The 144179-nt window shown below is 42.4% G+C and overlaps 1 protein-coding gene across 1 annotated transcript; it reads right to left on the bottom strand.

The window, feature by feature from the left end:
• Window positions 1–23768: 23768 nt before the first annotated feature.
• LOC124796102 (formin-like protein 16) lies at window positions 23769–131386 on the bottom strand. Its single transcript, XM_047260189.1, has 7 exons — window positions 131317–131386; window positions 80211–80504; window positions 67931–68227; window positions 37771–37825; window positions 37523–37647; window positions 30876–31081; window positions 23769–24101 (listed from the first exon to the last, which is right to left on the bottom strand). Exons 1-7 carry the CDS (start codon window positions 131384–131386, stop codon window positions 23769–23771), a joined length of 1380 nt encoding a protein of 459 aa, XP_047116145.1.
• Between the last annotated feature and the right edge of the window lie 12793 nt (window positions 131387–144179).

The raw sequence follows: 144179 nt of genomic DNA, 5'->3' as shown, positions 1-144179 counted from the left end.
TATTTTTGTAGTATTTCTTCCATAAGATCTCAGTAATTCTGAGGGTGTATCGTCTACTCAACGTGCTCCGCTTCGACTAAAGACGCGCAGTGCTCAGTCACTTTCTTCTCGCAGCTCTAATTCTACTATGTAATTTTATTTACTTGCTCTCTATCTGTTGTTCATGTCACTCCTTGTGGTTTTCAGTTCTAAGGTTATTGTCCGATTCTGAGTTCATTTACAATTGTTGCTGTTCATACAGCTGGTTGTCTACTCCCTAAATGTTTCTATCATTATCTTAAAGATAACGTAACATCAGTGTTCCCAAAGCGTCACCTTGGTATGGCGATAATTTCTTCCAGTAGCAATCAAAGCGTCAGGAATACTGGGTACGGCCATAGCTGCTGCTTATAATTTTAATGAAAGATCATGAGCAACAATATGACAGCTTTGTTGAAGAGAGCGGAGGACTTTTAGGCTATTTGTCCCTAAAAGGAGGAAGAATCAACAATGATCAACAACATGAGGATCCAGAAAACAATGCACGTAATGTGTATATAGTGGACATGCGGCATGTATGTGAGAAAAAGTCATGATCATCTCTTTTTTGGAAAAAGATTCCGCATTACTCCCGTTTCGGATCTGGTAAATGAAAGTGGTACACGTGGAAGTGACGTAACACATGCATCTCTCACGTGCGCGATGGGACTTAAGTCGGAGGAAGAGATTGGCCAGTCCATAATTTCGCCGAATACATATCGTTTCAAGAGCTCTTCCACCTGCACAGTTCCATGCGATCCCGAGTCGCCAACCATGGAAACCAAGTCAGGAACAAATGCGTCTCCGAAAAGACGAGCATAGGGAAGAAGTACAGTGTCACAATAAAGTTAACCAGTGAGTATACAAGCTTCGAAGGTCGGGAGGCCGGCACTCCCATGTCATATAATTCCTTCCCAAACCTTATCAACTGCACCACTTCACGTTCTTGAATTTTCCAGAGTACATTACGAGTTTCAACTTGTCGTCATATGACGGTACGACTAGCATCTCTAGAAAGGGCAGTTACAGTCACAGAAGATGGACTAGCAGAAACCAGTACAGTGAAAGCAATTGCGAAGAAACCTTTCGTAAGAGAAGAAGGCAACAGATCGACTAAAGATGGATGTACAAAATTGTACGGGGAGACGCAACAATACAGCAGCATAACTCAGTTTCAATGAAATAAGTACGAACGCAGCGGTGGCCAAGGCGATATGGCTGCAGGTTCAATATGAAGAAACCTAAAAGCAAATGATTGTCGGTAAAACAGATTCAGTATATGGAAAAGTCAGAAGAACCATGTGTGAAATTAGAAGCAAGGGCATTATAATGAAGAGTGTGGGCGGAATTCCACTATTTCGTGCAGGGGGGGGGGGGGGGGGGGGGGGGGGGGGGAGAGTGGATACAAGTAAAGACTACACTGAAGGTATCTGGGAGGAGAGGACTTATATGATGACATAAAAAGGAATGGAAGTCGATATGGAAGGCAGGTATTCTTTTCAATAAAAACGAGAATAGACAGCTAAGGGACTGCCGTATAATCTAAAACAGAAACATCTCTGTTTAACGGAATTCAGGGACAGTTGAACACACAACAGTAGCTGTAGAGTGTGCCAATGTCTCGGTTCCTCTTAAAAGTAAGGTGTCCTTGCGGACTAGTAGCTTTTTACAAGATAATATGGGGAGAGAAATAAAAGAGTAGACAATACTCGAGGAGAGAATGGCAATCATTGAACTCGATGACAAACATGCAATAATGCCACAATTGTTTGGACGGATAAAGAGAAAACTTCGGTTGTGCTTTCTCAGCAGGACTTTACGGACAAGGAGGAGCAATTCACTGCCGGTAATGAGTTATTTAAGTGTACAGACTTCACTATGAAGAATTCTAGTGAAATTCGTAAAGCACAAAAAGAAATTAACATGTTCAAATACAGAAAAAAGTAGAAGCAGCTTCTCGTTATGAATCCGAAAACGTCTAGACTTCGTAGGACGAGTAAGTTCCGTAAAATTGATCACTTAGATATTCTTAAAAACATTACTATTATAGGTAGTCCAGACTGATAAAAAATTGCCTTTATCACATATTGCAAGAACATCAAAGCTTTCACATGACGACCTTCGATGATTGTAATGTGTACACTAATCTACCTACAGATCAAATTTGTGACATTGTTCTTGAAAATCTTAGTAGGTTCAGTGGTAGGCAACCTGATGAAAATAAAGAGGTTACTAAAATTGTAGCATTGGGTTTTGGGTTTTAATTATTTTAGATTTCACGATCAAGTGCTAGGAAGCGTGAAGTTCGGCTATGCTTCCCGTTAGAAAGCATTTTAGGGAACGCTTTTATGTCGCATTTTGCGTACAAATTTCATAAGAAGCATCTGGATGAGGCTATAGCATTCTATACTGAAAACGTTATCCATATGACGTTATTGATCTCCACTAGGACGTTAAGTGTGAACGCGACAGTTTGCACGAAAAACTGCAGCCATGGAAAGAATAGCTGTTGAATTCAACAGATTAATGGGACTTGAACTTAGATTGGGTGAGCACATTAAATAGCTACGCGCTGACGTAGAAGAAGTCATGGGACACCTCCAAATGTTGTGTTAGACATCCTCCTGCCGGAGTAGTGCAGCAACTCGACGAGGCGTAGACTCAACAAGTCGTTGGTAGTCCCCTTCATAAATAGTGACACATACTGCTACTGTAGCCATCCGTAATTGCGAAGAGTTCCCGGTGCATGTTTTCGTGCACTAACTGACTTCTCGATTGCGAACCATAAATGATGGATGGTATTCATGTCACGCGGCCCGGGTGGCCAAATTATTCGTTCGAATTGTCCGGAATGATCTTCAGACTAATCGCGAACACCTGTTGCCCAGTGACAAGGTGCACCGTCATCCATAAAAGTTCCATTGCTGTTTGGGAACGTGAAGTCCATGATTGGCTACAATGTTCTCCAAAAATCCGAACATAAAAATTTCTAGTCAATGATCGATTCAGTTGGATCTGAGGACTCAGTCTATTCCATGTAAACACAGCCCACACTACTACGGAGCACCACCCGCTTGGCCGGCCAGGATGGCAGAGCGGTTCTGGCGCTACAGTTTGGAACCGCTCGACCGCTACGGTCGCAGGTTCGAATCCTGCCTCCGGCATGGATGTGTGTGATGTCCTTAGGTTAGTTAGGTTTAAGTTGTCCTAACTTCTAGGAGACTGATGACCTCAGAAGTTAAGTCCCATACTGCTCAGGGCCATCTGAACCATTTGAACCATCTGCTTGCACACTGCCTTGTTCTCAACTTGAGTCCATTGGCTTCGTGGGATCCAGCGCGTACCAAGTAAATTCGGGGCTCATCTGAACAGGCCACGGATTTCCATTCCTCTAGTGTCCAATCGATGCGATCGCAAGCCGCAGAGGGGCGCTGCAGGCGATGTAGTGCTGTTAGCAAAGGCACTCGCGTTGGTCGTCTGCTGCCGTAGCCCATTAACACCAAATTTCGCCGCACTGTCCACACGGATATGTTCGTCCCAATTTCATTTCTGTAGTTATTTCACGCAGTGTTACTTGTCTGCTAGCATGGATAAATGTACGAAAACGCCGCTGCTCTCGGTCGGTAGGTGATGGTGAGAGGTAGGGCCTGAAATTTTATATCCTCGGTACACTCTTGACACTGTCTATCCTGGAATATTGAATTCCATAACGATTTCCGAAATAGAATGCCCCATGCGTCTAGCTTCAACTACCATTCCACTTTCGCAGTCTCTTGATTATCATTGTGTTGCAACAATCAAGTCGGAAACCATTTCACATGAATCATTTGAGTTGAAATGGTAGCTCCGCCAATGACTGCCCTTTTTATACCTGGTGTTCGCACTAATACAGCCGTCTCTACGTATTCACATCGCTATCCCATGACTTTCCTGACCTCAGTGTTTGTTAGAATAAGACATGCATAAAGAAAAGTCCACTACTCACGTAGATCTACTTGCTTCTTCCAACAACCCATATTAGTATAAAATTTCTGCCTTCAGGTCCCTTCTTGGCAGATTAAATAGTGTTCCCCTGAGTCCGATGCCTATGGCAGCGAGTTGCGTAAATTAGGATATACTGCTCTACATAATTCTTATTGTCCGCAGCTCGTGGTCGTACGGTAGCGATCTCGCTTCCCGCACCCGGGTTCCCGGTTTCGATTCCCGGCGGGGTCAGGGATTTTCTCTGCCTCGTGATGATTGGTTGTTGTGTGATGTCTTTAGGTTAGTTAGGTTTAAGTAGTTCTAAATTATAGGGGACTGATGACCATAGATGTTAAGTCCCATAGTGCTCAGAGCCATTTGAACCATTTGAACCAAAACTTACTCTGCAGATGTTATTGATAAGTTGAATAAGAGAATAAGAACGAGACTGGCCGTAACACGGAACGATTAACTCTTTCTCCAGGTGAGCAAGAAACAATATTATGCTTTCTAGAGACCCAAAGCACTGTTGTGTATCTGATGAGATTGGAAGAAAACTGTTGACAGCTAATACTGTTTAGCATATTTTGCACTGAGAGGTTCACCCTCTAGGTTAATAAATCATGAAGCATACTAGAAGGACCATTTTACAATTCTGGTTTCTATCACAGTGATTTTAATTGGTATGTAATTTGAGATAGATTGGTCATATGGGAAGGAACTTTATACTCGATTTTAGAAACAGAAAGTTGTTGCTCATTCCAAGTCATCTTTGACCATGAATTTGATTGATAATCAATATGAATTACATGTTAATGTTAATGAGTTAGTTCTGCAAATTTTAGGTATAGGTGCATACTTAATGTGCTTGAAGAGGTAGAAATTATAAAAGGTGTCCTCCTTCACACCCGTTAACGTATCTATTTTATAAACAGAGACAAGGAGCTTTTGTTCCACAGACGACATAAGATGAAAGACAAGCTTAGTTCATTTTAGCTTTATGTGTGTAATGCCTGGCTATCAGTTTGCTGACGCATTTTTAAAATTTTGAATGACAGCTTGTCCATAATTGTAACATTGCCTCCATTGCCGCGCGAGGTAGACGCACGGTCAAGGGCGTCTTGTCACGGTCCGCGCGGCTCCCCCTGTCGGAGGTTCGAGTCCTCACTCGGGCATGGGTGTGTGTGTCGTCGTTAGCGTAAGTTAGTGTAAGTTAGATTAAATAGTGTGTAAGATTAGGGACCGATGACCTCTGCAGGTTGGTCCCATAAGACCTTACCAGAAATTTCTAAATTTTCCATTGCATCCATCGTTACAGTTTAAGCCTGAAGCCGGAATTATAGTACTCAAAACCGGCCGTTAAGTGTAAAATATTGTTGGTGCAATGAGTGCTGTGGTTTACTTCAATTTGTGAAACCAAAAAGTACTGTTTACGGAAGGCATGGGGATCCAGCATTAGAGTCAGAGATTAACGCAGCATTGGAATAATTGTGGTCAAATAGAGCAGAAAGTGTAGAGGGTGTTTAACAGCTCACGTTACACATTTCTAGAGGTCGTTGGGCTGGCGTAGTAGATCAAATTTTACATGGAAACTCATGTAAAACTTGTCCGACGTCTGTAACATCACCATGGAATCCCTCTGTAAATACATACATTTACAGGCGCCGGCGAGTACAGCTTTGACGCACTGTAGCGTCGTTGGATGATGTTTCCGGATATGAGTTCATAAGTAGAACTTCCCCTCTACAACATCTAGAAGTGTGTAATATGAATTTTGAAACAAGCTGTAGGTAAGGAACTATGTAAGTGTGTTGATACAGCAGTAATGAATATCACAATAGGCACTTCTGTTGAAAATGGCAAAAAGAGACGTTTTGCAGACAAATACAAGGACATGGATGGTAACTATAAAGAAGCGTTGCGTAACAGAATCAATCCTTTAATTGATAGACGAAAGAAGAAAGCACAAAAATACTTACAAAAAAGGGAGTGCAGCAATATAAATGACTTAGGAATGAAACATTAAGGCAGTGCATCAGAGTCAACGTAAAATAGTAGCTGGAAAAATATGAAGAGCTATAAAAAGCCTTTCCGACTGAAACGAACCAGGAGGACCTCAGAGGATATTTACCGCAGCTGTGGACGAAACGTCAGGAACAAAAAAGTTTAATGCATCACTACCATACAACCCGGAAGATGAACCTCTAATTTATTGAGACAACCGTTCGTGGCAGCCTGCATACTATGTTGGCGACGTATCAGATAATTATCTATCAAGTCGCAAGTTAACATACCCCACTTAAACAAAATTTACTAAGAAGAGGTGGAGATAACTGTAATTCAAAAGCTTTTTAAAATCAACAAACACCGGATGAGCCTGGCTTCCACTACCAAAGGCGCTAAGCTCGAGAGTTCGCTATGTCTCTCTGTTTTTCTTTTTCTTTTTTTTTCAATTTACGGAAGGGGGAGGGTTATTTTGTTCGACGTTAGTAATAATGTCTAAGCTCTGCGTATGATCGTGTATTCTGCTACAGATACAAGTGAGCCGAACAGGACGACATTCATGTTGATCAATTGCACTTCCGTTTCTCACACGATTCTGTTTCCAAGTTGACAGACGTTGTCTATTTGTGTGTTTAGAGCAGTACTTGTTTTGTTTGGTAAATGTTTCGTATGTATCTAACGCGTGCCACCTTCAGTCATAATTACTTACACTCTAAGATCAGAAATCATTAGATCTCTGTTCTTTACCGGATGCACTCCTAAGAGAAGTAAAGACTAATTAGCCATAGCGTTAAGACCACTGCCCACTGCACTTTCGATGTCGCTTGGTGGCGTTGCGGGCACGTGATGCGGTAACAATAGTAGGGAAGTTGAATAGACACGGACAGGGGATCACCCTAGCGAAGATATGGGCTGCAAATGAGGAAATCCTTTGAGATAAGAGGTTTTGACAAGGGGTGGATTGTTATTACGCAGAGCCTGTTAACGAGTTCTCTAAAACGGCGAAGTTTGTCGAATGTTCATGTGCCATTGTTGTGAGCATCTACCTAAAGAGGTAGAAGGACAGTGAAACCATCACTGGGCGCCAGTGGACGCCAACAACTCTTCACAGGACGTGGGATTCGAAGGCTTCCCTGCTCTGTAAAGCAGAACAAATTGGGATCTGTGGCATCTCTGGTGAATCATCGCAATGCCGGTGCACGCACAAGTGTTTTGGAGCGCTCCGTTCATTGAACTTTGTTGAACAAGAAGCTTCGCGTGTTTACATTTTGACACAACAACATCGTCAGTTAGGATTGCAGTAGGCACGGGACCAACGGGATTCGAAAGCCAATCAAAGGAAAAGTGTGGGCTCTCCGAATAACATTGTTGCTACACTAGATCTGGGGTCGTCTTCACCAACGCCGCCATCGACGCGATCAGCGGCTCGTAGCATGCGGCACGCCACGCGCTCAAGCTGGTGGGAGCAGTATTACGCTAGCGGAGACAACTCCCTGCGCTTGCGTGGGAGCTGTGGTAGTAATCTAAGACACGCAGACAGCTACGAACCACCTGCATCGCTTTCTGTTTGATGTTTCCCCCGACGGTGATGTCATCTTTCAACAGGATAAATGTCTGTGTGTCGGAGCCAGAAACATCCTACAGTGGTCTGAGGAGCATAATGGTGAACTCACGTTGATGTCTCGGCGACCAAACTCTCCTGATGTAAATGCTATGGAACCCATATGGGTCGCTATCGGACGCCATCACCGCCTATGCAAATCAGCGGTTCGTTATTTACGCGAATTACATGACATGTGCGTAGACATTTAATGCGACATACCTGCACAAACCTACCAAAAAAATTTCGGATCCTCGACATGCAGAATGAGTTATGCATTTCATTACAAAGACAGACAAACAAGCTATTAAGCAGGTAGTCATAACGTTTTGGCTCATCAGTGTGCATGGGGACTATGCATACTGTGTACGGACTCAATGAAGATTGACCAAAGATCTAAGAGCCGTTCAAGCTACAGCGAACTCTGTAGCGGCGAATGGATTCTTTTCTTTTTTTCCCGGCCACTTCGCCCCTCCACCTCCTCCCTGTTATGATCGTACTTCTTACATCAGATTTGAGAATTCGCTTCCGGTTTTGCAACAATTTTTTCTACAGTTATTCCCGCTTTCTTTTATTTTCGTGTTTTTAATGACCTTTAACCGTATTTCTGAAGTAGTACCTTACGTACACCGACTGGCCGACATTTCCGAATCTTAGTAAATAGATCAGCTGTTTAGAGGATCAAACAAATAAACAATCAATTGAATAAATAATTCTCTTCGTGTTGGAAGAGCAGGTAGATAAATATCTTACGTCTCTGTGAGAAAATTATTATCTGAAACAAATTCAGAACAGTTGGTGAGACACTTGCTCCTAAACCTTTACAGTTTTCGCCATTGATTATGCAATGAGCGGCCTCTTTCCCCTGGGTGTTTCTCGTACTTCGTAGGAAATTAGATTAGTTGTCAACAGCATACTAAACGAAGTACATAAGAATCCAGAACCTATGAAGGAGGCCTGTCATGGCCTCCTTTTATATTTCGTTCAGTTTTCATGTCTTCCTATCGTATTAAAATGACTCAGAAATTCTGTTTTTTTTCTGGTTAAGAGAGTGGGAAAACAACACATTGGATCGACTTTTCTATTTCTAGTTCGCTGTCGATCCAAAAGCTTCCCACGTCTTCAGTTAGTGTGGTCGGCTGGGTCGAGCTACGGAAACGATCCATACCACGATAAAAAAAACTGGCCCCGGTCTCCGTTGGCACTTTCTGCGACACTTGTATGCACCAGTAACAACTGAGTGTTACTGTTCTTCGCAGCAGTTCTCTTGTGAGTTCATGTTGCTTCGTGAAGTAAAATGTTGCCCTCTTTTAGCAAATCATTCGTTTGTCAGAGTTACGTCCTCAGAAATGTTTCCTGCGCTATTATGTGGTTAAATCTCAGGGATGTGTGTTGATTTGTAATTTTCCTTTGTTTCTGTTCCATACCTGATCATGTGCCTTCAGCCGTTCTGCTTGTTAATTGTACTAATTCACCCAAAGCCTAATAATTAATATATACCGGTATTAAACTCGTTTGAGACAGTGATTTCAATGGAATTCTTGCAATATAATCACATTCATGTGACTTGAGTAAACATCCCCGGTTCTTTGTTAAAATTATGTGAAGTCTTAATCAGTTATGTATTCGCTCTCTGCGATTTACTAGTAGTAATTGTGTGTGCCATTCATTCATTTTGCAGCGGTTTCATAGCCATTTTCCCCCGATATTTCAACCGGCCATTTGTGACGACCGACTACCCTGTTTATTGAAAGCATTTATTTTCTGTTGGAGGATAATTCAATTCGATAGAGCAAATTGCTCTACGTGAACCAACCTTTTTAGGTGTGGAGGTCTTTTCAATAATCAAACTCTATCATACTAAATGTGTTTTCGTTAGGATGTTTTCTGTTTCACTTCCATTCACTATAACTTCCCCCTACCTCCTATATGATCTGCTAGTGTTCTTACGTTGCACATGATATGCCTACCTTCATAACTCACAAATAGATTATAAAACAAAGTATTGAAAATCTTTTGGAGGTAATTTTTGTCACTCAGTTTTCCAGAAAACAAAAGACTATTCTGATGTGTAATATAATAATTCCAATGTGTAAATTGTGCATGTTTTAGTTGTAGCGAGGCAATGGCGACACCCTTGCGCAATTCAAAAATATAAGTTTTATGATATTCTGGGCTTCATAAGAAAGAGGCTAACACTGACCTGCGCTGCATCGCATACATTGAGGAGGAATCATAAAAAAATATATCAATAATTTTGTCCATTTATTTGGGGAGCAGTGTATTTATGCTCAAGACTGTCTATAAATTCGCAGTGTATGTTACAGGACCGTTCATAATGAATATCGTACCCATATCGCTTCGGGTGTTTCTGCAAAGTAATGAAAATTAGATTGTAATAAACGTCCACTTTGCTCGTAAATAATCTTCTATTGTTCTCTCTTTCCGCGAGATCTGCCTACCTTTACAACTCTCCCCTTGCTTTAAGTTCACCCTGAACGGAGAAAAGAGGTTACTTAAAACTTTTTAACAGGCATCATAACGAGACAGATTATACTCCCTCTGAATAAGGAAGCTTGTAATAAAAAGCCAAAACGACTCCGCACTTTTATTTATATAGAACATACAATAAAGTGTCTCGCATCTAAGGCAAGCTTTATGGTGCTTCAAGACGGAATATGTGGAACAGCTGCTTTCACCCACACTCAATTTAACATCCACAGCACTCTTTCATCCAACTGCAGTCTCCCAGCTAAAATACCGCATATTTATCTTGCCGGCCATTAAGCAGTTTCTGTCAAGCACGGTACTTCTATTATGAATGACGTGCTTCACAGCACTTTAAGTCGGTCTTATGTATTTCAAGTATGTAACTTCATTTCTATCTACGATCTGAGTTACTTGCAAGTGCCCCCAAAGTACTTTATACGCTAACTGAAAGGATCACCACTGACATTCAATTAAATGGCAGTGTTCTTGATCGTGAATCACACTCTCATGTGCCACATTGATGTCAGCGAAATGTACTGTTACTTTCTTCTATTGTTTTACCATTTCATGTTTTCTCAATGAATGCAGATAATGAAATTAGGCTTTTAGCTTTCGGCGTCAAGTATTTAGATGAGATTACATACTAGTTATCAGACGATCTAAGCAATGAAAACTCGTGTGCGGATTCCAGCAGATGGGTGATTTCTCTAGCGCATTAATATAGTTTCGTGGTAGATTGCTTCGTCTTTTCTGTGTTCGTTGTTATTATTTGCATTTAGATGAAGTGGGTTGTCGTCTGACATGCGACAGAAGCTGCAAATAGCGATAATTGTGGAAGTTCGCCTGCAGTGGTAGACATGTGTAAATCGTAGAATTGTTTACTATTAAGTGCATGAAAGTTACTTTTAGAGTTCATCCTAGTATGAATTCCACTATTTCAAGTGCAACATGCGTTGCTGCAAGTGCTACAACTTAATTTCTGTGATGTAATCATAAATTTCGAGACAATTTTTTAAGACCTGTGTAGGCCAGTATTTACATGAAACTAAAGTCCAGTGACGGATATGATGTCACGCACACTTATCGAGGAAAGTATTTTAAATTTTAGACTTTAATTAGAATAATTAAGCCAGTACATTTTTATGTGTTTTACTTTCACACGTTTGCGGAACAGAAAAGAACCACAAATTGTTTATATCAATTCTGTCACTAAAGTTTAGCACAGGGTCGGCTGGCTTCCTTTAGTGAGCTAAGCTATCTGTAGCTTCTGACATACGTTACAACACATTTCTGTATAGGTATAGCACGACACAAATGACCACGTGTAGGTAACATTAGTATCCATTGTGGGTTATATCTGACTGAAGGATTTCGTTTGGCTGTTTGTTAACTACAGTTTGTAAATAGAATATTTACCAAAGACGGTCCGTTATACTATCATTAATGAGGAAAATATCTGAAAAGAAATCAGGAAAGAAATTCATTCAGTTACCACCTGGGGTCTGAACATTCCGTTAATTAAGCAAATAAGATTTTCGAAAAATGTGAAAATTGTATTCACAAAATTTTAGATTAAACTTTGTTATCCAGTATTTAATTATCCATGTCTTGCTTCTAATTACATAATTTCTTTTGTTGGAATCATGTAATTAAAGTGTAATTGCAGACAAAAGATATTATTTAAAACTTCTACGAACATGAAAATTTCATGAATTAAGTTTGTCAGACCTTGTTGTGATCTTTTAAACAAATGTCTTATTTTTCATTGAAAAAGTATGGTTCTAAGGTTATTGGTAAGCAGTATATTTATGTTGTAGAAATTTCTAGTTTGAAAACGTTATCTCTTTGACAATTTATGATCATACTTCTGCCATTGCTCAGTTTCCTTTTTAAGAAAATATATAAGTATGTTAAATTCCAAGTTTCAATTATAAATATAAAGTTGTTGTAAGTAAAATAATTATGTTTCAAGAACATTCATATGATAAAATTTGGTTTATAAATACAGGTGATATATACCAACTGGATGTTCAGTACCGCACTTCTTCTAATTAGTCTCAGATATTCACTTGTCAAGATGTAAAATGAGTTCATTCTGTCAAATGTTATAAATTCTCTTAAGTAATTACTAATTAAAATCTTTATTCTTAAACTGTGATTGTCAATACGTCAAAATGGAAGATGATAAATAACAAGGGAATGTACAAACTAGTGTTTCAATTTTAAGTGTGAGAACCTGCCCCACAAAGACGCTGATGCCAATGGTCTTCTGCTACTGTTTTACCCTACGATGATGAAACGGTAAGTAACTCTATTAGAGTCCGGAAATTATGCTTCTCAGTGCCAACAATATATTGCAATAATGGTTGCTTAGGAATGAAATATAAAGAGTTAATTAAGCTTATTTGGGAAGTAAACTTGTTTCGCAAAAAGTTATGAATTTATGACATTGAACTATGTAATATGATCGTAGCATTTTGGAGAGTAATTTGTCATTTTAATCTGAGATCTTCTACACCACTTGACTGTTAGTGACCGTGTTGATTAGCGAAACCTTTTTTGTGAAAAAGGGGTACTCTCTCTCATATCATGTAACAAGTACTAGTTATCCCTGGTATCCCAAGACGATTTTATTAAATGTGTGCAAGTGAAACCTGTCTGTCAGTCATGAGCACAGGAAGCATTTAAGTGTTACAAGGCTCATGTAATCCATTCATTGCCATTATTTTGTTATGTTTTTATTATATATATATCCACAAATGGAAATAGATTTTTGCTTCAACCTTGAGAATTTCTTTGTTCATCAATGCCTCTTTCCTGATGTGCTACGTATACTATATGTGATAATTTAAACGTATTTGTGTTTATCTGAACATAATTTCAGTCTAAATCCTAAAGGTGAGAAAAATTTGTTTTTATTTCCCGGTTCTTTAGTTAGCTAATATGTGTTGAAATCAAAATATCTTACAATTTTTCATCTCATTTCGCCTTTGTGCGCAATTCGATCCTGAGTGTTAAAACGAACATTCTCCTTCAAAATTAATTCATGTTTTGCCCAGAGAATTTGCGGTTTTATTGAGACTTATTTTCGAATGGTTTATTTGGAGAATATTCAGACTGATAACAAAAAAACCAAGAAACTATGTGATATGGTCTAAGCTAGTACATCGCAGCATGATACATCACATCAATTCAGGGAGAAGGAAAGGAAGTAAAGGCTTCAGGCTTTACCGTTGAGATGAGAAGTCTGTCAATGACGGCTGAGGGCTTAGAAGATCAGTTGAGCGGGATGTATAGTGTCTTCTCGAGAAGAGATTAAAAGTATCAACGAAAGTGAACCACGTGTAGAGTAGTGTTCCTAAAATAAATCATACGATGCTGAAGGAATTGATTATTATAGTGAGACATTACAAGTAACAGGTGAGCTCTGCTGCTCGGGCACAAAAATAACTGAAGATGGTTAGAGCCGGTCTCAAAAACAGAGACTCAATAGAAATAAAGTAGTTTCTAGGAAATTGATAATTATTAACACTGAGTATAACGTATGAGCTAGAAAATTTATTTTGAACTTATTCGTCTTGAGTGTAGCCTCGTGCACAAGAAGAAAGTGCATGCTAAACAGTTCGGACAAGAAGAGAAGCTTTTAAACTGTGGTGCTCGGCAGAACGCTGAGTATCAGATATGCCGAAGAACTCTAAACGTAGCCTGGACATCAGTAGCAGATGTTTTAGTATTTTCCACAATGAAAATCAGTCTTAAAATCTGGAAGAAAATCCGTAGAGATACCTATACCACAGTGAGACACTATCAATATCTCCATCCTGCTATACCAATCATAATGTTACCATTGAGCCGGCCGTTGGGCAGAGCGGTTCTAGGCGCTTCAGTCCGGAACAGCACTGCTGCTACGGTCGCAGGTTCGAATCCTGCTTCGGGCATGGATGTGTGTGATGTCCTTAGGTTAGTTAAGTTTAAGTAGTTCTAAGTGATGGGGACTTATGATCTCAGATGTTAAATCCCATGGTGCTTAGAGCCATTTGAACCTTTTTTTTGTTACCATTGACAGCGCCGCTGAAGCGGATTCCCACACATGGTTTTTCGCAAGACATGCAGCAAAGAAGATGCAGAATATATATAAGAATTAGAAACAAGAACAGCTGGAAACGTGACTAAGGTAGAAGCAGATGCGCTTCGTTTAGCGAAGCAGCTAAAAGTCTGTAAATGTAATCGTTGCGGCTTGCATTGTTCGATAATTAGGCTCCTTGCGGAGCATGCTGTCAAATTAGCTCCATTTTCCGCAAAAACGTACTACCGCCGGCGCTAGAAAACATTAGTCTCTAGAGGCTGGAGAGTTGCAGAGGTGACACCCATACTCTAGAAAGTAATTACAAGTAATCCGCTGAATTATATACCCATATCGTTGAAGTCGATTTGCAGTAACATTTCGGAACATATTTAGTGTTCGAACGTTATCACATACCTCGGAGGAAACGATCTACTGTTATATAACCAGCACGGATTCAGAACTTACCGTTTTTGTGAAACAAAAATGTCCCCATATTAAACCGAAAAAATGAGTGCTAGTGAAAGGGGATCTGACGTTTATTGCATGTTTCTAGGTTTTCAGAAGATCCCTCACAACAAGCATCGAGTCCAATTGTGAATTGTCAGATTTCGCTGTTTCCTGTCAGAAAGGCCACAATCGTACTGTTGGACGGAAATTCATTAACTGAAAATGGAGTAACATCTGTAATAATTAAGCTCACCCGACATAAATTTCGTAACCCATTGAGATACCATTTAAAGCATCATTTAATACCGTGTTGTTCATCCATTGGACCACATAACCGCCAGGACTCGGTTTGGTGGCCAGTCCATGTGGTTGTGCAGGTACTTCGCACAGAGCTTCTGATCGCACAGTTCCACCAAATTGAGGGATTCTGACGTCGACGTATTAATCACTCTTCCAACATTTTTTATGCGTTTCAAGTGAATTTATCTTGAAGGCCAATCGAAATGTAAAAGGATAGGAGAATGTTCAGCAAGCCTGTCACATATTCTTCCTGCCCGATGAACTTTGATGTTTTCGTCGTGAAAAAAAAAAAAAAGGTGTGTCAGCTACCTCTTGCGAGGTGACAAACTCCATATGCCATTGCATGCAGCTCCCGTCGCTATATTCTCTCACTCACGATTCACAAGCCGCGAAATGTGTCTCTGACTCCTCTGTCAGGACTGTCTCCGTCCAAAATTCTGCCATCGTGTTTCGCTACCACATGTGTTATACCACTGCTTGTAGGCACGAGCAACAGTCCAACGCAACTCATCAACGAATCCGGCAACTTCACAAACCGTTTGACCATGGGCACAGCCAAAAATGTTTGCTCCTGTTCTCATTCTGTCACGTCGTTACGTTTACCCATGCTTACGTACGATGTCCGTTGAAAACATGAATGTGTCACTGATAGCTTCTGCCTTACGCTCACATAGAGGCAGTGCGAGTGCGAATGAATACGTGACTTCTCTACTGCACCATCTGTAAAGGCTTAACGATTCATGTACGTGTGCGCACTGGGGTGACTAATTTAAGTTCGACGAGCTCAATTACTATACAGTTTGAACAGCACTGTTAGAGTCTTGAATGTGGTGGTATAGTTTACAGTCTGGTAACGTCTGGTAACATCTGAGGTCATCAGTCCCCTAGAACTTAGAACTACTTTAACCTAACTAAGTGAAGGAAATCACACATATCCATGCCCGAAGCAGGATTCGAACCAGCGACCATAGCGGTCTCGCTGTTCCAGACTGACGTGGCTAGAGCCGCTCGGCCACAGCGGGCGGCCTCTCACTCTTCTCCTAGCACTATTCTGTTACTATTTTCTACTGCCACTGTGACCCTCTCTTTCTCTCACATTGCCGTTGACTTCTTCACTTCTTCTATACCACAATCACTATCCACTGTCTTCCAGTACTTCTTTCCCGTCTCCTTCCAATTGCCACTGTCTCCTTCTCCCTTAGCATAAAAAAGGACCCATAGCTTTAGCATGCCAACGCTTTTGGGAAAGGTTTTAAAGGTGTTGAGGAAGGTAGAATGCAACATCTGGTACCCTAATTTTCAGTCAGAGTCTTTCAGTGAACAGACTCGTATGCCTTTTCTGTGCTCTGATAGAAGCATTCTCCCACTGATTCCTTTTACTCATATGACTCATAGGAAAACAACTTCATGGGACAACAATGTTTAGATAGTTTATTTAAGAGAAATTGAAATAACAAAAAACTCGTACAGAATCCTATATGCAAAAGGATTTTGCATTTGCTTCGGTACTACTACTACATGCGGTTCTCTGAACTATTCTGATGATAACCAAGAAACTTTACAGCACATTTGTCCGTGCTACGTCACTTTCTGAGTTCCTCAGACAGAATTTACATGCATATTTTAGGTGTACAAGTGGGGTAACTTTGAATCTTAGTATCTCGGTAACGGATGAAGATGTCAAAAACATTTGTGGGTTGTTCAGCATCACGATGTTAGGAATACATCGTTAAAATTACAGACGTTTGTTGTGAATAGTCGTCTTTTTGGTACTCGTAAAAAGTATTTCTGGTTTTCTCAGGAACCGCCCTTGAACTAAACGGTGCCTCCATAAGCTCCTTAAGCCAAACCGTAGATCTCATCTAATGCAAAAAGAACCAATCGATTTTCTCCATTTGTCTAAGCAGGTGAAGTGTGTAACATCCGTATTTTTGCCGCCGTACTATAGGATAATTACAGTAAGCCGGTCCTTCTGCTGGCTATACAAATAGTTCGAAGCCCAAGCGCTATGCACAACACTTGATCCCACCTTTCTATCACAAATAGAACCAGAGTTATGAGTCCTGAAGAAATCGCGTTTATATGAGGGGCGTTTCGGAACACATTAGATGGCGCATGCTATCGCATGCGTACCAATGTGTTATCGCGAAACAGGGGAGCAGATGTAATAGATATGGGTATTATACTCGGCGTGGCAGTAATTACATCAAAGGCGTTCTTAGTTGAGGAGAGATCCTTTAGCGAAATTTCACTCAGCAAATTTCTTCTCCAAATGGGAAAATATTTTGCTGCTTTCTACCTACAAACTGAGAACTGACCGTCGTAATAAAATAAGTAAAATCAGAGATCCCACTGAAAAATTAGTTATTCGAGGGAGGAATGGTCAGGAAATAGACTGAAAGCGATTGTGTAAATCCTCTAACATACACTTAAAAGTGAGCTGCAGAGTAGTCATTCATATGTGGGTGTAGATGAAGGAAGATGGAGGAGTCCTGAAACTAAATGAGGGTAAAATACTTATGAAGCAACTTGATTTATAAACACAAATCACTTGATATGGCTCTGAGCACTATGGGACTTAACATCTGTGGTCATCAGTCCCCTAGAACTTAGAACTACTTAAACCTAACTAACCTAAGGACATCACACACATCCATGCCCGAGGTAGGATTCGAACCTGCGACCGTAGCAGTCGCGCGGTTCCGGACTGAGCGCCTTAAAATCACTTGATAACAAACATCCTGAGGCTTTAAGTAATCTTGGCAGTGGAAGGAGACTGACGCAATGGCTTGATAACAATAAGCGTGATCGTAAGGATTAGGTTCATCCTTGTTACGAATGGAAGTAATGTCTGTGCCTCTTGTCCTGTTTTCGTTTGGAATGTTAATTATCTGGATACAATAGGAGCATATTGTGTTTTCTAACAAGACATAGAAAAATTCGCTCGTTAACAACGCCTTACTGGAGTGAGGACGACGGTTTTCCACTTCCAAAAGTGCTTTCTATGAGTGATAAATAAGTTACATGAGAGTTGGGACTCCGTAATTCTCCGTGTAACTGGCTGAGCAAATCCGTTAAACAGGCGTATGAGGTCAATGTACACCGCCATGAACTGTGCCATACACATGACATCACTGTTGTGTTTCTAAACAACAATGCAGTGAGGACAGTTTTGCTTTCTGTCTCTCGAGAAGAAATGAGTGTCACCAGTATAAACGACTGCCGCAGGGGCACTACCTTCATAAAGAACTTCACCACTATGGAAACATTGTCCAGAATAATACCAAATTGGCAGCAGGCCTTAGTCAAATCGTTACTACAGAATTGTTATTAGTGTAATACACTGATGTCGTACGCCCGTAAGGATCTGGCTTACTTTTTTTTTTTTTTTTTACTATTAATCCTTCCACTGGAACATAGCGTGTAGTTTTAAATCGAGTACTAAATAGTAAATATGGCTTAAAGTTGTTTTTTTTTTTTTTTTTGCGCAACAATGCAAAGAACTTTATCTGTCAAACTACATATATCGTATGTGAGTAAGTGATTAGAAAAAATATATTGAAAATAGTCTTTGTTATGGGATGTTACGCATAATACTGAAACGGGATGCAGCTGCAGTTCCTCTCAACATTTCCATACCGTCTTGGCCGACAGACACCATACGATCACTTTACAGGAGTAGAGATGCTTTGCAGAAGCCTCAATAATAATCAACGTAATGAACTACGTCGTACCTCGACATAAATATTCAGTGTATACCACTGTACATCCGTCTGAATAGGCCTTGGAATGCCCAACGGTACCGACCGGCCGCCGTGTCATCTTCAGCCCACAGGCGTCATTGGATACAGATTTGGAGGTGCATATGGTCAACACACCGCTCTCTGGCCGTATGTGGTTGACAAGACCGGAACAGCTACTTCTCAATCATGTAGATCCTCAGTTGACCTCACAAGGGCTGAGTGCACCCCGCTTGCCAACAATGCTCGGCAGACCGCATGGTCACTCATCCAAGCCCAATAGCGCTTAAATTCGGTGATCTGACAGGAACTTGTGTTAACACTGCAGCAAGGTCACTGTATATAGTAAGACAAATATTACATCAAGCCTGTGAGAAAAATAAAAGAATATTCTACTTCAAAGTATATTTGCATTTTTAGTCATTTTATATGAATGCAATAATGTCTTGCCAGTGGACGTAAGAGAAACTTGGGTAGAGATGACTGCTGTGTGAGAGAGCGGTACTGGCGCCATTGTGAAAGGCCTAACTTTGCAGATCATGATACGCGGATTTTGTGAGACCTTACACTGTCCATTAACGTAACAGTCCACTGTACGACGTACGAGACTTGTGATACGATGCGTTCCTTAAATAGGAAAAACGGCAACGGCCATAGTCACTTGGAGAATACAACACCGATGAATGTGTCATTGCGTAACCAATCGTCTGATAATTCAACATCAGTCAGGAGCCATAAAATTGAGATTTACCAACTCGCCATGGCGTATATAAACTGCTTTCCTATACGTGCGCCTCTCCTTACCGAAAGTCACAGGATATTGAAATTAGCATGCCAGTAGGAATACTATCTTGTGCCCTACAAGCGGTGTGGTACACGATGAAACACGATGGATATCGGGCACGAGGTTGTCGAAAAATCGTAATACGAATGCATCCCGCCAGGACACTGGTCGGAACGGTGGTGAAGGTAATCTTGTGTGGCGTTATCTGAGACGAACTAGTCCCTCAATATATCTACTATTGTCTACCGCTATCCAATCATATGCAACCGTTTGTTGCCAAAGCGTCCCCCTGCTGAGATGTGCTGCTAGCAAGACAATGGATCATCTGGTTAGGACGGTTTGAAGAACACTTCAAATCCAGTAAAGTGATTGGTCTTCTGATGATACGATAGCTACAATGTATTAAAGATCACCATATTTTTGGTAAACGGTGTTGAATACTTAATATGTTTTTAAAGAATGATATCTTGGAACCACTAAAGGCTTTTTAATGTACATTCACAGCCCACCAGTTTCAGTAAAACGACCGTTTTCAAGTCATGGATTAACATTACGTAAGGATAAATGATGATTCCTTGGTTCTAAATACATAATAATTTTTCGTGTGCTCATATGTGTGATAAATACTGCAGCTAAAAACAATTATTTATTAGATATCAAGGAACGTGGCTTTAACTTGCTGTTGTGTTATTTTGTGAATTGAAAGAAACGCATTGCCTATTTGGCATTCCTGAGATTTGTTCATTAAATGTCGTTCATGTGATCGTCCAAGTCTCAAGTCTAATGCAAGTGGGCTCACTGTTGCAAGCAGTCTCTTGCTACAATACGCTGACAGGGGATTGCAGATGGTACCCTCACAAGCGACACCGCCAAATCGTTCAGTAGCCATTGTGTTACTGAAATGAGGGACGCTACAGCACACAGCACACATGTCGCTGGCAGCAGCCACACCACAGCAAACCTTGTGTAAGTACTAACCTGCAGGGAGGCACTTCATCGAATGAGAGTGTCATCGACAAGCATCTACTCTACTTTTGGCTTTCCCTTGAGGCTACCATTGTTCCACCTCCATCCTCATAGGATTAACTGCCACGAGTGTAAATCCACAGAACTGTTGGGCCGGGGGTCAAACTGGGACCACCAAGCCACTGGGCCACAGGGCATCCATCGGACTGGGGCTTGCACAGTAGACATCCATCCTCCCGTGAACTGCCACAGCTGAGACATTTTGAGGAAGTCCATCATTCTCGCAATCATGAGACAGACAACAGGTGCTGACAACGCGTTGCAGAACATACCCAAGTGACGTAGGGAATCCATGACAACTACTATTATATGGGCTCCACTATACATGAACCTGATGATGGCGAAAGGTTCGCGTCGAAACTAGTCGTTTGAAATACATTTCTTTGATGTTATAGTAGTGGTGGTTCGTTTTCCTATTTACAGCTGAGAAATGTTGGCTGTATTTCCTGTACTTGGCCGGTAACGAGAGTGTGTCTCATCAGCTGCTGAGGCAGCTCAGCAGCTCATACAGGAATGCTCGTGTCATGAGAGCTATCCACTGCTGTCCTGAGCCGGGCGTAACAGCTACTGACATAATCCCGGCAGTACTTCTCCACTATGGTACAAGAGTGTAACGTCCACCGCCCACTGTTCGCCAGATGTGAGCCAGCGTTATTAATACGATTGGAGAATAAGCAAAAGGCTTTTATTGACAACGACCTGCTTGTGTCTCACTCAGTTGAACCATCTTCCGTCTATCACACTTACACACCCACCTACGGGTACAATCACATTTTGGCAGCTATCGAGCATTGATTGAGTCTCCTACACATATCTCGCCTGTTACGAACAGCGATTTGTTATAGCTGACGTTAGCTTCCGAATGAAGTGTTCGTGGAATCCGCGCTACAATGAGATGAAAGTATGTGAAGTACGCTAATGTGTACATCTAATAACGTTTCATGATTTTACATCACATACTGTGCTGCGATTAATAGCCATGCAACCACCACTCCTTTCCAGTATTCAGAGTTAGAAATAAAGAGATAGTCAGCAGATCTGTGCTTCTACATTCTACCATGTGAGCTTAAAAGCACTTCACAACTACAATAGTAAATGCATAGATTTTCAGGTCACTAATTCTCCACGATGCATGTGAAAGAGGTTGAGGTAATACTTCACTCAGTTGTTTTTTCTTTTCAAATATTATTTTCTCGAATAGATTCTGAACTATGACGAATTCCCTGCAGAATAACATATCAAAATATATTTATTTCACATAATTACATATATGGAAGATTTACAGAATTTTATGGCTCTTACAGCTTCGAGCAGCTTCTTTTCACACCAAGTATACAATCCATTTTGTTAACGTTAGAATATTATTAGTAAGTTCGGAAAAGTAAAAGAGAAGTGTAAACATGTTTGTCGGTATAGTGTTGTAGACACACAAATTAAATCTCTTTACATAAAATTACAACATTATTGCATTGTTAGGAAATCATGACACATACATCAGAGATAACTGCAATTTCATTCAGCTGAGCTAATTTGGGATTACACTTCTGACTAATTAGAGATCTATCTCGACAAATACAAAAATACCAAAATCATATGACGCGTGAAGTTTGTGAAAGAAGTACAAAACTTAATAAACTTTTATCTCACATCTCACAGTCACATCAGTTCCGACAATTTGTATGTAATTTCACATTGGTCTTTAGAAATAGGCATATATAAGCTAAAATGTGGCCTCACAACAGTTCTTCATAGAACGCTGAACAGTATTGAGTAGAATTTGTTATAAACTCTCTTCGCTCGTACATTCGAAGAATAAACATGTCATCGATATGCATTCTCTTCAGCAAACAGTCTTCATAAATGTTTAACACCCAACGGTTTTTATATAGACATTTATATCCTCTGCGATCAATGTTCCTTCATAAAAATTTTCCAAGCACATGGTAACACATGTATAAATATCAGTATTCATCAACAATTACATCACATATAAATACTGCATTTTCAAAACGATCATAGTTTGTACATAAACATGCACTTATTGAATTATTACATTCTGGCTGTACAACTGATCTCCAGGGTGACTTCAATCCCGTATATTTACTATACACATGTATTGGTGATACTGAGGAAGTCACTTAATAATGTACAGTTTGAAACACCATAAAATATTCTCAGGTTATTCTCTGTGTTATTAGTATAGTGCAGAAGAGATCGTTAGAAGGGAACTTGAGTATTATATCGAAAACAACGCCGTCAACTTACAAACTCAGTGACACACTCCTCCTTTCTCTAAGGTGGTGTTATTATATCAAGCAAATGAACTCGACTCAGAAAATTTGAATGTAATTTCATGGACAAAGAGGATAATTGCAAAATTTAATAGGTTACAGTTTTACTACTCATCACATATGTAAACGAGTATAGTATCCATTTCAGTAGATGATAACACTCAATGAAACTTTTGATAAACAAGAGAGACTAAAGTAAAGGAAAGAACTGTCCCAGTTCCTGATCACTTATCTTTCCTTTGAACAGGAAAATATGACAAGCTGAGAAATATTTTCTAACGAGCAAAGTGTTCAAATTTTTCTGTGAATTTTAATGCAACACCAATGAATCTCAGTCACATAATGAACCATATCTGAAGGGCAGGAAGTGAACCATTTTTAAGTGGAGGGTAGACGAGACGCACCACAAAGTCAGTAGCATAATGAGTCAATTGTAAAGAGGAGAGAGAACACAAGATGCTGCTCTGGTCATTGGAATATATTTACTCATTAAGTGCCAATGGAAAACCACCCAGCAGTTATGATTAAATATCGAATCAACCTAATACGACTGTGATCAATGCCCTATGTAAGTGATCAATACAGTTGATAATCCTGTTTCAGTGTACTATAATTATGCACCATGTCACGCTGGATCTGGGTACACGAGTAGCAGGTATACATTTGAGCGCTGTAGTATCATCCACTGGAAGCTTCTGAGCAAATACGTTACGTCTTTAACCTTCAGAAGCACAGCAGAACTTAAGCAAATCTGCAGGCGAGTGATGCGAGAGTACGTTTCCTGACCGTGAGAGGTATGCGTTCGAGGGCCATCAAATTTCACGTCAGTAAACTAAGTTCCTGGTGCGGAGGTGATACTGAGAAGTAGGAAATGTGTTCCCACAGTTCACAACCCTTCCCCAACAGGACCTTCCATTTCTATTTTGCACTATTGTCGCCGGATACCGTATGACGAGTTGTGACAGCTACAGTTGCGCTGTTCTCGTGAGAAGTCGATACTGGAACACGAGGTGTATCAGTCTGCAGTCAGTCCCACGCGCTAGACGCAGCTCTCCTGGTGGGCGGCGGCCATGAGCGGCGTACGCACGGTGACGATCTCCCGGAGTGGGTGACCGCAGCCGGTGGGCGTGACTGGCGACGCCAGCACCGACGCAACGGAGGGCGGTGCCGGCACCTGGCGAGGTGGCAGCGCAGGGGCGGGGGCCGGCGGTGACAGCGGGGGCGTCGGCGCGGGGGCGGCGGCGGGGGTGCGCCGCGGCAGCGTGGCGGAGCCCACCAGGGGCGGCAGTCTGCTGGGCAGCGCTGAAGGACGCTCGGGCGCAAAGGCCGCAACCGGCAGCGCAGGCTCTGTGGGGCTGTCTACACCGGGTCCCTGCAACAGCGTCGCCGTTCTCTCAGAATATGATTTATAATCGTAATTGTACAGTTGAATGACAACAATAGCGTAGTCATGAGAGTCACAAAAGAAACATTTGCAATATACGTAAAGAAATGACAGAGACAGCAATAATGTATAACGAGTTAATGAATCAACAATGAGTCCTTAGAACAAAACCGCGAAATGAGGAGCTGAGAGTGCACGTGGTACATTTCACAAGAAAGGAATCCAAGGGCACATTTTTCCAGCCAGAACGAGTATCTCTTCAGTGTAAAAGAAGGACAAGCCACTTCCTGCTTAGTTCTGCACTCTGATGATAAAGTTGAAGCTCTAACTGAGTGCCTGGATTGTATTTAGAATATAACTAGTAGATGTGAAATAAAAGGAGATGTGAAATAAAAGTAGAATTGTTGTTACCTTTGACGAGGTTTCAGTTATGCATTTTTCTGAAAAGATAAAGATGATGATGATGATGATGATGATGATGATGTTAGGTTTTGTGGGGCGCTCAACTGCGCGATTATCATCGCCCATACAAATTCCCAGCCTTTGCTGAGCCCAATTTCGTCACTTTTCATGAATGATGATGAAATGATGAGGACAACACAAACACCCAGTCATCTCGAGGGAGGTAAAAATCCCTGACCCCTCCGGGAATCGATCCCAGGACACCGTTCTGAAAAGAGTGCTGTATCGAAATGTGTATTCCTTTAACACTCCTTATAGCAGTGCATGTTTAAATAGGCATATCTACATAGTGAATATATATATTGAGGCAAAATCAACATATTCACACAACAGGACACAAGTTCCTTGAATCTCGCCGTACATACATGCAAAGATAACGCAAAGAGTCATTTGAAATATGTATATGTTCCCTAAGATTGGATGGAAGAAGTGATGGAGGTCAGTCTAAAAGTTTCTGCACTGCAAATAAAGAGAGAAAACTTTCTTTTAATGGAAGCCATGGATGACATAGCAAAGGGCAATGTTGCTATAGACACTCAAGGAAACAAAAGATACTAGAAGACTTTTAGTAAGATCACAACAGCAAAGAAATTTCTCTAACATTTCAGTTAACGTATTCACTACAACTTGGTCTTAAGTTCACTGGAACTTAGTTTAGGATGCACAGTATTGGTCGCCCATCAGCAATCATTGAGCAGATTTTGGATCATGATGAGTATGAAATAAAAAAAAAAACGAATGAGTTCCTCAGGCTATACGATGATTTTAAGGCCACCGTCAATGCCCAGGATGTCATTGACTCTTGCCTTATTCCAGAGGTCTAAGATACTCTATCCAAGTTGGCGGATGGAAAGATCTTCGCCAAGATTGATCTTTGGGTAGCATACCTTCAGCTGCCAGTCGACGTTCCCTCTAAAGAGGTCCTTGTCTTCAGTACTTCCTTTGGGCCCTTCCAGTACAACTGCCTGCACTTCGTGATCGCCGGCGCTCCAGGGGATTATAGTGCTACAGGGCCAAATGCAAATTATTTGTGTGACAGTTGACCTATCTTGGTCATGTCTTGAGCTCCACTCGCAATTGCCCTACGCTGTAATACTTCGAGGCCATTCACTGGTTCCTGACACTGACAAATGTCTCCCAGCTCGAATCCATCTAGGGTCAACTAAACTGTTATCGGTGTTTCGTCCCACATGCTGCGGCTCTGTCGGAGCCTCTGCATAGCCTCCTTTACAATAATGTTCCCTAGACCTGGTCGCCAGGATGTGGTTGGGCTTTTGAGCATCTTACATCTGCTCTTCTCGCTCCACTGTGCCTTGTCCCAAACGACCACGCCAAGACACTTATTTTGGCCCTGATGCTTCAGATAATGGGCTGGGGGCTGTGTTGTCTCAAATTGTTTATGGTGATTGGCATCCAGTTGCTTTCCCCTCGAAAGCCCTTTCACAAACACAGCGCAACTATAACCACATCGAGAAGGAGCCGATAGCCATTGTACTTGGATTCACGAAGTTCCACATCTTCAACTGTGGCTGCTGGTTTACGATCTACATGGACCACAAGCCCTTGGTTTCCATGTTTGAAGCCTCATCCACCATTCCTACCGGAACAGTTCACCACCTGCAGCACTGGGCGTTCTTCCTAGCAGGATACATCTACGACATCCATTACCAGGCCATGGCTCTCCACGACAACGCTGATCTTTCTCGACTTCCTATGGGAGCAGTTTCTGACTTCTATGCTTATACAGTTGCTTGTTTTCATCTGGATGCCATAACCTCCTCAGTTGTCACCGCATTGTCCCTGGACACCTAGCTCATCACACAGCCTCTTGACGACTGCACCACGTTGAACTCAGGTGTTCCTCTGATTGCCATCAGGTGTCGGACCCTGAGGTTCTCGCTAACAGGCCTTGCTGCAATGACCTTTCCATTCACAACAGGGTTCTTCTGCTCTTAGTGGACGCTGATCGTCCTTCCACCATCAGCGAGTCCTCGCGCTCCTATATGTAAGGGACAGTAGATCATTCTGACAAAGCGCCTCGCCTACCAACATATCTACTGGCGGGGAATCGACGTTGACATCACCCACATGGTGGGTTCCTGCAGCTGCTGTCAGTGTCAGCAGTTGACACTGCCACGACGCCTGCTTCCGTTGCCTCCGACTGCCTCCCTGTGCTCCCGGATCCATCTCGTTTTTCGGGTGCGTTCCTAGGGTCCTACTGTTCGTTTTGGTTGATTCCGACAGTGGTTTTCCATATATTGCCACATGGCCTGTGACGACGGCTGCTCACACCATTCGAGCACTCTTTCATATATTTGCCATGAGGGTCTACCACAGGCGATTGTGATGGACACCAGCCTGCAGTTCACATTGGCATCGTTTACATCCTTCTGAGCTATGTCGGGCATCCAGCAGCTCTATACCGTGATGTTGCATCCTGCGTCTGATGGCTTGGCTGAACGTTTTTTCTTCACATTAGAACTGCAGTTGGTCAAACTGTGTCAGCATCACTTCCAGGCAACTGGCCTCGACGTCTTCCTCTCTACTTATCGTTCTTCTGGTCCCACAGGGTACTCTAAGGTGGAGAAGCTGCATGGCCGCCCTCATTGGACGCCCTGGTCACTCCCGTTTTCTGCTTCCCCTCATCCAGCTGCTCCCGCCTCGGTGCAGCTGTGGTTCTCTCTGCAAGATCCAGTCTGGGCGTTGGAGTTTCCCAAGGACCATCCCTGCTGCGTTACCGCCGAGGTCTCCACGCTTCTCAGCAGCACCATGGCAACTATTGTCCTTGATGATGGTTCCCTCTGTCGGAACCATTTCGACCAGCTATGGCACCATCGTGGGCCAGGATCGGCACTGCCATTGTCTCTGGCGCCACGCCTTTGGTCTGGGATCTTCCAGGAGGCTGGGGGCTCATTGGACGTCCTTTCGCCGCCGCCGTCGAAGCCGCCACAGTCACAGCCACTTCCATCGCAGATACCGACATTTCAGCCATGGACGCCGCCGCGCCGCCACCGCCGACCCCAGTTTTCGCAGAGAACCAAGCGGTTCTAGGCGCTACAGTCTGGAACCGCGCAACCTCTACGGTCGTAGGTCCGAATCCTGCCTCGGGCATGGATGTGTGTGATGTCCTTAGGTTAGTTAGGTTTAAGTAGTTCTAAGTTCTAGGGGAATGATGACCTCAGAAGTTAATCCCATAGTGCTCAGAGCCATTTCTGAACCATCGGCGACTCCAACACCCCCATGATGCCGTTCCACCAGCGGAACCTGGGACCAACTTCAGATGTACCTTCCCCGAGCCCCTGGGCGGGGTGGGGGGTTGGGGGGTGGGGGGGAGGGCTACTACAGCCACCACAGACGCCTATTGCAGCGTCAGCACAGCAAGCAGACCAGCGATGAGGGTTGCCAAATCTGATGCGGAATCTGGCCGACGTAATAGTGTTTACAACCAAATACCACAGCTGACAACAAATACATACGTGCGGCCAACGTCCATCAGCGGCCATCAACCAGCAATAGAGGAGAAGGGCGCGTGTGTGCAAACAGTCCCTGAAATATCCTTCCGCTTGGACCGTCCTTCACCATCCTCTCTGCCGCAACGATTGTGCTACGTCACTTTCGTCGCGGTACGCTATCTACTAGCTGCAAAACAGCAGACGTCGACGTGGAATAGCTGTACGGGTACAGAGGCGAAGGGCACTCTGATTGCAGGAATTAGTAGTTATAAGGGGTCCTAATTTTTTTAGAGTATGTTACTGTCGGTGGTTTATTGTAGTTTCCATAACAAATAAGTTGGAAAAACAAGTTGATTCTTGCTCTGTAGATTTAGCACAAGGAATGGTGCACACAAAAATTAAAATCGGAATTACTTTTTACTTCATCTGTAATTATATAGTAATCGCTCATGTGACATATATTGTGACACCTTCGACCTTCAATCCAGAACAGTGAGTGCGTTTGCTGTGCCATAATTCTTACGAGGATTAGTCATTAAGTTGTAATCGTCGCCTCGAAAAACTGAAGTTGCATTATAAAATTTTAGTTTGTTTGCGAGTGTACAGGTATGTCAGCAGTCTTGGAAAACGTTCGACTGCACGCGCCAAAGTACCGCAGCATGCGGTTAGAGCAGGCAAAACTAAATGTTCCAGCTCATATCCACATTATAAGGGGCCTTTACTTCTCCAGTGGCGGCGTGCTACGGTACCTTGCAGCAGGGATTCGAATTGCTGTCAAATTCTAGTTAACTCAGGAATCGATTACAAAAAAAAAAAAAAAAAAAAAAAAAAAAATGGTTCAAATGGCTCTGAGCACTATGGGACTTAACATCTTAGGTCATCAGTCCCCTAGACCTTAGAACTACTTAAACCTAAGGACATCACACACATCCATGCCCGGGTCAGGATTCGAACCTCCGACCGTAGCGGTCGCTCGGTTCCAGACTGAAACGCCTAGAACCGCTCGGCCACCACGGCCGGCAGTTGTAATTAATTACCGAACATAATCACACGTCGCGAATTATTGAATTTATTTTATGCTGCTTCGTTCACCAGACACGAGAACAGGTATTCACCGCTCTGATGCCAGTCCAGTACGAACTGATATGTTTTATTGCTGGACTTCAGTTTCCCCTGCTATACAGAAAAATACTTTTTATATAAACCCGAATCTGTATCAGTCACTTCATTCGATCGTTGGTGAGTACTCTTTGCTAACTTCTTAACTGGGAGGATAATAAATTAAGAACTGATTAACGTGTACGCACTGACGACGGCTCAATAATTCTGAAACATATTGTTTGCGTAACTGGCTTGACTGAAACCCACAATTTTTTCTGAAAACACGGATACTGCAAGAGATTCAATACGAAACGATGAATAAACAAAAGCATTTTGTTTGTAATAGGTTTCCACTGGAGAAATATATGTGAGGATGCTCGCATTTTACGCGGGCAACAGGTTGAAATCAATAATGTAACACACGGGCTTCGACTAAGTCCCGTACATTATTTGCGTTGTTTTAACTGTTGGAGGAAGGAAGCCCAAAAATGTTCAGAGAAATTCAGGAAAATATACGTCATTTAGGAATGAAATACAGGGAACCGAATCCAAAATGGATACATGAAAAACATGAAGAACTCCAAAAAGGGACGACTGTCGGAGGGATCGACTCAAAATACGGAAGAGATTCGTTAAAACATCCTCCAATGAAGTTAAACGCATGGGCGTTAACGTAAAGAGTGCAATGCGAATTCCACTTTTAAACGCAGAGGAGACATCGTATAGGTGGAAGGACTACACTGAAGGCCTCTATGAGGGGGTGGACTTGTCTGATGACGTGACAGAAAAATAAACAGGAGTCGACAGGAAGAGATACGGGAAACAGTATTAGAATCACAATTTAAAAGATCCCCAGGCGACCTAAGATCAGAGGTACTAGGGATAGAGAACACTCCATCAGAATTTTTAAAATCATTGTTGGAAGTGGCAAACGACAGCTATTCACGTCGGCGTGTGGAATGTAAGGGTCTCGTGACATACCATCCGACTTTCGGAAAAACATCATCCGCGTAATTCGGAGGACAGCAAGGGCGACCAGTGCGGGAATTATAGTACAGGCAGATTAAGAGCTCATGCACTACAGCAAAACAACCCATGACGGACGGAGCAAAGACTAAACAAAAAGCGGACTAGCGCTAGTAAAGAGGGCGTTCCTGGCCAAGAGAAGTATGCTGATATCAAACATAGGTCTTAATTCGAGGAATAAATCTTTGGCAACGTACTTTTGGAGCACAACATTGTATGGTAATGAGACATGGCCTACGGGAAAACCTGAAAATAAGAGATTCGAAGCTGTTGAGATGTGTCGGTAGAGAAGCATGTTGAAAATTAAGTGGACTGATAAGGTAGGAAATGAGAAAGTTCTCCGTAGATTCTAGGAGGAATGAATGTATGAAAACACTAAAAATAACCAGGAAATGGATGATAGCACATATGTTAAGACATCAAGGAATGACTTCCTTGGTACTAGAGCAAGCTGTAGATGGTAAAAACTGTACAGGAAGATAGAGATTTGTATACATCGAGAAAATTAATGAAGATGTAGTTTGAAAGTGCTGCTGTGAGAGGAAAAGTTTGGCAGGGGAAAGGATTCGTGGAGGGCCAAATGCAACCGATCAGAAGACTGATGACAAAAAAGAAAAAAAAAATTTTCAGAGTTGATAGTAATTTGTGGACTAGGCAGCAGTCTGTATATTGGTATAGGACCTACCATAAAGAATACGAGTTATCTCATGAGTGGACTTACCTGACAGTCCCAAACGTCCCTTCTCGTGGGAGGCGGCTGTCCGTTGGAAGTAAGTTGCATCCGCTGCTCTGCAACGAGGGCGGCGTCAGCGACGGGGCCACCAGGGGGCGGCGGTTGACCCGGCGTTGCGGGCAACAGCCCCGCCTCCTCCGTCTCGGCGTCCGCTGCAGGCGTCTGAGCGCACGAGTCCTGCGCCGTCTCTGCCACTGTAACAACCACTCACTTTATCTACCGGCCTGTAGTTTAACCTCAAAGCGCCTTACATACATAAATCACTTCAGGATCAATCTAAATATGGCAGTCACGAAGTAACATAAAATTTGCAATTAGTAAATAATAATACAGAACCAGTTTCATACCCGTCTCCACCGGTGAGTCGGTAACACACATCTGTATGGACATATACAGTCAGATTTCTAATGGTGGACGAGATGCTCACTGGCAGTATTCAAAGAAAGAAGCAAAAATGTAGGTCTCAGATGAGAGAAAGGTAGATGGAAGAGTGTAGTAGAATGATACACAATGATAGTGAAGGTTCATATCAGGTCCTACTAATATTGTTGGAAGTGAGAGACGATATGGCACGACGGACTATTTTCGCAAGGTGAATGAAAGTGACAATACGTAGGTAATGAACAGGAATTCAATATTATGTGTTAGCAGTATTTTAATAACCTCTAAACCCAAATGGAGACCTGAATGTGAAGGAAGAAACCAAGTGGGAAGAAGAACTACAAACAGAAAAGGAGAAAAGTGGGAGTAGCATTGAGAAATACGAAAAGAAAGATGGCATCTGAGAGCAGCCGGACAGGCAGAAGAGCAATGGTCCAATCAAGTGATAAAATATGTATGGGACAAAAGCGTCCCAGAAGAATGGAAGATGGGAAAATTTTTCCTGATCATGAAGAAAAGTAATAGAAAGGGGTGCAAACATTATCAGGGAAAAATATTTGTGAGCCACTGGGGAAATGTCTTTCAGAAAGTTCTAGAAACACGAATTCGGGCAAAAATAGAAGCAAGGAAGGGAAATCAACTACATGGGTTCAGAATAGGAAGGTCCGAAGTAGATCTTATTTTCGCTCTAAAGCAGCTACAGTAACATCACTATAAATGTGGAATGGATCTAATGATGGCCTTTATGGACACTGGAAAAACATGCGAAGGTGTGTGTGAAAACAAGGTATGGAAATCCCTGACGAACAGAGGAGTAGAAAAGCAAACTACATGAAGGTTTAATGATGTATACAATGGGAATGTGAGCTGTGCTGAACTGTGAGGAGCATGGACTTAGGCATTGAAGTACACTTTCACTAAATCTCTTCATTGTAATGATGGATGATATAATGACCAGCATGGCCAGTAGTTGGTGAAGGAAAGGTGATAACAATGGTGCCTGGCAACGATCTGATCATTCGAGGAAACAAGGTGGAGAAATTGTTGCAACATTGAACGTATGGTACAAGGATATGGAGTGAAATGTTGATCAAAAGCATGAAGACAAGAGAGGCACAAGTAGAATAACAATTGGTGGAAATCGACTGGGCAAAGGGAGCTTCATACACGAGGACTGCAGAAACGACAAAGAAACAAATGAGCATGAGAGACAATCAGACGCATTCAGGCAGAATTCTTAGAAGCTGATTGTAGAGCAAAGATGTCACTCAAAACAGTAAAAGGGCTATATATCGGGTATAGTACGTCCCAACATTGACGTATGTCTATGAGAACTAGGTAATGAAAGGAAGAGACCGAAGCAAAATACATGCTACTGAGATGAAATTCTTTAGAAACAGAATTCGCGTGATAAAGATGAAGAGGTTAAGGAATGAGAGGGTCAGAAAGTTAGTGAAGAAGGAACAATTACGGAATCTGATAGAGGAATCAATGTTTAGGTGGTATAGACAAGTTAAGCGAAGTTGGAGAGGGGGATACCCAGAAAGTGTTGTGTCCTGCGGTCAGCAGGAAAGAATTAACGATCAAGTTTGAAAACACTCTATTTAACTAAAATGCCTTCTTGGTGAGCACTAATTTACAACCTCAAGAACAGGAAGAAACACAGTAAGTCTTGTAGTGGCAAAATTCACTGAAAAGTGACGAGACAATAAAAAGAAATAACAACAACCAAAATACTACCTTACACAATTCTAAAGTGGTGTTACCCAACAAGGTACAGATTTCAGATTTCTACAGAAGGCGAGTGTGTAATGTGCGTGAGCCAGCGTAGGTATTGGCTGGAACTGTCCTAGCTGTAGGTACACACTGCCGTCTGACGCCGCTGGCATGCATATAACATCAAGTCTGTGGAGTTCTAGACTTAGTCCAGTTGTTCCAATGGTGAGTCTCTGTCACATGGCATTTCATGAAGTAGTGCCGTTTTTATGCGGAAGGTCTGTTGATGTTTACATTGACTGGCTCTGTTTTTATATGAGCTCTTAAAGGGAGGTCGGCAGCCCACCTTTGTTGTCTCTTGTGCGGGCCCTCTAACTGATAAGGAGCCGCTACGACAGAAAGAAACAAGAGATGAAAGAGAATAGAGAAAGACTAAGTGGGAAACCAAGGGACAGGAGGATAAAAGCACTGAAGGTCTGCATGCAAAAGAACTATAGTTCTTTGTCGAGATGGAGACTGAGAAGACCCAACCTGCATTTGGAAACTGTGCAAACCGATGATGATAGTGGTGGTGTTGGTGGTGATAATAAGTCCACTGGATGCCAATATTAAGACCAATGGCGTCACTGGTGTTATTCAAGAGAAGCAAGATATATACCGGCCCTTCTGTCATTATAATACAAGGAAAACTTGACACTACACTATACAGCCCCTACAACTATCACAGTCACCTATACTCAGTAGGTAGACGTCAACATGCAAGTCTCACACTTCAAGACGGAAGTGTACTATTGCAAGCATAGGAAGAAGGTCCTCTTCGGCAGACATCTGAAACTATCCCTTGGCGTCCCCCAAAAGAAATCATGCCACACCAACTTTTTTGTGACCCAGTAAAAAAACGGCTTTCGACTGCTATTTTAATAGATATACAGAGAATAAGTGGCGAACCAACCAAACAGTTAATGCTTCAGTTTACAACAATACTGCAGAAACAGTTGATCTGTTCTCAACATAACTTTGTAAGCAATATACATGACTCCACAGGACTAAGTTTCAATTAAGTAAGTAATTCTATATGGTGAATAATTGTATTTCAAGTTCTTTAGTCATGAGCAATTATTTAGTTTTCAGATGAAAATACTTACCACTGGTGGAAGAAGTGCCCCTATCCTGGCCGATTTCATTGTTTATTTCTTTATTAATTACAGGTACTAAATAAATAGTTGTAGGAAGGTCACTCGATGTATTGCAAAAAATCGAAACTTTTAGGATAAATAAAAGTTCTCTGGAAACAGTTCACAAGGAGCAAGATGATATCTATGATAACTATTACCTAAAATACACTTTCGGATAAGAGGTACCAGGACATATTTTGTGGACATTAATATGGGGTGCGTCCATACTTCACCTTTATGACAACTTGGACTCTGCACGTGACACTCTCGATGAGGTATCTTTCTGTGGGAGAATGGCAGCCCCCGAATTTAGCATTTACTTAAGCAATAAGCATACCACTCCCCTATCATAAAAAAGGGCCCCATACCGCAACACCACCTCCTCCGTACTTCATTGTTGGCACCATAAATGTTGACAGGTAACGTTCCCCAGGCGTTCTCCTAGCCCAAACACCAGGTTTCCACAGGCAATAACTTGATTCATCGCTCCAAATCAGTATTTTCCAGTTATCCACTGCACAGTGGAGTCGCTCGTCGCTCTTCACACCTCCTCAAGTGTCGCATGGAACTGACTCCACGCTGATAACATCGCCTTTGACCGCCCATGAGATCCGATCCATTCAGCTCTGACTACAGAAACCGTGACTTTTGAGTAGCAGCACGACCACTGTAGTTCATCCATTTCTCCTAACTATGCACAGACATTGTGCAAGGTTGAATGGTGTGAGCACTTTAGTATCCACAAGTGAATTATTCTGCAGATTTAATGCGATTTTATACAATTACTCGGTAACTGTACATAAGCACAAGAGATCTTCCTGGTCTTGATTTAGCTGTGGTTGTTCCTTCACATTTGCACTTTACATTCACGTCATCAACAATCGATTTGGGAACCTTTAGAAGGATTGAAATGTTCCTAACCGATTCGGTACTCTGATGACATTCAATGGCCACTCCATATTCGAAGTCAATGCGGTCTGCTAGGTTGAAACCTCCCTAGTGCCCTTTTTTTCACAAAATTATGAACTCTCGGTTCGGTCATTGACTTGCTTGTACTTCTGTAGTCGTGACAGTTGTCATACTTCAGTTGTCATGGCGTTCACTGGCCCATCTTACCACCTTATCTGAGCGGGCTGCCATGTGGAGTTTCCCTTGTAAGTATGGCCGCATGTCGTGATTCACAACCATTTTAAAATTAGATTTAGGTTCTGCCCTCATACGTTTCCATGTACCTATCAGATTTCTTGGTGTTATCTTATATCGTGGTTTCCACTTTTAACAGTTTGTGCAAAATGCTAATCGACCTACAGATAATTCGTACCTTATAAGAAAGTGCATCAAACTTACTTCACCCATCCTGGTTGTAGATAAAGTAAGATGGGTTCCCTGTTGTAACGTACACGAAATATTTCAGTTTATTTTGCTCACTCTGTACGTGGTGTCTCGTACATTCCCTATTAGGGGAAGGTGGGGGAACTTCGCGCAGCGGGTAAAATGACGCACGTCAGTGTATCTTTAACTATGAGAGTGTGTCATATCTGATATGTGCTGTTATCTGGTGTTAAGTAATAAAACAAGCACGTTGATCGCAGGAACCGTTACTTGCCAGTTGTCGGTGCAAGAAGCAAGAGGGTATTTTGTCCTTGTTTCTTCTAATATTTTATCTCTTGATGATGTGAGGTATACCATTTTCAGTGATGTTAAAATACAAGTTTTTGTTGTTATGACTATCTCTGCACATTAAAACACAGGATTATGAAAGTATTATTTGCCATAACCAAAGTCCGAGAGAGGAACTATAGTTTCATATAAGCCATGCTTGTCGGGGTAATTTGACACACGGAGGCCGAGTGCGTCATTTTAGCCCATTTCAGTTTCACACTAATGAAAGTAGTTAGCTAAATGAAACACGTTAATGCATATTTGATGAAAATCAGAACACCATTGTGTTTCATTTTTATAAGAATGGGTTCCTCTGTTCAGATGTGGAGGACGGACACATATAAAACAGAGTGAGTTTTTGGACGGCTGGTGAATTTTAAGATATGGTTCAATAAACATATGTGGCTAACGCTACACGAATATTTGAGCCCCTGTGTATTACAGAATAAAGATTATAGTCATAATCCCTTAGGTGCGTCAAATTCTGACACTTTCGTCTACTATGCACAGAATACCTGTGATTTGTTACAGTTATAGCTGTTACGGTGCACTCATAATAACTTGGTGGGGTTTCCGTTGCAAACTGACTTTACACAACAACATTTATCTCTTAGAATTTTTAAGCTAAAAGGCAGTGTGTCTGCAAGTAATTATTGTAAGTCTTCGAGCCAGTACCGGCAAGATTTCGATAAATAAACACGTTTAAAAAATGATGGTTTCTATGATTGAAATGGCTCTGAGCACTATGGGACTTAAATTCTGAGGTCATCAGTCCCTCAGAACTTAGAACCACTTAAACCTAACTAAACTAAGGACATCACACACATCCATGCCCGAGGCAGGATTCTAAACTGCGACCGTAGCGGTCCCGCGGTTCCAGACTGTTGCGCCTAGAACCGCTCGGCCACCGCGGCCGGCCGAAGAATGAGATTTACACTCTGCAGATTCAACGTGTGTACCGGACCGAGACTCTAACTCGGGACCTGGACCTTTATCTTTCACGGGCAAGTAGTCTACCATCTGAGCTATACATACACGACTGATGCCCTTCTACACAGCTTTACTTCTGCCAGTATCTCGTCTCCCACCTTCCAAATTTTAAAGCAGTTCTCCCGCGAACGTTGCAGAACTAGCACTCATGGAAGGAAGGATATTGCGGAAACATGGCTTAGCCATAGCCTATAAGATGTTTCCAGAATGAGATTTTCATTCTGCAGTGGAGTGTGCGCTGATATGACAAAGGTCACAAAAGCCTTCAGACATATATTTTGTAATAAACACGTTCATTGTCTGAGTAGATTACTGAAATCCAGTCTCTTTAACTGTGAAGATGGCAAAACTGAGGAAAGGAAAATGTTGTAGGTGGGGTTTCCGTTGCGAACGGACCTCACGCATGAACATTTGCCTCTTAGAATTTTTAAGCTAAAAGGTGGCGTGTCCACAAGTAATTATTCCAAGACGTCGAGTCAGTAGCGGCCAGATTTCAATAAATAAACACGTTCATTCTCCGAGTAGATTGCCGAAATGCAATTTCATTGCAACAACTCCGAATGGAGTTAATTGAGATGGCCGCACTGCCGATCAAAGTGACGGACTAGCCCAGAAGTCAGGAAGAGAATGCGGCTCCGTGCATTGACCAAATTATACTGTAAGAGCTACAGCTGAATACACGGTGCGCATTAGAGCGGCTGGCGCCCGTACCGGAGTTGGAGGGTATGACGTCCGGGTTGATCTCGTCCTTGTCGTGCCGGTCGTGGCGCGCGGGCGCGAACAGCGCAGCGGCCTTCTCTTTGAAGGCGAGGTCGCCGGGCCGCAGAATGCGCCGCCTGCGGCCGTCGCCGCCCCCGCCGCCCCCGGCGCCGCCGTCGACCGCGCCCCTGCGAGGGTGCCGCTTGAAGCGCGCTCTCAGCGTGCCCACCACCACGGCCGTCACCACCACCAGCACCAGCACCAAGCCGAGCAGCACCCCCAACAGCGGCGACATCTCCAGCTGGTCGGGCGGGCCTAAAACAGTGTGACCAAAAGCGCTGTAGTGTCGCCTGTCTCAGCATAAACGCCACTGTGCTTAATAAAGTGAGCCGTATGTAGCTGACAGTGAATGCAGTTCATACAAGCAACAGATTAGAGATTGTTCTAGTTTCTAAAGCCACGTCATATTTCTTCTGAGAGATCGACATTTCGACCACACAACTGACATCTTCAAATGGTTCAAATGGCTCTGAGCACTATGGGACTTAACATCTGAGGTCATCACTCCCCTGGGACTTAAAACTACTTAAACCTAACTAACCTAAGGACATCACACACATCCATACCCAAGACAGGATTCGAACCTGCGACCGTAGCGGTAGCGTGGTTCAAGACTGAAGCGCCTAGAACCGCTCGGTCACAAGGACCGGCCAGATATATTCTTCAGGAGCTCTTTGGATTCATGGTGAGCCGATTCTGTGCACCAGAATACCATGAAGAAAATCCCATCAGGGGGAGGACATCGAATCGTCAATCGTGCAGAAGAAATTGAAGCGGATGAAGACTAACAACCTCAAAGATTTTGCCAACAATGACAATGGTCACAAAGGCTTCAGACTTGCATTATCAACAGTATATTTTGGAGAATAATGTGAAAAATACAGAAGGGACATAAACAACACTACAATATAGTACAATAATACTCTTGAGGACCAGAGTATCTTGAAGAAAATCCTAGAATAGTGGGGAGGGGGGAGTAGCGAGGAACAGGAGAGGAATCGTTCGTGTAGAAGAAATTGAACGTAATGAGGCCTAACAACCCGAAAATTTTAGCTTCAATGACAACAGTCAAAAAGCCCGAGGACTTGCATTAGCAATAGTTATATTTCGGAAAAGTCTGCAATCCATCATACGGCAGGTCCATAAACCCTAATACTACAATGCGGAATTGATAGCTCATCTGATGCTGCGTTGTAAGAAATAAGGGGGGAGGGGGGGGGGGGGGGGAAGGTTGGGTAGTAGGCCTTTCCGACAACGGGTTTTATCGGAGATGATTTCTGTCGAAAGTCTGACGCTGGTGACAGAACATATCAACCCACGACAGTTTGAACTACAAAGGAACAAGAATACGCATGCGGTTTTCAATAAAATAACTGTGTGTTTGACGAGAGCAATCACTTGTCTATTTCTATATTTCTAGTGGGTTTTTCGCCGCACGAAAGTGAGGCTGTAGTGTTGTGTTTCGTTTTCTAGGAAGAAATAGTATATTTTTATTTTATCTTTAGATGGAATTGATATTATTCCCTATAATTTTTTGTAGGATGAGACAAAGCTTAGCCCACGTAATAACAATGGGATACCTAGGGATAGTTAAAATACCACAGTGGTGCTTTTGGGTTGTCTCGGACAAAACAATTTTGTACTGTATTGGACGAATCATATGGGTATAAATACAAAAATTTTAAGGGTATTTATGCAGGAAAATAATAAGTCAAGATAAAAATGGGATGGAAATAATATCAAGTCGTAGACTAATGTGACTTCTTGAAATTAGTAGCACGGAAGAAAATGACAAATACTCAGTTCCAGGAAGTTCACTGGGTGACTGACAAAGCTTTGTGGGATAATAAAGACGTTAGGAAATCTGATTTACGAAATAACAAGTATTATCCGAAAAATTCAGAGAGGAACAGGGAACAGTATTGCGGTGCCATTTTAAAAATTTATCGTACATGGGATGCTTTCGTCCTTTAGTCAAGACAGCTTCTTTAATCCAGTATAGAAATATGCAGGACATCTGAAGATAAATAATTATTATTGGTTGAATAAGACAAGAATGGGAGCGGATAATGTATTTTCAATGAATAGGCATTAATATCTACGACTAAGAACAGCTGAATAGACGAGTTGAGTCTATTAGTGGCACCCAATCTTTTAGAAATCTGTCAACATGGTTCAGCAAGAAACATGCTCACAGATTTCTATAAGATTGGGTGCTACTAATAGACTTTTTATACTTATCAGTTTAATGACCAGTTTAGTGTCCAGTCCTACAAAAAAATTAAACGAACAAAACGCCAAGGGGGAACAAGCAAAAAAGAACCTCGAAAGTGTGCGTTATTATCAAATAGAACTTACTGGAACTGTAGGCATACAAGTGAAATGGCCTATTTCCCTCCTGATGATAAGAAATCCGACATTTGGTCAATCGACGTCACGTAAACAATCTGGCGTAATGAAGACTTTAATGTAAAATACTGCTCATTTGTGATCTTAGTAAGGGACATGTAAATTCAGTTATGGTCAAATGCTTTTAGCCTGATCTTAATTACCAAATTTATGACCCAAAATGGGTGCCAACTCTCTCCAAGTAGAGCACTTGCGCTCTTATATTTATGCAAGTCCAATTTATGACATGCTTTCAGATTTATGTAAATTACAATTATGTGTGACTCGAAATGCCTGTCCCTCCTCTGCCTCTACTCCTCTAGGTCAATTGAATGATGTATAAATGTCAGATCAGGCAGGTTTAATGTAAGTTATAACCCAAAAATCACTCCAGATCATATGTAGATTATGTGTGACTTTCAAGTAGTATTTGCAACTTTGTTTTCTGCAGTCTGCAGCAGAGTATTGTGCACGATGGCATTTTGTGCTATCATTCCAGTGAATGACCGCCTTTCATTGCTACTTACAGTTTTGTAGGAATTTGTTGCAACTTTGCTGCAACCTTGTTGTATTTCTCCTATTGTTCCAAGTACCCAACTTTAATCTCATCTCAAGAAGACACACATAGATTAAAATAAGTACAAGACGTCCAATACCTCCAATGTATAAAAATTAGTGCAGTTCATTATCAAAAGAAATAAAATTTTATGTCAATAGTTAAATGTTTGAAAATTACCTCAGTACAAGAAATACGCACTTGCTAAGTCTATATTTCACTGTAAGGAAGTCGTTCTTGCATACTTAGCGAGATAAAAAAAAAAAAACCTTAGAGAAGTGCCACACTAGGACATTACTGTGAAATAGTACAAGCATCGGAAAGTTCATATAGAAACATTTATAGACACATGTGTCAATCAACACAAGACATTGTACACTGTAAACAATTAGTGGCACTTGTGCAACTATCACTGGATTTTCGTGGTCACGATTACGTGTTTATTTTAAAACATGTAAAATGCAGGATGTCTTCCGCAGGGTCTGATCAAAACCAGGCTTATCACTGCCTTCAGCCTGGGTCCACCCTGTCTCTGCGCTACAAATGTCACTGTCCACCACCACCAGCACCCCTGCACCGCACTTTCACTCCCACAGCCGATTCTCATCTGAGAGACGTAGGCACTGTCTCTGAGGATGATTTTACTAGTGCAGTGATCGCAGGAGGGACTGGCCAAGTGCTACCAACGGTACGTCCATAAGCACGCGGTAGTGCAGACAGAGAGACCTTTGCTTTAGAACTCAGGCAGGTTCCTGAAGAGGAAGAGACCAGTAGCGTTGAAATAAACACTAATATATATAACACTTAATAATCCGTATCTAATTAAAAAACAGTAATGGCCTCTGTCTTATTAAAGTTCAACGTACATTATGCATACACGAGCTGATCAAAACAATTTGACAGCAACGTACATTACTACCACTATTGTAGCGATTAGAAATGTGGCCTCTCCCTTGTAAGAGTGGTGTGTTAACACTCCAGCCCTCTGACATATTTTTTCCTGTAACGAGTCCTGTATAGTAAACACTCATATTTTGGAAGTACTATATTTAGACGAGTAAGGATGGCTATGCACATGTCGCTGTAATAGGCACTGCACATAGCTAGTCATCCAGGTCTATTCAGTCACTGTCGTGTGTAATTCATCTGTTCTCAAACCTCTTAATGTGCAGTAGGTTAAAAACAGAAAAAAATGCAGAGAACATAAAAAACATAATACTGACCTGCAGAGGAGTTCTACGACTTTACCTTAGTGGAGCGTACTATATAGCAGTTGACTAAAATGTATATACAAACATACAGTTGCACAATAATGCACATGATTTAACCACAGTGACGTCTTTAGCACTTCATGTACAGGATTACATAATATAAATACTGCTCCCAACTCTTTTTTAATGCACAGCTGCATACAGTTTTCGTTCCCCAGTAAAATAATTTTTTTTTTACCTCATCAAATTGCTTCCCAGTACTCCTCTGGCTGTCACATAATCCTTAGCTTTTTCTTGCTTTACTTTTTATTTTTAATGGGACGTATATGGACACCTAACCGACTTACAGCTGACTCAGAAACCGACGTTCCTACAATTCACTTTCATGTACATAGGAACGATACAATCCAAAAAAGACATTAGGTTATTGTAAAACGGAGACTTTTAAGATTTTGGCAGTGGTAGCAAGAGAGAAAATATTTAACAGAATATAATTCGCCATATGTCAGATGCTGCACTAACAACGGAAGGGACTTTTAATCTCGAAATACGTGAAATTACATGCAGATAACAGAAAATTCAGGTTACTTCGACGTTATAATGCTTTTCCTTCGTTTAAATTACGCTACCACGGCGACCGGATATACATACGATGGAGCGTCCCAAGTAAGAGTATTTCGATATTCACTTACTCGAAATGTATTAACATGTGCGTTAAAACATGAACAACAGCCAGTACTCCAGCATTGCAAAGTCCAACACGTCAATAATCTATCGATGTCCGCTAAGCACAAAATGAGGTCTGATGTGTAAAATAGAAGCCATCCAGTCGATGAAAAATCACTTTCCCCATATACATGCAATTAAAAAGTGCACCAGCGTCCCAGTTTGACACACCATTTACGCTGTCTCCTTAAAATCCTTACGTGTGTTTGGTTGTGCAGTTATCTGGAAGTTACGGCTGCCAACGTGCTGTGTGGAGTTTCGGGGTAGCAAGTACCCTCCGATCTGTGAGGATGGGTTCACACTGCCAAATACTGATGTGGCAATTAGGGAAATAGAGGTACTGACGTCAATGTGCAAACTGTACTTTAAAGTCAGAGTGATGTAACTGGTGCATTTCTCGCAGAAAACAGTTCATTAACGGCGAGAATGTAAAGGATAACAGATTAACGATTCCGCGGATCTATGATCAAATAAGCCTTGTTATTGCACCTGCTATTGCACTTCTCTTAATTTTCTCTCACACCACACATTGTTTATCTCATGTAGGCGAAATGCTGTTTGCAGTTGTTTACTACTTTCGCAAACAAATGCCCATTTAATGTAGTTTTATATCAGTTTCTGCAAAGGGTTACTCTGTTGCAAGATGCAGAACGCCCATTCAGCCTCGTTTGGATATGATGAAACCATCCTTTTCCTGCTGATTCAGATGGGAGTAGATGTTTATAAAAATAATTGTTGTATCGTCTAAAGTAGTAAATATCGATTGATCTACTGATTTCTGTAAGCATTCAGGTTTGTGACTAGTTTCCATTGCTATTTAAAGTACATGCCGATATTTGGCACACTCTACTCATATCCACGGGTATTCATACCCTTTGTTCAAAGAAATACGTGAGCTTTGTCTGTACATTTTCCACAGCTTCTTGAATTTCGATATACGCCAGTTTTCATATTTGTCTGCTCCAGTTTTCTTTTCGTATGTGTAACACATTAACTCGACTTTTGGGTGTAATGTCTTTAATAGGTTATGTTTTAAGTATGTTACATTCATTTCGTCTTATTCTTAAGAATTGTGTGTTAACACCATTCGTGTTAATCAATACTAAATCACCAATATCTATGTTTGACTGTTTTGTAAAGAATAATGTCCAAGATTGAGAATAGTAAGCTTTCTCCAGATTTAATATAAGATTTATGTATAATACTTATATCGTCCTTGTTGGAGCCTGTATTAACAATCTCCACGTAGTTCACAGGCAAACAAATGAACAAAAGGCAGACAGAACGTAATTTATCGTGGTCTATCTGCAATGATAGTCTGTAACGTTTATATCCACTCTAGTCAACTTTCAGGCATTTTTGTTGACACAGCACACAAATTTCGGAACACTATAAATGCAAGCTATCCGATATTTACTACTCATGGAAGTGACTAGCATGCATAGCACCAGTACTGTTTGTGATAAACACACATAGACAGCCCTCTACTTGACTGGAAACGCTGTCCGTTCTGTAGGTATAAAATTTGGTTTCATATATGTTTCAAGTTCTGTAGCCAAGGAAGATATAAGAGTTTGTCATATACGCATACCACGGCACTTGATGAAATCAGTAAGGTGATTACTGATATCTTTGTTGTTAGACTCGTGATTTGATATATAAATTTATCATGCCACTATTTCAAAATGAATATTGTGGTTTTTAGGCTTTGCAGTATTTATGCAACATACAGTACACATCAAATTAAAGAACAACTCAATCATCTTTGTTTTTAAACATGTTCTGATACACTGCTTCCTGTGTCTTCCATTAGAATGTGCTATTAGGAAATATGGCGACTTGTGAATAGAAAACGTTTTGAATTTCATAGTTTTCAAGGTCTGATTCTGTTATTACAGTGCAACGTGCATTCCGTATTAAGTTCCTTTGTATGTAATCCTCCAAATGATAATAACATTCGCAAATGGTATCATTGATTTGAAAGTAGCTGCTGTCTTAGGAAACAGAAGAGTATGGGGCGACCTAGAGTAACGTCCGTGTGGAGACTCTTCGTTCGCAATTGTTACAAGCTCCAACAGGTACAGATTACGGTTAACGTATCAACTTTGGTAAAGAAATGTTGCTGAATGACGATGAAGATTTTCTGGATGGTGTCATTTTCCGTGATGAATCGATATTTTACCTAACATTAACCGTGTACACACATAATGGTTGCAGCTGTGGGTCACCAAATGCATACGAGATGATACAGGTGCCACGAGACTCCCCTGAACTGAAATTCTTTGTGCCGCATATCGGAAGAAAGATTGTAGGCCTTTTTTCGGTGAGACAATTGTAACGGTTCTTTGTAATCTTGATGCATTACATCTATGGCTCTTTTTTGAACTGGAAGAAGCTGAACCACAAGACTGTGTTTGGCAACTATATGGTGCGCCGCCTCTCTGGCATAACTCAGTACACGAACGCTGGATTCAATGCAATGTGCTGGATGGCAGAGCTTCTTTCCCGTGGCCACCAACTTCACTCTGTCTTATGCTATACGATTTTTACCGCTGGGGGTTTAAAAAGTATCAGTTGTATGTGTCTCCGCTACCACCTACCTATGTGACTTACGAAACAGTATGTATGTAGCTGTTGCAACAATTACTCCTGATGCACTGATTAGGGTTTGAGAAGATCTGCCCTGTCGTCTCGATGTGTGCCACATTGTAAGAAAAACTGTTTGGTTGTTTTTTCATTATTAATATTGTAAGCTGAATGTAATAAGCACTACAAAGGCTTAAAATACATATATTCATTTTGAAACCCCCAGGATATTTTTACTCCACAATAGCAGCTCACCCACGTCAAACAGTCCACCCTAGCCGTCTTACCGTTGTTTGCAATCAAATTATTGTTATCCTGATAGTCTCCTTGCATACATATGTCGTGATTTGATATTAGTCACATCTCCATTTTTTTAAAAGGCGTATCAAAACCTGGCATTATACACATGTTCATAATAGTCATCTACACAAAGGGACTGCAATATCTCAAGCAGATCCACCTTTAGTATGACAACATTAACATCAGCCAATTCCATGTTATATAGTATAATTATGTGATGTTTATGCTTCTTTGAAAAGGTTTGTGGCTATTTCTTGCCTAATAATTGCAATATATCTCTTCCTGTCACATCGTCATTCCTGTGTAGCTGAAACAGTACCACGGTCCTGGCGCCGTGTTTCACAGAAGTGAAATAAGAAAAATAACTATATATTGTTAAACTACACACTCATCTCTTTCTTTAATATTACAGACAGTTCCTTTTCCAAATGTTCTAGACAGTCGGATTGATCATAGATTTTAACCACTGTAATGTTGCCAAAATACGGCTCTGTAGTAGGTGTGTACACATTTAAATTCTTCCAGGGAGCATACCACTTTCTGTTTAATTTACGTGGTCAGTAACAGTCACAAGACTAACTAGTTTCTCCAATAACAACCACAAACTAAAGTGGTCTTTGGAAAGGCTCGTACTCCTCCATAATAAATGAGCGATACTTAGCATTTAAGGTGAATCCATGTTGACACTTTATGCTGTTATAGAGGACTGGGTATCAAGCCTCCCCGAATACTGTATACATCCAAGAGAGTAACACCTTCAGCTACGTGGTCACGTCCGCACATCCAGACATATCTTCTAAATTTGATTGTTCTTACAGCACAATTGCGGCTGACTTCGTGATCTGATTGAAGTTGCGACTAGAACTGGTACTTCACTGAATATTTTTATTGATAAATCTCTGTGTGTTTGGATCCATCGAATGTGTTAGATTTCTTGCTTCTGTGAAGTTTGGAAGATAGGAGACGAGGCACAGGCGGAATTAAAGCTGGGGAGACGGATCGTGAGTCACGCTTGGGTAGCACAGTTGGTAGAGCACTTGCCCGTGAATGGCAAATGTCCCGAGTTCGAGTCTCGGTCCGGCACACAGTTTTAATATGCCAGGAAGTTTCGAAACAGGAGACGATTTAGAAGAGACAGGGGATCCAGTATTAGAATCACAATTTAAAATGGCTTTGGAGATTTTAAGATCAAATAAGACAGAAGGGGTAGGTAATATTCAATCATAATTTCTAAAATCATTGGGGAAATGGCAACAAAACCACTATTCACGTTGGTCTTTGGAATGTATGAGTCTGGCTACATACCATCTGACAAGCATCATCCACACAGTTTCGAAGACGGCAAGAGCTGACTAGTGCGAGAATTAACGCACAATCAGCTTAACAGCTCATGCATCCTATTTGCTGACAAGACTAACAGAGTGGAAAAGAAAATTGAGGATGCGGTAGATGACGATCAGTTTGGCTTTAGGAAAGGTAAAGGCACGAGAGAGGTAATTCTGACGTTGTGGTTAATACTATAAGTAAGCCTAAAGAAAAATCAAGACACGTTCATAGGATTTGTCGACCTGGAAAAAGCGTTCGACAGTGGAAAATGGGGCAAGATGTTCGAAATTCTGAAAAAGCAGGGGTAAGCTATAGGAAGAGCTTGGGCATAAACAATATATAGAACGGACAAGAGGGAATAATAAGAGTGTACGACTAAGAACAAAGTGGTTAGCACACTGGACTCACATTCGGGAGGACGTCGGTTCAATCCCGCGCCCAGCCATCCTGATTTAGTTATTCCGTGATTTCCCTAAATCGCTTCAGGCAAATGCCGGGATGGTTCCTTTGACAGGGCACGACCTACTTCCTTCCCCATCCTTCCCTAATCCAATGAGACCGATGACCTCGCTATTTAGTCTCTTCCCCAAATCCAACCACCACACATGGACTCTAATTCGTCGCTGCTTTTAGGCGTCCGCAGCTATGTCGTAGTGTTAGACTGCTCTCAGGAATCGTAAGAGGGATGTCTTGTAATAAGACAAGGATAAAATCCTTACAGCGAAACGTAGACTTGGTACGTAGGAAGAGCGTATTTGTTGCTTGTTACACTGCGTCAATGCGTAAACATTAAACTAGTTGGATATCAATGTATTTGTTTAAATAATTCACTATGGTAGTTGTTAAACATTTAAACGTTCATATTTCCGGTAATATAAGTGTGTTCTCCTGGATGTAGTTAGAAATTGATATTTGTAATACTTGGAGAAAATCGTAAAGTTTTCCATAAAGTTGTAACGATTACTAAAAAACTGTAAAAAGCAAAGGAAGGCGTCCATGGACCACAGACATTAAGTCACAACGAACATGAGCTCTATAGGTTGGTTGGGGATATAGTGCAAAATGCCGAGAAATTCAACTTTCCGAATAATGAAGCTAAAAGCGAACACATATTGACACTTATTATGTAGCATTAATATGCACAGAGCAGGTTAAAATTTCTTTTAAGAATCTGACCACTGTTACAGGAGAAAATGGAAGAAAAAAAAGTTCCAATGTGTGTCAAATCTTATGGAACTTAACTGCTAAGGTCATCAGTCCCTGAGCTTACACACTGCTTAACCTAAATTATCCTAAGGACAAACACACACACCTATGCCCGAGGGAGGACTCGAACCTCCGCCGGGACCGGCCACACATTCCACGACTGCAGCGCCTCAGACCGCTCGGCTAATCCCACGAGGTGAAATGGAAGAAAAGAGACAATTTTTAGAACTAAGAAGTTCGTTTAAGTCCAAAGACCCGTCATGAAGATCACATACGAGGCTCGAAAATAAAAGCTTAGCGGAATCCTTTATTGATCTCAGTACTCTTTTGTACACATAAAATTGCTACCAACCGACAACCGTACAAATCGGTAAAAATTAAAGCGCCATTATTGTGCGTTTCAGCATACCACGCTGTCTTTTCTGTCATAAACGGGACAACGAGGCCTACATAAAGACGTTGTTACTTGTTGGCAAGAAGGATGGCGAAAATGTAAAGCTGGCAGGTAAAGTGATTTTGTTAACCGAACAAATAACCGCTATCGTGAGACACAGAACACAGAGGATATGATTCATACATCAACTGATGGTGGCACATGGTTATCCCGAAACTGTTCGCTTCTGTTTGGAAAAACCTGGGAGAGATCTTCCAACCCAGACGCCGACTCCTCTGTACGACTGATACGGCAACTCTGATCAGCCAAACAGTCAATATTGAGCGACGGCATATCACAGACCCTCACCCAATATGCAGGAATCACCAGAATGGAATGGCGTGCTTAACTATTGCCTTGAATCTGACCGCACTTGCTTGGGATCGTTTGAAAGTTAAAGTGCACCGTCGCAGGATAATGATGATGATGATCATTGGATTGCGGAGCGCTCAACTGCGCGGTTATCAGCACCTGTACAAATTCCAACCTTTGCTCAGTCCACTCTCGCCGGTTTATGAATGATGATGAAATGATGGGGACAGCACAAGTACTCAGTCATTTCCAGGCAGGTGAATATCCCTTACCCCGCCGAAAATCGAACCCGGGACCCCGTGCTCGGGAAGCGAGAACGAGATCGCGAGACCACGAGCTTTGGACCCGTCGCAGGAACTCTTCTCACATCCTGTAGAACAGCAATCGTAGAACGAGAAAGATATGAGAAGTGGCGTCTCTTACCGTCTCTGAAACTTCGTAGGTAGCGTGGAAATAAGAATTCAAGTGCGTTACAGTGAACAGTGTGGAGGAAGGCGATACGGAATATTATCCAACATTTTAATTACACAAATGTGCAATTACGAAGAAGTTGCTTTCATTTTGGTTCCACGAAGAAAGCGAACAGAAGATCCAACTTTAATTATCCTTCGATCAGTCGACATGGAGATCACTCGGGTTGAAACACAAACTGGGGCTGGAGCAGAACAGTGATATAAGCTGCCCGTGTCAGTTTCAAAGAAACCGTCTGAAAAAACGTCGAAATGTGTAGGTAAATCAGAAAATACTTCTACGGCTAGACGTAACTTCTGACTCGTAGAGGTATTTACAGTATTCAGTAACACGTTACCACGTACATCACCAGGTCCTCATGCTCGTTTACAAAAATGTGTTGCGGCTATTGTCGCAAATGGCCTTCATGAGGATGTTGTATATACAGTGACAGAAGCATTAGTCTATAAAATAAAATGGTAACGAGTTGGCAAATCCAGAAACAGACGACTGAAGATGAAAATAGCCGCGAAAATCTACGCTGTTACATGGATTAGCGAACATGTACTCATGAAACAAAGACCTATAAATTTTTGCATGTCTTTAATCATTGAGATATAGAAGCTAACTTTACTTTTTCGGACATCTGGCATTTTTACAGTTCGAAAATCACGATTCAATTTAAAAAGTTGTATCTTCACATCAATAATTAATGAAGTCGCCAAAACGTGTTTTCTGGAGCCGAGCTACCGCTACGGTCGCAGGTTCGAATCCTGCCTCGGACACGGATGTGTGTGATGTCCTTAGGTTAGTTAGGTTTAATTAGTACTAAGTTCTAGGCGACTGATGACCTCAGAAGTTAAGTCGCATAGTGCTCAGAGCCATTTGAACCATTTGAAAACGTGTTTGTGCCAATTTATGAGCCTTTGGCGTCACGGAAAATGGAACTACACATAACACGTATTAGTAAAACATAATTTAAGGAGAAAACGAGAAGTCGGGTAATGTTTCGTAAACCGTTCCGGCTTCATACGATTCTCGTGACTGTTCACCAATGTAACTGGAAAGATTCCAAGTGACAGCAATTTCATTGCCTTCAACACTGATATGATTGTACATACCGCTGAGTGAGTAAACATATCCTGTGGGCCACTGTCAAAACATGGTAATTAGGACAGCAAAATTTCGGTTCCACAGAGCGATAAAGTGCAACAAGCAGCGCTCTGACCAAATTACCTCAACACTCTCTCCTGGGACGATCCAAACCCACATACTGCCTGATCGTAACAGCGACTACTGTAAACAGACCGTTTTATTAATTATTGTCGAATTTCGTGAGTGATTAATAACATTACCGAGCCCCGGCTTTAACTAGAAACTCGTCGTGTTATGTAGTTGCCAGCAATTACGTTTGATACTGACTGATCGTAGGACAGCAATTACGTTTGATACTGACTGATCGTAGGACAGCGCAGAATATTAAATAAATTTAATCACACAACTGTTTTATTTACGGAATAATAGTGAAAAAATTCACATGGTACTGAAGAAAACATGAATGCAAACGCTTCACGTCGCGAAAGTACAGGGTTACTACAAATGATTGAAGCGATTTCACAGCTCTACAATAACTTTATTATTTGAGATATTTTCACAATGCGTTGCACACACATACAAAAACTCAAAAAGTTTTTTTAGGCATTCACAAATGTTCGGTATGTGCCGCTTTAGTGATTCGGCAGACATCAAGCCGATAATCTAGTTCCTCCCACACTCGGCGCAGCATGTCCCCATCAATGAGTTCGAAAGCATCGTTGATGCGAGCTCGCAGTTCTGGCACATTTCTTGGTAGAGAAGGTTTAAACACAATCTTTCACATAACCCCACAGAAAGAATTCGCATGGGGTTAAATCGGGAGAGCATGGAGGCCATGACATGAACTGCTGATCATGATCTCCACCACGACCGATCCATCGGTTTTCCAATCTCCTGTTTAAGAAATGCCGAACATCATGATGGAAATGCGGTGGAGCACCATCCTGTTTAAAGATGAGGTCGGCGCTGTCGGTCTCCAGTTGTGGCATGAGCCAATTTTCCAGCACGACCAGATACACGTGTCCTGTAACGTTTTTTTCGCAGAAGAAAAAGGGGCCGTAAACTTTAAACCGTGAGATTGCACAAAACACGTTAACTTTTGGTGAATTGCGAATTTGCTGCACGAATGCGTGAGGATTCTCTACCGCCCAGATTCGCACATTGTGTCTGTTCACTTCATCATTAAGAAAAAATGTTGCTTCATCACTGAAAACAAGTTTCGCACTGAACGCATCCACTTCCATGAGCTGTTGCAACCGCGCCGAAAATTCAAAGCGTTTGACTTTGTCATCGGGTGTCAGGGCTTGTAGCAATTGTAAACGGTAAGGTTTCTGCTTTAGCCTTTTCCGTAAGATTTTCCAAACCGTCGGCTGTGGTACGTTTAGCTCCCTGCTTGCGTTATTCGTCGACTTCCGCGGACTACGCGTGAAACTTGCCCGCACGCGTTCAACCGTTTCTTCGCTTACTGCAGGCCGACCCGTTGATTTCCCCTTACAGAGGCATCCAGAAGCTTTAAACTGCGCATACCATCGCCGAATGGAGTTAGCAGTTGGTGGATCTTTGTTGAACTTCGTCCTGAAGTGTCGTTGCACTGTTATGACTGACTGATGTGAGTGCATTTCAAGCACGACGTACGCTTTCTCGGCTCCTGTCACCATTTTGTCTCACTGCGCTCTCGAGCGCTCTGGCGGCAGAAACCTGAAGTGCGGCTTCAGCCGAACAAAAGTTTATGAGTTTTTCTACGTATCTGTAGTGTGTCAATGAATGGAGCTACAGTGAATTTATGAAATCGCTTCAATCATTTGTAATTGCCCTGTATATACCACAACTACAGTGTTATAGATGGTACAATTAATATTCTACCATTTAGTTAATGTGCTATAAGCTTTTATTGTCTCAACCTGATGATAATTCGCTGTTCTGTAGTCACATCATCACTTTTTAAACTAGACGCACGCGTGACGATCGCTATCTTTTTAAATCCCTAATAAACTCTGTTAGGGGACACCACGGGAATACCGACATACCAGGAAATATCGAAAGCATGGTTTGTATGTTGGGTGGAGCTGTAGACAGGGAAAGTTAATTGTATAATGTAGTGGACTATCCCAGAAATAGGGTACAGGGTGGACGAATTCTTCTAAAACATGCTCTTACTGCAGCACTAAAAATTAATTGTTTTTGAATTCTGTTATTTTTTGTTTATGTTTAAAGAGACGAAGTGCTCCAGTACTTTTAAATTATAATATCTGTAACGTAAGCTGATAGAATGTTTGCTGGTGTGTCTTACCATGGATTTTATAACATGACGAGCATTTTAAATATCAGTAAGGTATGACTTCCGCAGTGTTGTTTGAGTGGTGTGAAATCTACAGACGAAAATCAGGAAATGTCGACAAAGAGTCTATACTAGCAATTCTGCTTCGTTGGCAACGAAAGAACTATCCCTGGACGGAACAAGGACGACATAAGGAGACTAGCAATAGATAATGGGGCATTCATGGCCAAGAGATGGCTGCTTGTATCAAACATAGGCATTGACGAAGAGATTTCTGAGAATGTACGTCTGGAGCACAGCATTGAATGGTAGCGAAACATGCATTATGGGAAAAACGGAATAGAAGATAATCGAAGCATTTGAGACGTGGGGCTACAGACCAATGCTGAAAATTAGGTCGGCTCATAAAGTTAGGAATGAGGAGAATCTCCGCAGAATCAACGAGGAAAAAGACATACTGGAAACACTGACAATAAGAACGAACAGGTTGACAGTACATTTGTTAACACAGCATTGATTAACTTCCATGGTATTAGAGGGAGCTGTAGAGGTTAAAAACTGTAAAGGAGGACAGGGACTGAAAAAAGAAGATAACTGGGTATGTCAATTTGTGCGGCCCTTGACCGCAGAAGGCAAAGGTCCGGTCCCGGTTTCGAGGCCGGCCTCTGTGGCCGAGCGGTTCTAGGCATTTCAGTCGGGAGCCGCGCTGCTGCTACGGTCGCAGGTTCGAATCCTACCTCGGGCTTGGTTGTGTGTGATGTCCTTACGTAAGTTACGTTTAAGGGGCTCCGGAACGCCCTATACTTGCAATGTTAAAATAACGCTTATAAATTACATCTTTCCTCACAAAGTATTTGAGGTAGGAAGTTGAAATTTTTACAGATTATTTATTGGAATAAGGGCTACAACTTAACACAGGGATTTTACAAAATTTTAGTTCAGTTATTAAAGATGATTTTTTTTCAATTGTAATGAAAATTCACAACATTTTTTTGCAATTTTTTATTTATATATTCAAAAATATACAGTTTTTAGGAAAAAGGCTGTGTTAAATTATGCAGAAGGTACTGTGTAACATTTACTGAAAGTATTAGTATGAGAGAATAAAAGTTTTGGGAATCGAGCGACAAAGATTGGATTAACTTTTTAGTGCATTCCAGGTCCATAGGATGGATTATCTTCATCCTCTGCAAACTCCTCCTCCAGCTTCCTCTTGTTCCTCCTCCTGTTTACTCTTGCTTGTATTTCTAGACTCTTTACAGCCCTGTCTGCAGTCCGAAGGCGATCCTTGTCTAAAGCAAGCAACGCTCGTACCTTGTTAGAACCTATCTTCATTCCCATATTTCTAAATAACTTGCACCTTACAATGTTGCCATCATTGAAAGTCGCAACAGCATCATACACACCAAAGTGAAGTGTTTCTATTCCAACAAATACAGTCTTGGGGATTCTCGACCATATAACACTATTTACACTTTCATTGGGGTTTTGAGTTTTTCCGTGAATACACTTTTTCAACAGTTCAGGTGCTGCTAAGTCTCTGAAAATAGGTTTTATCACCTCCATTATTGCATGAGGCAGACTATGCTTATGAGTGTACACTTCACCAGTTAGCAATCCTTTGTTATATTTACACCAACTGTCTTCTTCTTTGGGACACAAGCTATGTTGGGGATTTTCATCGGTTGAAGAAGTATAAAAAAAAGAGCCCAAACAGCCTTCTTCATTTCGTCGACACTTTGTGTATTTTGCCTAATAGCCATTCCATAATAGTTCTGTATTTTGTCAATTACACTGTCAGTTAACCTTCCCTTCCCATCCAACCCTTTACCATCACTGAGTTTTTGTTTTTTGTACGAAGCTTTCAGTCGCCGAAGTCTTGGTCCCATTCGCTTCTGTACGTGTCCAATACACTCAAATTTCTGCACTACAACATCATCACCATAGGGCTTCAGTCCTTGAACATGTTTGAAACTTCAAGAATCACTGTCAACAAGGTAATTAACATATCGCACTTTATCACACGCCTCAGAACGCTGGAATATACTGGCAACACCAGCCACTTCCATTCCTCCACTACTGCCACTATAGTTAGCTTTGCAATTATTTTCATGTGTACCTTTATATTTTTGTGGACATCTACAATACTTTGATATTACTGCTACATCTAAAACTTTCCCTGTATACATACTGGTGGCAGATACTACACCATGAAGAGATGTGTGTCCCCATTTATGCCAGGTACCATCGAACGCTGCAGTCAAATCTCTGTTACCATTATTTTCCATTACTGCCTCTTCCACAGCGTTCTTCATAGATTCTATACAGACATCTTCTACTTTAGACCCTATTAATTTATTGTAGGTCGTAAACTTGGTTGGGGGATTTGGAAGATTCATGATGCCACAGAAAATTGCACCTGCAGTAGCACCCTTACCAACTGAACGCAAGGAATAAACAAATCTAATGTTGTGTTCGTAGATTTTGCTACCATTTTCTTCAGTTGCAGTTACTGCAACACTGTTCCAAGAGGTGGTCATGTATGAACACTTATCACATTTCAGTTGTATTTCACTAGCAAGTCCTACGTGCTTTATTATGGAGAGTTCCAGACCAACTTCACTACAATGAATACATCTTACACAGTTTGAAAAAATTCCTTTGAGAACCGACATATCAAATATTTCATTCACATCCGATTCGCCCAAAAACATTCATAGTTTTCACTCATTGAACCAAGCTTCTTCTGTGAAGTATTTTCTTTCCCACTTTGACTGCTATGGGCAGGTGTACTTGAGAGGTTAGGTTCACTCACTTGGTTATCGTCTTTATTGTTTACAGTAATAACACATACCTTTGGCTTTCCAACATTTCTCCTTTTCTTAAAAGCCTTCAGAGGATTTCTAATAACTTTATTTTACTCAATATTATACTTCAACAAAACGGAGACTCAAGAAACAGAATTAATTACGAATATTTTCGAGATAACGACAGAGTAAATAAACATGGAACAATCGACAATCACACCAGCGATATATATTGAACCATCACAGGTTAGCCACAACACATACTTTATCTCACATCACTAAAATGTACCTGATGAACACGGACGTTAATAATAACACCATTTGACAGCAGTTTAACAGCGCCACAGTGAGTCACACCCATGTAGAACACATTTCAAAAAAAATTTAAAAATAGTTGTAGTCTTCGGAATTGAATAAATTATATATCTATTAAAAGTTAATAGTCTGCAGATTCAGAAAACGCAAAAAAGTAACAATTGAACTTTTCATGATTTTGAGCCTTTCCGGAGCCCCTTAAGTAGTTCTGAGTCTAGGGGACTGTTGACCTCAGATGTTAAGTCCCATAGTGTTTAGAGCCATTTGAACCAATTGAACCGGTTTCGATTCCCTATCTGGCACAAGTTGCCAGAAAGTTTCATATTAGCGTCCATTCTGCTGCAGAGTGAAAATTTCATTCTGGAAACAATTCACCTAGGCCGTGGTCAAGACATTTCTTCCCAATATCCTTTCTTCCAGGAGTGTTAGTCCCGCAAGGACTAATTCTGTGAAGTTTGGAAGGTAAAGAGATGAGGTGCTAGCAGAAGTAAAGCTGTGAGAACGGGTCGTGAGTCGTAATCGGGTGGCCCATATGGTGCAGCATTTGTCCGCAATAGGCCAAGGTCTCCAGTTCCAATCCCGATTCGGCAGGAAGTTTCATCTGACGATTAGCACTTACAACAGTCTGCTTGAAAGGTAGAAACTACAGTTGGCAGGAAAAAGAGCAAAATTATTTTTAACTTTTGTTCGAAGTTAATAATTCCTTTTTTTATCGAACACTGGATGAGAATAACCTGGATTATTAGTTTTAACAAAAGCTGAATCTCAATGTTTACTGTCATATCCCATGAACTATATTTCGTACACATTTGCAGGTATATGGAGTGGTATTTATGGACACTATCTCCAAAATGTATTGTGAATGCAGTTAGTAGTAGAGTGGCAATAAATTAAAATCTCATGCCTTATGCTGAAGATGTACTACATGAAAAGCGAAAGTGTAGTAAGAGATAAACTTTCTCCTTTATTTTATGGTTGATATCAGTGAGGAAAACTTCCTAAATGATTTCAAATTATTTGTTAAGTTCGTTGGAACTCACTAAGAGGTCTTATTCTCAAATACTGGATCAATATTTTTTGAGAAATTTGCAGGCTCTTATGCCTCAATAAATACATAACTTTTCTTTCACTATTACCTGTTATTTTGTTAAAGAGTTTGTATCTCAAAATAAGTAGATTTCGACATCACTTTAAATTTTTGAACCCGGTCAGTAACCTCACGAATCTCTGATTAACGTATTTTTGTTGCCTCTTGAAGCTGTTACGTAATCAAATTTCAACTGAGACCTTTCGATAGTTTCAGCCGTTTAGTAATACAGACTGCCGTTTTGACAACGTGTTATAGAGCTAAATATACCACTCGGTACCGCCCTCAGATACTGACTGTGTTATCGAACGGAGCTTTTAACCCGAAAATGGGTCGTGAGTCGTGCGTCGGTAGCGCAGATGGAAGAGCACTTGCCCACGAAAGACAAAGGTCCCGAGTGCGAGTCTCGGTCCGGCACACAGTTTTAATCTACCAGGAAGTTTCATATCAGCGCACACTCCGCTGCAGAGTGAAAATCTCATTCCTACTGAACCCGCCTGGAATGGATTGAAAAGGGCTGTTTATGGACGAAATGACCCACCAACCACTCTGAGGGATCTACGCCGAATCGCCGTTGAGGAGTGGGACAATCTTGGCCAAGAGTGCCTTGATGAAGGGATGGATAGTATGCCACGACGAATAGAGGCATGCATCAACGCAAGAGGACGTGCTACTGTGTATTAGAGGTACCAGTGTGTACAGCAATCTGGACCACCACCTCTGAAGGTCTCGCTGTATGGTGGTACAACATGCAATGTGTGGTTTTCATGAGCAATAAAAAGAGGGGAATGACGTTTATGTTGATCTGTATTCCACTTTTCTGTACAGGTTCCGGAACTCTCGGAACCGAGATGATGAAAAACTTTTTTGATTGGTGTAGTTAGTTTTAAGAGTCGTATTCGAATGTGCAGTCTCTGAATTTTGACAAAAACTCTCACCCTGATGTTATTCCCATATGTCTATGATCAGCGCGGTTGTGACTACCTGTGTAGACAGCTTGGCCTTCCTTGCCTTATTGTCTGATACACAGGGTGGATAGAAACAGACAGAAAACCTTGTAAGGGTGTTGCGGTATAGGATGTGCCGAGAAATAATTGTTGAAAGAAATTCGATACTTCGCACCGTTTCCGATTTAATTAGCACTGACCTTAGCCAATCAGGCCATCGCGTGCGCAAGCAAATTCATGCAGCGTGCCAGATATAATCAGTGTCAGCTGTACTGGTAACGCAGGTGTTGGTGCAAGAGGCTGACCGGCGTTTGGCTTGGGTTCTATCCTAACTACCGTCCCAAGTCCAGTTCTTGCTTCGCTGCCTTGTCCGATTTTAGAACACCAAACCAAGACCACTTTCGGAGGCACTTTCTCTAGAGAGCCCCTTGGATTTTGCGCGCAGTAGCCTGATTGTCTAATTTCAGTGCTAATCGTTGTTAACTCGGCAACGGTGTAACATATGGTTTTTTTTTCTTAAACATCATTTCTCGGCTCAACTTATCCAGCAGCAACGTAACAAGCCTTCCAGACTGTTTCTGACCATCCTGCATATACGACGCTCTATATTCGGAGCGCTTCGCGGAATGGTTTTTATTACGAGAACACTAACTGTCTTAGGCCTTGGCTCCTACCATAATTGTATGACGTCACGATTCTTGTCCAGTCTTTATATATCAATAACAAAAATTGTAAGTACTATACACCTACCAATAAGTTACGGAATATAATGAAAAATTATTTTTTACTACACTGAACACCCATACAAACTGGTACACATGCCTAATATCGTGTAGGGCCTACGCGAGCAAGCAGCGGTGCTGCAACACGACGTGGCATGGATTCGACTAGTGTCTGAAGTACTGCTAGAGGGAACTGACACCATATATTTGGGGGAGGGGGGGGGGCAATTTCTTCAGAACAGCACACTGCCACGTATCCCATATCCCATATATGATGAATAATGTTCACGTCTGTGGGGTCTAGTGGCCAGTGGAAGAGTCTAAACTCCAAATAGTGTTGCTGGAACCACTCTGTAGCACTTCTGGGCGTGTGGGCTGTCATATTGTGCTACTGCAACTGCCAAAGTCAGTCGGAATGAGCTGTTGACATGATTGAATGGAGGTGATCAAACAGGATGCTTACGTGGGTGTCACCTGCCAGAGTCGTACCTAGACGTTTCAGGGGTCCCATATCACTCCATCTACGCACCATTACGGAGCCTCCACCTGCTTGTACAGTCCCCAGCTGACTTGCAGCATCCATGGATTCATGATGGTGTCACCACACCGTACACATCCACCAGCTCGATACAATTTGAAACAAGACTCGTCCGATCAGGCAAGACGTTTCCAGTCATCAACAGTCCAATGCCGGTGTTGACGGGCTCAGGCGAGGCGTAAAACTTAATGTAGTGCAGTAAGGGTAAACGATTTGGCTCTCAGCTCCGAAATCCCATATAGATGATGTTTCCTTGTATGGTTCGCACGCTGACATTTGCTGACTGCCAGCTTTGAAGTCTGCAGCAATTTGTGGAAGGGTTGCGCTTCTGTCACGCTGAACGATTATCTTCAGGCGTCGTTGACCACGTTCTTGCAGGATCTTTCTTTCCGTCCGCAGCAATGTTGGATATTTCGTGTTTTGCCGGTTTTCTGTTATTCACGGTACACTCGTGAAATGCTCGTACCGGAAAATACCCACTTCAGCGGTACCTAGGAGATTCTGTGTCCCATTACTCTTGCACCAACTATAGCACTACGTTCAAACTCACTTAAATCTTGATACCCTGCCAGTGGAACAGCAGTAACCGATCTATCAACTTAGGCAGACACTACTTGTTGTCTTATATAGGCGTTACCGACCGCAGCGCCGTATACTGCCTATTTGTGTATCCCTGTATTTGAATAAGCATGTGTGTACTAGTTCCTTTGGCGCTTCAGTGTAAGTTTGAGGAAGGTGAGGTAGTATTACACAACCTAATGAAAAAGAAACACAACAGCTGGAAGGAAAGGATGAAACGTAGGGAAACTTTACAGCCTGAGAAGGTACGTGATGTTATCTCGGTATTTAAATGTACTAAGATCTTGGCAGTATGAAGCAACTTACCAATATGAGGCTGCAGTTCCTCTGACTCGGATTGCAATCACTGATACTGTTGGGAAGAGTGTCTAAAGCCGTTTTATCCTCTACTCACCCAAACTGGCATACTACTGTTTTAGATGGTCCTTGATATTGTGGATATTGCCACTAGGACGTAGTGCACTTCCGAACTGGTCCCAGACGTTCTATCGGGGGCAGATCTAGGGATATTCCAGGTCACGGAAGTACCTGAGCATCATATAACCCGCTAATTAATTAACCATGTGTCTATGAGCATATTCCTGTTAGAAAATAAGACAACAATACCATCGTTGAGAGGTAACACAAGAAAACACAGCATGTCCATGAGGCACCTTTGTTGTGCCGCTAGCGTTCCCTCAATCAGTACTAGCCGTGGCCTGAAGTCTTCCCCAATGGATTCTCAAAACTGTACGCCAGAAGTAAAATTGTTAAGAATTGGAATCTCCCCAGGTCGCCACGATACTCACAGACCATGGTCATCCTGGAGAGTGCAGAACAGTGTTTCATAGCTGAACACAATGCAATACCATTCATCAGCTGAGCACGCATCCTGATCCCGTCACGACTCCAGTCACAGGCAATGTGATAGTGATAAAGGATTCATAATTCCTTAGTCTGGTTGCTGGTAATCTCCGACCAAATGTGCGGGATTATACAGAATGTTACAGGGAGTCCGCTCCAAGTTTTCCGATGTCAGTTACAGATGTGAATCCGTTACGATGCGTTTGATACACAATATAGCGACCCTCTCGTGTGGTAGTCATACGTGATCGACAGGAACCTTGACGGAGATTAGGCTTGCCCTTCTGTTCTCAGGCAGGCCATCACTGCATCACTGGCCCACGGTCACCACCGAATTGTGGACAGATCAGGATACTGCACGATTTGACCATCTAGCCAAATGGAGACACACTACATGGCCACTTCCAAAACCTGTCAGGAGTTGATAAAGCTGATGACGCTGTCTCATATGAGTACGTGACATCCCGGTGTCCTTCAAATTAATCACTCAACAACTGATGTGTCTTTCAAATTAATCACTCAGCAACTGACCGCCTGGTAACAACACTAAATACCAACAAATGTAACGCATTCTGGTTGGTGCTCTAGCTGTCACAGAAAACTGCAGCTCTAATCAGTTACACACATATGGATGGTGTCTACAAACAGGGAGTTTCATTGACAACAGACCTTGTCATTTGGGTGCTTAACTTTTTTCGCCCGTTATGCATTTCTCGATGTTTTTACGGCACCCAGGGAAGTAAGACAGTAATTTCACCGTTGGTAAAAACGTTTAATCTGATGTAACAGAATAACTTTCAGCAGTTTTATCCTCCCTGTATACAATTACAAGTATGTTAATTCAATAAAACCTACTGTTACGTAGAGTTCGGTGTAATCTGTCTAGTGTAACTACTTTTTTATTTGAAGTGAGAATTTCGAAATTTTAGTACGTTTTGGAATCAAGAAGCTAGTGGTGTGCTGTGGCTTTTGACCATTGTATGTCAAATATTTTAGCTACAGTCTATTTCTGAACCGACCTCTGAGAGCACACTATCTTTCACTCCATGGTTTTGAAAAGTTCTACTAGTTTCACCTTGATAAACAGACACATTTTTTGTCGTGCTTTACTCAGGGAAAGATCACCGTTCAGTAAAAAATTGCCTCATCAGTGAAATGAAAATGATAATGCCAGGATCGATCATAATGGTCGGAAAGGGTTGGGTGACAGAAGTAGCTGCTATAACAAGTTGCTCACGAGTCAGTGCAGGGTGATCTAAAGCTCGTCCACGACATGTGCTACTGCGGGCCGCGGACGACGAGGCGCTCTATCCACGCCTCTCCACATTCTCCCACGGATGTGTTACACTTTGATAAATTTGAGGACTGTGTTTTAGGGAACTTCGAAATGAGAGCGATGAAGCGGTCTGTGCGTACTTTTTAGTGGCTGTCTTCTCTAATGTAGCCCATGTTAAAATGTGTGTGGCAAGTCTGGTGTTTTGGATGTCATGATGTGAATTATACTACGTTTGTTGATCAGTGTTCTCCAGTTAAGTAGAGCAAATTTACCGACGGTAACCACCTAGCAATATTTCCATGTTACGAAAACAGTAATAGTAGATTTGCTTTCTCTCAAAGACAGCTGTTAGGAAGGAAAATTTCTGTCACTGACGACTACGTTTTTAAGTCACAGAGTGCAGACGAACTGGTCGTACTTCCTTGAAATTAATTCAAGACTATAATCTTTTTGTTACAAAAAATTGTGTGGAGGATATTTGTAAGCAATAGTAGTCCCTTCGTAGTATTAACTTGTATTACGTATGTGCTATGACGGAGAATATAAAAGTTTCAAGCAAGACACCTGAAAAGAAACCTAGAGTTGCGAGTATTCCAAGGTCACTGTTTCGCAAGACGCCGAAGTGGTGCCCAATTGAAAGACTTGCACTAGCCGGTAGAGCCACGGGACATTTATTTTTATTTACCGTTTCCTCCATTGTTTTTCAAGTGTCACAACCGTTTGCGCTTCCACTGTAGAATGGCAAACAAAGATATTTCACTCGCAGGAGAATTCAATGTCTATGGAAATCAGTAGGAGGGAGAATATGACCAAAAGCAATTCCATAGAAGGAAAGTAAATCTGTAATTTCCTCTACGCATCCCCACACACCAGTGTCACTAAAAAAGCGCATGACAAAATGTTAGTTGTTTTCACACTAACTATTTCGTTATTCTAACTGACTGATCAGCAGTATTCAACAACTGCAAGGAAATTTCTTTTAGTAACGTCGTTCGTCGGTGAAATACACTTTCATGGATCCTTCCAAGGAGCCTCTGCCTTTCATCGATCATTTCTACGACTATGTTTCTATGGTCGTTCACCTTGAATTATTCCAGTCACGCAACTCTGAATACGCGTCCTAGACATTGATTAAATTCCGATTCTATTTCTTGACGTAAACTGTTAGTTCTCCCGTCTGCCCATCTTTTTGAGTATCGTTATAGTTTCATAAGGACGTATGCTCCTTGTATAAAATTATGTGGTCTCTGAACAGACTCAAAGTAATAGGAGTGTTACGTGCAAGTTCATATACAAGTATCTTGGACTGTAATGGTTTGACTTCCTATGGGAAGGGAAGTGCGTAGACTCAAACTCTCAGAACCGGAATGTGCTTTGAATATAAATCGCTCATCCAGAAAAGAGTGGTATGATTCATTCGTATGCAGAACGGAGCTGTTCTCTGCTCATGCCATTGGACGGTGACAAAACTTTGTCAAAATCGAACAATGTAGATGAAAGTTTGCAGATCAAGGACGTTACGCTTAATATACTGCCACCGTAGACGATGAAATACTATCAACCACTTCCTGTGTACTACTTTACATACTATATGCCGTGCGCGGTAAGGATCGTTGGTCTTGTAAAACTACAGTGTGAAAACTCAGAAGTGACGTTATACAATCATCATTTCATCATCAGACTTTACTGTGCTATACAATCAATTTTCTGCACTGAAGTACGAGGGGTGTTCAGCAAGTAACGCAGCACACTTTTTTCTGAGAGCAGGTTGGTTTTATTTAGATTCCAATACACCATATTGTCCCCCACTCTTCTGGCTACAAAAACCGATTTTTTCAACATTATCGTCGCCATTACTTCACCGGCTGACGGAGCGGCTTTGAACTTTTTCTTCCGAAGAGATGTAATATGGCGCCACTTCATGGATTGCCGTCTTGTTTCCGGTTCGAAGTGATGAACCTATGGTCCATCGCCTGTGACGATTTTCGACAATAAGCTTTCACCATCAGCCTCGTAACCCGCAGTCAAGTACGCGTAGATGATTCTTCGTTGCTCCTTGTGGTCTTTTGTTAGTTGGCCCTCGGGCACACAACCTTGAGTACCCCAACCGATGGACGAGTGTGTCAACACTAACGAAAAGATGTCCGGTTGGGCTACGAGGTGCCTGACAGTGATCCATCGATCACCTCTTATCAGACTTGCTGCAAGCGCCTACGAATATCTGCTGTGCTTGGGTTTTCTGCCAAAAGAAACTTATTGACAGCTCTCTGCTTGGAACGCACAACCATTACAGACGCCACTTTGAACGATACGTATTGCCCGCCAGTTCTCGGAATTTCATAAAACTAGATGGGGTAATGCGGAAACATACACGATGTCTTACAACAAATGTCGCAATTTCTCAACCGAAACTTACCGACAAAGAATAATGTGCTGCATTGCGTACTGAACGCACTCATACAAGCCTATGTTGCAATATGATTGGCAAAAGCAAAGCAGGTTATTACGTTGACATATCAGTATTAATGTTTGAAAATGCAATTAGTGTGCCTTTTGACACAGTGCTGGTTTAATGTGGAATAAATGTTGGATGCATGTGAAAAAATGGGATTCATTAGATTTGCGTAATGCTCTGTTTCACTTCACTTTGAGCATTCAAAACCCACATGTACTTTGATTAGCTGTGCAGTGCTGTAAATTTAGTAGACAAAGTTTATTGTTCATATTTTGCAATTATTTTAAGCAGAAGGTAATACAGCATTAAGTCACGACATTGAAGTGTACATGTTTCTTGGTCCTATTATATCGATATCCTGTTCCTTCGCGTTACCAATATTCTTCACTTCGACCATGAATAGGTTGTCATTCATTTGTCTTTTCGTGGTAATACGGGGAGATTTTCATGTGCAATAACTCATACCACTGTTTTTCTGGATGAGCGGTTTATATTTTAAGAACATTACCGTACGGTTCTGAGCCTTCGTTCAAGGTTATGCATTTCCCTTCAATTACATGTCGCATTCGCTTCTCACTGTTATGAACGCAATTTGTTATATCTGCTAGAGAAATAATACTCCTTCCATTGCCAGGAAGTGTGTTTTTGTTTAGCAGTCTACAGTGGGAAACTAGTAATAATACTCCCAGCTAGAGTGGCTAACATTCTACAGAGTACGCAGAACAAATGAGTATTGACATCTTTGTTTTGTGTGGTAGGATTATTTCTGTACTGGAAGATGAACTAGTGACATTTGCTTTTCGTCGTGTTTATGGAGCAATGATCATTAAATCTGTAAGTAAAGGCCAAAGAAATCGTTGTATAAATCATTGTTACGTTTTGGTGCTATGGTTGGTTCATTATAGTTATTGAAAACGCTGGGACAGCAAACGGTAGTCCCAAAAGTGGCTACCAAGACAGTACAACGTAATCTCATACAGCGATTTAGAGACTGCATGTTAGACTTAAGGATTAACAAAGCGATCTCGAAGGTGATGGAGAGTAGTTGAAATAAGGATAACGATTTTCTTAACATCATAACTAGAAACAACAAGATAGAGGAATATATGAAAAATGCTCCGCTTAGGCGAAGTAAGGAAAATATGGAAAGTAGTTGTTATAACGGCGACCAGAACGGTCGCAGGGTTGTAGTGACGGAAACGCGGCGGTACCCGCGGAGCGGCCCGCGAACAACAACACAACGGGAGAGGACGGACACGACCAACGGAGGACCTTACGACACAACAAGAACAGACAACAGAGTAACGAACCAAACAAGACAACCACGTCCACTCCTAAAGCAACACGAAATTCAATACGCTGTCTAATGCGAGGCGTTATGTCCTGAGACGCACGCGAGGTTAGACTGGCAGGCTGAGCGACAGGCAGGCGCTTAAGTACTCTATCGGGGACGCCGCTATTGGCTGCTGCAACCATGTGTTCCGCTGTGGCGCCTTCAATCTAAATGCGGGCCAGGAGGCGCGCACCGTCACAGCTTACGGAGCGATGGTACAGAGACCTCTATGGGTCTTCGACGTCCATGACGTCTGGCAGGGATTCGAAATCCGCGGCGCGCGGTACCAGTGTAGTGACGGACTACGAACAATTTGTGCAGCAAAAGGGTTCTGCTGGCATACATTCATACTGAAATGAGGAACAGCTTACGAAAAGCGAAGGTTGAAAAATCGGGAGTACAGCGTTGTGCAGAAGAGAAATGTTCAAGAATCGAAAGATCAAGAAGAATGGAATCTTATCCAAGAACGAAACAATCTAGGGGCTAGATGAAATATAAAGTGTAGAACAACTCAAATTAATAGATGAAGACATAACTAAGTGAATGACTTTTGCTTAAGGAAGCAGATGTTAACGGTGCATCTGCTACAGCATGCAGGTATAACACACCTGACACTGGAAGGAGCAGTAGGGAAGAAAATAATAGGGGCAGGTCAGAACTAGAGTTCACAAAATAGAAGATGTTTGGTGTAACAATATAGATGGAAATACTAGCTGAAGCCAGGAAGATATGGAGGCAACATCAAGTTAGCTGCAAGACTTATGATATTTTTTGGGTTATCACTCTTCTGAAAAGTAAGATAGTGGTCATTTTTCATCTCAAAGTAGAATACAAAGCCAGTCTAGTTATGTGTACGGTATATATTTATTTCCCCTACAGTTTTTAACCTAGACAGTTTTCCCTAATATCATGGAAATTATTCCTTGAAGTCTAAACGCGTGCCGTGTCATCCCCTCATCCATGTTTTAAAAATGTGGTGAATCGGCTGAAGCATATTGTAGTCTTAGAAGGGCAATTTCGCTATATTTCCAAATGCTGAAAACCAGTGCAGGGATATCAGTTTCCTACTGCAGTATGACGTAAACACCCATATCCTTCAAAAAAAAAAAAAAAAAAAAAAAAGTTTTGAAAAAATCGCCTTGGAAAATCTGGAAATTTCAGAGCACTGTTGAATACAAATCGTTTCCAGCGCTAGACAGGTTTGTCTGCTAGAATGAGTGCGTACTATGTAAATTTTTTAGTTGAAAAGCCCTTCATTTGAAAGTCACTGGAAGTAAGTTGTTTTCATTTAATGTAAATTATATGTTTAGTACCAAGGGTAACAATTACTTAACAAATAGTAATAACGTAGTTTTGCTTTAAAACATTTAATGGGTCAAGATGCATTAAAATTTGATATTGACGTGAGATATGAGTTATTGCTAAATGAAGTAGTTGTATACATCGTATTACTCCGTAAGTGGTTCAGAGGCCTTGCGTCTGATATTCAATGAGACGTCTGTGAACCACAGAGGCAGTTATTAGCTTGGGAAAACCTCAAACGCCACATCAATGACACTGTTTAGTCTCTAAAAACGTTACTATTAATATGATGGTTAACATTTTTTGTACCAGATATAAATTGTAAATATTGGAACTTTCATGAGATTAGTAAATGAAAACAAATTGATTTTACTAAGGATTTATGGTTATAGTATAATGATTCTGGACCAAAGAATCCATATGATAACATCTGCATTGTCTGTACTCATAATGTTGTTTTAAGGATTATAACAAGTATTGGAATAATAAATCTACTAAAAACTCTTGTAGATAGCACTAAGATTGTTTTTCTAAGCCTTTTTTCTTCGCCTGGCTGTTTGCTTTTGTCTTTTACTATCCTACCTGCCTTAATCATGTAAGCATAGTGCTCTGTATCTCTGCATAAATTACAATACGTTAAGTTAATTCTCCAACAAAATGTGTTCAAATACTTTCTTGCCACCTCAGTCTAGATATTAACTAACTAACACTGAATTAAAAATTTAATCTTTCGGTCTGTTGTGGGAGAGACGCAACATTTCGACATAGCATTGACCCACCATTGGCGTGACTATGTTATAAAGTTTAAATGTAATTTTCTTAGCGTAACGTTCAGCCTGAACCTGGAGTTATTCGGAAAAGTTGTCGGAGAATTTTATCTAATTACCCAGCACAGAACGATTACCAGACCGTGGTAGGCAATTTACATTTCAAAATCCCTTCAATTTATATATCGTGTTGCGCTGCTCCCAGTAGCAGTCTGGGACAATTACATCGTGCAGCATTAGGGCATATATTTAGTGAGTGGAGGTGGAAGCCAGATCACACCTTCTTGGACGTGGCGACCGTGCCAGGAAACTATATCTCTAACAATGAGATACAGAAATGCTGTTTCAGGCTGTCCGAAAAGCAAGACAAACATCACATGAGTGATCACTGAAGCCCATTTTTTGCTGTGAACCTATAATAGGAGCAGCGTTTCAGTGTACCAGAGTTTATGGAGGCCGTGTCCAACCCCATGTTTCGAGAGATCTATCGTGTGTGGATCTCTGGAGTGCGCCGGTCGGTACCTGTCTGCTTCTCGGCCGCCTTGAGCGTAGCGCCCTCGAAGTGGACGGCGTCGCTGCGGCCCTTGGAGTTGGCGGCGTACACGGAGAGGCGCAGCGCCTGGCCCGGCGCCAGCCCGTCCACCGTGAAGAGCGGCGCGCGCGACGACAGGTTGGCCAGCACGAGGCCGCCCGCCGCGTCCGCCACCTCCAGCACGAATAGCTGCGGCTGCCCGCCGTCGAAGCCTTCCAGGCAGCGCACGTGCACCGTCTCGGACGTCTGGTTCGCCACCGAGCAGTTGAACGGCGGTTCCGGGATGCCTGTGAAGACAGAGTCAGCTCGGTGACTAGTACCACACACAGGGAATGGACGAAAATATGGAAACCTTGCGAGAAATGCACGCCTGATCAAGCCTGCAGGTTTCACTGCTGTATTTCACCATGAACGGAACTTGTGCAATGTCCTCAATACGTTGAAAGTGTCAGTCGCGGCCAGAAAAGTTTGCTGTGTAGCTGTGATTGCGTTTTGTCGGAGCGAAGAGTATTCGAACGCCGGCAAATTGTTGGTTTTCGTATGGTTAATGCTTCCGTAACCAAGATAGCTGAAGTGTTTGGTTTTTCAAGTGATTTGTTATAGAAGCGAAGTACCATCATCCGCCAAGTCACAAGGTTTGGGTTGAGTGAAAGTGACACACCGTCATATAAAAATATTGTGACGAAAAGTAACAGGTCGACAGCTTCAGCAGTCACTACAGATCTAAATATCGCACCCTTGTACCCTGTTAACACCAAACCGACGCCTAGGGAACTCCACAAGCAGTGAATTCAGGGCGAGCTTGAATTCCCAGATTAATCATTAGTGATGAAAATGTAACACGGAAACGTGGTGCAGAAGCCATAACACTTGGACTGTGGAGCAAAGAAATTCAGCTGGAAGGTTGTGTCTCGTTTCACACTGTTTCCCAATTCCCGTCCCATGAAAGAAACATGACCGGAATTTGAGAAGCCATATGATGGTATTTCATGACCCCCATTGTTACTATGAAAGCTCGCGTTACTGCCCGTGAGTATGTGCCCATTTTGGCTCATCAGGTCCATCCCATGACACAATATTTGCTCCCTAACTGTCTCCACGTTCACAAAGCTTGCATCGTCCAGGTCTGGTTTGGTGAGTACGAGGACGAATTGTCCCATCTGACCTGGCCACCACATTCAACAGGTCTCATTACTGCTCAGACTTTCTGTTCCCCTTTGGTGAGAGTCGGCCGCGGTGGCCGAGCGGTTCTAGGGGCTTCATTCCGGAACCACCCGACTGCTACTGTCGCAGGTTCGAATCCTGCCTCGGGCATGGATGTGTGCGATGTCCTTAGGTTAGTTTTAAGTAGTTCTGAGCTCTAGGGGACTGATGACATCAGATGTTAAGTCTCATAGTGCTCAGATCCATCTGAACCATTCGATTTCGTGAGAAATGGACATGATCGCCTCCACCTCCATCACTCTTACCTCAGCTTGCCAGATATTACTTTGCGAGAAGAAAGGTGTAAAATTACCTTGCAAACCATACCGGACCGGCATTTATCCACTGTTATACGACTGGAAGCTATTTTAAATGCCAACTGTTTTCCTATACCACATTAGAGATGACAATGTCTTACGTGTGTGGTATCTCCGTATTTCTGTCTACCTTCTGTATAGGATTCTAACCACGAATAGCGTACATCCCTCGTATACTAGGTATTCTCTCTCGAGGATGGGTGTGTGTGTTGTGCTTAGCGTAAGTTAGTTTAAGTTAGGTTAAGTAGCGTGTAAGCGTAAGGAGCGATGACCTCAGCAGTTTAGCCATAAAGGAACTTACTACAAATTTCGAACATATTTCGTGTGTTATATTTTCATTGTAATTCTATGCACTGTTTTCGCCGGCCGGAGTGGCCGTGAGCTTCTAGGCGCTACAGTCTGGAACCGCGAGACCGCTACGGTCGCAGGTTCGAATCCTGCCTCGGGCATGGATGTGTGTGATGTCCTTAGGTTAGTTAGGTTTAAGTAGTTCTAAGTTCTATAGCACTGATGACCTCAGAGGTTGAGTCCCATAGTGCTCAGAGTCTTTTGAACCATTTCTTTGCACTGTTTCCCAAAACCTTTCATACGTCTCTCTAAGTTGTTTTTACGTAGTTTTTACACAATAACGAGATTTGAGAAAAACTTATGCCATCATACTCACCGAGAGCCGCTCTGCTATTGTCACCGCTCACTTGCTCATCGTTATGGTTCTGTCCTGTGTGACGCTAACTATTGATTCTACAGTGAAACATTTTGTGGTTTGTCTACTAGTGTAGAAATTATTGCACATGTATGTATGTATGTGTGTGTGTGTGTGTGTGTGTGTGTGTGTGTGTGTGTGTGAGGGAGAGGGAGAGGTAGACGGAGAGGACTAGTTTTCCATAAAACGAAGTTTAAGAGCATTGTTTATTCTCTCGTTCCATGCATCACTTCCTCCATTTCCTTTGTCATATGGGGTTGGCTATTCTCATGACCTGATAAATTTACTTTGTTTTTGTAGCTTCTTACTACATTTGACAGTAAATGTAGAATCGGTTCGTGAGGGTTGCGATAGAAAGGAGTAAGAACCTTGCAAACTCTTTTTACTACCGTATTTTCACTACCTCACTTTACTGTTTTCTGGGGCGGATATTAGGCACCAGCAATGCGACAATGCGGTTACCTAAACGGGCGTGGAAAATCGCCAACAAACTACACTCAGCATGACCGGTGTACCAGACTAGTCGTCGTTGATTTGCGAACGTATTCAGTCTGGGTGTAGCGCATCTACTTGTTTCGAATTTTAGCGCGCTGCTTATTAAGCTTTACAAATAGGGTTTTAGATGCTTCTATTCCACTACTAGAAATGTCGTCACATTTCCGCGCACACACTTTTCGAGGGCGTGCACAGTGTGTGGTGTAGACAATGTTCTACGTATCATGTGCAGTGAACACACTCGTCATTGACCTTACAGCATTAGATTCGCGCTCTTTAAATGATCCGCAATATTGCTCCTAGGAAGAAACAGGAAATCGAAGCGTATTTGAGTGACAAAGGGTAATGAAATACGGATATATTCTGTCATTCTACTGTCCATGTAGTCACATGAACATTTCAGCTACACTGTGGTCACCTATGAAAGAAACAGAAGAAACCCGGAAATCGGGACTAACTCACAAAGTGTCAAACTTTACAAGATGACAATGAATAACTTTGCTTCGTACATTTATTGAAATCATAAATTTATTTGTCATATGTTCTCCTAGCTTTGCATCGTCTTCTAACACTCAGTAAAAATAATTGTATCCTGGAGTGACTATCTCATATCAAACACAAGGTGGTTTTCATTACGTGAACAGGTATTTATGTAGTATACCTCACTTGAACGAAGTCATAACATCAGATCCATGACGCCACAAGTTGGGATGCAGGTATGGCAGACACTGCTAGCATTATGTAGAACTCCCGAAAATTTGCAGTAACTACTTGTGCTGTGGTTGGCCGGTTATTGAATACCTGAGGGGATTATCCTCTTGTCTGCGTGACAATCAACTTATTTCAGTTTATATTTTTATGACTGGCTACTGTAGTGACATTAGAGACGATCATACCCTGTCTCTGAGTTTAACCACTTCTTTTCATTTATTAATAGTAACAAAATTAATCTTCAGATGCACTCAAAATATCGTGGGATCCCTGCACAGTTGTTGCTAATATAACGTATTCAGATTTTTTTTCTTTATAGAATTTCGATTCCCCCCCCTCCCACACACACACAGGGGGTGGGGAGGGGGGGTAGGCAGCAGGGTAATATGCCGCTCTGCAGCCTACATAAGAGTTAAAAACATAATGAGTGGGTAAGAGCCAATAAAACAGGCGATAAAACGGTGACTTTAAAAACTGAAAAGTGGTGAAAAGTTGCGGAAGTGAAAATATAAAATCAAAGGGTTGGTGATGCTGATTAAGACACATAGTAAATGGACAGGCACAACTGAAAAACATGGTGACAGTCTGGTTTCTGTTCGCAAAAGTTAAAAAACACACCTAGGGGCAGTATGGTTGGTGTCTATTCGTAACACTCAAAAAAAGGGGACACACAACACTGAACACTCACTTAAACATTGCACTATAGAGTAGACACGAAGGCAGATTGAGGATGGGGAGGGGGGAGGACCCGGACAGATCAGGGGGAGAAAGGGCGAGAGGAGAAACAAAAGGGGGAACCGGTGGAGGGAGAGGACACATAAATGTCCTTTTAAGTCCCAGCACGTTAGGAACTCCCGTACCTCCACGTACAATGACTACAGTGAGCCAACCATTACCATGTGAGAAAGTATCATTAATGTCAATACTAAAAGTAAGTCTACAACCACAAAAAACACAAGGTCCGTCGACAAGTGCAGTAGCAGCAACACTCCTAACTGGTATGCGGTTCTTCTTGTCTCCAGCTGTTGTGGCGAACTCGATGTTCTCGATGGTTTTATAGACTGTCTGTTTAGAACGTAGAACGGTGACGAAATCTCCTGTACGGCATCGTGGCGGCGTTCAATGCAGTTGCCTGTGCAGCAACAGCAGCGCGAATGAGCCTCTGCGGATGGACATCAGATGGAGTGGGGGAAGCAGAGGAGGGGATAGCTAAAGGACTTGGGGAAGAGAATGGAGTCAGAGAGAGGGTAGGCAGGAAAAAAACAAGATGGAAGGGATGGAGAGAGGGAGCCCGGGATGGGGATGTGAGGATCACAGTTGATAAGAGGGATAAATGGAGGGAGAGAGGGCATCATCCGGAAGGAGAAGTTGATGGAAGCCACTTTGGGAAAGGAGATGAAGTGTGTGTGGAGGTGGAAGGTAGGGGAGACGAGGTATCCAGACCATCATTTTATACTTAATTATAAATCTGCTGATAACACTAAGCAGGCACGAATCTCGTCGTGTGTCATCTTTCTAACGGATAAAAGTCCAGGGATGTGCTTTGCGACAACCACAGAGTGGCAAGAATGATAGAAAAACGTCAGAGCCTGTGCGATTAAGCTCTTTCATCTATGGGTAAAGAAAAGTGTACACTGTGGTGACAAAAGTCATGGGATAGCGATACGCACACACACAGATGGCATCAGTACCTCGTACGCAGTGTATAACAGAGCTCTGCATTGGTGGAGCTGTCATTTGTAGTCAGACGATTCATGTGGAAGGGTTTTAGACGTGAGTTAGGTCGCGCGATAGGAATTAACAGACTTTGAATGCGTAACGGTAGTCGGAGCATGCGACATTCCATTTTGGAAACTGTTGGGAAATTCAGTATTCCTACATCCACAGTGTCAAGAGTGTGATAAGAATACAACATTTCATGCATTACCTCTCACCAAGGACAATGCAGTGGTCAACAGCCTACACCTAACATCCGAGGAGAGTGAAAAACCGTAGTGAATGTAGACCGTCGACGAAATCATCCATTATAACAGTGCGGTGAAATTTGGCGTTAATGGACCATGAGAGCAAACTATCGACGCAAATGCCTCTGCTGACAGCACGACATCACCTGCAGCGCCTCTCCTGGGCTCGTGACCACATCGCTTGTGCCCTAGACGACTGGAAAACCGTGACCTGGTCAGGTGAGTCACGAGCTGATGGAACGGTTAGAGTGTGCCGTAGACCCCACGACGTCATGGACCCAAGTTGTCAACAAGGCACTGTGCAAGCTTGCGGTGGCTCCATAATGATGTGGGCTGGGTCCTCCCGATGTTCAGCCACTCGGAGAACTTTTGAAACCATTCATGGACATCAAGTCCATAAATAAAGATGGAATTTATATGGATGCATATGCAGAATGTCACAGGGTGCAATTTTTTTGCGACTGGTTTGAAGAAGAGAGAGAGAGAGAGAGGGAGAGAGAGAGAGAGAGAGAGAGAGAGAGAGAGAGAGAGAGAGAGGGAGGGAGGGAGGGAGGGAGGAGGAGGAAATGGGCAGTGAATGAGGAGGGCAGGGAGATGGACAGAAAAGTGTGAGAGAAGGAGATGGGCAGAGAAAGGAAAGATGAAGGGGCAGGAGAGGTAGAGATTGGCAGAGAGAGAGGTAGCAGAACATGGACAGGGCGAGGGGAAGAGGAAATGAACATAGAGAGATGGGAGGAGGAGAAAGGGAGAGAGAGGTGCAGTGGGAGATGAACATGGAGTAGGGTTGTGGAAGAAGTGGAGGTAGGGAGGGGGGGGGAGATGGATGGAAGGAGATGAAGGAGACTGAACGGACAAGGAGGTGGACAGAGGGGTAGGAGGATAAGGATAGAGAGTGGGGCTGGTGGAGTTGGACTGAGAAAGGGGGTGGAGGCGTGGGACAGAGGGGGAGGGGCTGATTGACAGGGGGTGGGGCAGGAGTAAATGAACAGTAAGTTGGGGGGAGGGGATTTAGAGGAGGAAGCAGGAGATGGGCTAATAGAATACTGGAGTTAATACAAACGCAATGAAAACATGCTGCAAGTCCATAAACTGTGAACTTCATTGTTTAGATGGGTAGAGGACATAGCCTATTTCACTAAATTCCGCACAATCTCTCATCAAAATCAGTGAAGATTTAAGTGCTGGATCAGTGCTGGGGCAACGAAATCACGTGACGATGTCAGATTAGTGGAGCTATTAGAACTTCAGCATCTTGTTGTGACACAGCAGATAAGACTACGCCACTTACACGTTCTACTACCTATGTAGAAATGACGACAATGCCCCATCTGTGTTGACATAGAGAGAGGATAGTGCACTGCTTCTATAATCACGTGCTTATTAGGCACACATTACATCTCTAGGAAAATGATGTGCTGTTAAGTTGTTGTAGCGTGCAAGCGAAAGAAGGCATGAGGGAAAAGAACGAAATTCTATATATTACACTACTGGCCATTAAAATTGCTACACCAAGAAGAAATGCAGATGATAAACGGGTATTCACTGGACAAATATATTATACTAGAACTGACTTATGATTACAGTTTCACGCAGTTTCGATGCATAGATCCTGAGAAATCTGTACACAGAACAGCCACCTCTGGCCGTAATAACGGCCTTGATACGCCTGGGAATTGAGTCAAACAGAACTTGGATGGCGTGTACAGGTACAGCTGCCCATGCAGCTTCAACACGATACAACAGTTCATCAAGAGTAGTGACTGGCGTATTGTGACGAGCCAGTTGCTCGGCCACCATTGACCAGACGTTTTCAATTGGTGAGAAATCTGGAGAATGTGCTGGCCAGGGCAGCAGTCGAACATTTTCTGTATCCAAAAAGGCCCGTACAAGACCTGCAACATGCGGTCGTGCATGTGCTGAAATGTAGGGTTTCGCAGGGATCGAATGAAGGGTAGAGCCACGGGTCGTAACACATCTGAAATGTAGCGTCCACTGTTCAAAGTGCCGTCAATGCGAACAAGAGGTGACCGAGACGTGTAACCAATGGCACCCCATACCATCACGCCGGGCGATGACGTATACACGTTTCCAATGTGCGTTCACCGCGATGTCGCCAAACACGAATGCGACCATCATGATGCTGTAAACAGAATCTGGATTCATCCGAAAAAATGACCCAGGTTCGTCATTGAGTACACCATCGCAGGCGCTCCTGTCTGTGATGCAGCGTCAAGGGTAACCGCAGCCATGGTCTCCGAGCTGATAGTCCATGCTGCTGCAAACGACGTCGAACTGTTCGTGCAGATGGTTGTTGTCTTGCAAACGTCCCCATCTGTTGCCTCAGGGATCGAGACGTGGCTGAACGATCCGTTAGAGCCATGCGGATAACATGACTGTCATCTAGACTGCTAGTGATACGAGGCCGTTGAGATCCAGCATGGCGTTCCGTCTTACCCTCCAGAACCCATAGATTCCTGGATCTCTACCAACGCAAGCGGCAATGTCGCGATGCGGTAAACTACAATCGCGATAGGCTACAATCCGACCTGTATCAAAGTCCGAAACGTGATGGTACGCATTTATCCACCTTACACGAGGCATCACAATAACGTTTCATCAGGCAGTCGGTCAACTGCTGATTGTGTATGAGAAATTGGTTGGAAACTTTCCTCATGTCAGCACGTTGTAGGTATCGCCACCGGCGCCAACCTTGTGTGAATGCTCTGTAAAGCTAATCATTTGCATATCGCAGCATCCTCATCCTGTCGGTCAAATTTCGCGTCTGTAGCACGGCATCTTCATGGTGTAACAATTTGAATGGCCAGTAGTGTATCTTACTGTAAACGTTTTCAGTCTCTGCAGTGAACAGCATCATGAGCTGCCAATTTTCTTTTTAATGTGTTACCCCACAAACCCAATCTTTTTCATGAAAAAAGTCACACTGGCATCACAACACAAAACGATTGTTGATACCATCAGCAGAGACGGATCTATCATACACAACTAACCCATTTGCTTTCTTTTTTACATTCGTGTTCTGACAATTTTATCTCCTGCGACAGTCTCAGAGCAGTATCTACGTCCTAAGGTCGAAATCATTAGTTGTATATGTTCGTCGTTCCCTAAAATTAAGCATTATACTCAACCATCTAATACAGTGGAGATTAATGTTTACCCGTATGTCTTGACTTTCAGTCCATACGGTGAGTGTTTTACACGTGGTTCGCTCATCAACGATTCCTCGGGGATCGTACTCTTACCCTACTACGTCATTCATATTCCAGTATGCTTCAGTATGCTTCTGTAACATCGTATCTCCAACACTTTGATTCTCTTCTTTTCCGGTGTTCGCACAGTGCTAGATTCACTTCGATATCATGCTGCACCTCAGAAAATTCCTTCTCTAATGGCGGCGTATGCTTGATAATAGTGGCCTTCTTTTCGCAAACAATCCAGTCTTTGATTTTTCTAATCTCCTCCGCATGCCCTACTCTCTTTGTTTCTTATGAGATAGCATGCTTCCAAGGCAGAAGAAATCATATTTACTACAGTCCCCGATATAAGTGTTGGGATTTTCAGCCGTAACATTCCTGTTGCTTCTCAATACTATCCTCCTTTTGAATATCTCTAACAACCTCAGTCACTTTCGCCTACCGAACACTTTTTGTAGGCCATCATATCTCTTGGGAGTGTAGTAGTTCGTGAGTGTTGCTAGTCATAACCAAAAGAATAGTCAGAAAAGTTGGACCAGTAGATATGTTCTAGGAAGGTAATTGCACAGTACCCTTGCACAAAGGAAGAAATACTTCTATTCATCAACGAAAGAAAGAACTACAAATGAACACATGAAAAGACAGGCGTACAACAGTAAAACTCAGCGTTAAGAGAGCACAAGAATTTCTGCCTTTTGACGTAGAGGACAGAGCGGACAGGTGAAAAACATCACGAGGGGAAGGAACCGTCTGCTGACGTGATAGAAGAATAAATGAAAGCCAACTTCGAAGACATATGGTATCGAATTCCAGAGTTTGACAGAGGTTTTGAGGACTTTCGATTAGACATGGCTTTAGGTATGAAAAACATTCCTTCGGGGTGAGGGGGGGGGGGGGGGGGGGAATTGCAACTAAGCGACCATGCTGGACTGCTGTGGAATCTATGGGCTAGGAGTCATACCCTACTAACTTGTTTTCCGAAAATTACCACGCACACAATACTGCAGGTACTACAGGCAGATAATTGCGAGAACTACAGCACAATCAATCTACCACCATGCAGCCAAGTTATTGAAGAGATAAAATATGCGGAAGAACGGAAAGGAAACTGAAGACCTTTTCTTTTTTTTTTTTTTTCTTGTGAGTCATCAGTCTTCCGAGTGATCTGCTGCGGCGCGCCATGAATTCCTCTCCTGTGCCAACCTTTTCATCTCCGAGTAGCACTTCCAATCTACTTTCAGAATTATTTGCTGGATGTATTCCAATCTCTGTCTTCCTCTACAGTTTTTACTCTCTTTAGTTCCCTCTAGTACTACGGAAGTGATTCCCTGATGTCTTAACAGATGTCCTACCATCCTGTTCCTTCTCCTTGCCAGTGTTTCCTATATATTCATTCCATACTAATTCTGGGGGGAACCTCTTCATTACTCACGTTACCAGTCCACTTTCTGCAGCATTATCTCTCATATGCTTCCATCCATTTCTTTCCCAATTTTCCCACAGTCCATGTTTGTTAGACATTTCTTCCTCATCTTAAGACATATGTTTGATACTAGTAGACTTCTCTTGGCCATGAATATTCTTTTTGCAGTATTGGTATACTTTTGATGCCCTACTTACTTCGTCAGTTATGGGTTATTCTGTCGCCTAGGTAAAAGAATTCCTTAACTGCGTCTACTTTGTGAACATCAAACCTGAAGTTTCTCGCTGCTCGCATTTCTGCTACTTCTTATTACTGTCCAACTTCGACGATTTACTCTCATTCCGTATTCTTGGCTCATTAGACTGTTACTCTCAATCCTGCTACTCTCAATCCACATTCTGTAAGCATTAGATTCTTGATTTCATTCAGCAGCTCCTGTAATTCTTCTTCGCTTTCACTGAGTATAGCAATATCATCAGCAAATTTTATCATTATATCCTTTCATCTTAGATTTTAATTCCACGCTTGAGTCTTTCTTTTATTTCCGACATTGTTTCTCCGATATATATACTGAATAGTACGGGCAAAAGGCTAAATGCCTGTCTTAACTACTTCTTAGTCAGGACACTTCGTTCTTGGTCTTCCATTCTTATTGTGGCCTCTTGCTTCTAGTACAAATTGTATATTTCTTGTCTTCCCCTGTTTGTCTCATAATTTCGAAGAGCTCTTTAGTGACATTTAATTTAGATTAGGGAAAGTTAAAGGGAGCAGAGAGGCTGTTACGTCGCTGCACTTGATAATGGACGAAAGGCGTATAGAAAATAAATAAAAATAAAAAACAAAAAATGGACAACCGCGCAAACGAGTTGCCAATCCGAAATACGCGCCATAAAACTTAAAAAAATGCCAGATGTTAGGAATTCTCAGAAAAATGTGTGTAGCATGTAGGGAATAACTGGTATTGCACAGTATGTGCAAGAACCAAGATTAAACAAACGTAATGAAAGGAGAAAGCAAAGTACTTGGACTAAAAGAATGTAAGACAAGGATGCATTGCTTCTCACTCCTTGTTCAACCCATGCATCGAAAATGCAGTAATGGATACAAAAAAAATCAGAGTTGGATTTAAATTCAAGTTGAAAGGATACTAGTGTTAAGATTCGTTGTTAGTGCAATGGTCGGTCTAATGATTACAGAATGTGGATTGAGAGTGAAGCGAAGAAAGACGAAAGTAAGGAGAAAAACCAGTACTGAGAAAGTAAGAAAATTAACATCAACTTTTTTTTATCGTGAAGTAGACGTAGTTAAGAAAATCTGCTGCCCTGAAAAATACAAATAAATAAATAAACGTGAAACACGAATCAAGGAGAGAACAAAAAGCAACCTACCACGTACAAAGGGGACCATTCTCACCAAAATTTACCGAAGAAATTCTTAGGAATGTACGTCTGGAGCATATTAATGGATGGTTGTCAATCGCAAACTGTGGGAAAACCAGAAAAGAAGATAATGAGAGAGTTTGAGATCTGCTTTAGACGTTGAAACTTGGGTGAATTTATAAGAAATAAAGAGGCTCCCGGCAGGATCGGCGATGAAAGGAATGTGCGGAAAACACGGACAAGAAGAATGAGGCATGTGTTATGACGGAGTTACTTTCGTGGTACGAGAGAGGCTCATAGAGGTTAAAAACTGTAAGGGTAGCAGACAGAGGAATACATCCAACAAATAATAGACGACGTTGGGTGTATGTGGCACTCTGAGATGTATTGCAATGGAGAGGAAACTGTAACACAAAATGAGTCAGAGGATCTATGACAAAAATGGATGTCATGTTTCCATTAGTAAGCGCTGTTTTTCTATTACGCGCACCTTTCCATATGTTGCACTAGTCGTCACTTAAAAGCTCCTCGATTTTATTTTCCATTCTCAATATATTATTGTTGCCGGAAACTTGGATGCATGATTTGTCAAGCTTATGCTGTGACAGTTTTGATGTATTTGCATAGCTCCAGTTTGCTGGGTATGGTGGGACAGTAACTCCTTTTTAGACTGTGATGCGAAAAGAGAAAGCCAGTGTTCTAACTAAAATGGATATTATTATATTTACCTGCTGTAATTATTTTCTAAACGTACGAAACTTTCCTAGCCTCTGGGAGTACCTGAGATGTTCTTGATAACGTGATCTGATGATACGGATGTGACCTCCCTGTAGGTAGAATAAAACGCTCGCTGGAGTACTTGCCAGCAGGTATGACGTGGAAGACGCAGGGGTGCGGCTGGCGGCCCGCCGTGTTGTCGGCCCAGCAGAGCACGGTGCCGTAGTCCATCTCGGCGACGGGCGTGTAGGCCAGCACGGAGGCGGTGGCGGACGAGTTGAAGCGGTGCGGCGGCACCTCGACGCTCTCCGCCGAGTTGTTGAAGGACCAGCGGAAGGCGTCGGGCAGCGGGAAGGCGTCCACGCGGCACTGCACGCGCGCCACCTCGTGCCGCGCCACGGCGTACACGCGCTGCAGCCCGGGCCGGCACACCGGCTTGTCTGCGACACGGACACACGACTCAGCAAACGTCCTCTGTCACGACAGACTGTAACAACACCTACAATACATACTGTAAACTACGCAGTCTGTTAATTTGAAACATGTATGTATAAAAATCCTACGTAAAAATGGCGAATTTTTTTTACTGACTACCGTTTCGGCTTAATGTTGTTCAGTGTGTGACAGTCACTATAATCATCGTATTCGTAGACCTAAGTCGCTCTAAAATGAAAGACCGTAGTTATCTGGGTATGTAAACCGGCAACGTTAATCATCAAATTAGCTAGAGTTGCAAAAATTATTTATTCATTCATTTTCCTGTTTCAGGTCATATGTCCCCCCTTCAGGCGCATCTGCAAAATTTTTTAATTAATTGTAATACCCGGCTCGTGGTCTTGCGGTAGCATTCTCTCTTCCCGCACACGAGGTCCCAGGTTCAATTCCCGGCGGGGTCAGGGATTTTTCCTGCCCCGAGATGACGGAGTGCTGTTGTGTCGTTTTCATCATCATCATTCATTTCCATTACGGTCGGAGGAAGACAACGGCTAATCACCTCCGCCAGGACCTTGCTTAGTACGTCGGTGCAGGTCTCCTACATCGTCCCCTACGCTCCTCGGAGTATGGGACCTCATCATCAATACCTATCTACATGGTTAAGATAACCAAAGCTGGAGAGAAGCAACAGAAATTCTTCGAAAAAACCCTATACTTACATTAAAATGTGGGTTCACGAATATTGCATAACTAAGTTTAGAACAGGTTAAAGTATGTTAAATTAATGTAACCCTGGTACACGACACACAAGAGAACAGCCTCTTCAATGCTAGGTCCGGCAGCAAGCGTCTTGGAGAGGAGGACCTGCATAAAAGGAGAGCGGAAATCACCGTTAAATGGAATAACAATATAAAGAATTAATGGCTCTGCGACTCAAACGCCTCATTACAAAATTTACAAGGGTCCAGGCTTTAGCGGCGCGCCCCATATAGATCCGTATGAAGATAGACGATCATTCGAACATTAAAACGACAAAAAAAGAGTCACAGAGACTGCGCAACTGCGGTTATGTCCAGGAAATAATATAACCCTCTGAGTAATATTTGCATCTCACCCATGTTTCATAGACACCCATCAGACCAGTACGAAACACAACCAATAGCTCAGCTCAAATGCCGGCGAGAGCTGCCGTGAACCCGTGACGTTAGCGAGTGGACTGCTAAGGCCGTCTGATGGTCAAAATTTAGAATAATGTACCGGCCAACAACAGGTCTAAGAAGCCAAAAACTGTCATCCACTGCAGTGACAGCTAACTTCTCTCATGTAATAGCGAGGCAGTGATTACAGATTACCGCGTTTGCACGTGAATGCATAGCAAACCAACTAGTAGAGTCAAACCAAACTAAATTTGTATAATTCCTGCAATGTCACTCGAGAGTTTATATAGTATACTGAGAGAGAATAGCCTCAAATTGTCACTAATACGCACATGCACAAAGTTGTGGAAAACAAATAAAAATGAAAGGAAAATAAACCTATGCAAATTGAGAACATTCATCACTAATCGATTATTGTTACAGTGTCCATAATGCAACACATGCATACAAACGATCGCCGGCAATGTTAGTTGCACCGTCGTTCGTATATGTGATTAGTGATTAACATTATCAATTTAAATATTCACTTACTTTTTTTTTCAATTTTAGGTCGTCTTAGCTCTACGAATATGATCATGTGTGATGATTATCATACACTGAACGAAATTTTAGATTGATCTGAAGGTGGATCGTGAGTGAGTTGAAACCGATAATCAATAAAGAAAATTAGCGACCTCTATGTAGGCTTTTTATCCACAGGTGTTTTAAATAAACAGACTGCGTATCTCGCCATGGACAATGTCAAAGAAAGACGTACTATAAGGCGGGATAATTGCTAGCGGTTTGGAAGTATGCGACCGTCACTCGCGTTTCCAAGCAGTGGCGTGAAATACACACAGCATCGTCACCGCGTTAAATAGAAATGTAATGCACATAAAACCAAAACTCGCTCTGAGGCATGCGTATTTATTCCTTTGCAATGTGTCCAACCACAAAAGACATTTTGTAACCACAAAATCGTTTGTTTCAGATGGCTGCTGAGACGACCCCTTTGTTAGGATGCACTTCTAATCAGTTGGGGCATACCATCGATGAAATCATCAACTCAAACCTGGTTCAAATTGCCGCACTATTCAATGGCGATTCTGTGTAACTCGCATAAAGTTTCAATCGAACCAACACATGCTCGACTGGGATCATGTCAGAGAACACGCAATCCACTCCATTCATAGCTTGCTGAAAGGACGTGTTCGTGTGAATAGCCCGATGAAGGCGCTGGTCATCACCCATCATGTTGGCGATATGTTTGCAGGATCTCGTCCTTGCATTGTAAGGAAGTGGGATTTCCATCAACAAGAGCGAGATGTACTGTGGACCCATGTAACGCCATCCCAGAACATCAGTCTACAACAACCTTCTTGGACATGTGCGACGCTGTGTTGGAGGTGTCCGCTGTTACTGGTTGGCCTCCAGACGTTTTGTCTCCGATTATCAGGGTATTAGGGTACAAACAGACCCGAATTTAGTCCGTGAACAATGGATGACGCTAATCCTAGAGTATCCACTCTGCGTGATTTCTTGCCCATCTGTAACGCAGTCCACATTGTAGCGCTGTGTTATGTGGTGCTCACCGAGGTCTTCAGGAATGAATGTTCCTATAGTGCCGTCACCTCCTACCAATATGATGCGATACTTGACGGCTTGTAGCCACGTAGAACGCCGAATTCGCTTCTGGAGCACTCTGTCCGCGGTTCCTTTGACTTAGAAGTCACAGATTACGACACCCGTAAGTAGAGCTCATAATAACTGTGTTTATGTTTACATATAACGTCAGAGGTGAATTTCCGATTAGCACAGAAACATTAACACTAGCAAGACGGCGGTATATTTAGGTGATGGATCACTTTCTTTTTTATTGTCTAGGTGACCTCAACAGTAGACCCATACTGCTGAGAAACTGTGGTTAAATGCTGAAATGTGTTCTAATGGGGCGACTGCTGAGAACATGTGACATTTCGCTGTTGGATGTCATTTCGCTGTTGTGTTACAGAGCTACGCAACGGTCCCATCACAGATGGCAGGCAGTGAATGACAGTAAGTTGTGGTTGGTGAAGCCAACTATCAGGTGAACCAGACCCATCTTTGAACAGGGCACAGTCACCTAGCATATAGCTTCTGCTATGGCGGGAGGAGTGTACTATGTATTATGATTAGATTGCAGTCGCAAATATAGGTACCATCTACCCACCTTTGTTGAACACTTTAAAAATCCACCTGTACATAGGCAAAACCTGACAGAGTCCTAGGCGCTTGAAGAGAGGCAACTCCTTGACACCCCCTCAATTCTACGTGCTCACTAGCAGGCCAAGAGCAGCACTGTAGCCTGCAGACGCTTACCACTTTCGTCACAGGTTCTGCTCAACAATCCCATATAGGTGGCGCCGAGGGCGTAGCCAAAATTGGGTATATTTGCCATTTTATTCATGCTTGTGTGAATGTCACACACCTCTATGATCACGCCACAGTAAGGCGTGAAGCAGGAGGGCTGAGAACGAATAAGCACCCTTTGCTGAAGTGGACCGAGTTTAGTTTTCGTCTAGAAGCTGTGAGTGGTCCCTAGTGGTGCCACCCTGTATGCCGCAGGAAAAATTGCTGTCATTGCACTGGACTCAAACGTGGTGCGATAACATTCAGTGGGTGTGCTGTCTCACGATCTCTTTAGACAAGCTATGAATTATTGGATTGGGGGGAGTGTTTTTATTGGTATCAAAGGGTGCCCAGAATGTCGTTCTGTGGCTCGTAACATTGCGGACTGTCGATTTCGACCACGATACGTGTGAGAATAATCAATCCAAGGAAAGGGGTGGTTTCATCGAAGCCCTTTATGCAATCACTAAGGCCTTTTAATGTCGATTCTGGGTGACGGTGTATGTCAAATGTTTTCCTACGCTACCTTCGGTGAAATTAAAAGTGCGTGGGGTAACATTAAGAGTAAAACGGGAATTCCAGTGTTAAATCCAAGGGGGGGGGGGGGGCGGATAGACGGAAAAAATACGTTGAAGGCCTCTTTGGGGCTAAAGTTTCCTTTGATGTAACAGAAGAAGAAACACGAATCGATATATGAGGGATAGAGAATCCAGTATTAGAATCAGAATTCAAAAGAGCCTTGGAATACTTAAGATGAAATAAGAAAGAAGGGATGGTTAACGTTCAATCAGAATTTATAAAATCGCTGGAGGACGTGGCAACAAGACGATTATTCATGTTGGTGTATAGATTGTATGAGTCTGACGATGTACCATCTGACATCCGGAAAAACGTCATTCACACGATTCCGAGTGCAGTAGTCAGCAAGTGAGAGAATTAATGGACAACCGGCTTAAAGCGTCATTCAACAATCTTGCTGACAAGAAGAGTACAGAGGATTTGTTCGATGACGATCAGTTTGCCTTTAGGGAAGCTAAAGGCACCAGAGAGGCAATTCTGATCAGGGAAACAAGATTAATGAAAAATCAAGACACGTTCACAGGATCTCTCGATATGGAAATGTGTCCGGAAATGTCAAATAGTGCAGGATGATCCAAATTCTGAGAAACGTAGGGTACACAATATGCATAAGAATCGAGAGGGAAAATGAGAGTGGGAGACGTAGAACTAATTGCTCGTATTAAAAAGGGTGAAGACAGGGATGTAGTCCCACGCGTCTACTGTACGATTTGTGCTTCAAGGAAGCAATGAAGGAAACGAAAGAAAACTCAAGAGTGGAAGTAAATTGAAGGTGAAAGGATATCAATGATAAGATTCGCTTATGACATTCCTATCTGAAAGTGAAGAAAAACTACAGGATCTGCTGAATGTTATGAATAGTCTAGTCAGTAGAATATATGGATTGACAGTAAATCGAAGTAATGAGAAGTAGCAGAAACGCGAAAAGAGAGAAACTTAACATCATACTTGGTGATCACGAAGTGGATGAAGTTAAGGAATTCTTCTAACTAGGCAGCAAAATAACCCGTAACGGCCAGAGCAAGGAGGACGCAAAAAACTGTCTAGCACTGGCAAAAAGGGCGTTACTGGATAAGAGATGTCTACTAATATCAAACCTAGGACTTAATCTGAGGAAGAAAATTTTGAGAATATACGTTTGGAGTAGTGAGACATGGACAGTGGTAAAATCAGGAAAGAAGAGAATCGAATCATTTGAGACGTGGTATTATAGAAAAATGTTGACAATTAGGTGAACTGATATGGTAAGAAATGAGGAGGTTCTTCGGAGAATCGGCTAGGAAAGAAATATATGGATACACTGACAAGAAGAAGTGGCAGGATGATAGGAGATCCGTTAAGACATCATGGAATAGCTTCCATGGTACTAGAAGAAGCTGCAGAGGGTGAAAGTTGTAGAGGAATACAAAGATTGGAATACATCCAACAAATAACTGAGGATGTAGGTTGTAAGTGCTACTCTGACATGAAGAGGTTTGCGCAGGAGAGAAATTAATGGAGGGCCGCATCAGAACACACAGAGAAGTGATGACTCCAATCATAAAGAATAAAACGTAAGAAAAGTGTGTGATTTGGAAGCTTTGCGCCTTGGAGTATTCACAGAAATAGGGAAATGTAGGTAAGAGAGGGTGTGACGACGTTCCTATCATGTGTCGTGCCCACGGTGGCTTTGAGTGAAATTGTGGTTGAGTTTCGTGTCATTGTATTGCAGGGTGTCTCGTCCTTTGCATTCCATCGATCATCCAGCCACTACTTAATAAAATATTATTTTAATTTTTTGCACTCCTCTTTCTTCTTTACTGTCATTTTATGGTGTGACTAACTATGTGATTTTCTCGTCTCCTTGAGTGTGTGCATCCACACTTACTTCACATATTCTTGGTATGGGTGCTAAGGACTTTACTGTTATGAACCCACACCAACTTCAGCACATTACCACGTTTATTGGGAACTTTCTGACAGCGAAAAATCTTCTGCATAGGATTCAACACACAATTTGCTCTCTTCATCACAGTGTGTTAACGTACCTATGCAGTACCTAGACGTTTGCGGCATTTCGTGCAAGTGTATAGGTCACTGAGATCAATAAACATTGACCTCACTGGGCAGTTTAATAAGAAGCAGCTTATTGGTGGTGCCATTGTCTTTCGTGGACTTAGAATGCAGTTCACGTGTGATGTTTCAGCTGTGTTTGGAGGCAGTACAGTGGAGCTGACCTTGGCTGTTGTATGGGTGAACCATGCAGACTACGGTGGTCTTGAAGCATTTGCTAATACTAATATTCTAGGCTGGAAGGCGTGGAGTAAGACAGAAGGACGTACATTCCAGCGCTTAGGTTCACTAACACACACCAAGTTTATTCAGCTTGTAAATTGTGTAATAGTTCGTTGGAGATAGAACAAAAAGCCTGTCATTCCTAACGGATGGAAAGCTTCAGACAAAATAATTCTGATCCCCAACGAACTGTTGTAAAGGCTGGGCAAAATATAATTGGCCAAGAAAACATTTTATGTACATCAAGATAGGCAACCCATCCACACTCAGGGCATGTGATGTAAATGGGGTTTGCTGTTTTGAGGCGCATGAAATATTTTTCCAGGCAGTTTTATTTTATCGTGTCTAAATAACTATTATTTGGAAAAATATATAAATGAGCCAAAGAAGGATCTAAGTTTCATAACGATGACTGTGTGCACAGAATGCCTCAAAGCTACACAACTAGCGTAATACTTAGTGTGAAGATTGGCAGTTGATCTTAAACTAAAACAAATGTAAGTTGTTGTGCATAAATAGTTGTAAAACAGTAAATTTAGTCATCCAGAGCCTAACGTCTTTCCTGCCATGGTAGAACACCTCCCATCCTTGGCCCTGCGAAACATAATGTTTTATTAAGTATCGAACAATCAATGTTCTCATGCTTCAGCAGATGCAAATACATCACTCAGCTCAGTGAGCTATTAGTTTTATTGGAGATGTTTGCCATGGTCGCACGGAGCAATAGCCAGTAGTCTGAATACATTATGTAGTACATCTGAATACATTATGTAGTACATCTGAATACATTATGTAGTACATAATCTCCCACTGCACATTACATTTTGTTCATCACAAGTTTCAGATGGCAAGCAACCATTATCATCTCTTTATTTGCGATTGAGCTTTCATATATCAGTAGATTGATAGGTTAGTCACAATCTGAAATTTGAAGTAGATCTACGACTGATAACTAATCGCAGGAAAGTCAGATGCCAGACTGAGATTTATTTGAAGAATGCAAATGTGGTCTTTCCACGGAAGAGATAGCTTACAAAACCGTTGTTCGACCATTTCTGGGGTACTGCTCCTCATTCTCGGACATTTACCAGATTACATTAATCTGTCAGAAGAAACGAGTTGGAGTAAGGGCAAAAACGTCACACAGCATCTCAAAGAGGCCCATTGCCACACGCTACAAGAGCGCCGTTCAAAATGGTTCAAATGGCTCTGAGCATTATGGGACTTAACTTCTGAGGTCATCAGTCCCCTAGAACTTAGAACTGCTTAAACCTAACAAACCTAAGGACATCACACACATCCATGCCCGAAGCAGGATTTGAACCAGCGACCGTAGGGCGGTTCCAGACTGTAGCGCCTAGAACCGCTCGGCCACCCTAGTCGGCAGAGCGTCGTTGTCTATTCGAAAGCTTACATCCGTTTAACAGTAAACCAATAGATTGCGTCGACCTATATGTAAGTCAAGAATTGATCAGGAATGTAGAATGGGAAAGATTGGAGCTTACACGGAAACTTACCAACTGTCCTTTTCGCGTAGCGTCCGCATGAGTGGGACAGGGATGGGGGAAAAGACAGTGGTACATGGATTACTCTCATGCTCGTACGGTAGGATTCCTAGCGGAATGCCAGAATAGATATTCGCCGTGAGAGTTTCGTCTGTGCCTGTCTCACCTCCGGCTCTCGCAAGTAGAGCGCTGTGCGTTATGCTACATGATCACGACATTTTTATTACTTTCTGTTTAACGTATTACGTGCAGTAATTTCATAGACGCCTCTACAATATCCGTCGAGATTTTCCTCCTGCTATTCGTCGCAAATCGTTGACAAAGCTGACGCAGTGAGCTCATGCATGTCGAAAATCTTGTCGATAGTGCTTCCATTAGGGAGCGTCATAAGCGCATATCATCTAGGCGATCGTCTCATTTATGACCATTTCTGAACCTCATTAAACGCCTAGAGTGCCACGTTGCTATCCACGTGTGCCAAAGCGATTACGAGTGAAAACGGGTTGAAATTGTGTATATATCAAAAAGCCGTCAGTGTCCTAGGAATTTCACCCTTCACTGGTAACCAAAACTTCCTGCCTCTTCGGTCTAATCCAGCCACTGCTTATGTTCTAAAAAAAAAAAAATCGTTAGCAATGGTGAACGAAGACTTCCGCTAGAAGACGTAACCCTTGTTCTGACAGCAACCTTGTCAACCTGGGCAAAGATTCCAAATCTCTGCGAGGGCACTGCGAAGGGGAAAGTAACTGTGAGATGCAGGTTGAATAAGTAACGAGAAGGTAACGAGCTAAGACAATGGGCGTAGAATGTCAGAAGTATGAAACTGCTAGGATGCTAAAAAAAACTAAAAAGTGAAATGCTTCGACCCAGTCCTGATATGATGATTGTCAGTGAAGTCAAATGGGAAGAAGAAAAGGATCTCAAGCCTGTCGATTTTCGACTAATACAACATCAGGATAAAATAGTATACTGCGAGTTTGATTCGTTATGATTAGGAAGGCCGGGCAGAGAATGCGATAATGTGTGCATTATAGTGATAGGCCAGTTCTCAGTGGAATTTATAAAACGTCAACATCAATAGTTCGGGCATACACGTTGTCTCCACAGGCATAAGATCAATAGATAGAGAAAGTATACGGGGGCACTTGGTAGTTAATATAATACGTAAAGTAAAATAATTATCTAATAATCATGCGCTACTGAAATGTGCGAGTGGGGGAAGGAATAGAAGCTAGAGTTACCTCAGAATACGAACTCGGGAGTAGATATAACAGAAGAGAAAAGTTAACTCAGTTCTGAATTTTAGCCAGTAATACACCGTCCAAAAATCGCAAGAGAAAGAGATATACGTGAAAAATGAGACATGTGAAGATTCCAGCCAGCTTACAGCATTGTCAGACAGAGATTCGGAAATCAGTTATTGGATTTTAAGATTTATATCGGGGCAATAACAGATTCGGATCACAATCCAATGAAGGGGAAGAGTAAATTGAATATTATGGGAACTGCCCAGAAGAATAAACGTGGAAAGAAGTGGTGTACAGAAGTACTAGAAATGATGGGTTGTGTTTGAATTTTCTGAGGTTTTAGATAAATGCGACAATGAATATTACAGGAGGCTGTTCGTGAATTACATTTCACAGCAACTGCACAAATCTTATAGTATCTTAAACTACGGGTAGCTATTTCCTCAGTGGTTTTGATAATGAAATAGTAAGCATATTTCACTACCACATGCTATATTTGTGTATCTATATTATTAGTATGAGTAGAATATCAGAATTTATAGTCAACGAATGATTAATTCCTGGTTAGTCCACGAGTTATTCGCAACATATATTTTTGTCATATTGGCCTACCAAGAAAGTTAGGTTGTCATTGTAAATTACAGATCTGAAATAGAAAAGTAAACAAAACTGACCAACAAAAACTATCAAACAACGACAAATTAACATTTCTCATAGGCACTTAACAGATATAAACTGTAAAATACTCCAGTACTTCTGATTCCAACTGACATTTCGTAGGATTGCAGACAGTCTTTGCTAGAAACGTGATAGAATTTTGTAATGAAGTCCACACTCCCAGATTCGAGAGATTCGAGGACGGCTCAAAAACGCTGCAGTCCGCAGCTCGTGGTCTAGGGGCTAGCGTTGCTGCCTCTGGAGAACGTGCTCCCGGGTTCGATTTCCTGTAGGACTGGGGACTTTCTCTGCCCGGGAACTGTGCGTTTGTGTTGTGCTCATCATCATCATCATGGTCGTCATCATCATTAGTACCGGTGGCTAGATTGGACCGTCGTAAGATTGGATTGTGTAACAAATGGGACTTTGTACGGGTGCTGATGACAGCGCAATTGAGCGCCCCACAAACTAAACACCATCATGCGTGATGGTGATAATCCTTCTTCGACATATCATTTCTGCAATAATCTGAGATACTACTATTCATACCCATAACTGAACAGAAAAGTCTAAAAATAGTTCTTCAGAGTCAACAAAAATTGTTTTATCTTAAGATGGCCTAATAAAGAAGCCTGGTTCGTACCAAACAAATATTAGTGCAACTTAAAGCAAGCTGTCTACTGTTCAACCTTATATATGAATTTGAAGAGTTGAAGAGTATATTAAACTATTGAACTGTTTACTCCCTTGCAAGTTACCTAAATTTCGACCAATTTATTGTTGTTATAATTGTTCATACTACAGTTGCTGCTGCCGTTGCGCCAGTAGTTCGTCTTCCATATTCAGCCTTTTACAAATATCAAAATAAGCAGTGCTGTGTTAATAATCAATTACCATCAGGAGGAGAAATAACTCCAGTACCTGTAGAATGCTAAAACATATTACGGACAATGTCTGCGTGATGTATTCATATCATCTCGGGGAAGGAAACGCATACCGCTTATAAGGCGATTAGTTTGAATACTACAATACGGTTTCATATGTTACTCGAGCCATGACAATGTATTGTAGTATAACCCCAGGTAGACCAAAAGCCGCTTCACAGCTCAGAATGAAGTACATTCTACGTAACACGTGACGTGACGTCACACGGCTCGAAACAGTGATGGGAGGTCCCCTCGGAGCAGGAAGGAGTGAATGTTTCAGAGGAATGATAGCCTACCTCCTTTCGTTGTCTTTCGAAAGGCGTAAAGGTGTCCTTAGGGATTACGCCAGCTACTCCTGCAGGATACATGCCATGAATTGAGAGGAGAGCTCTGGGGGCCCGGAGAAGAGGAAGAATATCGTGCCCATCCCACACCTTATTTGCTCCGCTGCCATCGGAACCATTGAAACACTGAATTCGCACGAGATGTGAATGTCAACTACACGACAGAAGAGAAAGGAACAATAAAATACAACGACGATGCAACATAGGAAGTCTGTAGGCCTCAGGTATTAGTTTTCATCTTTGGTCCTAAGATAAAAAGCTTTATATTTTCCGGTAGAGCTTCATTCAGCGTTTTTTCTTATTATCAGTTTATATGAAATAGTGTTGTGATTCCTAGGCGAAAATATCAACTGTATAAAACATCGAGATAAAGAAAATGAGGAATTTATAAAGGAAACTACTTTCTTCGGCCACATCTGTAGTACAAACATCATCGAAGGTACCTTTTCTACAGAAAAATATGTTGGCGTATACTAACTGCGACATTTATGTTTTATTTTTACTATTAACATTTATGTTTTTCAGTTTCACCTTATTAGAGCTAATAACCAATAATGTATAAACAATGAATTACGAAATAAAACTAGTTCGCCCTTTTATTTATGAAATAAACTGTAATAGCCACGTCCATATTTTATTCAGAATAATATTAACGACAGCATTGTGCGAGGAATGTTGGTAACATTAATCATATTCTCATGAATAAAAAGTACTGCATCGTTAGTAAAATAAAAGATAATTATTGTCAATGACATAATTTAATATTTTGAAATAATTATATCTCAGACGATACCCATGGAGAAAGATTAAGAAAATATCAATCCTTTGTTACTTATGGTTCTTCTAGAAAAATCCTTGTTCTTTTTGTTCGAACTGTTGTACCGATAGTATGTAATTGATATCTCGTAAGACAGAAATCTGTAAAAAAACTGAGTGATGTTGCTAACTTAATATTTAAAAAATAGACTTTATGTGTCACTGAAATGAATCTTCTTTCTTTGAAGTTTCATTTCGTTGTAATTCACGTCCTATATAAATTTTAAGTTTTCTGCTCCCCTACAAAAGAGCGCAGCCACTAGCTCTACTGATCTACAGCGCGGTTTATTGGTAAATGCTGAATAATAAGCGATTAACATTGAGAAATATTTTCAAACGTTAATGCATATAGTGATGGTGCAAAAAAATTTAAAATACATTATTTGTTAGTACTAAAACAGGGCCTGAAGCAGATTCGATAAGTGACTGTCTTATCTTAGCCGCCATCTTAGTGCAATATTGCAGTGACAGTTTTAAATTGACAAACTGCCTATTGGCTTCTGTCTCGGGTTCTTCGGCCGACGTTCATCTAATGATTTTTCTGACGTTTCGCCAGCACGATTGGCTGGCATTGTCAAAGCTTCACCCTCCATTGCCGGTGGTGAACTGGAGGCGAGCTCGCGGCCGCAGACTGTATGTACCTGGCGCGCCAACGTCCGAGGGCTTCTCCGCGGTCATTTCCGGTGCGGTTCTCCTCTTGTTACCTGCTACGGTCGTTCGCTGCAGTACGGGCAGCCAGGATCCGTTTACCTTAAGGCTTTCCTCTTTCTTGTTGAAACTGTTCGCGTGTTTTTGGATTTCTACAGCTTCTCTGAACAAGCGCGTGTGATAATGCTTCTCTAAAGCCAGAACTTCCGTGTCGGCGAAATTTATTACGTGGTCGGTCTCATTCAGTGCATGCTCTGCCACGGCCGATTTCTCCACCTGCCCCAACCTGAAATGTCGCTTATGCTCTTTGATCCTGGTGTTAATTGATCGTCCAGTCATTCCGACATAAACTTTTCCGCATGTGCATGGTATACGGTATATTCCCGACATTGCAAGGGGGTATCTTTTCTCCTTCGCCAATCTAAGACACTCTTTGATCTCCCTTGTCGGTTTGAAAACCGTCTTTACGCCGTGTTAGCGCAATATACGGCCGATTCTGTCCGTCACTCTGGGAATGCATGGCAGAAAGGCCGTACCCGACATTTCTTTTTCTGGTTCCTTACATCGCCGAGTGTTTGGCTCTGTTAAACTTCTAATGTAATTTTTGGAGTACCCATTGCTCTGCAGAACAGTTTCCAGGTGTTGCATTTCTCGTTTGAGGTGTTGAGGCTGACATATTCGTCCTGCTCTCGTTACGAGCGTATTAATGATGCCTCTTTTCTGGCTCGGGTGGTGGTTTGACGGATTGTGCAGGTATCGGTCCGTGTGTGTCGGTTTCCGATACACGCTATGTCCCAGGTTTTCGCCGTCCCTTGTGACCAGCACATCTAGAAATGGCATTTTATTGTCCTTTTCTACTTCCATGTTAAATGTTATGTTGGCATGGAGGCTGTTCAAGTGTCTCAGGAATTCACCGAGCTGTTCTTCACCATGGCTCCGTACCACGAAAGTATCATCGACGTACCTGTACCACACCTTAGGTTTGCAAGTCGCCGAGTCCAGTGCCTGTGCTTCGAACTGTTCCATGAAGAAGTCGGCCACCACTGGACTGAGAGGACTACCCATGGCGACACCTTCCAGCTGTTCATAGAAATCGCCATTCCACGTGAAATAGCTCGTGGTGAGACATGCATGGAAGAGCTTTTTGATGTCTTGCGGGAACATGGAACCGATGTGCTCCAGAATGTCACTGAGTGGCACTTTCGTAAATAACGAAACAACATCAAAACTGACCAGGATGTCGTTTGGCGCAAGTTTCAGTTTCTTCAGCTTCTCAATGAAATGTCCTGAGACCTTAATGTATGTGTCGGTCTTCCCCACGTGTGGCTGGAGCAGAGAGGCCAAGTGTTTCGCCAGTTTGTACGTTGGTGAGCCAGGAGCGCTATCGATCGGTCTCAGTGGAACGTTGTTCTTATGGACCTTGGGTAATCCATATAGCCGAGGCGGTAGGGCTTCTGTGTTGCGCAGGTTTCTCTGTATGTCCGCCGGCAGAGAAGACGCCTTGATTAATCAATTCGTATTCCGAGTGATACACTGTGTCGGATATGCGCTTAGTTTTCGGTACGTCGTCGGATCTGTCTCGGATATTTTGCTCATAATCTTCGGTCTTCATTACGACGGTCGCATTCCCCTTATCGGCAGGCACTACCAATATACTCTTGTCGGCGTTGAGATTCTTAATGGCTTGTACCTCTTCTTTCTTCAGGTTGCAAGCTGGTGGTTTTGCTCGGCGCAGTATCCTGGCTGTTTCAGGGCGTATTTCCTCTGCCCTTTCACAGGGAAGGGTCCGAATGGCTGCTTCGGTGTTGGCAATGATGTCCTCCATAGGTATAGTTCTCGGGATGATAGCGAAATTCCCTCCTTTTTGAAGAACAGACACTTCTTCTTCGGTCAATTGTCGTTCAGTGAGGTTGACCACTGTGTGTGACATGTCGGGAATCGCCTTGTCGGTCTGCTCCCGGCACCTTTCAAACTTTTTCTTTTGCCGCTCGGTGCAGCGCTCGAGTTCGTTCTGCATGCTCCTGTGAGTGATGCTGTCGATCTTGTCCCAGTCGTCTCGATGCATTCTGCTACTTAGTTGATGGAAAATGTCCAGAAATTCCTGATCCGTTCATTCCAAGTCTCTCCGTGTTGTATGTATTCGCTCACGAAGAAAAGCTCGTTCCATTCTGTCGTAGATACGATGTGCTTGGGCGGTGGTGAATAGGCGCTTGCATCTCAAGAACTTCGGTGTAGCACATTCATCTCGGCACCGTGACAGAAAGGCGAGAGAGGACATCAGTCGCGCTTTCTTCTTCCGTCGTTGGTCAAGGCGCCGGTACAATATGCAAATCTCCTCCCCGTAGAGGTGTAATACAAAATTGTTAAGGCTTTCGTGGCCACTTGTTGACAAACTGCCTATTAGCTTCTGTCTCGGTTTCTTCAGCCGACGTTCATCTAATGATTTTTCTGACGTTTCGCCAGCACGATTGGCTGGCATTGTCAAAGCTTCACCCTCCATTGCCGGTGGTGAACTGGAGGCGAGCTCGCGGCCGCAGACTATATGTACCTGGCGCGCCAACGTCCGAGGGCTTCTCCGCGGTCATTTCCGGTGCGGTTCTCCTCTTGCTACCTGCGACGGTCGTTCGCTGCAGTACAGGCAGCCAGGATCTGTTTACCTTAAGGTAGCAAGAGGACAACCGCACCGGAAATGACCGCGGAGAAGCCCTCGGACGTTGGCGCGCCACGTACATATAGTCTGCGGCCGCGAGCTCGCCTCCAGTTGACTACCGGCAATGGAGGGTGAAGCTTTGACAATGCCATCCACTCGTGCTGGCGAAACGTCAGAAAAATCATTAGACGAACGTCGGTCGAAGAACCCGAGACAGAAGCCAATAGGCAGTTTGTCAACAAGTGGCCACGAAAGCCTTAACAATTTAGTTTTAAACTGATTTCCTATACAGACATAGATGTTTCTGCTCGTAACTGCGGTAATTGTTGTATATTGGTGGCCCAGAACCCGATCTCAGGTAATAAATTCCAGTTCGACTGTGAATACAGTGAACTTGTCTGAATGCACACAGAATCTTACGTGAGATAAATTCTTATCTGCTCATGTATGAAGCCTGGCTATTTCGTAACAAATTTTATGAAATATTTTGACAGGATAAAGTATATTAGTGTTATGTGCGTGTGATATTGTGCGACTAATCTGTTCATCTTGGTTGAAGAAAAGTGTTGTCACCTCGAATAAAAGTAACGACAAATTCGATAAACGATCTGCAACTAGTAAAGAGACTACTATACAACAGCCCTGAATATTACTAAAAACCGTTACTCTTGTTTAGTTCCGATTACTTATCATACATCTAGCTTCTTTCCTGGTTATATATGATTACTTTTGTGCATGTACTTAGTGCCATTTACACTGCTTGACAGGCAGCATTGCTTCACGTTCCAAGGTGGAGATTTCTTTAACGAATTGACGATCATTATCCGGGATAAGCATGGTTAAATAAAACTTCATATTACAATAATAACAAGTAACTACTTTTATAGTCCCGTGCGGAGTTGCTAGTCTCCCATCGGGCGCCTCCCCAGGTGGCGGATAGGGGAATGCCCACCAGATATGGAGGGTACCGGGGAAATAAAATACCCGGGGTGGATCAAAGCTAGCAACTAGTGCCTTGTAGTTTAGGTATTGGATTACCAAAGGCTAAAGGAAGAAAACCTTGAGCAAAAATTACCTGGTCCTCCAGGTTGGGGGTTAATGCGATGGGCCAACTCCCCATTCATTGGAAAAACCTCACTGGTTAAAAAGCCTATAAGATTACAGCAGGACGGATATAATAGGAGACGAAAAAGGCTAAGAAAACGGACTGTCTTAATTGGTGTATGGAATATACAGGGATTACAAAATAAAGTAGGAGAAGTGATTAAGGAAATGGAGGCTAGAAATCAAGATATTATTATACTCCCAGAAACTAAGAAAAAAGGACGAGGTATTGAAAGAATAGGATCAAATACACATTTCTATAGTGGTGTCCCAAAAAATCAAAGAGCAAAACGGGGGATATCGATATTGATGAAAAACAAATTCAAAAGAATGGTCACAAACTGGGAACCTATTGATGAAAATCTGATTAAAATTAATATTGATATTCATGGATACAAAATTACTATTATAGGAGTATATGGAATAAGTGAAGATAAACCAATTTGTAAAAAGGATGATTTTTATAATAATTTTAATGAAATCATAGAGAATATCGGGAAAACCAGGGAGATTATTATTGCAGGGGATTTTAACAGTAGAACTGGAAATAAAATTATAGGACCATTTGGAGAAAATGTTATAAATGATAATGGTAATACACTTATTGATATCTGTGAACAAAATTCATTGAAAATATTAAATGGCTTTTATCAACATAAAGAAATACATAAATACACATGGCATAAAGATACATTGAATCAAAAATCAATAATAGACTATATTATAATTAAACAGCAAACGAGAATAAAAATACATGACATAAGAGTATATAGAGGGGTAACTCTTAGCGATCATTATTTGGTAAATTCCAAATTTTTATTCCCCTTCAGAGGAAAAAGCACTGAAGAAAATCGAAATTGCCCTATAGAAAATACACAAACAGAAATCAAAATTCCTAAATATAATTTGAATAGTTTTGAGAATGAAAGCACAATATTTTTATATCAAAAGAGATTAGATGAAAAACTGGTAGAAACAGAGTTTGATAATACAGAAGATCAATATCATTATATTGTAAATAAACTACATGAAGCCGCCAAGGAAGCTTTAGGAGAAACAGAAGAAACACGTACAAACCATCCATTATACTACTGGAATGAAGAAATTAAAAAGGAAGTGAAATTAAAGAAAGAAAAATATTTAAAATGGTTAAATACCAGAAATCTTCAAGATAAAATACAGCTTAATGCACAACAAGCGAAAATCCGGAAAAAGGTTGCAGAAGCAAAAAACAAAGTTTGGGAACAGTCATGCCAAAAAATTGAATCCTATATTGGTGGTAAAAGAAACACAGAAGCATGGAAAACTATAAAAAATTTAAGAAGGAATTCCAAAGAAACAACACATATTAAATATATTACTCATGACTCTTGGGAAAAATATTTTAAAAGTTTATTAACAGAAAACAGGGAAGAATACTTGGGAAACCCTGAATATAATGAAATGATAGATCTACAAGCAGAGAATTACATCCGTTTGGAAATAGAGACAGTAAAAACTGCAATAAAATCTTTAAAGAATGGAAGGGCTACAGGCATTGGAGGTATTCCTGCAGAATTATTAAAATTAGGAACAAAGAAATTAATGGAATTGTTAAGAAACCTTTTCGAAAGATGTTTAAATGGGGAAGATGTCCCAAATGATTTGAAAATAGGATATATTTCAGTGATACATAAAAAAGGAGCGAGAGATGAGTGTAAAAATTATAGGGGAATAACAGTGACCAATACCTTCAGTAGATTATATGGAAGAATTATTAAATATTTGTTAGAACAAGAATACAAAGAAAAGGAGGCTGAAGAACAAGCAGGTTTTAGAGCTGGAAGATCAACAATTGATCATATCTTTTGTCTACAACAAATTATCGAAAAAAAAATGGTTCAGGCACAACCTATACATTTAGTATTCATAGATATAGAAAAAGCCTATGATAGTGTGGCTTTATCCAGTTTATGGAAAGCTTTAACATCAATAGGAATAAATCCAAGAACAATTAAAGCAATTCAAAATTTATATAAAAATTCTATTTCAAAAATAAAAATTGGTTAATATCTATCACATGGATTCCAAGTCACAAAAGGATTACGTCAAGGATGTAGCATCTCACCTACATTGTATAAAATATATACAGAAGTAACTTTACAGAATTGGAAGAAAAAATGTCACGCTATGGGAATACCAATAAATGATAGAACAATATACTCGTTACAATTTGCAGATGACCAACTGATTATAGCCCAAGACTATGAGGACATAGAGTATATGACCAGAAAATTGATTCAAGAATATGAAAAATCAGGTCTAAATGTAAACATGAATAAAACAAAGTACATGGTAATTGGTGGAGTGAATGGAGACTTAATATTAGAAGAAGGGATGGGAACAATAACAGCTACTGTGGAATATAAATATTTAGGTGTGAAAATTACAAATGATGGGAAACAGGACAAAGAAATTAGATCAAGAATAAATTCTGGAAAGACGACAATCTCTTTATTGAATGGAATTCTCTGGGACAAACACATAACAACTGATAACAAAATAAGGATTTTTAAAACAATAGTTAGGAGCATTATTACATATCGTTCAGGAGTGTGGACAACAAAATGGCAACTGAAATCAAAATTATTAGCCACAGAAATGGATTTCTGGAGACGTTCAGCAAGAATATCAAGACGAGAAAGAATAAGAAATGAAGTAATCAGAGACAAGATGAAGTGTAAAAATTCAATTATTGATTTCATCGAGCACAAACAACTTAAATGGTATGGACACATCAGACGAAAGGATACCAAAATGCATAATCGACTGGGTACCAATTGGAAGAAGAAAAAGGGGACGACCACCTGATACATGGATACAGGGAGTTCAGTCAGCAATGAGGAAGAACAACATTCCTGAAGATTTATGGACAAATAGAGAAGAGTGGAGAACAATAATTAGTGACTTACTGTAATCTAGAATAGGTGCTGGGAAAATGTACTCACATTGTACACTCCTGGAAATGGAAAAAAGAACACATTGACACCGGCGTGTCAGACCCACCATACTTGCTCCGGACACTGCGAGACGGCTGTACAAGCAATGATCACACGCACGGCACAGCGGACACTCCAGGAACCGTGGTGTTGGCCGTCGAATGGCGCTAGCTGCGCAGCATTTGTGCACCGCCGCCGTCAGTGTCAGCCAGTTTGCCGTGGCATACGGAGCCCCATCGCAGTCTTTAACACTGGTAGCATGCCGCGACAGCGTGGACGTGAACCGTATGTGCAGTTGACGGACTTTGAGCGAGGGCGTATAGTGGGCACGCGGGAGGCCGGGTGGACGTACCGCCGAATTGCTCAACACGTGGGGCGTGAGGTCTCCACAGTACATCGATGTTGTCGCCAGTGGTCGGCGGAAGGTGCACGTGCCCGTCGACCTGCGACCGGACCGCAGCGACGCACGGATGCGCGCCAAGACCGTAGGATCCTACGCAGTGCCGTAGGGGACCGCACCGCCACTTCTCAGCAAATTAGGGACACTGTTGCTCCTGGGGTATCGGCGAGGACCATTCGCAACCGTCTCCATGAAGCTGGGCTACGGTCCCGCACACCGTTAGGCCGTCTTCCGCTCACGCCCCAACATCGTGCAGCCCGCCTCCAGTGGTGTCGCGACAGGCGTGAATGGAGGGACAAATGGAGACGTGTCGTCTTCAGCGATGAGAGTCGCTTCTGCCTTGGTGCCAATGATGGTCGTATGCGTGTTTGGCGCCGTGCAGGTGAGCGCCACAATCAGGACTGCATACGACCGAGGCACACAGTGCCAACACCCGGCATCATGGTGTGGGGAGCGATCTCCTACACTGGCCGTACACCACTGGTGATCGTCGAGGGGACACTGAATAGTGCACGGTACATCCAAACCGTCATCGAACCCATCGTTCTACCATTCCTAGACCGGCAAGGGAACTTGCTGTTCCAACAGGACAATGCACGTCCGCATGTATCCCGTGCCACCCAACGTGCTCTAGAAGGTGTAATTCAACTACCCTGGCCAGCAAGATCTCCGGATCTGTCCCCCATTGAGCATGTTTGGGACTGGATGAAGCGTCGTCTCACGCGGTCTGCACGTCCAGCATCAACGCTGGTCCAACTGAGGCGCCAGGTGGAAATGGCATGGCAAGCCATTCCACAGGACTACATCCAGCATCCCTATGATCGTCTCCATGGGAGAATAGCATCCTGCATTGCTGCGAAAGGTGGATATATACTGTACTAGTGCCGACATTGTGCATGCTCTGTTGCCTGTGTCTATGTGCCTGTGGTTCTGTCAGTGTGATCATGTGATGTATCTGACCCCAGGAATGTGTCAATAAAGTTTCCCCTTCCTGGGACAATGAATTCACGGTGTTCTTATTTCAATTTCCAGGAGTGTAAATCCAGAATAATAATAAAAACTACTTTTATAGTAATCTTGCTGAAATTGTACAACACGCAGTCAAACCATACACACCACGGAACACTGAACCTCATTCGTTTATCCATAACTTTTTGATCCATGTTTCACGTACTTTGGTAACACATGGACACATTTAGAAATTCCAGTGTTCACTTTGCCAATTATGTACGCTTGTAAATATTTTATTCAGTAATTTAAAGCATCTCATGTAAAAGATTTCCAAATCTAGTCGTGCCTGTTTGATGACTATTAATTCACGTAACTGCTATTTCGTCTTGCTATTGTACCTGTATTCAGTTTGCTCTTTGTTATTTTCTGTTTCCTTGTCTCCAGAAACAAAAGCTCAATGCACAAACGTCGCAACTGGTTTCCACGTTCATTCACGTCGGCCCCATACTTTGAACTCTTTCACATTATTACGGCCAAGTTTAATCCTTAAAACGAACCTATTCCTTCCATTCAGGTTGAGAGTCTGTTTACTGGAAAAACAATTTTCTATATTTTTCCGAGCACCACGAGCCCAGCATACAGCAGCATTTGGTCCAGAATACAACGTTACTGTTGCATCTGCATCTGATGGAAAGCCTGCAGTGGTTCGAAAACTTGTTAATCACACAATAAATCGAAATAAATTTTAAAAGTGCATGTAGCATTTCATACTTACATCAGCCGCCAATTTAAATCACAGTCGCAGTTTTTTTTTTTTTTTTTTATAAAACAATCAAATGAGAAGATGTTATGATACAAAATGTTCAATAACAAAACATTGTGTGCTACACACTAACCCACCACCTTATCTAATTAGTGGGTCTAGTTATTATACTAAGAACAAGCAGCTTTACTACATGATTTATGGCACTTACTATGGACAGGGTTAATCTAATTAAACTAATCTGGTTATTCTAAATCTAACTAACTACTCTGCAGCGTTACAGGTGTGCCAGTGTGAAATACAAACCTACTAACTGGCCTGCTCACTGAGCTAATCCCAGTGAGCATGCCCCTGGCACTGGGCTGGCCTACTACTTTTAAATCGCTAAATCGCTGCAGTCCCTACCTATGTTAGTGGTGTTAGTTTTCTATATGTACGATGTTCTAGTAACTACTCCTTATATTATCTTTAGTGCATATGTCAAGTCCGGGAATGGTGCTCCTGCTCCCCTAATCCAGTAGCGCGGCGGATTCCGGCTGTAGGACAGCCGGCCAGTACCGCGCCTGGCGGAATCGCAGGTGCACCTGAGTCTTCATCGGGTTGTTTTTTGTTGTCTATCCGTGTTGATTACTAATATAATCCCTCAAGATCTTCTGGGATATTTCATTTGCCAAATTGCTGAGGACATTGAAAGTCTCGGCACGTCGCAGTAGGTTATATGTATCTCTGTTTGGCAGTTGATTCCTAAGTTCGAGCGCCACATCGTCATACAACGTGCAGTCGTAGACGACATGTTCGGGTGTTCCATCCGGAGCACCACAGTCGCACGCTGGTGTTGCCCGTTTTCCAAATCGACATAAATATGTTGGATATGGCCCGTGACCTGTCAGAAAGTGCAGCAAACCTCTGCTCGGCTCAAAGTGGTTCATTTGAAGCCTTTCTCTGATATTCGAAAGTAGTCGATATACCCTTCTTCCCGTTTCTTCAGTTTCCCATTGCTGTTGCCATAACTCTTCGCCCCTTCTCTTGATTGCGTATCGATCCCCAACTTGTACCCCTAAGATTTCCCTAGTCTTTTCTATCTTTCCTTTTGATACCCAATACCATGCCCCTTGTTCTCTAATCTTTATGTCTAAGGGACATAATCCTATTATTGTCAGTAAGGCCCCCCCGGGTGTTGTTCGGTATGCCCCGATTGATCGCAACAGCATGTTCCGCTGCACCCTTCTCACAGTCACAGCGGGCACCACCCTCGTGAGCCTGTGTGCCCAGACCCCGCTCGCATATCCTACTAAGGATGTTAGGATACTATTGTGGTAGAGTTTGATCAGGTTGGGAGGTAAGTGAAATCTTCTATGGCCTATACTAATTAAGTTGTTTAAAGTTTCTAATGCTCGCTGCGTAATGTTTTCTATGTGTGTGTTGTAATTCCATTTCTCATCTATTGTAACTCCTAGATATCTAGCCTCTCGACGCCGAAGAACTGGAGTTCCCTCAATTCTAACGGTTGGATTTCTGACAAGACTGCCTTTTAGTAGTAGATATGTAGATTTATGTGGTGCAACTTTCATCTTTGCTTCTTGGCACCATTTCTGAAGTATTGTCATGGCTTGCTCTACTTTGGGTTCTAGTTCCTCTCGGCTACGGCCGCCTACCAACAGGAGGAGGTCGTCAGCGTAGGCTATGGCGTCTAGCACGTCCTCGCTTAGTTGTAATTTCTCTAGGAGGGGCTCTATGTTTATGTCCCAAAAGAGTGGCCCCAGAACTGATCCCTGGGGACACCCCTTCGTGATGGTTTTGCTTGTTCTTCCGCTAGGCGACGATAGCCATACCTCCCTGTCCATGCAATAGCTCCTCAGACAGCCATAGAGGGGCCCTGGGCACTCCTTCTCTCGCAAGCGAGAGAAGAGCGAAGGCCACCACAGGTTGTCGAAGGCGCCACTGATGTCCACCATGATGCCTACCACATACTTGTGCGGGCTTGAGCTGCAGACCTCAACTGCCAGGGCAATTGCGTCAGACGCCGATCGCCCCGGTCTAAAGCCAAACTGCCTGTCGCTCATCCCGTGTAGTATCCTATGCGCTGCGAGTCTGTCAGCTAGTAGCTTCTCTAACAGTTTCCCTAGATTATCGAGGAGACAAATTGGCCTATAGGATTTGGGTTCTACGGGGTCCTTATCCTTTCCTTTTTTAATGATTATTACGTTGGCCCTTTTCCAGATTTTGGGGAAGCTTCCTGTTCTTAAACATTCGTTGTACAGTCCCGTGAGAGACGCCACCAGCTGGGGGGCGAGGAACTGCACCACTTCTGCGATTATGCCGTCTGGCCCCGGTGCTTTGCCCTTTTTTAGTGATTTAATTTGCGCAGCCACTTCTTCCTCTGAGAAAGGGTACACCATGGTGTTATTGGTGTATTCATTTAGGTCCTCCCTGCGAATTTGTTTTTGGAGGTCGTCCTCCTCATTTGCATCGTCATCTGGCAGCAGTGTGCGTAGAAGAACTTCAGCGGTTTGCTGCCATGACTCTGTCATTCTGTCTCCATCTCTGATCGTAGAGAGAACCGCAGGGGACCTGATTTTTTCCCTAACCAGTTTATAGGGTATTCCCCAAGGATCTATGGCTAGCTGGCTCAGAACATATCTCTCCCAACTTTTCATTCTAACTTGTTTTAATTCTTTTTGAAATTGTTCTTTTTCTTCCCTGTATTGCTGTAGCCAAAACTGTTTTTCTTGCCAGACGGCACTTCGCTGGTAGTACTTCTCGCCCGTCTTACAGACTGACGCATGCGCTCAAGGTCGGCAGACCATGGTGATGGGGAAGCCGCCACGGCTCTCCTCCTGGTTGGCACAGCGGCTTTGACCGCACTGACTATTGACCCTACCAGTTCTTCGGCGTATGTGTCTATGTCCAGGTCACCTTCTGGCAACGGCGGAATGTCACACTCCCGAGCCAGGCTCCCAATCGGTTTTATTATAATTTAACTGGATCTCCCATCCTAGGTCCCAGCGGCACCCTTCTTCTCTAAGGTAGAAGGTAATTAGGTTGTGATCACTTGTAGTGGCGTGTTCACTAACTTTCCAGCCTTCGATAATGCTGATGGCGTTAGCAGTTGCCAGGGTAACATCGATGTTTGTTCCCTGCCCTCCACCTCCACTGTAGGTGGGGGGATTGCCAGGTTTGTTTGCCACTACAAGCTGGGAGGCCATGATTAATTCTTCGGCCTTCTCGCCATTTGCATCCCTTGTGCCGCTGTACCACATAGGGGACTTAGCATTAATGTCTGCTGTAACAATAATTTTGCGCCTGCGTAGTGTCGTGATGATTCTTGCAAGATGGTCTAAGAAATCTTCAAAGTTTCCTCCGTACTGAAAGTACATATTCACAAGGTATATTAATCCTAGCGGTGTTTGTAATTCGACTACATTGCAATGACTATTTGAGAGTTCTGTTAATGCAGTAGCCCTTAGTGCCTTGTTTGTAACTATCACGACTGCCTTTGGCTCTTCTCCAGTAGTGATAATCTGCCAGGAGGCAGACATGAAAGAGATCTGCCCCGCCCTGGAGTATGGCTCCTGCAGACAGACTACATCCAGTCTCCTCTCCTCCACTACTTTCCGGAGCTCCTGCATAACCAGCCGACTATTATGGGTGTTTAATTGTCCTAGGATGATCTCGGATGTCATGGGAAGTAGGTGTGGAAGTAGCAATCAGGCCATGGTTTGTTATAATCTGAGGCAATTCGGCCGTTCGCAAGTACAGATTGCACATAGATTTCCTGCATGTTGAAATCCTCACCTCTTCTCTCGAAAACCCTTCTGAGCAAGTCACGCAGAGCTCCGAAATCTGTGGGAAGATTCATTGACTTTAGCTGTATTCTATCCACAGCCTCCATTGTCGAAACGGTGACCTTCCTGCCATATTTATGCCCTGTACGTACGACGTGCCTGAGTGCTGTAGTAAGGACAGCCGGCTGCTCCAGGCGTGAAAGTTGCATTGCTAGCTCCAGATTCGGATAGATCCTTCTAGGATCGGGATCTGGGGCTCTCGGAGATATTTCCATATTCATTGTACTTGTGATCGTACTATCTTGTACAATGGTTTGGAGAGATCCTTTCCGGAGCGGAACAATGCTATTGCTTTCTTTTGGCTGTAAATTGTCTTCTATTTCCTCCTCTGGCTCCGTCTGTATGCATAGGTCGATCATATTTGTCTGTTTTGAGTTTGTTTGGTCAGTATTGGTGAAAAAGCTTTCTGCCTCTGGGTTGAGCGTCGAGTTGATACTCAGAAAATCCAGAGTCTTGGGCTTTGTTAAAATGTCTGAGTTATTCGTTTCTTCTATTTCTGTTTCTGCTTCTGATTCAGTTTGGGTACTTGTATCAACCACGTTTATTTCCTTTTTCTTGGTTTCCTGGAGAGATTTTAGAAATTCCTTGAATTTCTCTGCTCTTTCAGCGTCCCTTCTCTTTTTACTGGGAGACTTTCTTTTATTGGTTGATCTGATTATTTTATTGTTATTAGCCATAATCCGTTCTAGAGATTAGGCGTTGCTCTAGTAATTTATAAGTTGGGCAGTTCCTTCCAGTAGTCCCACATGTCTTTTTGCCCCTTCGTATACACGGTATGCATACAGCGGGTTTCTTGCAATCTTTTCTCACATGATTTTCCTCCCCGCATTTGGAGCAGGCCGGCTTCCTCGTACAATATTTATGAATGTGGTCAATGTCCCCACAATTATGGCATCGGGGTACGATTAGGTAATCTTTCACGTTTATAGCGTGAAAACCTATGTACACCCTGCCCATAGCTGTTAGTGTTCTCCATAGTCCCCCTGTAACTTCGGCAACATGGTGAACTACCTCCCTATCCCTAGGCCCTGTCTTAAATCTGAGTTTAAATTCTTTTAAAAAGGTTTCCATACTTACATTCGAGTTTTCCAGATTTTGTTGATACAGTGTCTCACAGAGGTCCTCGTCCGTCATTGACTTTGGGACATCGTACAGAATAACCAATGGGTTTCGCTTTCTAGGGGGTTCGCATTTTACTGACTTGCACAGTTTTTGATTTTCTAGAAGTTTATTTTTGTCTTCCTCCGAAGCTACATCTACTATGACTACGTTTTTAGTCACTTTAACTTTATTTATTCTGATCTTTTCACTAACAGGATTAACTGTAGTGGCAAAAAGTTCCTGCACCTTCTTTATGTCCTGGCCGGGTAATGGTCTTAGGAAAACTGCCGTATCCGGTCGTTTAGTGACCTTTGCAATGGTCTCTCTAGTTGTTTGGGTCTTTGGCGCAGCTTGTGCTACGACACCAGCCCATGTCTTACCAGGTTGTTTTCTGAGTCGCTCGTTTTCCTTTTCTAATTCTTCGATTCTGCCTTCTAATTTCGCATTAGCTATCGCCCATGCCGCTAACTCATTCTTAATTGCCTGCACTGCGGCCTGACTTATTTTCCCGTTCTTGATGTTTTGATCTATAAGCTGTATGATCCTCATGTGTCTTTCAAGATTGCTTTCGTCAAAATTCCGATCCAAGCCCTCCTGTGGCGAGGGATCAGAGAGCATCGAAGCCCTTACGGGCGCACTTAAATCGCTTGTCTCTTCTGTGGCCATCATTATTGGACAAGCGAAAAAAGGGGTTGGAAGCCCGTCTCTTACCCCGGACCGGCTCCTCTGGCATGGGGGAGGACTAAGATGCAGCTCGCCCACCAACCTCGTCCTTAAGTCAAGGGCACCCCTGAGCCGCCGAGTTCAGTACACCGTTTCCAGAGTCCTGGTCCCCTTCAGTGGCCTCGTCATCGTCGATTTCTCCCAGCGTTTACCGGCAAGTACACCCCGCACTCCGGAGAAGCGGATGCACTTCTCGTCCTTCGCCGTCTACTAGCCCGAGCTCCCACCTTGCAGGCCAAGGACCCGCTCCTACTCAGGTGGCGGGCCGGTCACCCAGTCGTTCGACGGTCTGGACCCAGCTAACCTGGCCCAGGCGATGTCACCACCCCCTGGGTTTGGCAGAACACGCCCCGGTTACCCACGGGCGCGGCGAAGCGCACTTGCCGACTCGCGCCGAGGTCCCACGCCGACAAACGTGGTCGCCGGCATACAGAGCACCAGCTGGTATTGTGCCCTGCGAAAAAATAAGGAGGGACAGATGGATTGTCCCTCAGACACAGCTCCCCCTGTGCCATGCACCCTTCGCTTTCGCCTCGGGTTGGGGGAGTTTAACGTCCTACCTTGACGGGAGTTTAACGTCCTGCCTTGACACGACGACAACCCTCACCGTTCCACAGCCCGGAGATGTTATGAAAAAGATGATGTGATGTAAATGATGGTATGTCCCGGGTCTTATGTTGTGGAGTTTGACATCATCGAGACGGTGCGGCACTCAAACCCGAGTTACGTTCCCCGGAGGGCCTCCACACGTACTGGGGGATCATGGCCGACCATGTCTCACCCACCGCTTTTGATAATTCACGGTGGGCCAGTGCGGTTCAGTGAGGATTGCACCCATTTAAGGGCTAGCCTTTTAACGTCATGCATAGACAGCCCTTCCCGTGTTAGCTTCACCCCATCTGCGGGGGTTACTGAGCGCCGGGGCCACGTCAAGGCCACGGGATAGGACATTACGGTCCCCGCCCCACTCAGGTTCCTCTGAGCCACAGAGTACTTCAGACTTTCTGAAGATTTCCGGGAAGCAGAGGGTCTCCTGGCGGTTTTAACCCAGTTACGGAAGGCAACACACCTTCCCCGGGTGGCGCCACGCAGACCGCTTTCCCGTTTATCATCCATAATGTACACGAGTGTACTCTTGATGTAGCCTCAGCACATTACACAGAGAGATCGTATGCACCATGTAAATTATGCTGCTGGTAATTTGGATCTGAATGAGATGAATTAAACCTCTTATCATTTTGATACATCCACAAATAGGAACGCAAACATTAAGACTTAAAGATTAATTTATTTTCAGTATCAAACCAACTGTTGCCCTATGTGCAAAATTTGTATAACGGGGCCGACAAATGCCGCTGAAAGGGCTCACCAGCTTAATGTAGCTAAGAGTGTTTGGTTATATGTTCATAGCAAATGTAAATATTTAGTTTAAACTGAAACTAAGATCAGGAGGCTATTGATTAATAAAACAACTAAAAAGCAAAGAATTTTCATTAGTTACATACGGTAACAGGTCTGCTCTTTTTTCAGCCAGACTTAGTAAAAATGGAGAATGCCACAGTCTGAATTCATTTGTAAAACAAGAAATTGTAAAACCAAAATGGAAACTGGGTTTTAACGCCCGGTCGACGGCGATGTCATTCGAGAAGAAGCTAAATCTTGGATTGGGAGAATGAATGGGGAAGGAGATCGTCAGTGTCAAGAGTAAAACCTGTGGCGGGCAGAGGAAATCGCACATGTCACACAACGCTCCCCCAGCCCCCACCCTCCCACTCCAAGACAAAAAAAGTTTCTTTCATTTCTTTATCAGCTTCGTCACTAATCTGATGCCGCGCTTAGCTTAACAAAACCTGCTCCTGTGCCGACCTCTTCATTTGTGAGTAGCACACGCTCCTACCCCAAGTAATTTTCAACTATATTCCATGTATTCCCCTACAATTCTTACCATCTACATCCCCATCAATTATCATGGATGTGAACACTTCGGGTCTTTACACATTTCAGATAAAACCTGTCCCTCATTCTTGTCAATGTTTTCCAGAAGTGCCTCTCGTCGCCAATTCTGCAGAGAACCACCTCATTCATTATCAGCCCTGATAGTGTTCACATCTATCCATAGCACCACATTTCAACCACTTCAATTCTCTTCCGTTCCGGTTTTCCCACAGTCTCACTTTCGTACGGTGCTGTGCTCTAGACGTACGTCCTCACAAATTACGCCAGAGTTAGCCTGATGTATGATAACGATATCCTATGCACCAGGAATTCCCTCTTTACTTCTTTTTGTCCTCCTGGCTCCATGTGCCAAGCTAAAAGAATTCCTTTACTCTGTTACCTAGTATTCCCCATTTCTGATTTCAAGTGTATCATTAATCTCATTTCGATTGCCCCTCATTAATTTCGCCTTTCTGCAGTTTACTGTCATTTCGTATTCTGCAATCATTACTCTTATCGTTTTATTCAATGGCTCCTGCAGCTCTTCGTCATTTTCACTGAGGATAGCAACTTCATCATTGAATGTTACTAATCGTAAGATAACACGTTGAATTTTAATCCCAATCTTTCAGCGTTCTTACATTTCCGTTATTGCTTTTACTACGTACAAACTGAACAATAGGAGTGGCACTGTACCCCTGTTTCATGATCTCAAATCTGAGCGCCTAATCCCTTGTCTTCCATTCTATTTCTTTTTCTCTCCGTACCCGTGTATAATGTACCATATTACCGGCGTTTCCCCGCAGCTTATACAAATTTTGTTGAGAATTTAGAACATCATGGACAGTTTTTCATTGTCGAACACTTTTATTAGGTCGACAAACCTTATACGTGTGTCTCCATTCTTCTCAACGACATTTCATAGTTAACCACCATTCTCCTCGTTACTGAAAGTATGAGGTAGCTACAAATTCTTTCTGTTTTCGTGTCAGAAGCAATGATACATAGCAACATAAAAAGAAATTACAGAATGCATGTAATTTCTATTTGTTGTTGTTGTTTTCAGTCCTGAGACTGGTTTGATGTAGATCTCCGTGCTAATCTATCCTGTGCAAGCTCCTTCATCTCCCAGTACCTACTGCAACCTACATCCTTCTGAATCTGCTTAGTGTATTCATCTCTTGGTCTCCCTCTACGATTTTTACCCTCCACACTGCCCTCCAATGCTAAATTTGTGATCCCTTGATGCCTCAGGACATGTCCTACCAACCGATCCCTTCTTCTAGTCAAGTTGTGCCACAAACTTCTCTTCTCCCCAATCCTATTATATACCTCCTCATTAGTTACGTGATCTACCCACCTAATCTTCAACATTCTTCCGTAGCACCACATTTCGAAAGCTTCTATTCTCTTCTTGTCCAAACTATTTATCGTCCATGTTTAACTTCCATACATGACCACACTCCATACAAATACTTTCAGAAATGACTTACTGACACTTAAATCTATACTCGATGTTAACAAATTTCTCTTCTTCAGAAACGCTTTCCTTGCCATTGCCAGTCTACATTTTATATCCTCTCTACTTCGACCATCACCAGTTATTTTGATCCCCAAATAGCAAAACTCCTGTACTACTTTAAGTGCCTCATTTCCTAATCAAATTCCCTCAGCATCACCCGACTTAATTCGACTACATTCCATTATCCTCGTTTTGCTTTTGTTGATGTTCATCTTATACCCTCCTTTCAAGACACTGTCCATTCCGTTCAACTGCTCTTCCAAGTCCTTTGCTGTCTCTGACAGAATTACAATGTCATCGGCGAACATCAACGTTTTTATTTCTTCTCCATGGATTTTAATACCTACTCCGAATTTTTCTTTTGTTTCCTTTACTGCTTGCTCAATATACAGATTGAATAACATCTGGGATAGGCTACAACCCTGTCGCACTCCCTTCCCAACCACTGCTTCCCTTTCATACCTGTCGACTCTTATAACTGCCATCCGCTTTCTGTACACATTGTAAATAGCCTTTCGATTCCTGTATTTCACCCCTGCCACCTTTAGAATTTGAAAGAGAGTATTCCAGTCAACATTGTCAAAAGCTTTCTCTAAGTCTACAAATGCTAGAAACGTAAGTTTGCCTTTCCTTAATCTTCCTTCTAAAATAAGTCGTAGGGTCAGTATTGCGTCGCGTGTTCCAACATTTCTACGGAATCCAAACTGATCTTCCCCGAGGTCGGCTTCTACCAGTTTTTCCATTCGTCTGTAAATAATTCGTGTTAGTATATTGGAGCTGTGACTTATTAAACTGATAGTTCGGTACTTTTCACATCTGTCAACACTTGCTTTCTTTGGGATTGGAATTAGTATATTCTTCTTGAAGTCTGAGGGTATTTCGCCTGTCTCGTACATCTTGCTCACCAGATGGTAGAGTTTTGTCAGGACTGGCTGTCCCAAGGCCGTCAGTAGTTCTAATGGAATGTTGTCTACTCCGGGGGCCTTGTTTCGATTCAGGTCTTTCAGTGCTCTGTCAAACTCTTCACGCAGTATCGTATCTCCCATTTCATCTTCATCTACATCCTCTTCCATTTCCATAATATTGTCTTCAAGTACATCGCCCTTGTATAGACCCTCTATATACTCCTTCCTTTCTGCTTTCCCCTCTTTGCTTAGAACTGGGTTTCCATCTGAGCTCTTGATTCCATACAAGTGGCTCTCTTTTCTCGAAAGGTCTCTTTAATTTTCCTGTAGGCTGTATCTATCTTACCCCTGGTGAGATAAGCCTCTACATCCTTACATTTGTCCTCTAGCCATCCCTGCTTAGCCATTTTGCACTTCCTGTCGATCTCTTTTTTGAGACGTTTGTATTCCTTTTTGCCTGCTACATTTACTGCACTTTTATATTTTCTCCTTTCATCAATTAAATTTAATATGTCTTTTGTTACCCAAGGATTTCTACTAGCCCCCGTCTTTTTACCTACTTGATCGTCTGCTGCTTTCACTACTTCATCCCTCAGAGCTACCCATTCGTCATCTACTGTATTTGTTTCCCCCATTCCTGTCACTTGTTCCCTTATGCTCTGCCTGAAACTCTGTACAACCTCTGGTTCCTTCAGTTTATACAGGTCCGATGTCCTTAAATTCCCACCTTTTTGCAATTTCTTCAGTTTTAATCTACAGTTCATAACCGATAAATTGTGGTCAGAGTCCACATCTGCCCCTGGAAATGTCCTACAATTTAAAACCTGGTTCCTAAATCTCTGTCGTACCATTATATAATCTATCTGATACCTTTTAGTATCTCCAGGATTCTTCCATGTATACAACCTTCTTTTATGATTCTTGAATCAAGTGTTAGCTATGACTAAGTTATGCTCTGTGCAAAATTCTACAAGGCGGCTTCCTCTTTCATTTCTTAGCCCCAATCCATGTTCACCTACTATGATTCCTTCTCTTCCTTTTCCTACTGTCGAATTTTAGTCACCCATGACTATTAAATTTTCGTCTCCATTCACTACCTGAATAATTTCTTTCATCTCATCATACATTTCTTCAATTTCTTCGTCATCTGCAGAGCTAGTTGGCACATAAACTTGTACTACTGTAGTAAGCATGGGCTTTGTGTCTATCTTGGACACTATAATACGTTCACTATGCTGTTTGTAGTAGCTTACCCGCACTCCTATTTTTATTCATTACGAAGCCTACTCCTGCATTACCCCTATTTGATTTTGTATTAATAACCCTGTATTCACATGACCAGAAGTCTTGTTCCTCCTGCCACCGAACTTCACTAATTCCACTATATCTAACTTTAACCTATCCATTTCCCTTTTTAAATTTTCTAACCTACCTGCCCGATTAAGGGATCTGACATTCCACGCTCCGATTCGTAGAATGCCAGTTTTCTTTTTCCTGATAACGACGTCCTCCTGAGTAGTCCCCGCCCGGAGATCCGAATGGGGGACTATTTTACCTCCGGAATATTTTACCCAAGAGGACGCCATCATCATTTTGCCATACAGTAAAGCTGCATGCCCTCGGGAAAAATTACGGCTGTAGTTTCCCCTTGCTTTCAGCCGTTCGCAGTACCACAACAGCAAGGCCGTTTTGGTTAGTGTTACAAGGCTAGATCAGTCAATCATCCAGACTGTTGCCCCTGCAACTACTGAAAAGGCTGGTGCCCCTCTTCAGGGACCACACGTTTGTCTGGCCTCTCAACAGATACCCCTCCGTTGTGGTTACACCTACGGTACGGCTATCTGTATCGTTGAGGCACGCTAGCCTCCCCACCAACGGCAAGGTCCACGGTTCATGGGGGGGGGGGGGGGGGGAAGGGGGGGGAAACATCTATTTAAAGTAAACAAAAATGTCAGAAATTTTCGTCATCGAAGACAAAAGCCTGCAGCCTCGAAGGCATTTGCTCTCTTTGCCAGACAACTGAAGGGGAATTAGAACGGAAAATTTTTCATATTTTCGGATTTTTATGTCATTATAAAATTCGCAATTTTCCTTATAAACATTGGTAGTGTGAAAGTTCTATAGCATTTGGGAATTAATTCTGGAGCAAACTGCATCAGAGAACTTGAGTGGATGGACAAGGTTCGCATTCACAAAGCAGAGTATGCAGCGCAGTTGGCCACTAAGGAGTCCAGAAAGAAGGATAGAAGAAAAAACTTGGAAAAAGATGAAGAAGATGATATACAGTATGCTTCATTGTGCTTCTGAGTGACTAAAAATAAAAAAAAAATAGTTGTATATTAAGTGAGCTACAGTCTTTTGAAAATGTAGAGACTGTTCATGAGAATTTACATTTTCTGTTAGATTTTTTCCTAAATCTCAGAAACTACTTCGAGTAGAGTATTCAAATTTTCAGGGAATAATTACATACATGTCCTGAGTCTACTGAACTGAAAGAAGAGCGGAATGTTTGGTATAATTAAAATTATTTAGAATAACGTTCAAAAAGTACACCTAATGTTAACTGAGTAATTAAAAAAGTTTGTTTCTGAAAGCAGTGGCTGAAATACAAATTTTGTAGTTGAGTAGACTCAAAACATGCAGTTTAATGTCCTGTAAAAGTTTCATCTCAATGGCTAAAGTGGTTCCTGAAATACAGGGAAGCCAAGTCACTAAATTTATCATTGTCGGAATAGGGCGTTCCTACTCCCTTTAAAAAAAAAAACATTTAAAATGTGATTCTTTACTATATTTCTACCTAAGCGAAAGTTAATATTTAGGGAAACTTCGGAAAACCTGAGGCTGCATTGCCGTGCTCGCAGAATCAAATGGTTCAAATGGCTCTGAGCACTATGGGACTTAACATCTGTGGTCATCAGTCCCCTAGAACTTAGAACTACGTAAACCTAACTAACCTAAGGACATCACACACATCCATGCCCGAGGCAGGATTCGAACCTGCGACCGTAGCAGCCGCGCGGTTCCGGACTGCGCGCCTAGAAGCGCTAGACCACCGCAGCCGGCCGCTCGCAGAATGATTTATACTGTGTGGTAACGGGGAAGTTAGCTAGTTTCGCGCGAAGAGGATATTATTGACATGATTTGAATTTAGAGATACATTTAAAGAGTAAAACTGAAACATTAGGGAAACACAACAGGATCTGGTTATAAGTACTTGCATGATATTCTGCGCGCGCTATCTGGACAGTTCGAAGAGCATCCCTTATTATCATTCATACGCTGCTACATTGCAATGTCTTAAATTCTCTCAGTCCTGGGAGCCGTCTGCATACACTTACACTTTGAGTTTACCATGGATCTGAGACAATTGGCGTCAAATTAGGCGAACGTAATTGCTGACTGATAATGGTTCGTTGAGCAGGAAAGATGTGTCTGTAACCCATCCTAGCCACAGTTGAGAAGTGAAACAGGTTTTGAACGTGCTAGGTTCAAAAATTGCTCTGAGCACTATGGGACTTAACGTCTGAGGTCATCAGTCCCCTAGAACTTAGAAATACTTAAACCTAACTAACCTAAGGACATCACACAAATCAATGCCCGAGGCAGGATTCGAACCTGCGACCGTAGAGGTCGCGAGGTTCCAGACTCTAGCGCCTAGAACTGCTCGGCCATCCCGGCCGGCCAACGTGCTAGGGGTAAGATATACGGAGAGACGGCTAACATACAAAATATTCAAGATCCAGGAAAAAGTAATAAGAGTGCACTACCAAGAATGAAGTGCTCGGATTAAAATCGGTCTAAGACAGGGATGTAGTGAAACTTCCTGGCAGTTTAAAACTGTGTGCCGGACCGAGACTCGAACTCGGGACCGTTGCCTTTCACGGGAAAGTGCTCTGTCAACTGAGCTACCCAAGCACGACTCACGCCCTGTCCTCACAGCTTTACTTCTGCAAGTACCTCTTCTCCTACCTTCCAAACTTTACAGAAGCTCTCCTGCGAACCTTGCATAACTAGCACTCCTGGAAAAAAGGATATGGCTTAGCCACAGCCTGCGGGATGTTTCCAGAATGAGATTTTCACTCTGCAGCGGAGTGTGGAATGATATGAAACTTCCTGATTGATTGAAACTGTGTAACGGACCGAGGCTCGAACTCGGGACGTTTGCCTTTCGTGGGAAAGTGCTCTACCACTTTCCCGCGAAAGGCAAAGGTGCCAAGTTCGAGCCTCGGTCCGGCACACAGTTTTAATATGTCAGGAAGTTTCATTACAGCGCACACTCCGCTGCAGGGTCAAAATCTCATTAAGAGATGTAGTCTTTCACTACTACTGTTCAATCTGTACATTGGAAAATCAATGATGGAAATAAATGGAAGTTTCAGTAGTGGTATTAAAATTCAAGGCGAAAGGATATCAATGATATGATTGGCTCATGACATCCTGAGCGAATGTGAGAAAGAATTACATGATCAGCTAAATGGAACGAAATGAGTACAAAATATGGACTGAGAGTAAATCAAAGAAAGACGAAGCAATGAGAAGTAGCATGAGTGAGAAAAGCGAGGAGCTTAACATCAGGACTGATGATTACGAAGCAGATGAAGTTAAGGAATTCTGCTACCTAGGCATAAAAATAACAAATGACAGACAAATGTCAAAAAGAACATTCCTGGCCAAGAGAAGTCTACTAGTATCAAACACAGGCCTTCATTTGAGTAAGAAATATCTGAGAAGGTACTTTTGGAGCACTGCATTGTGTGGAACTGAAACGTGGACTGTGGGAAAACTGGAACAGAAGACAATCGAAGTATTTGAGATGTGGTGCACAGAAAAATGTTGGAAATTAGGTTGACTAATAAGGTAAGGAATGTGGAGGTTCTTCACAGACTCGGGGAGGAAAGAGATACGTGGAAAACATTGACAAGAAGAATGGACAGGATGAGAGGACATCTGTTAAGAAATCAGGAAATTGTTTCCATGGTTGTAGAGGGAGCTGTAGAGGCCGGAAACTGTTGAGGAATACAGAGGTTGGAATAAATACAGCAAATCATTGAAAACTTAGGTTGCAAGTGCCATTCTCAAATGAAGAGGTTGGCACAGGAGAGGAATTTGTGGGGGGCTGCAACAAACCAGTCAGAAGCAGCAGGAGCACTCCGTCTTCAGGTCATAAGTGGCCTATCGGGACCATCCGAACGCCGTGTCATCCTTAGTTGAGGATGTGGATAGGACGGGCATGTGGTCAGCACACCGCTTTCCCAGTCGTTTTCTTTGACCGGAGCCGCTACTATTCGGTCGAGTAGCTGAAAATACAGGGTGCGGTAGCATCATTGTAGGATATTAAAAACACACCATCAGTCAGTAACTGCAACTTATTTATCACCTCTTATGTCAATTAATAGTTAAAGGTATGCTATTTACTAATGTGTAAGTCATTGTCCATTGCGTGGATAACCTTTTGAATATGACTCCTGTCAAGTGATGCTCCCTCTGCATAATACATTCATCTAGGCGGCGTTGGAAACTCTCCATAACTCGGTGTAACGTGTTCCCTGAGACATTGCGATGGCAGTTCTGATGCGATCCTTCAACTCAATAATGGTGGCACAACGTAATCGGAACACTTCTTGCTTCAGGTAGCCCCAAAGAAAAAAGACTGCACATGAAACGTCAGGTGAACGAGGCATCACGAGGCTGAGTGCACTCCGAAAAATGGCAACAGCGCATGGAGACCTGGATGGTCACCCATCCAAGTGCCGGCCACGCCAGACAGCGCTTAACATCAGTGATATCACGGGAACCGGTGTATCCACTGCGGCAAGGTCGTTGCCAAACCAGTCAGAAGACTGGTGACTAAAAGAAAAAGTACCGTTCTTATCTACGTCAGTGTCGGCCACATCGTGCAAAACTTCACATTTCATTGCCTGCGTGCGATAGGAGTCTCGGCTTGCCTCGATCGAGCGAAGTGGCCGGGTGGTTAATACACGGGATTCGCATTCTAGAGGACGACGGTTCAATCCGGCGTCGGGCCATCCTGATTTAGGTTTTTCGTGATTTCCTTAAATCTCTTCAGGCAAATTCCGGGATGGTTCCATTGAAAAGGGCACGGCCGACGTCCATCCCCATCCTTCCCTAATCCACTGAGACCAATGACCTCGCTGTTTGGTCTCCTTCCCCAAAACAACCCAACCCTCGCCCTGCCTCGACTTTTCTCGGCCCTCCTCGGTACAGCGCTACGACTAGTTTAGCAGGGCGACGTGACGTTTTCTGCCAGTATATTTTGGGTCAGCATGAACTTCTGCAAGTAGCAAATATCGAGGAGCGAGCCCTGTTTAATCTTTACTATTTGTTCATGGTATAATGGAAGTTCACTAATCCAGTGTCTCTCCGCGCAAAAAGTGTCAGTTCAGCGATCTTTCGTCGCAATCGTTTAAAAACGAATGTTAATTACAGCGGAGATGTATGAAAACTCTCAATATTACTATATAGCAGCATAATCAATGAAACCGCAAATTAACTACGAAACAGCATACAACACCATGAAGGAAGACTTAATGATCAGAGCTAAAAGTTATAACGACCGACAGATGATATGTAAGGGATTCATTGTTCTGTGCATCAAAGAGCACACTGTGCTAAATTAGCATGCATGGAATACGTGATGGAATCGGTGGTACGAAAAGTAAATTTTCTGTAGTCGTACGAATTATTACATCGTCAGTTGCAAATTTTTATATAGAAGGGAACAAAGCGTATGGAGACTTTATATTTTACTGCAAAGTACGTTGGTTACATCAAAGTACATGCCTGCAATGAGTTTTCATTTCAAGAACGTCTGTTGTTGAGTTTTCGCAGGAAATAGGAAAGCAAGAACGAAAATTAGAAGTTGTGCAATGGATTGAAGACGTTGCATTTTAAACAGGGTTGACTGCAGACTGCCCTCAGTAAGACATTGCAAGAAGAGCAGCAACTTATTTCTAATTTGATGGCGAAAGCGTATGCATTTAAAAAGAAAATGGCACTGGGAAGGGAGCACCTCTCACAGGGAACACCGTCCAATTCCCTGCGCGAGTTCTGAGCAGTTCACTGTGACCTTCAAAAAGTTCTAAATTTTTGAGGACACTGGCAGTCTTTCATCTATTTTTGATCTGTGTTAGAGACTGTATGCCATTTCACCTGAAAGTGCCCCTGAGTATTCGCAATACGTTCTGGTCGATGTGCAACGTAATTCCCGTTTAAAAGGCAAATTTCCTAACTTTAAAACTCTCCAGGAATTCTACTTTGTTATCATCCGGAACAGTTTCCACGACTCCACAGTGAGGTTGCAAATGTGACATCTGTGTTTCGATCAACGTATGTCGACGAAAAGACGTTTTAGATTATAAAACTAAATAAGTCACGAATATTTGGCAACCCGAGTGACGAAGGACCGCAAACCTGTCTGCATCTGCTCGTATGAGGACAGTTTGTGCCAGATACAAGTTCTATTTTGTCTTCAGTGCGCCAAAAATAATTAAATAATACAAAGAACTAGCTTTTTGTGGTCTACGTTGCTGAGAAGTATGAGGCTCTTTCGCAGTTTCCCTCCTCTCCTTTCGTAGGCAGCGAGGTTTGGTAGAAGGGGAAAAGTGCGCTCGAATGAGAGAGATTAGCACGTGTGCACGAACACCTCATGTTTGTTGAGTTCTTGGCCACCTCTGTACTACGTATGTAGGTGATACCGCACTATTAAACCACTCATCGAAAACTGCAGTGCACAGAAACATGCGATCAGACTTAGTGTTAACTTCCTGAAAATACAGGGTGCGGTAGCATCATTGTAGGATATTAAAAACACACCATCAGTCAGTAACTGCAACTTATTTATCACCTCTTATGTCAATTAATAGTTAAAGGTATGCTATTTACTAATGTGTAAGTCATTGTCCATTGCGTGGATAACCTTTTGAATATGACTCCTGTCAAGTGATGCTCCCTCTGCATAATACATTCATCTAGGCGGCGTTGGAAACTCTCCATAACTCGGTGTAACGTGTTCCCTGAGACATTGCGATGGCAGTTCTGATGCGATCCTTCAACTCAATAATGGTGGCACAACGTAATCGGAACACTTCTTGCTTCAGGTAGCCCCAAAGAAAAAAGACTGCACATGAAACGTCAGGTGAACGAGGCGGCATGAAATGTCACCAAAACGGGAAATTACTCTACCGGGGCCGGCTGGAGTGGCCGTGCGGTTCTAGGCGCTACAGTCTGGAACCGAGCAACCGCTACGGTCGCAGTTTCGAATCCTGCCTCGGGCATGGATGTGTGTGATGTCCTTAGGTTAGTTAGGTTTAATTAGTTCTAAGTTCTAGGCGGCTGATGACCTCAGAAGTTCAGTCGCATAGTGCTCAGAGCCATTTGAACCATACTCTACCGGGAAATGTCCGTCGCTAGAAATCCATACAAATTCTGGCTGTATGCGAGGTCGCTCCGTCTTGTTGGAACCTTAATTGTTCCACATCCACGTCGACCATACCTAATTGGGGAAGAACGAAGTCTTGCAGCATCTTTAGGTAGTGTTCACTGGTGACAGTTACAGCCACACCGCTGTTATGCTGGAAGAAGTAAGGGCCAGTTATCCCAAAGGAAGCAACTGCACACCACATTGTGACGCGAGAACTGTGCAAGGGCGTGATGTGCAGTTCATACGGGTTTACATCACTCCAATAACGCATATTCTGTTTATTCACTGAATCAGGTAACTCAAAATGAGCTTCATCTGACATCAGGATGGTGTGCCACATTTCTGGATTTTGGCGAAGGAGATCACGCATGGTTAAGCAGGATGTTTAGCGTAAAACCCAAACGCGAGGCCTAATTTACTGAACAATCTGAAGCTTATATGGCTGAAAAGGGAGATCTTCATGCAATATTCTCGTGATTGAGCGATCGGACATATGCACAGTTTGCGCATGAAGACGAGCAGATCTTTTGGGGCTACGCAATAGTGCAGCACAAACATTTTCCACGGCTTCTGGTGTCCACACAGTTCTTTCACTTCTTCCCGGTTGGCCATTGCAAACAGAACCTGTTGTTCGAAATGCATGTATCCACCTCACAATGGTCTGTCCATCTGGAACTTTCCCATGACGGCCCAAGTTGAAATGTTGCCGAAATAGGCGCTGGGTAACAATAACAGACCGCTGCGGTAGGAGGTTCGAATCCTGCCTTGGGCATGGATGTGTGTCATGTCCTTAGGTCAGTTAGGTTTAAGTTGTTATAAGTTCTAGGGGACTGATGACCCCAGAAGTAAATTCCCGTAGTGTTCAGAGTCATTTTAACCATTTTTGAACAATAACAGAGTAGTTATTCTTGAAATAACTTTCAACAGCAAAGACACGATGGTGTCCAGTCCACCGCTCCATATCACTCTCACACTCGAATTGGCAGCTCAGTAGTACACGAATGCGGCACGAGGTGGCGTGCATTCAAGCAGTACGTAATTGGCCCTGTTGTATCCATCTTTCTTTGACTAGTAATGACGTGCTGAGGAATACTTATGCACTGATGAGTGATGTGATGTGTGTCAATATGTGCAGCGCCAGCATATGGGTGAAGTGGAAGTGGACACTTCATTTGGGCTCCGGGGTATGGATTTTGTCATATCGTGGGAATTGGCGCTCTTACAGATAATGCTACTTCTATGATGATGCCAAAGTGCTGCACACTGTATGGTGTTCCTATAGGTCCAAGAATGTGTAATAGTTTGCCAATTATATGACTGGCTTCAAGATTTTTCGAATGATAGAGCCCAGTCCATAGACGGCGAGTGTTCATCGTAGAGAAATGTAGGAAATATGGAAGAATCGTTTGGAATCCGTTGGAGTTGTATTTGAGGAAGAAAGCTCTCTGTAATTAGGAACGTTCCTGTGCTTTGTTTCGGTTGCTGTATTTTTCACTCTTTGGTAGGAAAATGAAAGCTGTCACAAAATTTATCCATTGTTGTTTCAAAATGAAACAAACTTCATTGTAAACAAGGATATGAAACACTTTTCTTTCCTTCTTCTCATGACCTAAAATTGATCGCATATTTTGTCCGGAAAAAAGCAAAAATATTATACACAATTTGTGCTAAGAGCATCGAAAATATGTCTTCAAAGTTCGAGGACATGTATGTTGAACACAATTTTCCTCAGGGACAGTCACATTTCTTTCATTTCAAACAATAATATGTACATTTCGTGAAAACGTTTCCTCTTTTGTAAACAGTAAAAAACATTGCAAAAATGCGAGTCGACTCCACGAGCACGGAAACTGACTGTATTCCAAACAAACCCTTAAAACACTTCTCGACAACCACCCCAATTAGCAATAGTTTCTCTCCAGAAGCACGGGAAGTTGAGGTAATAGCGGACGCCGGATTATGTCGGACAAGCTCTGTTTATGAACTCTAGTGCTGGTAGAAGCGCCTAAAGCGCTATTGTAATGTCAGTTACGGAGGAACGAGGGCACTCACGTGATTCTAGAACATAACTATAGAGCGTTTAGAGAGGCAGCTCGTTACTGTTCGTAGCGTGTTTATTTTCGGAATGTTGCGTTTTGTTTGCAAGTAAGTTAAGTGTGTATTTAGACACAACTTATATTATTTTTTATGTTGTAGGCTGCGACAGTTTCAGTCCTAGTATTAATGACAGTGGGGATGTTAAACTGTCACAGTGGTACATTCGTGCCGTAGCGGGCTAAAGCCGTTCCAAATCAGTCCGGATAAGCCTATAATTTTCCTTGTTTCCCTAACAGGCGTATGTGGACAAGTAAGGACATAAATTTGAAGAGAATAACATGAAGGCAGCCCCATAAAAATTTAGGCTTATGGAAATGACAAGCAAGGAACCGAGTGAGAAATATTCAATCCTAAGGAATATACTAGGTGGTGGATCTAAAGCTTAATGGGAAAAATTTTCTTCCTAGGTCGTTGACTTAATGAACAGGAAACAATATTGTCCTATGATGTTTAGATTTAGTCAGCTTAATGCCTTTGAGTAAAGCTGAGTTCTGAAATCAATTGTACAAATACGCAGAGCAGCTAAATATGTAGCACCCTTTCAATGAGGCCAAATGAAAGCGCATAAAGGATTTTACTGTGATTTTATGAAAAGACATAAAGACTTAAAGTTGAGGACAGTGTCTGCAGGAAGTTTCAGGAAGGAAAAAGATGAAAGGTTCTTTGACTGACTAGATGAGTTGACGCACAGTTTCACATTTTTATCCATTTACGACCTAATTAAAATCTTTTTCTGACAAAAAGCATTTCTTTAGGAATTATAACGTCTTGTATAATACAAATTTCTAGAAATTCAAACTACCAAAACACAGAGGCTGGAATAAATATTAAAAAATAAATGATGAAGTAAACAAACGTACATTCTTTGACATCGAGTTTTGTACTTCTGCTAAGTAATTACCATAGTATTGTTTAGTGTACCAATACAATCTTTAGAAAATAATATAGCTGCGAAAGAAAGTACCCGTCCAACGCCACTTCCTTCCTCCTGTTTCTGCTACCTATCAACGTTACAAATTCATGGTTTTTGTGGACACTTTTAGATTGCAGGCCTGGTTGTACAAACAAGACTCCCTTATTTGCCAATCTTCTACAGATTCCACCTGGTCTGATACGCTTTAATCATCATGAATTTTTTGTACATGGCAAGCATAGCGCCCTTAATATTTCTCAAGAACGTATGCTGAACTTGCTTGAAGAAAGTTTGGTCTCTACTTAGGAGGTCCCATTTGTCTGTTTTGTAACGTTTCAAGATGCTAGTGGTGAACATTCTTAATACAGCTTTGGCTTGAGGTTGTTGTGTCGTTGTGTCTCCCATAAGAGGATTAAAAACTTCAATGGTGAAACTTCGAGGCAGATCAAAACTGTATGCCAGAGCTAGACTTAAACTTGGAACGTCTTTATTTCGCAGCAAGTGTTCTACCGTATAAGCTATCCAAGCACGACTCCCGCCTCGAGCTCGCATTTCTACTTCTGCCATAACCTCGTCTCCAACCTTCTACACTTCACAGTAGAGGGCATAGGACCTTGCTTCGAGTCCCAGATCGGCTAAAAGATTTAACCAGCCAGGAAGTTTAGAATCACCACGCACTCCATTGCGGAGTGAAAAGTCGTTATGGAATGTACACCTAGTTCATTTTTACGCTCTCGTGGCTACCATGCTTTTTTGCCCTGAGAAGGATGAGAGAAAGTGTCGGCGATCTGCAGTAGGGTTTTCTACAAAGGCATAAGATTTAAGATTTGAATAGAGAGAAATAATGAGTGAGACTGCTGCGATTCGTGCTCACGCTTGACCCTAAGCCGTCTTTCTGCCACGGTGGAATCATTTCAGCAAGAACTTTCGAAGAACATGCAAGAATTTGAAATATGATCATGGGCCTTGTGATGTGACACGCAAATGGCGGAGCTTCTATTTAGGATCACATACTGCAACGTCAATCATACTCAAATGAATAAAAATTTGATTCCTGTTTGGAGACACAATTTTTAAATAACTGATAAAATTTTCATAAAAATTTTCAGTTGCTGGTACGTCGTTGCCTATCGGTAGGTGTGTGGCGATCGATAGGCAGCGTGCCGTGCATCGCTGGAAGGACGGCGGCGTCAGTGAAAACGGTTCTTACAAGGGGGATCGCGGAGCGACGTGGAGCCAGTGCGGGCTATATGTGGGCAGGACGTAATCGAACCTGTATGTAACAAGTGGAGCTACAGCCGTCGGTGCTCTGTGACTGACGTTGAACCATGCGGTGATTAGAGGTTCAAGTCTGTGGAGACTCTGAGCCACTGCGCTCACTGAGGAACGAGGCCCCTTACGGGATGGACATGACGGTATGTTTGTTTTCATGGAACGTGGTAGATGGGAGCAGCTTCCTATTCTGTATGGTTCAAATGGCTCTGAGCACTATGGGACTTAACATCTGAGGTCATCAGTCCGCTAGAGCTTAGAACTACTTAAACCTAACCAACCTAAGCACATCACACACAACCACGCCCGAGGCAGGATTCGAACCTGCTACCGTAGCAGTCACGCGGTTCCGGACTGACGCGCCTAGAACCGCATGGCCACCGCGGCCGGCTCCTCTTCTGTAGTACGGATGGGATGAGATGTGGGAGTGTTATGCGGTAGGCCTTCTGAGTAATTCCTTATGGAAGAGAATATGATGCTCTGAACGGACATCATTCATTGCTTGTTGTCAGTGTGTTTATCTGCAAAATCATGGGCAGTGTCGTTGGTCTTTGCCTCGTGACGCTGTAAGTAATATAAAACTCACGTAACTGAACAGACGTTTTTGTTGGTTGTTCGCTTATCGGGTTGTTGCGTATGCTGTGGCACGAGTATACAATTCACAGTACGGCGATTTGACGTTGGGTTATAGTGCATTTTGAGATCAAATGATTTTCACTCAACTGTGGAGTGCAAAATGTGTAGTCGGATAGCACGTGGACTTTTCGTTATAATGCTGGGAAGCATAAACTGTGTCGCATAAAATCTCTGTTTCAGATGAAACTTAGGCATGATAACTACCTGTTATCTGTGTGGACAGTAAACAGAACGGCCCGAACATGTAACGGCAGTCAGATGAGTGGAAATGTATCACGCTGATGACAGAAGATGCAACTGCTTGAGCCACTGCACCATTTTTTGCAAATTCCATAAATGTTTTCGCATCTTCATGATCCTTATATCCTATATATATGTGCTTATAAAGTTCTTCATAAATGAATTAGATTGTAATTGTGGATAATAGTAGCGCTGTTGTAGGTTTCAGATTTTTATAACGCTATAAGTACTGGTATTAAGTGAAACCTTACAAATATGACCTCATGAGGCCCTGTGTAGAAATTTATAACTTACAGATGTGTGAATATACACACATCATGAAAAGTTTTGCATCTCTTCGGTTCCGAGAGATGCGGATCCTGTACAGACAATTGGAATAGTGATCACCATAAACATCATTTCCGCCCTTTTTATTGCTCATGAAAGCCATCAATTGCACATTGTACCATCATACAGCGAGAACTTCATAGGTGGTGATCCAGATTGCTGCACAAACCTGTACCTCTAATACCCAGTAGTACGTCCCCTTTCATTGATGCACGCCTCTATTCGTCGTGGCGTATTATCCACAACTTTATCAAGGCACTGTCGGTCCAGATTGTCCTTCTCAACCGCGGTTCGGTGTAGATCCACCAGAGTGGTTGTTGGGTCACGTCACACATAAATTTTTCAATCTATCCCAGTCATGTTCAATAGCGTTCATGTCTGGATAACATGCTGGCCACTCTAGTCGAGCGATGTCGTTATCGTGAGTGGAGTCATTCAAATGATGTGCACGATGTGGGCGAATTCTTGTCTTTGAAGACGAATGCCTCGCCAATATGCAGCCGAAATGGTTGCACTATCGGTCGGTGGATGGCGTTCACGTATCGTACAGCCGTTACGGCGCCTTCCATAACCACCAGCGGCGTACATAGGCCCAACATAATGCCACCGCAAGACAGTAGGGAACCTCCACCTTGTTGCACTCGTTGGACCGTGGGTTGCCTCCAAACACGTCTCCGACGATTGTCTGGTTGAAGACATATGCGACACTCGTCAGTGAAGAGAACGTGACACCAATCCTGAGCGATCTATTCGGTATGTTCTTGGGCCCATCTGTACCGCGCTGCATGGTGTCGTGGTTCCGAAGATGGACCTCGCCATGAACGTCGTGACTGAAGTTGCGCATTATGCAGCCTATTGCGCACAGTTTGAGCCGTAACACGACATCCTGTGGCTGCACGAGAAGTATTATTCAACACGGTGGTGTTGCTGTCAGGGTTCCTCCGAGTCATAATCTTTAGGTAGCGGTCATCCACTGCAGTAGTAGCGTTTGGGTGCCCTGAGCGAAGCATGTCATCGTCCGTTCCTGTCTCTCTGTATGTCCTTCATGTCACGTATCGTACAGCCGTTACGGCGCCTTCCATAACCACCAGCGGCGTACATAGGCCCAACATAATGCCACCGCAAGACAGTAGGGAACCTCCACCTTGTTGCACTCGTTGGACCGTGGGTTGCCTCCAAACACGTCTCCGACGATTGTCTGGTTGAAGACATATGCGACACTCGTCAGTGAAGAGAGGCCTGGACACTTCCCATGTTGAAAGCCCTTCCTGGCACAAAGTAACAATGAGGACGCGATCATACCACGGTATTGACCTTTCAGGCATGGTTGAACTACAGACAACACGAGCCATCTACTTCCTTCCTGGCGGAATGACTGGAACTGATGGGCTGTCGGAACCCCCCCCGGTCTAACTGGCGCTGCTCATCCATGGTTGTTTACGTCTTTAACATCTCTGTACAGTCAAAGGGTCTGATACAATATCCACAGTCGGTACCTATCCTTAGGAGTTCTGGGAACTGGGATGATGCAAAACTTTTTTTTGATGTGTGTAGAACGACTAGGAGTAGATGAAATACTCTAATGTCTGTGTTAGAATAGTTCTCGTTCTGGAGCCACATATGTTCTGCTAGTATTTCGAGATTGTTATCACTTTGAAATGTGGGATGATGCAAAACTTTTTTTTGATGTGTGTAGAACGACTAGGAGTAGATGAAATACTCTAATGTCTGTGTTAGAATAGTTCTCGTTCTGGAGCCACATATGTTCTGCTAGTATTTCGAGATTGTTATCACTTTGAAATGTGGGATGATGCAAAACTTTTTTTTGATGTGTGTAGAACGACTAGGAGTAGATGAAATACTCACACTAAAGTCTGTGTTAGAATAGTTCTCGTTCTGGAGCCACATATGTTCTGCTAGTATTTCGAGATTGTTATCACTTTGAAATGTGGGACAATTTGTATGTAAGGGAATAAGTGTTAGGGAACCCATGTGGTGTTAGTTTCGAATACATCATGAACTCTTTCCTTTTCCAATGGGTTATTGCTCGTTCCTGCTCGCTTTTTTATAAAGATTTTGTTGTGATGTCTTTAGTAACATACTGGATAAATCTAATACTAATGTTTTACACATGTCACTTTGTACTCACTTTCCGAGTTTCTTTTGCGTAGCTGAATTTCCGCAGCACACTATATATTTCCGAGACTAGAGATGAGGAGAAAATGGAAATAAAAATTCATGACGTAGTAGATAATATTTATAATTTGGAAAGAGTTACATTAAATTTCAAACTATCAATTAACTTCAAACGGAAGGAGATACTCTTTCGTCGAGTGGATGGCTCTCTTTGCTGCTGGTGGGCAGAACTGGAAGACGAGAGGAAAAGTTTGGTTGGTTGCTACTGAGACTTCAGTAGGGTGATTGAACGAGTCAAGAGACAAGAAAGGGCAAAGTTGTTGTTTGTAACTTGAAATACATTGTTGTCGTGAATAGGAAGTGGTATTTGATGTGTTCCATGCCATGATTTGGTTTTACGTCTGGTTGTGTTTCCTAAGGAAGTTAACAGGAAATGAACATCACTTTCGAACCTTAATTATTGGTACCGTATTTACGAACGTTATTTGTTAACTAATATAGTAACCATTAGGTTTTTAATTTTTTTTAATTGCTTTCAAACAAAAATCGTGTTCCTATTTACATAATAGTGATTGTTGCCCATAATGTTTCAATTTTTTCGGAAACCTACTTATAACAAAATTGATTTCCTTTGCGTTATTACTAACAAAGAGTTAATAATTTCCGATTTAGTAAGTTCATGACGAGCAGTTTATTGTATGTTACAAACCTTTTTTACATTTCGTCAGTCTTTAAAAGCAACTAGCAACAAAAAAGGTTAGCATCACCCCGGTTCCCAGAACTCCTGAAGACAGACGTTGATAGTGGATATTGTAACACAGATACAATCCGTCCTTTTGACTGATCACAGATTTCACTAAACCTGCCCAAAGATGTAAACAACCATGCATCAGCAGTGCCTATTAGACAGAGGGGGTCCGACAGCCCGTCAGTTCCAGTCATTCCACCAGGAAGGAAGTACACGGCTCGTGTTGTCTGTAGTTCAACCATGCCTGAAAGGTCAATACCGCGGTTCGATCGCGTCCTCATTGTTACTTTGTGCCAGGAAGGGATCTCAACAAGGGTAGTGTCCAGGCGTCTCGGAGTGAACCAAAGAGATGTTGTTCGGACATGAAGGAGATACAGAGAGACAGGAACAGTCGATGACATGCATCGCTTGGGTCGCTCAAGGGTTACTGCTACAGTGGATGACCACTGCCTAAGGATTATGGCTCTGAGGAACCCTGACAGCAACACCACCATGTTGAATAATACTTCTCGCGCAGCCACAGGACGACGTGTTACGACTCAAACTGTGCGCAATGGGCTGCATGATGCGCAACTTCAGTCACGACGATCATGGCGAGGTCCATCTTCGGAATCACGACACCATGCAGCGCGGAACAGATGGGCCCAACAACATACCGAATGGATCGCTCAGGATTGGTATCACGTTCTCTTCACCGATGAGTGTTGCATATGCCTTCAACCAGACAATCGTCGGAGACATGTTTGGAGGCAACCCACGGTCCAGCGAGTGCAGCAAGGTGGAGGTTCCCTACTGTCTTGGCGTGGTATTATGTGGGGCCGACGCACGCCACTGGTGGTCATGGAAGGTGCCGTAGCGGCTGTACGATACGTGAATGTCATCCTCCCACCGATAGCGCAACCATATCGGCAGCATATTGGTGAGGCATTCGTCTTCGTGGACGATAATACGCGCCACCATCGTGCACATCTTCTGAATGACTTCCTTCACGATAACGACATCGCTCGTCTAGAGTGGCCAGCATGTTCTCCACACATAAGCCCTATCGAACATGCCTGGGATAGACTGAAAAGGGTGGGTTGACCTATTATTCACTCTGAGGGATCTACGCTGAATCGCAGTTGAGGTGTGGGACAATCTGGACCAACAGTGCCCTGATGAACATGTGGATAGTATGCCACGAAGGCATGCATCTGTGGAATAGGCCATGCTACTGGGTATTAGAGGTGCTGGCGTGTAGAGGAATCTTGGTCACGCCCTCTGAAGGTCTCGCTGTATGGTGGTACAACATGCAATGTGTGGTTTCTATGAGCAATAAAATGGGCAGAAATGATACTTATGTTGATCTCTGTTCCAGTTTTATGCACAGGTTACGGATCTCGCCGAGCCGTGGTGATGCAAAACGTTATTTGATGTGTGTAGAAACATACTGGGATGTAATCTTAAATACCTTTTACAGATTAGGCATTAGTCCCATTCTGACTTTCTGAATGCTGCTTAAATGCCAGGACGAGGAGCGATCTATGATCGTGGGACAATGGGAACGCCATGTTGTCAATTCCTCCTGCCGTCGTTGCCAGCAGATGAATCATAGTGATGCTAGTGTATCTTTGTTCAAGTAGCTCTTCATTTGGCGTCACGAAGCTGAGTAGAATCCGCTCCAGTCCCTTCTACCTCAGAAAGATCCAAGGAGATACCAGGAATCCAATGCGAGTCCTTCCTCACCAAATGCACCGACGTTAACCGTTTTGGTTACGGAGGCGTTCGCAGAGAAGTACATGAGAGGTTTTTGGGTAGACTGCATTGAGTGATAATTCTTGGTTATTTTGGCACGAATGATAATAAGTAATCGTTAGGAAATTTTTAGGATAAGTATGGATGAATTGTAATTTGTTGACCGGCTGGGGTGCCCGAGCGGTTCTAGGCGCTACATTCTGGACACCGCGACCGCTGCGGTCGCTGGTTCGAATCCTGCCGCGGGCATGGATGTGTGTGATGTCCTTAGGTTACTTAGGTTTAAGTGGTTCTAAGTTCTAGGGGACTGATGACCTCAGAAGTTAAGTCCCATAGTGCTCAGAGCCATTTGAACCATTTTCTTTTATTTTTTATTTTTTATTTTTTGTAAATTGTTGTCCTTTGCTTTGTGGTCATTAAAAATTGACTGTAAAGATATTTTGTTACTTTAGGCTTAGCAGAAGTTGGTTTACAGGTTGGGATACCATGTTAATCAATTAATTTACTTTACCGCTACTGACTGCATGCCAAGTATTTTGTTTGAAGCTCTCTAAGAAGGAGGAACCTTTGAGTCTAAGGATAGTCAGTGGTTACCACAACCACTTTGCGTCAGCTAAAAGTATTTTAAGGATTCTTCAGGTCTACTGTATAATAGACGTCTAGAACATTTAGTCACTTCCCTTGGGCTAATGACGACAGTAGTCAGACAGTGGTGTACCACCACAATAAACCTCGTTCTTGGCACTATTTGGCGGCGTCTTGAATTGAGAACCCCTGACCCCCAAATATTATTTGAATCACTGTTACAGATTTTCAAATTTAATTTTGCGTAGGTGTAAAATTTTCTTTACAATTTTAGTGACGGGAAGAATCTTACAAGCGAAGTAACGCACCAGCATTTTCAGTTTCCCATCTTTCACTAGCTTCCTTGCTTGTCCCGCCCCCATAGTCCATACCTAAATATAAAAATATATTAATTCTTTACATTTTCTACATTGATATATTTGCTAATGCTTGGAACCCGAGTTCCAGTACTTGAGCCAATTTTCCTATAACTACGGGGCTAAGTGTATTTTCTAAAACAAACGTATATCTCTCGTGTATGAGATATTTCGATATCAGTTCTATGACTGAAGTCTGGCCTTTCGTATCAATCCACATTCCAGTTGCTATTTATGTGCTGTCCTAAAGCATCCACTGCACATCGACTAGTGCATTTCCGCGGAACGGTATCAAGAAGGTGGTGGACCGCGCGCCAAATGAAAGAGCGGGCAGCGACACATCTCCAGGAAGAAAGAGTTCAGCGCCCCCTGTCAATGCTTACCTAACACGCCGCCCATCGCTGGTAGACTGCCAGCTAAATAAAAGATTCAAACTATGGAAGGCACTAACTACTGATAGGGATAGTTAGCAAATGAAAGATATTAATAGAGAGCAAACAATGTATTTACCTTGATATCATCACAAGTCATAATATATATATCAGTTCATGACAAATTACAAACCTCCGCCATCTCTCTCCCCACATCCACCACTGCTGGCGGCTCACCTCCAACTGCCCAACGCTACGCGCTGTTCACAGCCAGCTGCCGCTGCCCAACACTTGTGAATGCTGTCGCTGCTCCATGTCCTTACTGCATTTCGCTGTTTTCTTAAGATTTTGCTAAGTGGGGCTGGACACATTCGTGCTGCTCGATAGTCACCTCGTCTCAGACTGCACACAGCACAGCCAGTGATTTTCATATTGAGCGCTACGTAACGTTGCCAATAAGAAAACATAAACAGCCTACTTACATAGAGAAAACATAAACAGCCTACTTACATAGCCCCCATGCTCCCCACAAAAAATTTTACAAATGGGATTGGGCAGTGGCCAATAATGATTTGATAAAATTTTTCATAATTACAATAACAAAGAAATCAAATGCACACACTTATTGATATTATGTTGGTCAAAAGCTAAAATTGTCTCACAGTCCATAAAGACAGTCCTAATCGTACATAACAGGAGAATAGCAGTGTTTTTCTCAAAGTCTGAGCAGTAAAAGAAAATGCACACAGAAGTAGTGGATTTCCATGCAGTCTTGAAGAAGTAGTGTTGTCCTTCCAACGGAAAGACAGTGCTGGCTCTTGACATGCTGACAGGTAATGGACCACAATGGAGCAAACCCACAGCAGAGTCATTCGAAGTTTTGAAGAGTATTGGTAGGTAAGTCATCACAGAGCGGACCCACTGTAGTCCTGGTAGAGAGTATGGTATTGGTGGGCCACCAGAGGTGCAGACCCACTGCAGTCCTTGTAGAAATAATGGTATTGATGGATCATCAAAGATGTAGACCCACTGTAGTCCTTGAAGAGATGGCCAGCAGCCATCTGTTGTGACTGTGCAGGTGCACAATTACCATTGAAGAGTCTTGCGGATAATATAGCAAGTCCATGAAAAGTCCCCTTTGAACAATTCTTACAAGACTGTCCTTAAACTGACATACAATATTTTTAGCGCAACGCAATCTGACTTTCAAAATTCCCTACAAAAGAATGGCCCTGACTAACATTAAACTATACCTTTCACAAATCACTTACCTCACAAAAATCTTCGCTGCTCAAGCTACTGCAATACAGCAAGCGCCACTACTGCCAGCTAAATAAAAGATTCAAACTATGGAAGGCACTAACTACTGATAGGGATAGTTAGCAAATGAAAGATATTAATAGAGAGCAAACAATGTATTTACCTTGATATCATCACAAGTCATAATATATATATCAGTTCATGACAAATTACAAACCTCCGCCATCTCTCTCCCCACATCCACCACTGCTGGCGGCTCACCTCCAACTGCCCAACGCTACGCGCTGTTCACAGCCAGCTGCCGCTGCCCAACACTTGTGAATGCTGTCGCTGCTCCATGTCCTTACTGCATTTCGCTGTTTTCTTAAGATTTTGCTAAGTGGGGCTGGACACATTCGTGCTGCTCGATAGTCACCTCGTCTCAGACTGCACACAGCACAGCCAGTGATTTTCATATTGAGCGCTACGTAACGTTGCCAATAAGAAAACATAAACAGCCTACTTACATAGAGAAAACATAAACAGCCTACTTACAAACTGCTAAGGTCATCAGTCCCTAAGCTTACTCAATACTTAATCTAATTTATCGTGAAGACAAACACATACACCCATGCCCGAGGGAGGATCCGAGCCTCCGCCGGGACCAGCTGCACAGTTCATGACTACAGCGCCTGAGACCGCTCGGCTAAAACCGCGCGGCCCTCTGGCGGTAATAACGGCTTTGATACGCCTAAGCATTGAGTCAAACAGAGCTTGGATGGCGTGTACAGGTACAGCTGCCCATACAGCATCAACACGATACCACAGTTCATCAAGAGTAGTGACTGGCGTATTGTGACAAGACAGTTGCTCGGCCACCACGGACCAGACGTTTTCAGTAGGTGAGAGATCTGGAGAGTGTGCTGGCCAGGGCAGCAGTCGAACATTTTCTGTATCCAGAAAGACCCGTACAGGACCTGCAACATGCGGTCGTGCATTATCCTGCTGAAATGTAGGGGTTTCGCAGGGATCGAATGAAGGGTAGAGCCACGGGTCGTAACACATCTGAAATGTAACTTTCACTTTTCAAAGTGCCGTCATTGCGGACAAGAGGTGACTGAGACGTGTAACCAATGGCACCCCATACCATTACGCCGGGAGATACGCCAGTATGGCGCTTCCAATGTGCATATTCCGCGATGTCACCAAACACGGATGCGACCGTCATGATGCTGTAAACAGTACCTAGATTCATCCGAAAAAATGACGATTTGCTTTTCGTGGACCCAGGTTCGTCTTTGAGTACACCATCGCAGGTGTTCCTGTCTGTGATGCAGCGTAAAGGGTAACCGCAGCCATGGTCTATAGCCCATGCTGCTGCAAACGTCGTCGAACTGTTCGTGCAGATGGTTGTTGTCTTGCAAACGTCCCCATCTGTTGACTCAGGGATGGAGACGTTTCGGCACTATCCAGCACGGCGTTCCGTATTACCCTCCTGAACCCACCGATTCCATATTCTGCTAACAGTCATAGGATGTCGACCAACGCGAGCAGTAATGTCGCGATACGATAAACCGCAATCGCCATAGGCTGCAATCCGACTTTTATCAAAGTCGGAAACGTCATGGTACCCATTTCTCCTCCTTAGACGAGGCATCACGACAACGTTTCACTTGGCAACACCGGTCAACCTTGTGTGAATGCTCAGAAAATCTAATCAATTGTGTATCACAGCATCTTCTTCCTGTCGGTTCAATTTCGCGTCTGTAGCATACCATATTCATGGTGTAGCAATTTTAATGGCCTGTAGTGTAATTGCGTGTAGAAGGCACAGAAAGCAACACTGTAATGAGTAGTTAAGCTATGTTTCATTCCATTTTAAAAACAATTTGTACTAATAATTTGAAAATGTTATTTACAGATCATTTTGGATTCATTGCAAGGATCATCGTAACGACGCTCTCTAGGTTACACGAGTGGCATCAGTTTGGTCTGGTCCTAAACGTTATAGTACCCCATATCAGGTCCATGCATCGTCACGCACGGAAGATTAACCAGGAAAGGCCTGGAAGCTACTGATATGTCCGTTGTCTTACTAATGAACGAGACGGCTCACTGGTAACACATGAGATTAGTATTTCAGAGAAATGCGAGTCAAATCCTCGTTCGGCCAAGATAATTTGTGATTTCCTTAACCACACGGAATCACTTAAGAGTAATATACGGACGATTCCTTTGAAACAGTACTTCCGAATTCCTTTCGCATCCCCTCCAAGCCAGAGTTAACACTCCGTCTTTAAATGACCTTATTAATCCTAAATCTTCCTTCTTCGGTTCTCTTTGTTACCTAATATTACTATCGCCCATAGAAGGCATGGAAATAGCAATCCATGATCCGTGTATAGAAATATGACGATGGGTAGTGCGCACCGCTAATCCCGATGCGTTACCTATTTGGGGCCAAGCCGTTGAAGGGGCATGCCACTGATGCAGTTTAGCAATCCACCAGCAAACGTCATCACACGGCGAATGCGTCGCCATTGTCTTCTGTTAACAGCATCGGACCACCGTCTAACATCGTTGTCATGCGTAACAGCGTCGCAGTACCATGCAACGTAATTGTCTTGCGTGACTGCAACCGATTACAGTGCGACCCGCCTTAGCACTAAGCGACGGCACCTGGTTACTCTGGAATCAGCTTTACCATTTTTTGTCTAACTTAAGGTTCTCTGTTTCTAACTTCCAGATTTGTTAATCTACGCATTTTCTCGCTATAGTACAGTCGTAGGGGGTAAGTAGTTTTACTAGAATATGGAAAGTGACATGCTAAATGTTGCAAACACAGTGTTAAAAGATTTTTACATTTTTATAATGACTAAGACGTAACAAACTCTTTGTATCCATGCACGAAAATTACCAGCGCGAACTCATTTATTTTACAAATCTGTTACTTTTAGCAGAATTACTTGTGCTATGTAAGTTTCCCAACTTGCCAAGTCGTCACGGCTCGCAAAGGTGACGACTTATTCCGAACACAGGTACCAGCGCTTTGTGTAATGTAATCACAGTCTCACAGACTAAAAGGTCATTTGTCCGTAATCTGTTAACCAATGTACCTATCGAGTATCGTCTCAGTGGCGCGACTGGGTCTGTGATTTCCCGACCGAAAGTGACCAAGTAAAACTGAAGTGGTATCTACCCTTCTGCTTTCCTAATTTCTATAAATGGTATAGAAGAAAATCTCAGCAGCCCTGTGATATAGTTTGCAGATGATGCTGTACTTTACCATCTAGTAAGGCCACCAGAGTATCAGGACCAATTGCAAAACAATTTGGACGAGTAATCTGTTCGGCGAGAAACGTAGCAGTTGACCCTAGTATACTAAAATGTGTCAGATCATCCGTTAAAATTCGGTTACACGATACATAGCACATATCTGATGGTCATCAGTTCGATTTAGTACTTAGCGATTACAATTACGAACAACTTAGACCGGAACGATCATATATATAATGTTCAATCTAAGGCGCACCAAAAAATGCATCTTTTCGGTAGAACACTTAGGAGATGCAACGAATCCACTAAGGAGACCGCGTAAACTACCTTTGGTCTGTCCTCTACTAGAATATTAGTGTGCTGGGTGGAATAATTTATAGATATGATTGACGGAGGACGTCGAAGAAATTCTGAGAAGGGCAGATCGTTTTGTATTACCGCAAAATAGGGGACAGAATGTCACGGATATGATAAGCGATCCGGAGTGGCAATCATCAAAACAAAATCATTTTTCCTTGAGGCCAGATCTCTCCTCCGAAATTAAAAATACCGACTTTTTCCTGAGTATGCGAAAATATTCTATAGGGAAATGTTAATCGTAATAAAATAAGAGAACGCAGAGATCGCACGAGACGATTTAAGTGTTCGTTTCCCCTCGCCCTATTAGAGAGGGGAACGTTAGAGAAATAGCGAGAAAGTGGTTCCATGAACACTCTACCAAGCACTTGAGTGTGAATTACAGAGTAGCCATGTAAATGTAGATGCGTATGTAAAGATGCATAAGAAGACGTAGATCGATAATTATAGTGTGAAGTAATGATCGTTAACTATGCTTTATACATCCCGTCAAAAATGTAGTCTGGGACGTCCTAGAAAAGCTTCTAATCCATGAAGCTAATGATTGTGTAGGTGAATACCCTAATTATTATTATTCCCAGTAATTTGAATCTACAGACCCACAGTTCTCAGTAATCGTTTTAACGTGGGTTCCATGAGCTACTTCTTTTGAAGTTGAATTATCTTTCCAAAGTATTCTTCCAATGAATCTGGTGCTTTCCCTACGACTACTATCATATAATCTTTCCAGTTTATGTATCTCCAGGAAAACACTGTTGCTGTTTATTAATTACCATCTCCTTAACCCAAAAATAAGTGGTTTTTCTACTCACGGTGGTGCAAAACACCTCAGTGATTTACGGTGGAGATCCACTATTAATCCCTAAATCATGTTTCGGTCCTGTGCTGACCTTCTCTCATTCCCCTTCAATTTTTATTGTTCTCTGACTTCACTACGTACAACAGCATCGTCTAAAAGTTCTAACAAGACCTTACGTTATTCTCTGTCTCTCATGTGCAACATGTGCCGCCGGTCTGTGTCACCACATCATTCAACACTGCCTGCTTATGATGCACTAGTCTGTCCCAGAAAGAGTCCGTTTACATCCTGTGTCTCTCAAAATACCATACAACGCCCAGGACAGTGGCCCTGTAATTATTGATTAACTTTCAAAATGATTGAGGTCAGCAATCAGTCGCCCTTTCCTTTCAGGCTTTATTAAAGAAAATCTAGATTTCGGATAATGCCTAGCCGTTGTCAATGCACTATTTCACAGTTTCAATCCTCTGTTGTTCGGGTTTCAGTCACAGTTCTCTCAAGACTAATAGCTCATCAATAATCGCTAGGCACTAGCCGAAATCTATATTTGCTTTAACAAAGCCTGAAAGGAAAGGACGACTGATTGATGTGCTCCATCATTTTGAAAGTCGTATCACAGTCTTTGAGTGCATTCCATATTCTGAATGGAAGGTAACATGATACTTATTAACTTCCCTTCACTGGCGTTACCAGGCATGCAATACTTTTAGAGGAGATCATGGTCTCCTTTGGCTGTAAAATATTTTCTTCATAAATGTTGCCATTGCTGTTTCAATCCTTTGCCATTATCACATGGAGCACAATTTTGCTGTATTGTGCTTCATGAGTCCTGCATGACAAACTCAATAGTGGGTTTAATAAATAAATAATTTCACGGTCAAAGGTGATCAAGATGTCTCATTGTTGTTAGAATAATGGCCACATAATATTTTGTGTTTTTAATCTTAATATGTGATGTAGTGTTGTTAACTGCTTCAGAAGAAGTCTCGTAGAGAGTAATCATTTTATACAGAAAAAGATGAATTTAATCAGAATAATGAAAATATACTATAATTAAATTTCTTTTGTTGCAAATAAACCCTTTTCATTGATACTGGGTGAAATTGCTGCACAACTGGATATATAACTTATCAATAAAGATCCGACAACTGTTTGTGTTTTAGCGAAAGTTTCTTCAAAGTATGGGGGACTCCAGTGCCTTCACAGTCAATCTTGCCTGGAGTTACGCCATGACCAGTGGAAAACGATCTCCTAAAATGCTGATATTTTATAGCGCAATAATTTGTGTTTTAGCAGTGTTCACGCACTTTTCAACACACCTAACAGCCTAATAGCACGCATGACCACCTCAGGTACCCACTAGAAGCCTCATTTTAATATCAGGAATCCCCATTACTGAACTTTCACTTAGAAATACGTAGCGCAGAGAGAAACATGTAAAGCCCAGCTACAGACTGTCGAGGGCCCTTTAATCACAGAATGCAATGTTGTTGTTGTTGTGGTCTTCAGTCCTGAGACTGGTTTGATGCAACTCTCCATGCTACTCTATCCTGTGCAAGCTTTTTCATCTCCCAGTACCTTCTGCAACCTACATCCTTCTGAATCTGCTTAGTGTATTCATCTCTTGGTCTCCCTCTACGATTTTTACCCTCCACGCTGCCCTCCAATACTAAATTGGTGATCCCTTGATGCCTCAGAACATGTCCTACCAACCGATCCCTTCTTCTGGTCAAGTTGTGCCACAAACTTCTCTTCTCCCCAATCCTATTCAATACTTCCTCATTAGTTATGTGATCTACCCATCTAATCTTCAACATTCTTCTGTAGCACCACATTTCGAAAGCTTCTATTCTCTTCTTGTCCAAACTATTTATCGTCCATGTTTCACTTCCATACATGGCTACACTCCATACGAATACTTTCAGAAATGACTTCCTGACAATTAAATCAATACTGGATGTTAACAAATTTCTCTTGTTCAGAAACGCTTTCCTTGCCATTGCCAGCCTACATTTTATATCCTCTCTACTTCGACCATCATCAGTTATTTTGCTCCCCAAATAGCAAAACTCCTTTACTACTTTAAGTGCCTCATTTCCTAATCTAATTCCCTCAGCATCACCCGACTTAATTAGACTACATTCCATTATCCTTGTTTTGCTTTTGTTGACGCTGTCCATTACATTCAACTGCTCTTCCAAGTCCTTTGCTGTCTCTGACAGAATTACAATGTCATCGGCGAACCTCAAAGTTTTTATTTCTTCTCCATGAATTTTAATACCTACTCCTAATTTTTCTTTTGTTTCCTTTACTGCTTGCTCAATATACAGAGTGAATAACATCTGGGATAGGCTACAACCCTGTCGCACTCCCTTCCCAACCACTGCTTCCCTTTCATACCTGTCGACTCTTATAACTGCCATCCGCTTTCTGTACAAATTGTAAATAGCCTTTCGATCCCTGTATTTTACCCCTGCCACCTTCAGAATTTGAAAGAGAGTATTCCAGTCAACATTGTCAAAAGCTTTCTCTAAGTCTACAAATGCTAGAAACGTAGGTTTGCCTTTCCTTAATCTTTCTTCTAAGATAAGTCGTAAGGTCAGTATTGCCTCACGTGTTCCAGTGTTTCTACGGAATCCAAACTGATCTTCCCCGAGGTTGGCTTCTACTAGTTTTTCCATTCGTCTGTAAAGAATTCGTGTTAGTATTTTGCAGCTGTGACTTATTAAGCTGATAGTTCGGTAATTTTCACATCTGTCAACACCTGCTTTCTTTGGGATTGGAATTATTATATTCTTCTTCAAGTCTGAGGGTATTTCGCCTGTTTCCTACATCTTGCTCACCAGATGGTAGAGTTTTGTCAGGACTGGCTCTCCCAAGGCACGTCAGTAGTTCCAATGGAATATTGTCTACTCCGGGGGCCTTGTTTCGACTCAGGTCTTTCAGTGCTCTGTCAAACTCTTCACGCAGTATCATATCTCCCATTTCATCTTCAACCTCTTCCATTTCCATAATATTGTCCTCAAGTACATCGCCCTAGTATAGACCCTCTATATACTCCTTCCACCTTTCTGCTTTCCCTTGTTTGCTTAGTACTGGGTTTCCATCTGAACTCTTGATATTCATACAAGTCGTTCTCTTATCTCCAAAGGTCTCTTTAATTTTCCTGTAGGCGGTATCTATCTTACCCCTAGTGAGATAGGCCTCTACATCCTTACATTTGTCCTCTAGCCATCCCTGCTTAGCCATTTTGCACTTCCTGTCGATCTCATTTTTGGGACGTTTGTATTCCTTTTTGCCTGTTTCACTTACTGCATTTTTATATTTTCTCCTTTCATCAATTAAATTCAGTATTTCTTCTGTTACCCAAGGATTTCTCCTAGCCCTCGTCTTTTTACCTACTTGATCCTCTGCTGCCTTCACTACTTCATCCTTCAAAGCTACCCATTCTTCTTCTACTGTATTTATTACCCCGATTCCGGTCAATTGCTCCCTTACGCTCTCCCTGAATCTCTGTACAACCTCTGGTTCTTTTAGTTTATCCAGGTCCCATCTCCTTAAATTCCCACCTTTTTGCAGTTTCTTCAGTTTTAATCTGCAGGTCATAACCAATAGATTGTGGTCAGAGTCCACATCTGCCCCTGGAAATGTCTTACACTTTAAAACCTGGTTCCTAAATCTCTGTCTTACCATTATATAATCTATCTGATACCTTTTAGTATCTCCAGGGTTCTTCCATGTATACAACCTTCTTTCATGATTCTTAAACCAAGTGTTAGTTATGATTATGTTGTGCTCTGTGCAAAATTCTACAAGGCGGCATCCTCTTTCATTTCTGTCCCCCAATCCATATTCACCTACTATGTTTCCTTCTCGCCCTTTTCCTACACTCGAATTCCAGTCACCCATGACTATTAAATTGTCTCCCATCACAATCTGAATAATTTCTTTTATTTCATCATACATTTCTTCGATTTCTTCGTCATCTGCAGAGCTAGTTGGCATATAAACTTGTACTACTGTAGTAGGTGTGGGCTTAGTATCTATCTTGGCCACAATAATGCGTTTACTATGCTGTTTGTAGTAGCTTACCCGCATTCCTATTTTCCTATTCATTATTAAACCTACTCCTGCATTACCCCTATTTGATTTTGTGTTTATAACCCTGTAGTCACCTGACCAGAAGTCTTGTTCCTCCTGCCACCGAACTTCACTAATTCCCACTATATCTAACTTCAACCTATCCATTTCCCTTTTTAAATTTTCTAACCTACCTGCCCGATTAAGGGATCTGACATTCCACGCTCCGATCCTTAGAACGCCAGTTTTCTTTCTCCTGATAACGACATCCTCTTGAGTAGTCCCCGCCCGGAGATGCGAATGGGGGACTATTTTACCTCCGGAATATTTTACCCAAGAGGACGCCATCATCATGTAATCATACAGTAAAGCTGCATGCCCTCGGGAAAAATTACGGCTGCAGTTTCCCCTTGCTTTCAGCCGTTCGCAGTACCAGCACAGCAAGGCCGTTTTGGTTATTGTTACAAGGCCAGATCAGTCAATCATCCAGACTGTTGCCCTTGCAACTACTGAAAAGGCTGCTGCCCCTCTTCAGGAACCACACGTTTGTCTGACTTCTCAACAGATACCCCTCCGTTGTGGTTGCACCTACGGTACGGCTATCTGTATCGCTGAGGCACGCAAGCCTCCCCACCAACGGCAAGGTCCATGGTTCATGGGGGGGACGGAAAAAATTCGCAACATCAGAAAATGAGTAATACAAGGTAATGAAATGTCTGGAATACATTTGTCTCGATAACATATTAAAGTGATCAACATTGCAAGATGACAGGTTAATCTAAGACCAAGATAAGCCATTGCAAATGTGAAAGTCTGGTACATTAGTAACATATTTAACGACCACAATGCTGAATGCAGGCATACAAAGAGGCATGTTGGGCACGCATTGTATTGTACGGGTGCCAGATGTCAGTTTGTGGGATGGAATTACATGTGTGTTGCACTTGGTTGACCAGTACAGGGACGTTCAAGGCTGTCTGGGATGACACTGGGGTTGTCGTCTGTTAATGTCCCATACGTGCGCGACTGGTGATTGAGCAGCCTACTCATAGTCGCCCTACCAGAACCACTGTTATGGGACTGGAACGAAATCTGAACAGCCATCATCTTTCAGATACAGAAACACGCCATCAACTTTCTTCTATGTTACACAACTCCTTGGTGCTGCGTTTTTTTCCGTCAGTATGTCCTTAAAAATTAATGATTTTTAAGATTATTTAAAGATAATGAAATCATATTAACCTCTTAAACCATGTGGTGTAATAAATCTGTCCCCATATAAATTACCTTTAGAGAAAGGGCTTAAAGAAGAAAGAAGTACAACCTCAGTAGCCTCTGCGAACAGTGTGTGAATGTTAAGGTGGTGGCTCATAGAAAGCAATTATTAGCTGAATCCAGAATATTATGGAAGCTAACAGTGCAGCGCAGGCGTTAAATCTTGCTAGTTTCGCTATAAAGTTGGTGCATATTCATGGCTGTTGGTAATAAAATATGTGAGAGTCGTACATCGCTTTTATGAATTCCTAATATTAGACTTTTATTTCGTTTCATTGATTTTCCACGGAACATTATTAACGGATTTCACATCAGAACAATGGACTGTTTTACAACTGTGAGAAATAGTCCCACAGCCACACATAAACGTACGAATGACGCACTCCGCGTATTGTTTAGTTTGGATTTTTAATTTCCCTTGAGATTTTTTCGCTGCCACAATGGTCCAAAATACGTTTTGTTATTCACGGAAAACCAGTGTCACACAAGCATTATCAGCTCTCGTAATAGCCGCTTATCTGGTGAGCTTTATCAAAAGAATAACTTGATTATCCCTCAGTAATATTTTAGTAGATTTCATCACTTCCTTCCGTTGAACGTAATTATTTAAGATGTATACTAAATGATTAGACTCAAGTTGTATGTTCACATCTTACTCAGAACATTGAAAATCAATGAATTAAATGATATTAGAAAGACAATTGATAGTGGCAGTAGCACAAACTGCACATCACTGGACGATTAATTACGTCAAAATGCAATTTTATGGCCTCAGTAAATGATTAATATTAACAGCTCTTCGTGTGAGGTTGAATAATGCCAGTAGGCTACACAATAAAAGTTCTTCACTACAGGGAAAAAATTTGTTCAATGGTTCAAGTAATTATGAAATACAAGGAAAAGTCAACTTTCAAAGACTTACAGTTAGAGATGAGCTGCTCTTTCAAATTTTCTGACATTAACTTTAAATGCGAACGTTTTAGGTTTGGCTTAACCGTGACTGTTATTGACATTAAATGAAACAACACTTTTACTGCTACCAGTCACTGTTTATTTATCTCCACGCCGCGTTTCATAGGTTCAAACCTTTGAAACGCGTCCTGGAGGTAAAGAAACAGTGATTAGTAACAGTAAACTTGTTGTTTCACTTAATTTCTGACATTAACTTGTTGAATACGAAACTTTCCACCGAAATACCAAGTTCAGTGTAATAGCACTTCCAGGGATAGCTACAGCATTCTGGAAATATTAATTTCGTTATAGACATAACCACCCGAGTAGTAGCTCGACTCGACTTATGGTAACTGCGACCGTTCGTGAGGAATTTATCAACCAGCGAGAGAAGCTACACTAACTGAACAACGTCGAACGTTGTGTGGGTATCCGATGATATCTCTCTCGG

This window comes from Schistocerca piceifrons, chromosome 4 (assembly GCF_021461385.2).
Source record: "Schistocerca piceifrons isolate TAMUIC-IGC-003096 chromosome 4, iqSchPice1.1, whole genome shotgun sequence".
NCBI lineage: Eukaryota > Metazoa > Arthropoda > Insecta > Orthoptera > Acrididae > Schistocerca > Schistocerca piceifrons.
Note: the sequence above shows the minus strand (reverse complement) of the source record. Positions and strands in the feature narration are given on the sequence as shown.

Bases quoted from the DNA above. Each gene is read 5' to 3' on its own strand.
- LOC124796102 (XM_047260189.1), bottom strand. From the start codon at position 131,386: ATGGGGGCGGGACAAGCAAGGAAGCTAGTGAAAGATGGGAAACTGAAA. The intron at 68,228-80,210 runs GCAAGTACTCCA...CTGTCTTCACAG, and splicing joins CTTCCACGTCATACCTGCTG to GCATCCCGGAACCGCCGTTC. The intron at 31,082-37,522 runs GTACGGGCGCCA...TGGTTGTTACAG, and splicing joins CGTCATACCCTCCAACTCCG to TGGCAGAGACGGCGCAGGAC.